The sequence below is a fragment of the Cryptomeria japonica genome, chromosome 11 (assembly GCF_030272615.1).
Source record: "Cryptomeria japonica chromosome 11, Sugi_1.0, whole genome shotgun sequence".
Lineage (NCBI taxonomy): Eukaryota > Viridiplantae > Streptophyta > Pinopsida > Cupressales > Cupressaceae > Cryptomeria > Cryptomeria japonica.
Genome location: NC_081415.1, coordinates 223,160,421 through 223,304,599, shown reverse-complemented (window position 1 = coordinate 223,304,599; position 144,179 = coordinate 223,160,421). Strand labels below are relative to the sequence as shown.

At 35.3% G+C, this 144,179-nt stretch overlaps 1 protein-coding gene across 1 annotated transcript; it reads right to left on the bottom strand.

The window, feature by feature from the left end:
* Positions 1-8,829: 8,829 nt before the first annotated feature.
* On the bottom strand, positions 8,830-9,597 carry LOC131860146 (MADS-box transcription factor 1-like). The gene has a single exon (XM_059214521.1). It carries the CDS (start codon positions 9,595-9,597, stop codon positions 8,830-8,832), a length of 768 nt encoding a protein of 255 aa, XP_059070504.1.
* Positions 9,598-144,179: the final 134,582 nt, after the last annotated feature.

The window sequence follows — 144,179 nt, the reverse complement described above, 5'->3', positions numbered from 1 at the left end:
GTAGTGTGATGAAATTGTGTCGGAATCCCGACGATTTGCCGTTGAAAATTTGACCTGAATGTACTACTGGCATTAGGAGGTAATGAGTGACTAGTTTTGGAGTCAACAAAAAGGGCACATATTTGTTGTTTAGAAATATTTTTGTTTTTAACTCCATTGTATGATAGCCCATTGGCATAGAATTGACGACACCTATCCCTAAAGCTTCCCCATTTGATAATTTCTGTGGAAATAGCTATGGCACCACTAGCTAATGTTTCTAGGCTAGTGGTGAGGGATTGATGATGGTCAAGCTCAAAAGTTTTCAATTTTACAATTAGTCTAATGATTTTGGATGTATTTTGCCCTAACTGATTAATTAATTCTTCTTGTGTTTTGGCTGTGCGGTCAAAAGGAGGAATTGGGGGTTGTTCTTGTGTGTTTTCAGGAGGTGCATTTGGTTGTTCTTGTGGGTTTTCAGGAGGTGCATTTGGTTGTTCTTGTTCTGGATTAGAAGAATCTGGTCTTTGAAACAAAAAATGAAAAAACCTAATCAAAATTAATGAAATTAAATTCAAAATGTAAAACAAATTGCATAAACCAGAAAGAAAGAGAAAAATAAACAAAAACTAACCTTGATCCATAGCCTGGAGGACAAATTTAGCACTCCGTTCATAGTTTAGGTTAGAAAATGGGAAAAAAAAAACTAAAAAATGCACTTTCAGGTAAATGAGGACCCAGTTTTTTTTAAAAACTTTTTTTATCAGGCACCACATACGCGGTTTTACTAAGATTATTAGCTTGTATGCGCTCATTTTCCTAGCCGTATCATGTATGCACTTAGTTTCTTAAACTCGGTGCGTGCGCGCTACCTTTTCTAGGCTCGGGAAGAACAAACCTAAGCTTGTATGCAGGGATTTGAAATTTTAAAATCGCGTACGCGTTGCCTATTTTTGCAAGTTTTTTTTGGGTGGTGTCCACTTTTCTGACAACCATCTTTGTGCACACGCCCCCCTATTAGACTCATCCTTAGGTGTTTGTGTAGGGCTCTACATCATCCTCCCTAAGCAAGGCTTCAAACAAACCATCCTCTTATTTCACTGGTAATGCCATTCAATACTAGTTGAGCAGCTACTTAGCATGAAAAATATTACCGAAACACTGGTGGTTCCACCACTTAAGCTAAAACTTAATAAATTGTAGCTTCTTGGAAAAAGTGAACATAGTTGTGCCAAAGGCTATCCTCCCTTTCCTCCACCACTTCGCAATAAGATCCTGCAAAGGAGGATCCCGTAACCACATAAGTTGGAATTTGAATAAAGGAGTGTGAGAGACCCAAGCAAAAGAAGACACCAACTTTATGGGCTAGTGGTCCGACCCTATCCAGTGTAGAATTTCAGAACATGCGGACCACTCCCCACCAACCCAAAAACTAGAAACCAGAAAGCGATTGAACCTCTCTGCAATCCAATACTCCCTTACCCTCCTATTGTTCCATGTGAATAGACCATTACTAGGGTTAATTTCAACAAGATGCAATGATGATATACTATCCCAAAGAAGGAAAGAAGAAGGTTCTGATCGCATAACACCACCCTTCTTCTCACTCAACTCTAAAATTTCATTGAAATCGTCCGCTATAATTCACGGATGAAAAGTGAACAACCCTCACATAAAAGAAATATGAGACCATAAGTTTTTCTTACCTTGAAGATCAATGGGGGCATAAATGTTAGTAAACAAGATATATTCCACATTCTCAAGACTAGAGGCAACCCTAGATAAAGAAGATTTGGAAGAAACCCACCAAATTGGATGAATCCTCAAGGGGTTCCAAAGATAAGCCACCCCTTTAGAGGAACCAACTTCCCCAATACATTGACACTGGCCTCTCTCCCATAGCTTCGACACCAAACCCAACATACTTTCCACATAAAGTTTAATTTCCTGGAAGAAAAGGACATCAGGAGAATGACTCCTTATCAACTTCCGAACACTTTTTATCTAGGGCCATTGTTAAAGCCCCTCATATCCCATGATAGCACAATCATTTTGGGGGATTGGAAAAATGAGAATCCAAAGTCTTTACTGACCCTAACTCAACCAAATTCTCCCCCATCAATTTTATCTTATCTAAATCCTTCTTTCAACCAACCTTCGAAATATTCTCCGTTGCTCCTTTCTTAATGCCTTTCTGATGAAGACCCAAATTTAAGAAGATCTTGTTACTTTTGACCCCAGTAGGTTCCAATTTCTGAGCTGCAGGAGAACCATACCCCCAACCAACTTCACTTCAGCGCCAGAAATGGGTCCCAACTGAACCACTACTAGCTGATCCATCTCCATTTCCTGACTCCCAACTACTTGCAGAGCTTGGGTAGAGTCCCAATTCACACTATCAGGGACCAAACCTGATGCACCCTAATCCATAAGAATTAACCCCGAGTTCACCTCCTGTTGGCTAAGGTCATCCAAGGCTTAAAATCTGTTCAAGGTATCCTCCTCCTGTCTCTCCTGCAAGGACCTCTTTTGTCCTCAATTCTTGTTCTTTCTCTTGACTGGGACAAAACCATTAGTACCTACTACCTCATTAGACATGGCAACTTTTCCTTTATAAGCCCCATCTAGGTTACGAGTCGGTTGTTGAGGTTGACGCACCGCTTGTTTATACCTAGGACACTTGCACTGCAAATGACCATATTCATGACACAGACGACACTGAAATGGTAAAGTCTCATAATCCAAATGATGAACACAAGAATAAGAGCCCGCACACATATCTATAGCATCTGGCAAAGGTTTACTAAGATCAATTTCAACACAGATATGAGTGAAAGTCATTACCTTTCTCCCCAAGGTTTGCGTTGAAAATCCAACTAGCTTCCCAAGCAATGAAGCGAGCATCCACAACACATCCTCCCAACAACATTCCACTGGAAAACATGGTAAACAAACCCACACTAGGATCCTACTCGGGAGCTCCTCCGAAGGGTTAAACCCTGCATGCCAAGGTTTGATGAACAACCCCACTTGGTTGTAAAAATACAGGCCTCCTTCAAAACCCCTATTGCAATCCTCCATGCAGTTGAATGTAACCCTAAAGTAGTTGTTTGCCAGCAGCATAATCTTCATTTTCCCTTTGGGTGCCCAAGTCCTCTAAGCCCAGTTCTCCAAAAACTACAGAGAAACCCTCATCCCCAAAAAATTGCAATATAATGAGTATTTTGTAAAGTATTCAACATCTGCAGCTATCATCTCCGAGGGATAGCCAACCTCGGTATCTCATTGCATATCTCCAGATAACAATTAATCTTTATAATCCGAGAGCCACCAACACTACCAAACCTCAAATTTGAGACAAAAATATTATTATCAAAAGTCTTGAGACTAGATTTTGAACCCACTACAAAAAGAAAATTCATGTCAGGAGATGCCTTCAAGGCCTCTCCACCAATACTAGACATTGCACCTCATGATAAACCTACCCCCCAAAGGGAGATAAGAAAGGGATCCACACACCCTTGTAAGGCACTAAATACCCACCCCTCTTGAGTGCCACCAAAGGGCGGATTGGACCACAAATCCCCTTTCCCATAAGCTATCCATGAACCTACAGGGAAATGCAAGCCCCTGCCGTGTGCAACATAGACCAACCTCTTGCATGCCACTACACCTCCACCAACACCCACAACCCCGTAGGAAGATACTCTCCTCCCTGAACGAAGACCCATTGTTGTTCCCTTGATGCACTAGTAAGAAGAGATCGCTCACGAGCTAGGCAGATCCTCCCCTCCATAAAGTGATGAAAGATGGAAAATGGCTGATAGACCAAAAGATCAAAAATAGGATGAATGATAGGATCAAATGAGAATGGGGACCGACTTAGAGGAAGTTGGAAAGAGGATAGATTTTGAGGTTCAATTTTGGACATTTTTTGTTTGGATTGATGACCTAGATAGAAACAAATGATGATAAAAATTGGGAGATGAGATACTATGATGGATGATAGTGATGATGCAATAATTGAGAGGATGAACACGATTTGATTAGTGACTGGGAGGATCAGCCGCAATGAGATAAAACACACACTAGATAGATAATAATAACAATGTTAGATTTGGAATGATTACAATCAAGGTTACAACTAGTAATTAAGATGGTGAAAGTGACCATGCAATTCAAGACCTGATTAGCCAATAATGATGACCTCAGATTTGAGATAGCGACAGCCAAAGTAATGACATGAAAACTTGGAAGATAAAGTGATAATGCAAATTGAGACCTTGAGAATAAGGAAAGCCAGCTAAACTATAAAGAAAACTCGTTGGACAAATGTTGGCAGCATAACAAGACTAAACTGACAAATCGGGAGAAGATAAAGTAAACTCACTATAATAGGCCGTAAACTCACCAAAACAAAGGACTAACCCACTAGAACAATGTTCAAAACTGCTAGAACAAGACTAACAAGCTTCCAACTGACCAAAAAATTCTTGAACAACATAACCACACTAAAAACGCAAACCCACTTTTCAAGGGTGCAAGCCTGCTAGAATAGATTAACATACACTACTAAAAGTGAACCCGTTGTTTTAGGGTACAAACCTGCTATTTCAAGGTTCAAACCCACTGGAATAGGGTGCAAACTTTCTCAACCTAGGTGCAAACCCACTATAGTATCAAAGACTGAGAGAACTGCTAAAAGTGACAATGAATTGGTTAGAGTAAAGAGAGAATCCATGACTTTTCAAAGAAAACCCCTGAGAGTTCAAATGATAGTGACTATGCTAAGTATGTCAATCTAGCTCAAGATAGAGGCATTACCACTATACCAAGAAGCAAACCCACTATAGGACATCAATAATTAGGGCTGTGTGAAAAGTGATGTGTTTGATGACTTAGACTAATTTTCGAAAAATGTTATTGTGACATAAATATAAAAAGCATGCGAATATGATAAATGAATGAACAATCATGTACTACCTAGGATAGTCAATTAGCAATACTTGTTGAATCCCTTGGCCTAGAATACCACATCCAACTAGATAGATAGAATCTTGAGAGCACTAGCTTCACCCCTGGTACGCACTCCTCGAGCATGCCAAGCTTTGAATTTCTAAAGACCCAATGATCTTGAGAAATTTTCAATCTCAAATTGGGGGATATATGAGGGGTGTCTTCAACATACACGTATCCAAATGCCTGAACAAATAGGTAGAAGGATTGACACCATTATAAAAATGGTTCGTAACAATTTTTTGACAGGTCCACTCCAACAACGAATTCTCAAAGCAAGCCACTTAAGACTCTAATTGATCTTATTTGTGTAGAGAAGGCCTCCACATATGGCGAATTCACTCAACACTTTAGCCATTTGATCAGGTTTTTATATATAGCATCTCAAAAAACATTGCTTGATAGGGCATTGGGAGAGATGATATCCCCAACGTGCCCCCATTTTGAAGCACTCTCTTCAAGTGATGAGGCCCCCATGATGTGATTCGCTAATCAAAATAAAAACGGGCATCATTAACCAACTTTCTCTTCACCCAAGGTCCATGAAAGAAAGGGGAGATGATAATAAGCGTAACTATCAATCCACCCTTTGTGTTCACAAGTGTGCCAAATATAGAAAACACGGTGTTCATTTTAAGAAATAAAAGTGTGCCTAATTAAACATCAGACACAAGTGCAATAATTGAAAAACAATAAAAGGAAACAAAATTGCTTCAGTGAAATCCCTCTTCGGCAGTCTTGCAACAAATTGTTAGCATTTTAAAAGCATGGGTTTTCAATTGCATGATTATCTATACAAACATTAGTGAAAAAACTATCTAATAACCAAAATTAGTGAGTTAGCAATGATTTGATGAAATAAAGATTTTTGGAAAATGACGGTTAAAACACATAAACCACAAACCTGCCAAAGAAGAGTGCATTCCCACAGTCTTTTAGTGCATTCCTGTAGCTTTTTGGTGCATTCTCAAGGCTTCTTGGTGCATTCCTGTGGTTTCTTTGTGTATTCCTAGGGATTCTTAGTGCATTCCCAAGGTTCTGTGGTGCATTCCCAGGGTTCTTAGTGCATTCTCGGGGCTTCTTAATGCATTCTCAGGTTTTTGAATGCATTCCCACTGATTTAAAATGCAAACTCACTATTTCATGTTGCAAACCTTCTATTTCATGAAAAAAGTACAACTTGCCAATTTTAAGCATATAGAACTATGAATTTCACTAAAAAGGCCTAAATGCAAATCCACTATTTTAAAATCCAAACCCGCTATTTCACATTGCAAATCTGCTACTTCCTAAAAAAAGGCACAAGTTCCAAATTTTAAGCATACATAACTGTCAATTTCACTGAAAAAGGCCTAAATGCAAACCCGTTGTTTTAGGTTGCATTCCTGCAACTTAATGTAGTGAACCCACTATAGTGCAAAAAAATGAAGAAAGAATTTACAAAATCCCAAAACTAAAACAAAGAAATTTTACCTTTTGTACAAAAATTATAAAAACATTCCCACAATTTCATATTGTGAACCCACTGGTTTAGGGAGCAAACCTACCATTTCATGAAATTGTGAGATTGATAAAATAGATTCCGTCTAGGCGAAAATCTTCTTATAGCTCCAGTTTTTTCCTACAAGTGCTCAAAATCAGTAAAGAAATGTACTCAAACAACAAAAACGTTAGAATGACCCATAAAGTGGGTCACACTAGGTGTGCCAGAAAATGTTTGAGGGAAAATATGCAAGTTAAATTAAAAAATTGAAATAAAAAAGGAAACAACCAAACAAGCCATTAAACTCAAACACCTCAAGATTAGAGTGATAAAACTAAAATGGAAAACAAAGCGATAAAGAAAACTAATCACAATTCTTGCTTTAATTTGATTATTCCAGGATTGCATCTGTGCTCATGACGTCAATGGGTGTTCGATTATGCTCCATGGTGGTAAATACAAATGCGAAAATGATTGGTGAAACATGCAATGTGATGTGAGTAGCGATTTTGGCAAAGTAATGGTGTGATATTATGAAGGTGGATCATTATTTTGGCATTATGACAATATGATTACGAAAAAGTGGATCATTATTTCGAGATTATGACAATATGATTATGAAAAAGTGGGTGAAGTGGGTAGAAAAAGGAGGGATTAAATAGGAGATGAGAGGAAGGATGGAGGATGAGAGAATGCAACACTTGTCCTCAAGAAGGACAAATGGCACTCCAAAGAGAGCCAAGTGGAAGAAGATTCCACACTTGTGGTTCAAGACGGAAGACAAGTGTCCCAAAGGAGGGACACATGTTGTGGGAAGGAATGACACATGTCTATTTGGGGAATAACCACCCAAATATAGGATTTTTTTCCAATATTTGGAAAATAGGGAATGTACACACATGTGAGAGGAGGGGCTAGAAGAGATAGGATAACGTTGGTTAGGGAGGATAGGGTAGTTAGAACCCAAGGGTAAGGATAAGGGGATGATAGGATGGGGGTTAGGTTAGGTGGTTAGAATGTAGGAGACATGTGACTAATTCAAACAATAATTTAATTGTTTAAATGGGGAGAGGATAATTAATTAATTAAGGGGATGAAAAAAGGATCATTAATTAATTAATTCAAAGGGATTGGAAGGGGAGAGTTAATTAACTAGATTAATTAACTCAAAGGGATTAGAAGAGGATAATTAATTAATTAAGATATTTAATTAATTAAATGTCTAAGAGAAATAACTTTGACTAGATTGATTAACCAAATTTAAGTGTCTACATTTAGAAATAATAATAGTTGTTTATATCATTCCTGTGAATTATTTAAGTAAGATTGTCTATATATATATTAGAAGTAAAGCTGAGTGAATCTAAAATTTATTTCCCTTTTATGATGCCCCTAAATTGCAGGAATAATTAAAATTGTACTATCATGCATTTAAAAAAACATAATTAAACAATAAAAATAAATAATATAAATTGTACTATCATGCATTTAAAAAAACATAATTAAACAATAAAAATAAATAATATTTCATTCTAACATCAAGTACTCCAATAGCATTAGATTCAAACAAATAAAATCAGTAATTGCATTAGAAATAAATGGAGACATGCAACTCCTTGGAGAGCTACACAATGAATCGAGACATGTTTTTAAATGCACCGGACCAAACATTACGGTCGACCTCATTTCCCCTTAAGTGAAGATTACCCCACAGAACCACGGTGTAGAGAGTTTTTGACTTGGTCGGTGCATCGGTCGGGGATTACTCTTGGCCAATCTACCAGATCTTTGTCTCTGCGTTTTAATGCTCTTTACTTTCCTTTCCTTTTTCTTGGCATGCTCACTATTGATTTTTATGACGCCATGCTCATTGCAGAGCAGCACTTGTGGGTGGCTACTAAGGCTTCTGCTCATAACAATGGAAATGCACAATCCAATTGCTCCAATTGTTGGAGAATGATGGGGATTTACTGGTTAAGTCCAAGAGCTTGGTGGACGCCATGTCTTACAAAGGGGCCTGTTTGGGATCACATAGTAAAGAGTAGATGATCCGATTTAAAATTAGGCATGCATAATCTACAACATAATTAGGGCATGATAATCTCCAATTTAAATCTAGGCATGTGAGACTAGATGACCAAGTTGCTTGCATCATCCAAGATTAATGAAATTACATCAACGTAACAAACAAGATCATGCATGGGTTTCAGTCAAAGAAAATGATGAACAAAACCAGTAACAAGAAATAAGAAATAATAAATATACGGCCATCTGGCAAATAATTACAATTACAATTCAAGACAGACACATGTCTTGTTTTTCAATAATAAAAAAGAATATACAATTTCAATTTATTGTGGGCCCCAAAGATCTATATATGGAAATCTTAGATCTTCGAACATCATCTCATGTGGATCCACATCTTCCTGCAACAACTCCAACATACTACTGATATTGAACGGTTGAAGAAGAGGAAGAGCATCATCTTCTTGTTGACTAGTGCAATTGCGAACAAGAGGAAGAGTTGATGGTGTTGAAGGATCTTCATCATTCTGCATCTCTCCACTACTGCTTAGATTTGTCTTTGCCTTTGCCTGCTCACTCATCACAAATTGGGGGTGCCTTTGATCCATTTGCGCTTGCACAGGGACAGAATTAGAAATTGTTGGATTAACTCCATTGAAATTATCTGGTGCAAACTGATCCATTTGTAGTGGGAGAGCAATTGCATTATGTTGAGGCTGCAGATCTTGAGGAAGAAATTGTTGGATTAGGTCCATTGAATTCCAGTCTGCAAACTGATCCATTTGCCCTTGCACAGGGACACAATTAGAAATTGTTGGATTAACTCCATTGAAGTTATCTGGTGCAAACTGATCCATTTGTAGTGGGAGAGCAACTGCATTATGTTGTGGCTGAAGAAAAGATGAGCCATCGAATTCCTCTTGGGAGAAGTCCTGGGCATTTTCAGGGTCATGGATTCTCATGAAAACTTTTCCGCCGCAAAGTACAGAGAGTTCACGAGCTTTCTTAAACAGTCCTTTCTTCCGCTTCAAAAATGTCTGCCGCCGCCTGCTCTGGTCTGCTATGTAAATGGGTAGAAGCTTTCTGCGACCCATTCTACTTTCTTATGTCTCTTGATTTCTTCTTCTCACTTGCTACTCTCGCCTCTCCCTTCTCTAATTATAATTATTATTTCTCATTCTATCAATTTATATACTTCATCACTTGCCCAAAAAAGCAGGCTGAAATATCTTACATCAAAATATAAAAAACATCATATAAATGTCTACAAGTAATAAAATAACTGAAAACAACTAAAGATTTTTTCAAGTATCTGCATGTTAGATTAACTAAAACAAGAAAAATTTCTAACTCTCGCTCTCTTCAAATATAACTATTAGATAATTATTATTATTAAATTATCTTATATATAATTGGAAGTAAGATAAAAATAACTCAAGACAAGATATAATAATAATAAAAGTGTTAATCTGCATGTAAAATTCACTAAAAATAACTTAAGGCAATATAAATAATTAAAAAAATGCCTTACATATAATTGGAAATAAAATAATTGAAAAGGATAAGGATTTTTCCATGTACATTAGCTTGTATCTCAAGATAAGATAAATAATTTTAACTAAATAATTAAAGATATATTATAATTTAAATAATTTGAAAAAAAAATCTTTATAAATTTATTCAAAATAAAATAATAAATATTTATTTTGATATAATATTCTAATATTAGGTGTTCCAATGTCTTACATATAATTGGAAATAAAATAATTGAAGAGGATTGAGGATTTTTCCATGTACATTAGCTTGTAACTCAAGATAAGATAAATAATTTTAATTAAATGATTAATGATATATTATAATTTCAATAATTTCAGAAAAAATCTTTATAATTTTTTTCAAAATAAAATAGTGAATATTTATTTTAATAGAATATTCTAATATTAGGTGTTCCATTGAATCCCATTTTATGCTTGAATTTTTAAAACTAATTCTTTTATTTTATTCCCAAACTAAAAATAGTAAGAATATTCACCTTAACATGTTTATTAAATTTAAAATATTTTTTGAATTTTTTCACAATTGATCTACTATATCATAATATTTTAATTTTAAAGGTTATATTTATCAAGTTCAATATTTAAAAAAAAAATATATAGGTAGAGATTCTAAAATAAATAAAATAGTTTTATAATAAATAAATTACAATTTTCAAGTATATAATAACTAAAACAATAATAAAATAAAAGACTATAATAAAATAAAAGACTAAAATAAAATAAAATAAAAAACTAAAATAATAATAAAATAAAATAAAAGACATTATTTTTAAAAAATGTAATAAATAAAATAATTATAAAGTTACTATCTTAAATGGATAAAAGTTTAGGTCTAGTCAAATATCTATTTATGTCTCTTGTATGTGTAGTTAATTAAATAGGTATTTCAATAATATTAGGGGGAAATGAATTGGGTTTTTAATTTTTAAACTTTTAGTGTAAATTTGAATTACCATTTTCTACTAAACAATATGAAATAACTTGAAGCCCATTCATGTGATAGGTTATTGTGTCATAGTATTTAAGAGCATTCAATATTACATTAATTTATATGTAATTTTAATAAGGAACGATCATTACATCATGCTTCAATTTTTCAAGTCACACATAACCATATCTATTTTATATACACATGTAAGCTAGTGTATGTTGTCATTAACATTAGTCCTTATTGTTAACTCATCCTCATAATGGGTGGAACTAGGATCAAGATGAAACCCAAAGGGTATAAGATTGAACTACGCAAAATCCTAAGACTACTTAGATTTGATGCATCCAACTAACTGGGGACAATCAGTTTATATACTAGATAGAAAATGAATTTTGTATGACACTGGTAGCATTATCCCATTGCGACTTGCATTTCCCCGAAGTTGGCTCAAAAAATAATGTTTCAAAAGAGTCTCGGTTGAGTGGAATTCACTAAATATCACTAATTGGTTAAATTGAAGTTACCACCCTATTTGGTCTATACAAGGTTTGAAACTAGATTTTATTTATATTTTTTAATCAAACATGTATATTGATGCATGCAATCATTCTTTTGTCAATTTGATCACCTTGACATTTGTGCATCTCTTTGAATCACAGATTTGTAATTTTTTATTTCACTTATAGTTTTCTAGCTTATCTCTATCATAGAAATATCTTGGTTATTCATTTGTTTTAAATTTATAATAGTGCCAAACTTTCATGCATTTCCATGACACTTTCCTGATTTTATGTTTAATACAAAATACTAAACATAATTTATAATATTTTGATGAATATTTGCATGTCTACATGGTTCTTAATTGAAATGTGATGGATTGGTATGATAAATCATGATGAACAGGTGTTTTTGTAGAAAGAGTAACTTAATATGCAACAAGGAGAGGAAATATAAGATGATGGCCAAGTCCTTGTAGCCCACGGGTCTATAGCAACAACGAGAGAATGAGTCCTTCCAATGGAAAGAAGGTGGGTGAACTCACAATACTGGTTCCCACTTTTTGACCAACTTTGACACTTAAATGAATATTTTGGAAAAAAATTTCTCTTTTCGACACCTATAAATTTTAAACCGTTAAGAATTTGAAGATAATGTAAACTAGTGATTTATAAAATCTTGTTTATAGAATCTAAATATATATAACTTTTTAAAAAATTCAAATACAATTTTATTTATTTTTCCATTTCCCTCAAAAAGTAGATTTTTACAACAAACAACATTTTTTTAGAATGATGTGCATCCCGAAACACATATTTTTTTTCTTTAAATGATAAAAACTTATTTTTTAAATTTTTTTAGTTTACAACATCAATACCTAGGGCATGTAGTTGGTTTCATAGTGATATGTTGAATATTTTCCATTTTATTAAATTTTGAAGTTCGACTAATTATAATTTAGATATAGGTGTACATTTGAACACATAACTTGTTCTACAACTATCAAAGTTAAATTTTTATTTTTTTGTTAGAAAGAAGACATCAATATCTAGTGCATATATATTTTTAAGAATTTTTTTGAATTAGTTTACTATTTTTCCCAATGCATTCAACAAAGAAGTTCATGTTTAGTGAAAAACCTACATTCATAAGAAATAAAATAAAAAAATATTAATGAAATTAAAGATATTAAAAATTATACTATTTGGAAAGCTTATAATAATAATTAAATACTTAAAAAAATAAAACTTCTAAATAAATTCATTGGACCCCACAAAAGCTAATGTAAAATTGTTTTTTTATCAACATTTGATAGATGCAAAGGAGATTCCATTGCAAGTATGATTTAGAAGTAGAGAGGTTCTATCCAAGAAACTTTGATCTAAGAGCCTTTGATCTAACTCTCTTCAATTAATTACTTCAAATGGGACCTCTTAAATGGGTAAGTGCACAAAGATGGTGGTCAAAAAGGGGGGTATAAGTGAACACTTTTTTTCTAAAATCAGGTGAACCTGAACTTGGAGGCAAACTTTGAAAGTCATCCACTCAAGATATGAAGATAATCAAAGAACAAATATTGTAGTACTCTGAATCTAGTTTCTAAACTACTAAACATTTTCAAAATTGGATAAGATTAAGGCGGTCAAATCTTTCGTGCACGAAAAATAGACCCTGATTTTTTCAGAAAAACATAACATAGTGTCTGACGTGCGCATCAAAAAGGTCATAGTTAGATTTAGTATTTTGGCAAATCCTTCAACAAAAAGATAGTTAAGAGTGAGCACTAGAATTTATATATTTCTTTGTAATTTTTTGTTGAGTATTTTGTTTTTTATGATTTTTCCAATCGAGCACATCCTGAAAATTAGGTACTTGTTCGTGCCCAAAGCATAAGTTGCACTAAAAAAATAAAAAATATAATTTTTTTTTTTTAAATTGTAAAGAATCAAGTGCACTACAATAATATATAATTTTTTTAAAATTTGGATAAGTATATCAAAAGTTATTAAAAAAACGGTGCACATATGTTTGTGAGAACTATGGAGACACTGGTAAAAGAAATTCAATAATAATATGTTATTGTTGTTCAAATTTTAAAAAAATTATATGGTTAGAAAGCTCAGAAGATGGGTGAAAATGTGGTGGCAATTTTAGAAATACCCACTTGATGAAGTGTAAACCTAATGATGACAAAGTTTAGAAACCAAGTTGATAAAATAAAACATGTACAAAGGGAGGGAAATGGAGGGAAATCAAACTTCCAAACCGTAGCTTTGTCAACTAGGCCTATTTCCAAGCCTAAACAGTCAAAAGCGCATACGGGGTACCTATGGTATAAAAAGCGCATACGTGCTTTTAATGCTCAAATTTTGGGAGTGTGTATAGTATGATATTGTATATATATAATATAAAAATATATAATATATAATATTTATATATACATATATAATAATATATAATATTTATATATTTGTATATAATAATATATAATATATTAAGTATATATATACACACATATGTGTGTATCTATGTGTATTGTCTCCCTCTCTCCCCCTCTCAAGCATGTACAAGGTGCCTCTCTCTCTCTCTCCCTCTCTCTCTCTCTCTCTCCCTCTCTCTCTCACTCCCTCTCCCTCTCTCACCTTCTCCCTTCCTCCATAACCCATCTCTCTCTCTCTCTCTCTCTCTCTCTCTCTTCCCTCTCTCTTCCTCTCCCTCCAATATATATTCTTTTTGTTTGCATATATATAAGGTGATAAGAAGATTGACAAGGTGGTTGGTTTTCTTTTTCTTTCTAAAGAAGATAGGATATAAAGTAGAATGATTGAAGAAAATGAATGTATTGGTTTCTTTGGATTGTGTGGATGTATTGGTTGGATAATATTTATGGGTTGTATGGTGTACTAAGGGATCATATGGTGTATTATGATCCCTTAGGTGTTGTTATGGGTCATATGGTGTTCTATGATCCCTTAGGACACCATATGACCCCTTAGGACTCCATATGGTGTCATTATGGGTCATATGGTGTCCTAAAAGGTCATATGGTATTCTATGACCCCTTAGGATACTATATGATCCCTTAAATGTCATTATAGGTCCTATGGTGTGCTAAGGGATCATATAATGTCCTATGACCTCTTAGATGTTGTTAGGGGTCGTATTGTGTTCTAAGGGTCATATGGTGTCCTATGACCCATTAGGACACCATATGGTATTATTATGTCTCTTATGTTGTTGTATGACCCCTAGGATACCTTATGACCACTTAGGACACCATATGGTGTCATTAGGGGGTCATATGGTGTCCTAAGTGGTCATATGGTCTCCTACGACCCCTTAGGACACTATTTGACCCCTTAGGGCTCCATATGGTGTCATTATGGGTCATATGGTGTCCTAAGAGGTCATATAGTGTTTTATGACCCCTTAGGATACCATTTGGTGTCATTATGGGTTGTATGGTGTGCTAAGGGGTCATATGGTGTCTTATGACCCCTGAGGACTCCATATGACCTCTTACGTGTCCTTATGGGTTATATGGTGTCCTAACGGGTCATATGGTGTTCTGTGATCCCTTAGGACACCGTATGATCCCTTAGGACTCCATATGGTGTTGTTATGGGTTGTATGGTGTCCTAATGGGTCATATGGTATTCTATGACCTCTTAGGACACCATATGATCCTTTAGGTGTCATTAGAGGTCATATTGTTTCCTAAGAGGTCATATGGTGTCCTATGACCCCTTAAAACACCATATGACCCCTTAAGACACCATACGGCCCATAATGACACTATATGGTGTCCTAAGGGGTCATAGGATGTCATATGACCCCTCAAGATACCATACGACCCATAACAACACCATATGGTGCCCTAAAGGGTCATATGGTGTTCTATGACCCCTTAGGATACTATTTGGCATCATTATACGTCCTATGGTGTACTAATAGATCATATAGTTTCATATGACCCCTTAGAATACCATATGACCCCTTAGATGTTGTTAGGGGTCGTATTGTGTTCTAAGGGTCATATGGGGTCCTATGAGCCATTAGGACACCATATGGTATCATTTTGTGTCTTATGTTGTCGTATGATCCCTAGGAGACCTTATGACCACTTAGGACACCATATGGTGTCATTAGGGGTCATATGGTGTCCTAAGGGATCATATGGTCTCCTATGACCCCTTAGGACACTATTTGACCCCTTTGGACTCCATATGGTGTCATTATGGGTTGTATGGTGTCCTAAGATGTCATATAGTGTTTTATGACCTCTGAGGACACCATTTGGTGTCATTATGGGTTGTATGGTGTGCTAAGGGGTCATATGGTGTCTTATAACCCCTTAGGACTCCATATGACCTCTTACATGTCGTTATGGGTCATATGGTGTTCTAACGGGTCATATGGTGTTCTATGATCCCTTAGGACACCATATGATCCCTTAGGACTCTATATGGTGTCATTATGTGTCATATGGTGTCCTAAAGGGTCATATTGTATTCTATGATCTCCTAGGACACCATATGATCCCTTAGGTGTCATTAGAGGTCATATTGTTTCCTAAGAGGTCATATGGTGTCCTATGACCCCTTAGGACACTAGATATGACCCCTTAAGACACCACATGACCCATAACGACATCATATGGTGTCCTAAGGGGTCATAGGATTCCATATGACCCCTCAGGATACCATACGACCCATAACACCACCATATGCTACCCAAAAGGGTCATATGGTGTTCTATGACCCCTTAGGACACTATTTGGCATCATTATAGGTCCTATGGTATGCTAATGGATCATATAGTGTCCTATGACCCCTTAGATGTTGTTAGGGGTTGTATTATGTTCTAAGGGTCATATGGTGTCCAATGACCCATTGGACACCATATGGTATTGTTATGTGTCTTATGGTGTTGTATGACCCCTAGGACACCTTATGACCACTTAGGACACCATATGGTATCATTAGGGATCATATCATGTCCTAAGGGGTCATATGGTCTCCTACAACCCCTTAAACACTATTTGACCCCTTAAGACTCCATATGGTGTCGTTATCGGTCGTATGGTGTCCTAAGAGGTCATATAGTGTTTTATGGGTCGTATGGTGTGCTAAGGGGTCATATGGTGTCTTATGACCCCTTAGGATTCCATATGACCTCTTATGTGTCATTATGGGTCATATGGTGTCCTATGACCCCTTAGGACACATGCATGGATCCCTAGGATACCATATGACCCTTGAGAATACCTTTTGACCCTAGAGGGGGAGAGAGGGGGAGGAGAGGGAGGCAATGGGAGAGAGATACACCTAAGAGACGAGGAGACCGAGATAGAGACTGAGAGGGAGAGACAAGAGATAAATGTGTGTGTGTGTGTGAGAGAGAGAGAGAGAGAGTGACTCAGAGAGAGAGAGGAAGAGAGAGGAGAGAGGAGGTATGGAGAGATCTAAGAGGGGGATAGAGGGATTGGGAGAGAAAGAGAGACCTAAGAGGTGAAGGGAGGAAAGGTGAGAGAGAGAGAAAGAGAGGGTGAGAGATAGAGAGAGTTTGAGTGAGAGGGAGGAAGGGGTGGAAGGATATTACAAGAGACTAGAGAGAGAGAAGTGTGAAGAGAGGGAGAGAGTGAGAAAGAGAGGTAATGAGAAAGGGAGAGAGGGAGGGAGAGGGGAGAGGAAGAGAATGAGAGAGACACACCTGAGAGAAGGAGAGAGTGAGATACAGAGAACAAGGATGAGAGGGAGAGACTTCAGAGATAAATAATGGGAGAGAGAGAGAGAGAGAGAGAGAGAGAGAGAGAGGTTGATAGCCAGAGAAGTGATAGAGAGAAGGAGAGAGACTTGAGAGAAAGAGAAATGGAGCGAGAGGGGGAGAGATAAAGAGAGTTAGAGGGAAAGAAATACTTGACAAAGGAAGAGAAGGGGAGGGGGAGGGAGAGGGAGAGAATGAGAGAGAGAGAGACACTTAAGAGATGGGGAGAGAGTGAGAGATAGAGATATTTGAGAGAGGGGGAGAAAGAGAGGGATATATGAAAGAGAGAAAGAGGGTGAGGGAGATGAGAAAGAGACAGAGAGATACCTGAGAGAGGGAAGAAAGTAGAGAGGGACATGCTTAAGAGACAAAAAGGTAGGGGTTAAGGAAAAGAGAGGGGGAATGTAGGGAAGAGATGAGAGACACAATGCTGACATGAGCATGCTGATTACTAAAATTTGACTAAGTCTGAAATTTATAAGAATACTCAAAAAACTAGAATCTGCATTATAACTCTTAGAGATCTGGAACCACTCTCAAACATCCTAACAATATATACATAAAATATAACTTAAAGTATAAGAATACTTAAATGTTATATTTTATGTATATATCCTACTGAAAAACCTAATGGAATGTAAGTGAATTGCATTTTATTAACAGACAGAACCGCGTACGTAGTTTTAGTTTTTAAACCGCGTACGTGGTTAGTATGCTTTAAACCGCGTACACGATTAGTATTCTTTAAACCGCGTACACGCTTAGTATATTTTAAACTGCACACGCAGTTTAGCTTTGGTTAGGCTTGGAAAAATGAGCCTAAATGTGTACGGGGTTCTTTAAATTTGAAATACCCCGTGTGTGTTTTGGTGTTTTTCATGTTTTTTTTTTGGTGTGTCCTCTTTTCTAACCACCATCTTTGTGCACTTACCCAAATATTAAATCATCACATTTTTAAAAAAATGTATGATTTTAGCAAAACTCAGAATGTACCAAAAAGTGTGAACCAACATTGTGAGTTCACCAAGGTGCAAGTCTCTAGAAACATGCATCAAACAATTTTTGTTGATCTGGCCAGGACTAAGGGAGATCCAGTAGTTACATTAGATTTCCAATGAAAATTAATGACTACTAAAGCTAGGACTCTTGTACTACAATTAATGTCATTTTTTTCTATTTCCAAGATTCCACTACATATCCTTGTATTCCTAAATGATCTAATATTCTATTCAATGCTACAAAACTTATGCTAGGATTTTATTGCTCAATCTCTAAGTTGTATTCTTCTAAAAGAAAAAATTTCTCCCCACCTAACAAGAATGATTGACTAGTATAGCGATGTGTTTGAGTTAGTTAGAATTAGTTATGATTATACATATTGCAATAACAATTGATCAATGTGATGAAGAATTCTATATTTTTGGGGGGTTTTTAAATAAGCAATTAAAATCAAGTATTATATCCATTCTTGTGAAGTATTCTACAAAAAGGCATTGAATGTTAGTTGATCATTTTTTTAATTAGTGGATACACCCCAAGTAAGGGCCCATTTGAGGCACATTGCCACTTTGTACTTTAGTTGTTAAGATTTATGTATTCAATTATTGATTAAATTAAGTTATTAACTCATGTAGTAGTAGTTGTTGATCATCATTCACTATAGAACATTCAAAACTCACTATAAAACTTCCAACATTTATTGTAAACTTTTAGCATTCATTATAGACCTTTAATTGAAATAATAGTTTACTGGTAGCTACAATATGTATTTTATTAATAATAGACTTGTTCCTTAATAAATTTTAGTCATTTTCTAAATATTTTTTCCATTCTAATGTTTCTCTTTAATCTGAGAAACATATTAGAAACCCATTAAATCACATAACGTACATATAGTACATGCTTCATATTAGTTGTCTGTCCTTGGTTGGTAGTTAAATTTAACTTGCAATGCCTAATAGCTTCTTAATATAGGATAATATAATGCATTAACTAGATGTGCATAACCTTGCTGCTACATATAATGTTTTTATAGGAAGACAAATAAAGACACTAAGAGAAGAAATTAAATATCAAAACCTTAATGTTAAAAACATAGAAAATATTACATGGTTAGAATTTTATGAGAGAGATCAATGTTATTGTGGTATTTTAAACTTGAAATTGAAAGAGATGAGAACCTAATGTAGCACATGCTTGAGATTGTGTCTTTTTCAGTTTACAAAAAATATGCATTTAGACATCAAGATGTAAGTCTAGCCCTTTAGGTTGGATTCCCAAGGCAAAACCAAACCAAAGGTTTGGAAATACCTAAATAAATCCCACATCTTCATCTCTATCTATAAGTATCTCTCTTTATCCTTATCTTGAATCCCTACTTCCATCTCTCTATCTAGATGTTCCCACACCTTCATCTCTATCTATAACTATCTCTCTTTATCCTTATCTTTAATTCCTACCTCCATTTCTCTATCTAGAGGTATCCCTATATCTCTCTATCATGTCCTTTTCTCTATCCCTCTTTAGCCATCTCTTTGCCCATTTTATTTATATTTATACTCTCTATCCATTTAATTATATATTATACCCTTATATCCCCATATCTCTCCCTATCACTCTCCATCTCTCAATATCTCCCTCTATCTATATCTAGATCCATATCCCATCGCCTCCCTCCCTCCCTCTATCTATCCATATATTTTTACCTCTATCTCTCTACGTCTCTATTTATCTCCCTATTCTTATATATCTCAATCTCTCTCTATACCTCTATATATCTCCCTCTATTTCACTATTCCCATCACTCCTTACATACATGTCCCTTTCTTTATCTCTATCTCTTTATCACCTCATTCATCCTCACTTCCTCCCTCCATTCTTTGTATCCCCCCCTCTCTATCCATATCTTTCTACCTCTCTATCTCTATCCCTCTCTACCTCTCAATATCCCTCAATATCTTTATATATCTCTCTATATTTTTATATGTAGTTATGATTATACATATTGCAAGAACAATGGGTCAATGTGATAAAGTATTCTAGATTTTTTATTTTTCTTAAATAAGCAATTAAATTATAGTAATATCCATTCCTATGAAGTGATCTAGAAAAAGCATTGACTGATAGTTGATCATTTTGTTAGTGAGTGCATATATCACAAGTAAAGGCCCATTTGAGGTACCTTGCCACTTTGTGCTTTAGTTATTAATATTTATGTATTAAATTGTTGATTAAAGTAAGTTAGGAATTTAAGTAGTATTTTTTTATCATCATTCACTATAGAGAATTCAAAGTTTACTGTAAAACTTCCAACATTTATTGTAAATTTTTAGCATTTATTATAGACCTTTAACTAAACTAATAATTTACTCATAGCTACAATTTTTAAGATTATTAATAATAGTGTTCTTCAAGAATTTATGGTCATTTTATAAATATTTCTTTTCTAGTCTAATGATTTTATTTAATTTGTGAAACATCTTAGAAACCCATAAAACCTCATAACATACATATAGAATAGGCATAATCTAAAGCGTATGTCCATGGATGGTAATTTATTGTAACTTGTAATTCCTAATGGCTTCTTATTATGGGATAATGTCATGCATTAACTAGATGTGCATGACCTTTCTACTACATATTATTAGATTTTAATGGAAGTCATACAAAGACACTAAAAAAATAAATTAAAGATAAAAAACTTCATATCAAAAACATATAAAATATTACTTGGTTAGAATGTTATGATAAAGCTAAATGTTATTATGGTATTTTTAACTTGAAATTGAAATATGTAAAAACCTAATGTAGAGCGTGCTTGAGATTGTGTCTTTTTAATTTATAAAAATATGCATTTAGAAATTGACATGTAATTCCAACCGTTTAGGTTTGAATACCAAGGAAAGGCCAAACCTAAGGTTTGGAAGTACCCAAATAAATATGACCTTTTCTCTATCTGCATCTGTATCTCTTTATCCTTATCTCAAATCCCTACCACTATCTCTCTGTCTAGATATCTTTCTATATATATCCCTCCTCTCCTCTCTATCCCTCTATAGTCATCTCTTTGTCTCTTCTTAGACCTCTCTCTCTCTCTATTTATATATATTTATACCCCTATATCCCTATATCTCTACCCATCACTCTCTATCCCTCAATATCTCCCTCTATGTATATCTATATTTGTCTCCCACTCCCTCACTCCTTCCTTTGTTTATCAATATCTTTCTACCTCTATCTATTTATATCTCTATTTTTCTCTCTCTTCCTATATATATTAATATCTCTTTATACATATATATAGATATCCCTCTCTTTCTCTATTCCCCTCAATATTTAAATACATCTCCCTTTCTTTATCTTTATCTCTTTATCATCTCATTCTCCCCCCTTTCTTCCTCCATACTTTGTATATACCTTCTCTCTACCAACATATTTTTTCACATCTCTCTCTCTCTCTCTCTCTCTCTCTATATATATATATATATATATATATATATCCCTCTCTACTTCTCAACATTTATATCTATGTCTTAATATATCTCCCTATATCTCTATCTCCCTTTCTATCCCTCCCTCTCTTTATCCCCCTCTCTAGCTATCTCTCTCTTTGTCTACCTCTATCTCTTTTTCATCACCCTCTTTGTCCCTCTCTCTATCCCCTTTCTATCTCTAACTCTCTTTTGTGTTCTCCTCTCATCTCTCTCTCTAGCCTATCGATCTACCTCACCCTCCCTATCTTATCTCTCTCTTCCTATACCTCTAGATATATGTCTATATCCTTCTATCTCCCTCTTTATGTATTAATCTCTCTCTCTCTCTCTCTCTCTCTCTCTCTCTCTCTCTCTCTCTCTCTCTCACACACACACACACACACACACACACACACACTTTTCCTCTATAGACATTTCTCTCCCCTTCTCTATATCTATATGTCTACCTCTCTCCTTAGCTATCAACTGTTATTTATCTCAGTTCTATCTCCCTCTCCTTCTAAATATCTCTAATCTTCCCATCCACTCTCCCTCTCCATATATTGATCTTTTTTTAACTCTCTTCCTCATTTCCACCTATCCCACTTTATGCCTCTCTCTCTTTACATTTATCTCTTACATATCCGTCTCTCTCATAAATCTCCCCCCTTTCTTCCTTTCTTCCTATTTGAATAACCAAAATGGTTGTAACACAAGACTATTTATTGGTATTCCAAAAAATATTAAAAAAACATGAGGATCCCCTAATTTTGAATTCACATACTCTATTCCTAGGTAATCTATGTTTAATTTGACATAAAAATACACTTTCCATTGTGTTGAAAAAATATAAAATATTGCTCAACAATTTCAGTTAAATTTTATTTATTTATTCATGTTCTCCATACCCTAGTGTTAATTTACTTCATTGCAATAGAATTGTTAGCCCTTTCATAGTTTACACCCTTTCTCTTTCTAATAATTTTGATGTTTTCGGTAGAATTTTTTTAATTCTTGCTAGAATTGAAGTGCTAAGAAAAAATAATTATGGTCTCAAGTTTTGAACTACCGTAAGCCTTAATCCTAAACACATGGCTATGGAGAATAAAACAAGTGACCTAATTTTCTACACTATAAATACCTAACCTCATTTCTCTCTATGGAGGGCTCACTATGTCATCTTCCCAACCCTAATCCCACCTCTATTACAACTCCCTTGAAAAAATTGAATACCTACATTCCAAAACTACATATCTACACATTATGACACTAGTGTTCACTCTAACTATATTGCCCCTCCCCGATCCATCCTTCGTGATGGGAGGTGTAAGATATTTGAGACTTTGTTATAATGAGACTATGTTATGTTTATTAGAGCAAATGTATGTATGGTATGATCTATGATCATGTGCAAAAGAATATGATTGTGCTCTTTATTATTATGGATAATTAGATGCTAGATATATGATCTATGTATACTAACCCATGCACTAATATGTTTTCTTATCTTATCAGATGTGCAATGCATTGGATTTCATGGTATGCAATTGATCATGTCTATGGTGCGAAGGGATGATATTCCGTCACTGACTTCGAAGAGACACGGGATGTCATGATTTCTCTTCACCAGTGTACACGTGATTGTTAGGTATATGTATGTTATTTGTATCTATGATTCTCTCTATGATGCTGGGTTGCAGGTGTGAGGCATCAACTCCACTTGGTTTTATAGGTCTGAGTGTGCTTACATAATCCTAATGGAAGTTGTAGGAGATAGCATATGGCTCGTTACTCAAATCCTTAGCCCTTGCTCGGTATTAGAAAAATGTTTCATGTCTTATGTCTACTTGATTGGAATGCTACATAGAAAAAATTTGATGACCTTGGTATGTTGTGTGTGAGTATGAATTTATGTTGCTTTTGGGTTAATTTGCCATATTGTTTTTTGTTAGATTTTAATTATAAATTTTTATCATAAGGTTTTATTTAAATTTGTGATATTTTAAATTAAATACATATATTTGTATGTAGAAAAACTAAAATAAAATATATTTATATATATGCATTTGAATAATATTACCTTATTAATCAATTAACAAATTTATATTAATGTTCTAAATGACTAAATTAAAACGCAAGCTTAAATAATTAATAAATTAACATAATTTAAAGATGAAATAATTCAAGTTATTAAATAACCATAGTAAGATTTAAACTATAGTTGAAGTAATTAATTAAAAAGTAATTTTCCATTTTCTCATCAAGTGGGAAGAGGGAGGAAACTTTTTATGCTGAAAATTTTCTAGAAGAATGTGATTTGTTTGTTTTATTCTATTTGGGGATTTTTCTTTTTTCTTTTTTTTATGGGGGGGGATTATTCTTAAAATATTTCTCTTATTTGAGATTGTTGTTTTCTTTGAGATTTTAATATATTTTTTTGAAACATTAAGTGTACATCCTATAATTGTTTAGGAAATAATCAAACTTAATTGCACAAGGAGATGGAATCTAATAATCTATCCTATGAGTACAGCCTGAGTTGGTCTAGTGGTGGAGAACTTTTTCTCTTGAAAGAGAGGTCGCAAGTTCAAATCCCACAAGGGGGTAGGGTATGTACACCTTATTGGCTTCAGCCCATTACCAATCAAAAAACAAATTAAAAAAAATATATCCTATAAGGTTCCTTAATGATGCTATTGTACTACCCATACAATATTTAAGAAATAAATCTAATCTTAGTTAACATATGATACATAAATGAGCATAACAAGATAATCATTAAAATTATCCATCCATACATATTACAATATCATGAAACTACATTGCATTGAAATAACTTCTAAAGCTAAATTCAGTGAATAACCAATAACAATAGTTTAATGCAACATACAAAGTAGTGAATAAAGATCATGTAAATATTTACTTACATAAGATCAAAATTTATGTTTACTAATATAAAACATATCACCTAAACCTTATTTCACTTACATAAAAATTACATCATATTTACATGATAGTTACATTATGATTACATCATTTGCCACATCGGCAAATACATAATACAATTACATCCGATTTCAAACATAAGTACAACATGATGTAATTCCCACCTAGAATCCCTAATGAGTAAACTAAATTCTAGCTACAAAAGAGGTTGATAAATTTTCTTTTTATAACTTAATGAAGGTGCATTCACATGATTAAACAAGGTAACTCATGTACATTACTAATTTTTAAATGAAATATAAAATAATCGTAACAAACCATATACTCTATGGAAACTAAATTTCATTAAAAACTTAACATCCAATGCAACTAAGATAAGGCAATATCATTATTGAATACAATTACAACAAAAATCCTAAGTATCATTTACAATAAAATAAGTCAATTCAATTCAATATTAACTTTGACCATAATACATTAGGTTCATTTGTACAATTACTAGATATAGCCATTTACCTGATGTTTACATCAATGAACGTACAATGAGAACAATCAATTATTATTCATTTAAACGTAAAGCATCATTTCTTATGTATAATTTATTTCACAAGTATATAAATCAACACATTTATTTCTAATAATAAATTCCATCAATTTAATTTCATTAAATGCATTGTAATAAACTATATATATGTTAACACCAAAATAACTAGGATGTAATTTCCTTGAATACTCACAAACATTCATCATACAAGTTGTACTAACTCGTTATACTATGTTCATTTAATCCCACCTTTTAAGTTTCTTATGATTGCAACTGAATATAATATACATCAGACTCCAATGTTAATTCCAATAATAAAAATTCATAAACATCTTCCCCATTGGGTTGTTATACTATAGTACAAACTTCATTGAAGAACTACATGTCATAGCAATACATAAGATTTAGATTACATGATTCATATGTCATAATAATACATCAAGGTATCCCTCACATAGGATAAGAATACGTGCCACAATACAAGGATCATATAGGATCTCCACACATGAAAACCATGAAAATACATAATCTACAACAAGAGTATACTGACATAGAATTGATCAAGGAACCACCAAGCACCATGAACAACCCAAAATGAAGAAATCCTAATGGTAGATGGCTTAAAGAACCCAACCACGTGGAACCAAAAGGCCCACCCCCTAAGACAGGATATGACAATAGGGCCCTCAAGCACACAAACAAGGATAATAAAAATATGATCTAAACTCACTCCTAATGGGTAAGGTTCCAACCAAGACACATAGAGATGGATCACAAAAAAAGTATACTTTAGAAGCTATAGCATAAGGTAGGATTCTAGTGCTCACAAGGGGAGAGTACCATCACATAGCTTGATATGGGTTATCCTAGCAGGTCTCCATAGGCCCCAACCCCCATTCAAGTCTCATGTGGAATCCAACATATGTTTCAAAAGGACAAGGTAGTGGATCATGCCATTCCAAGCCTTCCCACCTCACCTTGAGCCTAAACAAGCACTCAATCCATGAGTGGGGAACTCTTTATCTTGATTAATGCAATAACTACCCAACCCCCTAATTTATTATTTAGGTTATCACTTATTAAGCAACTCTCCCAATGGGTTATCCTAGTGATCACTTTAGGATCTTGGCCCCCATGCAGAGCCATTCCCCCTTATGACACTAACCATCTCAAAAAAAAACACTCCAAGCAGTTAACACACATTGTCCAATAATATATCAAAAATAACCCAAAACAGTATTTCCATAACATCTTGGCTACACAAATCCTCTTCATAGGGAGGCACACAAAGACAACAAATCACAAGGCAATGCATATTAACAAAACCATTGTTGACCATATACAACCCTATCTCATGAAAACACTCTCTAAGGTACACATGGATGACCAAGCCATAAACCAATATAATAAACATTATTTATGGCTAGAAAAGAAGAATAAACTAATGATCAAATATTACTACAAGAGTAAGCATTTTAAGTTATAACATAAAACATGTAATATCATAGTTAATTTTACACCCCTAAATAAAATTAATTGTTATATTAACATCTTATTTGCTAAAGATTAAATAGATGAGTTAATACATAATCAAATCTTTAGTAATTAACTTTAATAATACTACCATGGGAAAGAAGATTCTTGAAATTAAACAACTTGGATATATCAATAGAAAATAATTATCCCCAAACCCATAACTAGTTTCTCCAATAATGATTAAAGAGTAGTCTACATCCATTGACCCAATAACCACACCAAAATAACACTTAATCTAAATTACATCCACCCCAAGACACATGAAAAAATAAGCCCTTTTGAAACCAGAAACTAAGCGATGGAAATAATTTTGCAAGTGAATCATTACAATAAATGTAGGGCAATCTAATTCTATGCAAGCTGATAAATGTATCTATCAGTCGAGACAACTATTCTAAGTGATCAAATAATAGAAATTTGAATATATAAAACTAACCAAACGTTTTAAGCAAAGTGAAATTTATATAAAACAAAGGGGTGATTACTAAATGACATAGGCGTACATAAAGGTGGGGGGCATGGGAAAACTTTCCCCATCATGTGGGAGTAACTTCCCTGTCCACACAATGTGGGAAGACCTCCCCATCATGTGGAAGGGACTCCTACACACACAATTCCTAACAACAACATGAGTAACTAGGGTATGGGATTAAAACCAGGTGAGGACCCTATAGTCATCTCCAACAACTACCATTGGGATAGAGGCATTCTTGGATCTATGAAGCTAGCTGGAGTCGATGCCTAGTACCTACATCCTACATAAAAACCACATGTCTATATCCAACATATTATATCTAATATACCAACACACCTAGTGAGAAGGAATCACAACATCATATGGATCTCACAAGTGAGAAACATGATGTCATCCCTGTTGTCATTGGGTTGTCATTGATGTCAACCAGTATGGGATGACTACTAGTATGAGGGATGTATGTGCAACATTGTCATGGAGGAGTACAAGATGAGATATCCTTGATATCACCTTATGTTATAAAGAACCTGTAAGGTAAGAAAGAGCATGCCACTCAAAGAAATGATCACTATATTCATTGGTACACAAGTTAGTACCTAACTTGTGTGGATGAAATGAATAGGTTACCAGTATAGTGCATCACCAGTAAGGAAAGGATGTCAACTAGTAAGTGATGTGTTGACATTGGGAAGATAGTTCAACCAAGTGAGTAGCTTTCAACTGACAAGATTATGATCAGTGTACAACCAGGATGGGAAGGGTGCTTGAGTGGTTGTTTGTGATGAAGAAGCAGAATGCTATTAAAATCACATCAACATAGGAGAAGATGGATGAACATGTCATCCATATACTATGAGGTTGCAGAACAACAGGACTCCCATCGGATGAATATGCAGTCATCATGAGAAGCAATGACTGATAGTGAATGTGCCTACATCAGATCATATGTGCCTATTTGAAGGTTTGCTACACAAACATGGAAGCCACATGAGTGCATTGCAGGATGTAGATGATAAGAACTCACTCCCATTGGTAAGTGGAACTTATCTCGTATTATGCATAGTGTGCATCATAGTTCCATTAGATAAGGAAGATGAGACCAAGAAGGTATGGAGGAAGAAAACCATGGACCAACATTGTGCATTCAATGTACAGGTGATATCTCCTAAGGCCTAAAGGAGATGCAGAACCTCAAAGGAGTAACATATTGACTAAATAATTCACCCCCTCAATGAAGAAGTACACATGGAAGGACATGTTCCTACCGGTATAAGGGAATAAAATGAGATGATAAGTGTGTATAGAGGCTTCCTTGCCTACACACCTACAAAAGAATATTGGATCACTATTATTGTGTCAAAGTATGATGAGATAACAATTGGCATTAGAGTGTAGGTACCCTATTTATCAAGATTTCTCTCGCTTGGGTAGATTCTAGCTTAAGGACACAATACTGTTTAGTGTCAATCCCTGCTCAAGTTTTTGATGGAACAAACTATTCCATTTGGAGTTGTAGAATGGAAGTCTACTTGTCCTCTCTAGGGTTTAATGTATGGATGTCAATTATTAATGGTCTCCCTAGGAATGCCACTCCTCCCATCAGCTCTGAAGAAGAAAGAAGATGCATGTGCAATGAAGAAGCCATGAAGGCTATATTCAGTGGGCTCATTGGTGATGTTCCCTCATAGGTGGATAAGTGTAAATCAGCAAAGAGTCTATGGGATAGACTAAAGAAGCTCTATGGAAATGAATCTTGTACTAATGGATCAGTTTGTGAGAGTGAGAAGAACATTGCAATAGATACATGTGCAGATAATGAAGGCAGATCCACTAGCAATCGCTGCATTGATGAAGAAAGAATTGGATGACAAAATGCCTTGAGGAATCTGAGAAATGCATCTCAGGGTTGAGGAGTCAAGAAGCAGGCACCAACGAGTGTTGGTGTAATGATCTAGCACTTGTGCTAGAAGTTAAAGATAAAGAATATATGCACCTGGTTGGAGAAATGGAGATTCTTCGAATTGACCTTGAGAAGTGTCAGGATGAGCTCAAGGTAAGAATTCTTTTTGATGGCAGCATTGATTCCTTGAACAAAATGTTGAAGAAGCAAAAGCATGCCAAGGACACTAAATTTTTAGGAAGTGGTGTCAGTGAATTCTCCACCAGCAAGAATGTCCTCCATAATGACAGTATGTTTGTCTCCTCAAATGGAGAAAACAAAGGTCAACCCTTCATAGTGAGAAATGCTCCCCGGAAGAAGGTTGATCTAAACACAACCAATGAAGAACTGCAGACAAGAATAACGATTGGTGCTGCAAGAAGGAGGAATAATGCAGATCCCAAAGGTAAAGGGAAGATGGGAGAAGATAGCTTCACCAGAAGAAAGAAAATGAGAAGACAACAAAGAGGACCTCCTACCAACAGAGAATGGAGAAATTCTACCACCCATAGGGAAAAGCAAGTGTGGCAGATGGAAAGACCAGATGGAAGAGCTACACATAATGGACAACCTAGGATCCATCTTCAAAAATAGAGAAATGGAGATGCTAAACTGATAAGATCTCCCCATGCATGGCAAAACAATTTTCTAAGCCATATGTCATCCTTTACAAATTATTTCTTTGCATGTAATGCTTATGGCCATAGGGAAGAGAAATGTAGAAGGAGATCTAGAAGGAACAATCTAGGATCTCATAGATATCATTCATATGATAAAAATGTATCCAGGGGTAGATACATGCATGTCCCCTCTCCAAGTTGTGCTAGAAAGAATCCATTTGATGTTCCTTGTAATCTAAATGTTGTATGTTATAACTACAATGGATCTAGCCATAGAGAGTTTGAATGCAGGAAGAGGAACCTTTAGTCACATGGAGGCCAATATACAAATCTTACTCTACAAAAAGGTGGATACAGAGCATATAATAGTCAAAAACCTGCATGGGACCAAAGGAGAAATGTCCCTATAGGAGAAAGAGGTCAACTGGTTTCAGTTCCTAGTCACAACAACATGACCAAGAAAAGATAGTCAAATCGGTATGCTAAGAGGTTTCCCAATCATGAAGTTGGGATGAATATAGTGTGCTTCTATAGCACTACTTTTGATTGTGATGTAGAATTCAGAAATGGAAGGACCCATCAACAGAAGAAGGAAAGACCTGCTCCCAAGACTAAAAATGGGAAAAAGTTTGAGAACCATTGATTCACCCCACTCTCCGTGGTGCATTGTGTCTAAAAATCCCTCTCATCCTAAAGAGAATCACTACACATATAACCTATATCCAATAATTCTATAATCATGTAAAATAAAGCATCATATCAGGGTTACTCCATAGTTACCATCATAATGCATGAATAATGGAATTCTAACCAAACATGAATATCAAACAAAACATAGATCCTAATTTCGCTATATGATAATCCATATCAATCATAATAAAGTCATAATCACACATATAATATATATGACTATCGCAAATGCCTAAATCTTAGCATAGTCATCTAGCAAGAAGAATTCAACAAGGACCACTATGCTTAGACCCAAGCATCCATAAATAGAAGGTGTCACAGAGGGGCATTGCACATGATAGATGAATAAAATCTCTGCCTAACTCACAGACCTTACCATAACCAAGAGAAGAAACAAGAGAATGCATCAAGATAAATCATGCATAACTAGGTTCAAAATCTCCAATGGAAGAAGACAACTACCTCCCGACCATGTGGATCCCAAAGGACCACCCCCCGTGCTAGGAGATAAACATAAGGCCCTCAAGCACACAAAGAAAGGATAAACAAATATTGGTATAAGCATCCTTCCACTGGGTTATGTCACAATCATGATACACATAAATAAATCTCATAACAGGTATGCTCTCGAAGCTATAACACAGGGACAAGACACTTGTGCTCACAAGGGGAGAGTGCCATCACATCACTTTATATGGGTTATCCTGGTAGGTCTCCATAGGCCTTGACCCTCTTCCCAAGTTATCTTGGCAGCCTCTACCAACCTCCGACCCTCATTCAAGTCTCATTTGGATCCAACATACCTTCCAAGATGACAAGGTAGTTGATATGCCATTTCAGACCTTCCCACTTCATTTTGAGCCTAAGTGAGCATTGAAACAATGAGCCAAACATACATTACCTTGTTTAATGTGTTTACATACTCAAGCCCCTAGTTCATTACTTAGTGTTAGAATTTCAATAGAAAGGAGATTGTTGGCATTTCAATTAGGATATTGAGAAGGTTGTTGGAGATTATTGATATAACTGAAGAAGGATGATTAATGTCTTAAAAATTTTATTTTGTCATTGATGTCAAGAAATTGATTTTCTGATTCAGTATGATGTTGTCATATCTCGAGAAGTATGTTTGATGAGTATTAAGAGGTCGGTAAGTGACACAGAAAGAATGTGATAATGAAGGGGAAAAATAAATTATTCAATGGGCAACTATTACTGAGTTAGACAATGATGAGATCATGTTGTTTTGACTGTTTTGATATCCTACATATGTTGTTGATTATAAGTTTAATACTGTACTATGTCACCGAGCAAAGAATCTAGTCAGTAAACCCTAAGGTTATCGATATCGATTAAAGAAGGCAGAATGTCTATCGAGTGAAGTTCAGTATTAACCGAGTAACAACCGAGTAAAAAAAGAATCCATTGGATGAATAAAAGTATTATTAAATGAAGGATACTGATGAGTTGGAGTTGATCAGATGATTGGTATGCCGTGCAAGAAGTTTGTTGAGGATCAACGACATTGAAAATACAAGAGAAAAGATCTACAACACAAATTGAACCGTAATAACCTAGCACAAGTTCCAAGGCAAGGTAAAACATTTTTTAGATCGAAAGATACATTGAACCTAGTCAATTTTGATGATGTGATGGCTAAGATTGATCATGGAAAATGTGATCAAGGAGATTAAGCGGTTTGAAATTGTTTATAAATAAGGAATTGTTGATGAACAATGTATGCAGGCAAATGTATGCACAATGATGCTATAGTAATGTTTACCAAGCATAGAAGCTTGAAGATCTGATTGAAGAATAGATTGAGAAGCCCAAAAAGCCCAACAAGGGACAAGATAAGTCTTATGACAAGATTGTTTTGAGCAAATAGAATCTACTTTAGCATTTCAGATGTGAAGTTGCAGATATATTTTATTATTTATTTTGTAAGTGACAGGAAATCTCTTAACCGAGTGGACCTAACAGTCTTATTTGTACATCCTCTAGCAAGGTAACATTCTAAATGAGTGTTTGAAATCCTTTGACAAGGTCACTTCTAACAAAGTGCAAGACTCTAACAAGTCTGAGGGAAATCCCTTAACTGGGTCACATCTAGCAACGTGTTTGTAATCTTTAACAGGATTAGCTTTTAACTGAGCATACTCTAGAAGGGTATATTTCTTAGTGGGTCCGAAATCCCATAGTGGTTTTTCCCTATTTGGGTTTCCACGTTAAATCTAGTGTTAAATGTGCTATGATGTTTAAAGTGGATCTATTTATGACTATTTAATGATTTATAGTCATAGTTGCATATCAGTAAAGGCTACCGAGGTTGAATCTGGTGAATACATTGTATTGTGAAGTTTTTATGATTCACCGCCCCCTCTCATCTTAACTAACAATTGGTATCAAAGCTTTGGACTCCGGAAGAAAAGTTTAAAGGTATTTGAGGCAAGATCCAGAGATGTATAAAAGGGATGCACCAAAGCTGAACAAGTCAAGTTTCTCCACATGGCAGAAAAGGATGAAGCTACATTTATCAGGAATTGGAGAATATGCAACATATTATCTGGAGAATGATTACATAGCACCTAGCACCAACCTGATGAAAATGGAAGAGATAAAGGCAAAGCAAGAACATATTCAAGCTATGATTGAAATAACATCAGCATTGACCGACTCAGAGTTTAATGACCTAGAAGGTTGCAATGATGCCAAAGCGATGTGGACCAAGCTCATATCTATGTATGGTGTTGATGAACATGTTCAAAGAGCAAAAGTAGACAATCTAAGAGGTCGAATTGAATCCATGAGAATGAATGAAGGTGAGAACATAACCCAATACAGTACAAGGTTAAAGGAAACTGTGAATCAAATCAAAGGAGTAGGAGGAACTATTGAAGAAAAGGATGTAACAAGTTTCTTAGAACACTTCTACCTGCTTATGCCATTCAAGTCTCTACAATCAATGAATTAAGGTATGTGCCAAACATGCTAGTCTCTTTGGATTCTACTATCGGTAAGCTACATGCATTTGAGTTAAGTAATTTTGATAATAGTGGGTCCTCGGTAAATAAAGTTTAATCCGCATTCGGTTCTTTTCATATTGGTGAATCTAATGATTACAATGATAGAATGTATAAGTATACTGAAGGAAATCACAATGGAGCAAGTGAAAGATTTTGCAAAAACATGGAAGAGGTACACAAATTATATGAAGAAATCGAAAAGCAAGAAGAGTTTGAAGCATTATTAGCCGGAAGGTTATCGAGAGACAGGTAAGTATAAAGGAAAGCTACCTTTAAAATGTTTTAACTATGATAGAATAGGACATATGGCTTCTAACTATCCTAACAAAGAATCTAGTGAAAGAGAGAATACTGAGATGACAAACAGAAAGATAACCAATACAGAGGACACCGAGACTTCAGAAGGAGAGATAGAAAGACATGCCTAGTAGCTGATGAGGAATCCAATGATGATAAATCTAATGAAATTGAAATAGAGGAAGTTGTTTATGTGGCTATCAAAGATGGATTAGATGAAGAAAGGTATGAAGAAAATCCCTAATATCTCACATAAATAAAAATGATTCTTGGATCATAGATAGTGGATGCTCACATCACATGACAGGTGATAAACACAAGTTTGTTAAATTAAAAGACTATGATGGAGGATATGTAAGATTTGGTAATGATGCACCATGTCCAGTGAAAGGTAAAGGATCTATAACACTTCTTGACAATGCTAAATGTGATGATGTATACTAGGTTGAAGGTTTGAAATACAATTTATTGAGTGTAGCACATCTAAACAATACAGGATACCGAATAGAATTTCAAAAGGGAATTGTCAAAGTTCATGATAAGCATGGAAAGCTAGCTCCTACCGGGACACAAACAAGAGGTAATACATTTCATCTTGACTCAACTCAGAACAAATGTCTATATGCAAAAATAGAAGATACCTGATTATGGCATAAAAGGTTTTGTCATGTGAATTTTGATAATCTGATCAAAATAAGTAAGAAGCACCAAATAAGAGGTCTACCGAGCTTGGAAAAACCTGAGAATGCAATATGTCGAGGATGCTAGATGGGTAAGATGACAAGATCAAGCTTTACAAGTAAGTCCTACACTTCTAAAGGAATTTTAGATCTAGTGCACACTGATCTTTGTGGTCCTATGAAAGTTCAAAGTTATTATGGTGATAAATATTTCATATTATTTGTGGATGATTACTCAAGGATGATCTCAGTTATGTTTTTAAAAGAAAAATCAAAAGCTTTTCAAATGTTTAAATGGTACAAGGCAAGAGTTGAAAATGAAACAAGAAGATAGCTGAAATGTCTTAGATCTGATAGACGAGGAGAATTCATTTATGATGAATTTAATCTATTTTGCAATGATCATGGTATAAAGAGACAAGTGTCTACACTGAGAACACCTCAGTAAAATGGGATAGCTGAAAGAAGAAACAGATCAATTGTATATTGTGCTAGAACCTTGATGATAGAAAAGAGGGTACCTCAAACATTTGGAGAGAAGTAATAAGCACTGCAGTTTACACCCTGAACGGAGTACAACTGAAGAAAGGAACTTTGAAGACACCATATGAAATCTGGTATGATAAGAAACCTAATGTAAGCTATTTTAAAATCTTTGGAAGTAGATGCTATGCTCACAAAGATGACAGAAATGGAAAGTTTGATCAGAAAAGCAAGGAAGGAACACTTCTTGGTTATTCTTCTAGAAGTAAAGCATTTAAATTTCAAGGTATATCAAATGGATGTTAAATCTACATTTTTGAATGGTATACTAGAAGAAGAAGTTTACATTGAACAACCTGAAGGATTTGTTGAAGACAAGAATAAAGATCAGGTATGTAAATTGAACAAAGCTTTATATGGTCTGAAACAAGCACCTAGAGCATGGTATGAAAGACTACACTCGTATTTGATCAAGATTGGATTTATAAGGACAAGTGAAAACAACAATATGTAATTGAAAAATGATGAAAACAATGCTATACTACTTTCAGCCGTATTTGTTGATGATATTATTTTTTATGGTAATGACTCCTTATGCAAGAACTTTGGAAATAAAATGTGCAAAGAATTTGAGATGTCATTAATCGGTGAGATAGAGTATTTTATAGGTTTGCAAATACTATAAATGAAAAATAAGATTTTCATTACTCAATCCAAGTATATAAAGGAAATCTTGAAGAAATTTGGAATGGAGGATTCTAAACCTGTAAGCACTCCTATGACTACCAATCGTAAACTATCAAAGAGTGATGAATCTGCATCTATTGATGAGACACTTTATTGATCTATGATTGGAAAGCTACAATATGTGGTTCACAGCAGGCCAGATATAGCACATGCAGTAGGAATAGTTGCAAGATTTTCTGTAGATCCCAAAGAAACCCATATGATAGCAATCAAGAGAATTTTCAGATACCTAAGAGGCACTGAAGATTATGGCTTAGTATATGAAAAGAGGGATTATTTTCTTTTAAAGGTCTATACTGATGCTGATTGGGTAGGAAACATTGATGACAGGAAAAGCACAAGCGGTGGACCTTTCTTTTTGGGAGATAGACTAGAAAGTTGGCTTAGCAAGAAACAAGGATGCATTTCACAGTCAACAGTTGAAGCTGAATATGTCACTGTAGCATTGAATTGTACCAATATAGCATGGATCAAACAACTGTTGGAAGGTATGAATGAGAAAGTTATCAAGCCAGTAACTATATTCTGTGATAATACTAGTGCCATTAACATTTCAAAGAATCCGGTAATGCACTCTAAGACAAAGCATATCTCTATAAAGTATCATTATCTCATAGAATAATTTCAAGAGAAGAAAGTTGTGCTGGAATATATCGGTTCAAAGGAACAAATAGCAGATATTTTTACAAAGCCATTGCCAAGGGACACTTTTGAGTATCTCAGAAGTCAGTTAGGGGTCCTACCCCTATCTAGTACTCACTGATAGAGTTCGGTGAAAGCATCAATTCTATGAATCTAAAGGATAATTGTTTATGAGTTGATGCTGCTTTACACACTTTAGGAGGTTGCCTGAAGTTGTACAGGAAATAGTGATTGAAGACAAAGATGCCCTGACTGTGAATGAAACTGTAAGGAAGTTACTTCATAAAGGAAGAAATCATGAATTACTTTTTCTTTTTGGCATTGTTGTCAAAGGGGGAGAAGACTAATTTGTAAGGAACTAACAAAGAAGAAGCTGGAAGAAGACTAATGACAAGGGGAGAAGACTTCAGGAGAAGGTTTAAACAACTCAAGGATAATAGGAGAAGTCTAAACAACAATCTGAATCCAAATCAGTTGATATTGCCATTTAAAGTTGGTATTGCCATTAATGCCAAAGGGGGAGATTGTTGGCATTTCAATAGAAAGGAGATTGTTGGCATTTCAATAAGGATATTGAGAAGGTTGTTGGAAATTATTGATATAACTGAAGAAGGATGATTATTGTCTTAATAGTATTATTTTGTCATTGATGTCAAGAAATTGATTTTTGGATTCAGTATGATGTTGTCATATCTTGAGAAGTATGTTTGATGAGTATAATAATATTATTTTGTCATTGATGTCAAGATATTGATTTTCTGATTCAGTATGATGTTGTCATATCTTGAGAAGTATGTTTGATGAGTATTAAGAGGTTGGTAAGTGACATAGAAAGAATGTGATAATGAAGGGGAGATATAAGTTATTCAATGGACAACTATTACCGAGTTAGACAATGATGAGATCATGTTGTTTTGATTGTTTTGATATCCTACATATGTTGTTGATTATAAGTTTAATATTGTACTATGTCACCGAGCAAAGAATCTAGTCGGTAAACCCTAGGGTACCTAGTCGGTAAACCCTAAGGTTATTGATATCGATTAAAGAAGGCAGAATGTCTACCGAGTGAAGTTCAGTATTAACTGAGTAACAATCGAGTAATAAAAGAATGCATTGGATGAATAAAAGCATTATTTAATGAAGAATGTTGATGAGCTGGAGTTGATCAAATGATTGGTATGTCGTGCAAGAAGTTTGTTGAGGATCGACAACATCGAAAATACAAGAGAAAAGATCTGCAACACAGATTGAACAGCAATAACCTAGCACAAGTTCCAAGGAAAGAATGCAAGTTCCAAGGCAAGGTAAAACATTTTTCAGATCGGAGGATACATTGAACCTAGTCAAGTTTGATGATCTGATGCCTAAGATTGATCATGGGAAATGTGATCAAGGAGATTAAGCGGTTAGAAATTGTTTATAAATAAGGAATTGTTAATGAACAATGTATGTAGGCAAATGTATGCACAATGATGCTACAGTAATGTTTACTAATCATAGAAGCTTGAAGATCTGATTGAAGAACAGATTGAGAAGCCCAACAAGGGACAAGATAAGTCTTATGACAAGATTTTTTTGAGCACATAGAATTTGCTTTAGCATTTCAGATGTGAAGTTGCAGATATATTTTTTTACTGTTATTTATTTTGTAAGTGACAAGAAATCTCTTAACCGAGTGAACCTAACAGTCTTATTTGTAAATCCTCTAGCAAGGTAACATTCTAAACGAGTGTTTGAAATCCTTTGGCAAGGTCACTTCTAACAAAGTGAAAGACTCTAACAAGTATGAGGGAAATCCCTTAACCAGGTCACATCTAGCAATGTGTTTGTAATCTTTAACAGGATTAGCTTTTAACCGAGCATACTCTAGAAGGGTATATTTCTTAGTGGGTCTGAAATCCCACAGTTTGATTTACAGTCATAGTTTCATATCAGTAAAGGCTACCGAGGTTGCATCTGGTGAATACATTGTATTGTGAAGTTTTTATGATTCACCCCCCCCCCCCTCTCATATTAACTAACACTTAGGTTATCACTTCCTAAGTAACTCTCCCAAAGGATTATACTGGCAATCACTTTAGGATCTCGTCCCCCATGGAGAGCTACTCCTCCTCATAACACTAGGCCTAGTCAATCCAACCCAAGGCAACACATGAAACACCATCAAATAACCATATAATGAGATGCAACGAAGCCTTAGAATAAAATATCATCTCAACCACATAAACATTAAATACAATATCTTCCATCAAAGAGCACAACATGGCTCAATCACATAAGTAGAGTAAAGATAAAATACCAAGAGTCTGATAAGCCAACATAGAATTCTATAATTAAAGACCAAACAAAAAATATGGACATAATATCACTAATAATCATCCAAGACGTAGGATAAAACATCATGCAATAATGTATTAAAGTGTGCTTCAAAAGGATTCAAACCATATACTGGAGCTCAAAATCACTGGTTTGATTATCCCTAAGAGCATGCCCCATTCTATGATCAAGATCAGTAGTTGATTTTGGCCACCTAATGGAATGACCAATTAGGTCTTACTTCCCTTCACTTCTGGTTTTGCTAGACCAAGGGGGGTGTTGGGACTGATTAAAACTGAATCAAGTTTAAAGGCCCATTTCAAAATTTTGCCCTGCATGTCAGAAAGGCACCTAAATAAGTCAGTTTCAATGGCCTAGTTGGCAAGGGGGTAAAGTGGAGTCGGTTGATTTTCGAAGAGTAAGGCTCGGGATTCATGTCCCACACCTTTCATTTGGCCTATTTAGTGTGTTTCAACTTTCAAAATTCAGTTTGGAGAAGTTTACTAGGTACCCATTTCGAGGGGTTAGCTGAAAGTGCATTCTAGGCACAAGTGCAAATTTTATTAAGTAGCCTACTTTGAGCGATTACATCTTTTGCCCTGTTGATTTTCATGAAAAAATTCAAATTGGGTTCAAATCTATGCATAAATGTGAGTGAGCTCGCAAATTTTCAAGTCTTAATGAATCTGTTTGCTCAGTTTTCAAAGCTCAATCCATTTGTAATTTGTGATGTTTGCACAAGTGTAAAAATGTCCTGGTGAGCATCATGTCAGAATGTTTATTCTGGGCTAATGTTGGTATAAATGGTGAGCTACGTTTCAAATTTCAAGGCTCTACCAATCCGTTTGATCGGTTTTCAAAAGAGCTCATTTTGCCATCAAATTCAGTTATCCGCACTTTCAGTGTTAGATCAGTTAATGTAGCCGTTTTGGTGAGCGCGCCATTTGCATCCTGTTAGTCTGGTGATCGAACTGAGAATCCAAAGATTTAATATGTACTTAAAGGTACTTATGTTTCAAATTTGAGAGCCTACGGAGGTCGTTTGATATTTTTGACAAAGGCATCATGTGTTGCCAGAACATTGACTTCATCAGGTCCACAGTGTCGACAAAGCCAGTTGGCCGTTTTCAAAAATTAATATCCCTTCACTCGGGACTCATCTTGAGAAACCATTTGGTAGATGTCATCCTTGTATATCAGAGTACACGCCTGTCAGATGGCGAGCTCTAGAAAGGTGTTTTGATAGGTTTTAAAATTATGTCTTCACGATTAAATGCGAAAATTGTGGCGTAATTACCTGAAGGTTGCAAAATGCAATTTTATGATCCAAAAATGGTGTCGATCCTCTCCAAAGGTATGTTTGAGGTCCATGAAGTATTCCAGGGGTCAGTTGCATGAAAACGAAAAATTTTTAGTCGCACCCACTTTGGGGCCCGACCTGGCTCATGCCTGTGCTTTAATTTTAATGGTGAAATGTTCTTTTTTCCTAACAATATATGTGTATCCATATTTGCTCAATTGAAATTCACCAGTCGGACAGTGAGAGAGAGGAGAAACTCCAAAACCAAATGCAATTGGTGAGTGTTTAAACCAAATTCAGCAGCAAATAAATGAAGTTTTAGAGAAAATGAAGGCCAATCAAACACTTCCAATTAAATGTAATTGTCTTTTACCTGGCAAACAAAAGGAAAACGTTGGAGGAGATGCAAATAGAAAAACTTTTAATACAAATGCAATCTGTTGTAATATTCAAATTGCATTGGTTGGTATAAAGCCTAGACAATCCCTCCCCCCATGTATGGCATTTGGAGCAGCCACGTGAAAACTTAAGACCAATTGCAATGTTGGCAGTTTTTTATGCCACTCTCCTCCCCCATGTGAAGCCTTTGGCAGCAGTAAGGGCACTCAGCAAATGCAACATAGTTGCAGCAGTAGCATTGGTCTTCAAATGCAAAAAGTCATCAGCAATATGAGGTTGGTCCAATGGCAAGCAATCGCAAATGAAACAGTTCCTCCCTGCTGGACATGATTGCTGGAGGGCATTGAAATGTGTGTTTAAATAAAGGCTATTGGCTGGTATGAAACCATAATTCCCCTTGCTACCATTGTGGTTGACAAAGTTAGCAACAACAATGGAAGCATTTTAGCAAAAGCACTTGGCAGGTGTAATCCCAATGTTCCCAGCCATACTGTACAAGGGGCATTCAGAAAATTAGAAAACTACAGCAAGTTACAGCAGGCAGCATGGATGGCCAAGGGGAATCATTTAAAATCTTCTAAATTAAATGCCATAAGAAGCATCCTCCCTTCATAGCCAATGCAATTGGTGGTTGTCTCTCCCAAATCCAACGATTGCCAGCATCCTTTTCCCTGCATGACATGTTGATGGACAAAGTTAAAAGAAACCAGTTAGTGCAATTGCCAGTCCTTTGCGTGGAGAGTAGGGGAGTAAAAGGAGACTTTCAAGGAAATGCAATGTGCAGGTATAAGTAAATTCCATGGCCCAAAGCCAAGTCCTCCTGGAGGCAACATGGTGTTTTGGAGGCTTTCAAACTTTTAACCAAATGTATTGGCAGCAATGAAAATGGCATATAAAACTTCCAATACAATTACCAGGTGAAGCCAACACTCTCCTTCACGTGGCTATTAAACTTTCAACAAATCCCATTCAGAAATGAAAGCCCCAGGCAAGGTGCCATTAAAAGTTTCACAAAATGCACAGTTTCAGGCAAACACATTATCCCACATTGGCTGTGCACTGGGAGCTTTTAGTATTTATATGCAAAAACGCACAATAGTATAATGTTTAAGCCTTAAAGGCTTTTGACGGATGGTGCTTGAGGGTGCCCAAGGTGGGCCCACGTGTGAGCACGCTTCTCGAGGTGATGGAGGAGTTGATTGGACAAAGACCAAGTGGACCCCACGTAGGCACGCTTCTCAAGGCAAAGAGGCAAAATTTTGCAGACGAAGGCTGGGTTAACGAGCAAGCAAGTTCGAGAGAGATCAACAGCTCGCGCTATTTCGCGAAGGAAGATGCACGTAGTTTAAACCTCGCGAAATAGCAAAAGTGAACGAGAGCCGTCCACTTGGCACGTAGGTGGCGGGTACAGTCAGCGGTCCAGCAGGCGGGTCTTAGTGAGGTGGCACCTAGTGGCGATGATGTGGCATACAAGCAAGCAGCCCAGTGGTGGTGACGTGGCCGACAAGTGGCAAAAGATGAGGTGTCATCCCAGGTGGCATCCGGTCAACCCCATCGACCAATCAGACCCCGCCACATGGCAAGACGTCAGAGCACATGTGGAGATGAAAAATTTAAAATTAAAATTGTTTATTATATAGTTTAGACTATATTAATAAATGAAAAATTTAAATGTTTGAGCACATTGAGGAATTAATTCGCCCAGGACTCAATTTTTGGCCAAGGTATAAAGTGTTATATATTTTCGGAAAGCTCTCGGAGTGAGGAATCCGATTATGAGGTTAATTTTGGCAAATGTGAGATATTTTGGATGCAATTTTCACGGGAACGAAATTCAGTTAGAGCAGGGACACTTGGCAATTTTTAGTTGTGGATTTGTTTTTCTTCCTTCCTCTTTTTATTCCCCATTCTTCTCAGTTGTAATGGTTCCAGAATTCTGTGAGGAAGTGCTCCAGTTTTCATGGCTTCCATTTTCTGAAATTCTTGACCCAAACTTGTAAAGTTCTATGGATCTATTCAGGGTATAGAGACTACATTGCAGGATGACAGATTGTTTTCTAGTTGCAGGTCTTACTTGTGTGAGGCATGAGTAAATTTCCCATAATATTGTCTCTGTGATATGTTTTTTCATTATTATGAATTCAATCCTCAAGGAGGATGAAATTTGTCATCTCGAGGAGATTGTGTGACTGTTTGTAGGTATCCTTCAAGGAAGGTTTTAAATTCTATAGTCAGTCATAAATGATGAAATGTATTTCCAAATCTGATAAATTTGTGAATGAATCAACTAGTGCATTAATATCAGGTATTGGTGCATGAATATCTTGTTTAAGGAAAACAAATTTGCATCTATGATTCATATTTGTAGTTCTGTCTGTGACTCTGTTGCCCAATGAACAAGGCACTGGTCTTGCAAGTTTGGGGATGGTTTCAGATCAACATTTTAAAAGACAAGTCTATTTCCCTTTATGTTTAGGGGTTAATGTTCTATCCTTCCAAAGCTCTATTTCACCTATTATTTGTATAAGATCCAGCCCATCTGTACATGTTACCTAATTTGGTGAGCTTGTGGAATGGTTTGTCTACTCATTGTTGATGCAGTCTTATGTTTGTGATTGTTGTATTCAATGCATCAAAAGGGTGTCCCCCTCTAGGTCTAGCAGAACCTGAAGTGCAGGAGGATCATTAGGATCCTATGTTATGTTGTCCCAGCCCTAAAGTGTTTCATTGATTGAGATTGGCTACCTCATAAATAGATTTACAGGTGTCTTGGGTTATCACTTTTGGTGAACAACAAAAATGGCGACTCTGCTGGGGACTAAATGAACTGTGAAGAGCCTCTGATTAAAAAAGAATTAATTCATATAAGGTTGAGATTATCCCATTCGAGTCACCACAACAAAAATGGCGACTCTGCTGGGGAAGTGTTGTAATAATTCATGTTGAATCGAATCCCAGAGTTGTGCCAAAATTCATTTGGGGAAGAGTCTTAGAAGTTTAGAAATCTGAAAGTCATTTTTAGATTTGGAAGTGTATACCTTGCAAATTTTTGTTGCTAAGAAATTTGAAAATAATGTGTGGCTCTGCTGTGTGGTGAGACCCAGAAATCTGAAAGTGTTCAGAGTGAAGATCAGTGGTTAATTTTTATTCCTCTTCAGGGAGGTGGCAACTCTGTAAGAACGAACTTGAGATTTGGAGGACTTCTTCAAATTTCCAGTCAGAAGTGCAGTGAAGAGCAGCGACAAATTTACTCCAGGTACTCCTCAAAGTATTAATGAGACAATTCATGTTCCTTATAAGGTGAAAAGGTCACCATTGAAAGGAAAAGAAATTTACAATTTACATACTTCATTGAAATAAGTTTTCAGTCAGAGATATGATGAGAAGTGTGTATGATTCTGAAAAGTAGTGACTGCTTATATTTTGAAAAGAATTTGTAAAACAATGAGATGCATGGTTATGACAGTGGTTCAGTAGATGTTTTAAACCCGATGGATCTAGATGTAGTTCCTAGATCTCCAAATCCTCTTTCAAATCTGAAAGAGATTGCAGTATGTCTTCAAAAGATCCGAGAGAAATTCATCTAGTTTTTAAGAAAGAAAATAGGGAAAAGAAAAGAGGAAGAGTCATCATGTATTTTTTATAAAAGATTCATAGCTGCATTAAATGAGTTTCCAACTGATGCTAGACCCCATGAGTTTGTTTTGATTGAATTATTTTTAGAGCTTGATGAGCCTGACTCAATTAATTGGTCTACTACCTTGAGAGAAGAGACTGTTGCATGTATTAAAGAATGGATAGATAAGATTGAAGCAATTAAATCTGAAAATGTACACAAGATTGAGGACAGTGAGGGAGATGAATCCATGAGTGGATATGCCTCCTACGATGCTGAAGGTGATTCTTATTCTCAGCATGACAGTTTAGATGTGTATTCGGAGCAAGAAGAAATTTATGAGAAAATAAGTAATTGTTCTAGTATTCATGAGCCCGTTGAGGTTTCAGATTTTAATGATATGGGTCACCTTGTTGTTAAGTTCAATCCACAAAATGTTTGCAACCCCAGTTATGAAACTATGTTGCAACATATAGCAACACTTTATGAGCAGCATGATAAAGGTTATGATGCAGATGTGAGTTGTTGTAATGATGAAACAAATGTGCATAGAGACATGAACACTATTGATTTAATACCTTTATCAAATTGGGACAATGTTTACAGCTCAAAGGATGAAGCCAAGAAAAATGGAAATGAAGAAGGTTCACTAAGTAGTGAACAAATTTCAGAGCTCTTAGCTACTGATTTTCAGAGGTATGCATCCAAAAATGTGCCCAATCTCTCACGCCCAACCAGTACTTGTTTAGATATTGATGATATTTTTGAGGGTGTGAAGTATGATACATATGCTATTGATTCTTTCCCTATTTTTGATTTGAGTGATGGACAAGATGAAGATGCATATACGCTTGATAGGTGTGATAATGTAGATTCATATGTTGATATGAACTCAGATTTTGGTATGCATTGTGTGGATCTTGCTGTTAAAAAGAATGACAAATTTGAAGTAGTTTTCTCAGATTTACAAGTGGGAAATGAACCATTGACGAGTGACAATCATGTATTTTCATGTGTGCAAAGTGTTGATAGGAATTGTGATCAGCAAGACGAATTGCAGTCATGTTATGAGGAAGTTTTCCTCTCTAGTTTGCAAGCCATCATTGTGGAAGAGTGTTCATCATTTGAGCAAACTAGCAATAGAGATGTGCCTGATGTTTTCAACTTTCAGAATAAGTTAGGCCACTTTTCATTTCAACTGGGAAAGAGTGGTAAAGAGTATGGCACTCTTATGTCACCTGGTGATCAGCACGTTCAGCATTCGTTTGGTTTCCAAAGATTGATTGATTATGAACATGCTACTGATTATGTTTTATGTGACCAGCTGATTAGAAGTGGAAGTGTTTTTGATCAAGTAGATTGGAATGATGATCTCAACTTACCTCCGGTTAGTGGAAATGAAAATCAAGTGTTTGACAGAGGTAAGAATTGATTTCAGTTTTGATGGCCAGGGAGCCATTGATAAGTTGTATATTTTGTACAGTTGTTTTGCTTTCAGTTGTGTGGTTTTCAATAAAGTGCCCTGGTGTTTGGGTAGAATAAGAAAGCCCTGTTTTGAGAAGAGAAGAATTGAATGAGAAATGATCCGTTATTTGGGTGGTCTGCATAACCAAAGATATCTAGATTCTTGTGTTGATCTCACAATCAACCATCCCCAGTCAGAGCCACTATTGGGACTAATTAAAACTGAATCAAGTTTAAAGGCCCATTTCAAAATTTTGCCCTGCATGTCAGAAAGGCACCTAAATAAGTCAGTTTGAATGGCCTAGTTAGCAAGGGGGTAAAATGGAGTCGGTTGATTTTCGGAGAGTAAGGCTCGGGATTCATGTCCCACACCTTTCATTTGGCCTATTTAGTGTGTTTCAACTTTCAAAATTCAGTTTGGAGAAGTTTACTAGGTACCCATTTCGAGGGGTGAGCTGAAAGTGCATTCTAGGCACAAGTGCAAATTTTATTAAGTAGCCTACTTTGAGCGATTACATCTTTTGCCCTGTTGATTTTCATGAAAAAATTCAAATTGGGTTCAAATCTATGCATAAATGTTAGTGAGCTCGCAAATTTTCAAGTCTTAATGAATCCTTTTGCTCAGTTTTCAAAGCTCAATCCGTTTGTAATTTGTGATGTTTGCACAAGTGTAAAAATGTCCTGGTGAGCATCATGTCAGAATGTTTGTTTCGGGCTAATGTTGGTATAAATGGTGAGCTACCTTTCAAATTTCAAGGCTCTACCAATCCATTTGATCGGTTTTCAAAAGAGCTCATTTTGCCATCAAATTCAGTTATCCGCACTTTCAGTGTTAGATCAGTTAATGTAGCCATTTTGGTGAGCACGCCATTTGCATCCTGTCAGTCTGGTTATCGAACTGAGAATTCAAAGATTTAATATGTACTTAAAGGTACCTATGTTTCGAATTTGAGAGCCTACGGAGGTCGTTTGATATTTTTGAGAAAGGCATCATGTGTTGCCAGAACATTGACTTCATCAAGTCCACAGTGTCGACAAAGCCAGTTGGCCGTTTTTGAAAATTAATATCTCTTCACTCGGGACTCATCTTGAGAAACCATTTGGTAGATATCATCCTTGTATATCAGAGTACACGCCTGTCAGATGTCGAGCTCTAGAAAGGTGTTTTGATAGGTTTTAAAATTACGTCTTCGCGATTAAATGCGAAAATTGTGGTGTAATTGCCTAAAGGTTGCAAAATGCAATTTTATGATCCGAAAATGGTGTCAATCGTCTCCAAAGGTATGTTTGAGGTCCGTGAAGTATTCCAGGGGTCAGTTGCATGAAAACGAAAAATTTTTAGTCGGACCCACTTTGGGGCCCGACCTGGCTCATGCCTGTGCTTTAATTTTAATGGTGAAATGTTCTTTTTTCTTGACAATATATGTGTATCCATATTTGCTCAATTGAAATTCACCAGTCGGACAGTGAGAGAGAGGAGAAACTCCAAAACCAAATGCAATTGGTGAGTGTTTAAACCAAATTCAGCAGCAAATAAATGAAGTTTTAGAGAAAATGAAGGCCAATCAAACACTTCCAATTAAATGTAATTGTCTTTTACCTGGCAAACAAAAGGAAAACGTTGGAGGAGATGCAAATAGAAAAACTTTTAATACAAATGCAATCTGTTGTAATATTCCAAATTGCATTGGTTGGTATAAAGCCTAGACAATCCCTCCCCCCATGTATGGCATTTGGAGCAGCCACGTGAAAACTTAAGACCAATTGCAATGTTGGCAGTTTTTTATGCCACTCTCCTCCCCCATGTGAAGCCTTTGGCAGCAGTAAGGGCACTCAGCAAATGCAACATGGTTGCAGTAGTAGCATTGGTCTTCAAATGCAAAAAGTCATCAGCAATATGAGGTTGGTCCAATGGCAAGCAATTGCAAATGAAACAGTTGCTCCCTGCTGGACATGATTGCTGGAGGGCATTGAAATGTGTGTTTAAATAAAGGCTATTGGCTGGTATGAAACCATAATTCCCCTTGCTACCATTGTGGTTGACAAAGTTAGCAACAACAATGGAAGCATTTTAGCAAAAGCACTTGGCAGGTGTAATCCCAATGTTCCCAGCCATACTGTACAAGGGGCATTCAGAAAATTAGAAAACTACAGCAAGTTACAGCAGGCAGCATGGATGGCCAAGGGGAATCATTTAAAATCTTCTAAATTAAATGCCATAAGAAGCATCCTCCCTTCATAGCCAATGCAATTGGTGGTTGTCTCTCCCAAATCCAACGATTGCCAGCATCCTTTTCCCTGCATGACATGTTGATGGGCAAAGTTAAAAGAAACCAGTTAGTGCAATTGCCAGTCCTTTGCGTGGAGAGTAGGGGAGTAAAAGGAGACTTTCAAGGAAATGCAATGTGCAGGTATAAGTAAATTCCATGGCCCAAAGCCATGTCCTCCTGCAGGCAACATGGTGTTTTGGAGGCTTTCAAACTTTTAACCAAATGTATTGGCAGCAATGAAAATGGCATATAAAACTTCCAATACAATTACCAAGTGAAGCCAACACTCTCCTTCACGTGGCTATTAAACTTTCAACAAATCCCATTCACAAATGAAAGCCCCAGGCAAGGTGCCATTAAAAGTTTCACAAAATGCACAGTTTCAGGCAAACACATTATCCCACATTGGCTGTGCACTGGGAGCTTTTAGTATTTATATGCAAAAACGCACAATAGTATAATGTCTAAGCCTTAAAGGCTTTTGACGGATGGTGCTTGAGGGCGCCCAAGGTGGGCCCACGTGTGAGCATGCTTCTCGAGGTGATGGAGGAGTTGATTGGACGAAGACCAAGTGGACCCCACGCAGGCACGCTTCTCGAGGCAAAGAGGCAAAATTTTGCAGACGAAGGCCGGGTTAACGAGCAAGCAAGTTCGAGAGAGATCAACGGCTCGCACTATTTCACGAAGGAAGATGCACGTAGTTTAAACCCCGCGAAATAGCGAAAGTGAACGAGAGCCGTCCACGTGTCACGTAGGTGGCGGGTACAGTCAGCGGTCCAGCAGGCGGGTCTTAGTGAGGTGGCACCCAGTGGCGATGATGTGGCATACAAGCAAGCAGCCCAGTGGTGGTGACGTGGCCGACAAGTGGCAAAAGATGAGGTGTCATCCCAGGTGGCATCCGGTCAACCCCATTGACCAATCAGACCCCGCCACGTGGCAAGACGTCAGAGCACATTTGGAGATGAAAATTTTAAAATTAAAATTGTTTATTATATAGTTTAGACTATATTAATAAATGAAAAATTTAAATGTTTGAGCACATTGAGGAATTAATTCGCCCAGGACTCAATTTTTGGCCAAGGTATAAAGTGTTATATATTTTCGGTAAGCTCTCGGAGTGAGGAATCCGATTATGAGGTTAATTTTGGCAAATGTGAGATATTTTGGATGCAATTTTCACGGGAACGAAATTCAGTTAGAGCAGGGACACTTGGCAATTTTCAGTTGTGGATTTGTTTTTCTTCCTTCCTCTTTTTATTCCCCATTCTTCTCAGTTGTAATGGTTCCAGAATTCTGTGAGGAAGTGCTCCAGTTTTCATGGCTTCCATTTTCTGAAATTCTTGACCCAAACTTGTAAAGTTCTATGGATCTATTCAGGGTATAGAGACTACATTGCAGGATGACAGATTGTTTTCTAGTTGCAGGTCTTACTTGTGTGAGGCATGAGTAAATTTCCCATAATATTGTCTCTGTGATATGTTTTTTCATTATTATGAATTCAATCCTCAAGGAGGATGAAATTTGTCATCTCGAGGAGATTGTGTGACTGTTTGTAGGTATCCTTCAAGGAAGGTTTTAAATTCTATAGTCAGTCATAAATGATGAAATGTATTTTCAAATCTGATAAATTTGTGAATGAATCAACTAGTGCATTAATATCAGGTATTGGTGCATGAATATCTTGTTTAAGGAAAACAAATTTGCATCTATGATTCATATTTGTAGTTCTGTCTGTGACTTTGTTGCCCAATGAACAAAGCACTGGTCTTGCAAGTTTGCGGATGGTTTCAGATCAACATTTTAAAAGACAAGTCTATTTCCCTTTATGTTTAGGGGTTAATGTTCTATCCTTCCAAAGCTCTATTTCACCTATTATTTGTATAAGATCCAGCCCATCTGTACATGTTACCTAATTTGGTGAGCTTGTGGAATGGTTTGTCTGCTCATTGTTGATGCAGTCTTATGTTTGTGATTGTTGTATTCAATGCATCAAAAGGGTGTCCCCCCCTAGGTCTAGCAGAATCTGAAGTGCAGGAGGATCATTAGGATCCTATGTTATGTTGTCCCAGCCCTGAAGTGTTTCATTGATTGAGATTGGCTACCTCATAAATAGATTTACAGGTGTCTTGGGTTATCACTTTTGGTGAACAACAGGGGGTGTACCTTATCACCAACTATTCCTATTTTGTACTATGATCATCTAATGACACTTAGGAAGATTATATTACAATACTCCTATTTGAAATCACTCTTCAATGAAATAGAAAATGAGAATTACCTCAAGTTTATCTTCTACTTCTACTAAGAAAAACTAAAACTGAGATGAAATTTATTTTATGGAAAATATGCTTTCTTGACTTGGCTTTGATGGAATGAAATTCTTAATATGAAATATAGACCATTGTCTTCTCCTTTCAATGGGCACAGAGTCCTATGGAATCTTGTCTCTTTCGAACTTCTACTAGACAGTTTTGCAACTATCCACTATTGATACTCTCGCAGTCACTAATCCTATTATGATAGTCACTATACAGTGCATTTAATCATACACCAAAGTAATGTTAATACAAAATGTAATCAGGAAGGCATCTAATTTTATATACATTGTAAAATAGAATTGTATCATAATATTAAAGTATATGTGTCTGATATGTTATATTACAAAAATCTGATATCTTATGTTCCCCCAATTGACATTTTTAGTCTTATATATATATGAAAAAAGGCTCCATGGAGGCATCTCTTCATGGTAGCTTGTTTATATGTTCATGTCACTTTTGGTGTTTCTGCTTCATCAAAAAAATTCTTTCGATTGCTTGGGCAATCCTTTATTTGTATTTTGTCTTCGCGCATCTGAGATGGTGCTCATCGGGATTATTTTAACTGTCGGCATACCAAAAAACTACATGCTCAACTTCACATGTTATCCTGATGGAATCTTTTGTCATCAACCCATCCTTTCGCTATAAATTATTCTGATATACGTACTCGGTCGAGAGTGTGCTATCAGAGTAGCTGCTCCAATGTCACTTCATATACTCATTTTCGGAATAGGTTGTACTATCGGATTATTGATAGTTCATTATCTCAATCTCATTAGTTATACTGATAGGGGCATCTTCTTTATTCTCCTTTATCGCCATATGTTTTACTAATATTAGTTCCTCGGTCATAGGTACATAATCACGATAGTTCTCTAGACCAGTGATAACTTTAAGAAACCCCCTCTCAAAAAATTATATCAAATCTTGGTGAATATTTAACTTTTAAAAAATATAATAATAGTTTTTATTGGCAAATCTTTCCTTTTTTAATAAAAGATATTAATTTTATTGGCGATTTTTTTATATCAATTTTTTTGGTAGAAAATATTGGCAAATCTTGCAAAATAATAAGAATATGCATTAAATACTATTGCAAATCCTTTCATTAATTTTTTTTATTTTATAGAAAAGTAAATTCTTGAAGGTGGAAATCATTAATGAGTTTAAGGGGTAAAATCTACTCTATTTAGTTTCTACCATTAACTTAAAATAATCCAATAGCTCTCTTTGTGTTTTGTGAGATAAAATGTACCAACAATTTGTAATACTCATGGGGCCAAAAATTTGTTTAAGACCATTGATTTTCATTGAGGCCATTACAACTTGTAGGTGCAATTTACCTCATAGAATACAATTAAGGTCATTAGGTTATATTTTAAATCAATGATGGCAACTAAATATTGTTGATAAAACCCTTAAATAACCAATAATTATGATATATAAATAATGAATTAATTTATATTTCTAGAGTAAATTATAAAATGTTTGTGAATCTAATCCAAACATGTATCAAATATTGTGGTAAACCTTTGACTTAATAAAATAAACTGTTTGGTGATTTAAATGACACTAAAATAAAAATTTGTAAAAATATGGTGATTCGGGTTAGCTTAAAAGTTGAACGTGTTAGCCAAATTTTGATTCCTAAATTTCAAAAAATAGTCAATTGGTGAATATTAGCCACTAAAAATTTCACTACTCCAGACACTATTCTATCTATCCATCATTGAAATAGTTTCCATGGTTGGAACTATGTTGACATGCTATTTTGACCTCTTTGGTTATTCTGATGGACCTACATAATGCATCTGCTTGTATTTTCTTTTGTTGGGATAACTTACACCATCTAGATAGCCTTTTGAACTTACCTCGATCTCATATTCTATTCTAACAAGACTTGTGTCAACATGATGTATCCTGAAATGTATATGTTGGGATAGTTTAGTCTATTGGTATTGGAAAATACCATTTATGATCCACACTTGATAACTACTCCAATATACATTCACATCCTTGGTTCGATATATCTATACTGAAATGGTGATATCGGGATAGTTTGTTCTATTAGAATCAAATAGAATTATTATTCTTCGTTGAGTAGTTATTCTGATAGGTTTTCAAGACTTCATGTTCGACATCACTATCCCGATGTCCATGTTCAGCACTAATTTATTGGATCGGGTCGGCTATCCCAATATCGGTATCTAGCATTGATTTATTAGATCGAAATAGCTATCCTGATATGTACATAAAATGTTTTCTTAGTGACATTGTCTTATTGATCTTTCTTGGATTTATCGGGAATTTTCACATATAATTAAGGCATAATGGAGACAATATGTGGGATTCTATGTTAGGTAAAAGAAAACTTCTATAGCTTCAATGTTTCATTACTTTAAACACAAAATATTGGTGATCATATCAGGGGTATTGTTATGAAAATTTAGGGTTCCAACTGTGGCTCTGTCTCAGGATGTATGTCTCCTGCGAACATAGAAAGAATCCAGCTATCTTTGGTGTAAGTAGACAATGTGATGATCACATCTCTTTTGCAGATTACATCAAGACTGTATCTGGTGACCCTAGGCCCCCAAACACAGAACACTATTTTTTTCTTGGATCAAATACCTGGTTTTCATCATGTACTAGAATTATAGCTTGGTACATAAGATTGTGCAGTCTGATTCCATCATGAAGCCTATCAATTGTCATCTTTCCATGTTTGCCATATATGTTATAATTTCTTTTGTTGTCATCTCCATATCCCATCATAGAATCATGGTAAGGAAATTTTGAACTATTTTCTTTCCCTTTCTTCATCACAAGAGATGTGAAACTTTTATAAACTATAGTACCCTCATGTTTATGAAAATATACCTTTTGAAATTATCCCTAATTTACATACTTTTCACTACCAATCCCTATCTTCTGGGCATGCTACACATTATTTGTCAGACCATGGTTTTCACCTTTTATTATGTCTTTAGGTGAAATTATTTTAAGATTATCATCATTAGGATTTGTAGAATAATTATTTCCATCCTCTATTATTGCTTCAAAATGCACCTTATTATTGCCATAAAAAATTTGGAAGTCATTTTTGGATGGACCTACATCTATGTGATGACCATATTGCATACCCTTGTCTGATGCACCTTCTTCTTGAAACTTCTTTTCCACTATGGGTTTTCATCACATGATTTCATCATAATATCACCCATGTTATTTCCACACATATATATTGTCCATATTGTCTGAATTTTTTTGCTTTTCATACAATAGATTTGGGAACACATAGAGGTCTTTATTAGGTACACTATGGCAGTATATCATTCCATCATTGTTATTTATATCATTATAAAGATGATTTATTAAAAAATTAAAATGATCTTTATAACCATATTACTCTTCAGTTTGTTGGTCATCATATGTGCTCTCATTGTCACTAATGTATTTATCAGACAAAGAGGAGGACCCATCCCATATATGTTTTTCCAAATTATAGCCATCCTCTATCATATCATCATCCAACTGATTTGAAAAAAAATTGAAACTATTTCCAGGTTTACATGCATATTCTATCACCTATCTGTAACACACCTCATGTTCCTTTCTTGTGTTTCTCTAATACTTTATATCCAGAAGATCTGAAATTTGTTCACTATTGAGAAAACATTCTTCCTCCTCCTTGTTACTAATACATATTTATGTTCCTATCAAAGTATCCTCATGGCTTTAAGGTATGAATTAACTTTCCTTATGACTGGTACACTCTTCCTCATCAATTTAAGAAAAAATTTCCTCAGGTTCTGACTCTCAATCATGAATATCATCAATTGTTTCATCATCAAATGAGCCTTCCAAGGGGATAACAGATTCTCCTATATATTCATCTTCATTTGCATCTCTTATGTTGATGTTACTCTTAAAACACACATCGTGTAGTGTCTCATTCATCTCCATAGCAATTGAAAACACTAATTGTAAATTATCAGGTCTGCATTCCCTCATGAGTAATTTTGTAAGTGTATATATATTAGGCCTTATATCATTAGGTATTGCAAATAACCTATCATCATTCTACCAATTAATCCTTTTATAGAAACACCTTTCTTTCTCCTTATGTTGAAGAATACATTAATATGTACTAAAGGATCAATATAATGGTTTGTTTGAATCTAAATATGAAATATAGAACATCTTGGAGAATGCATTGAGGGATTGATGACAGATACATTTTCTTGAATGATGCAATAAAACTCCTCTACAAACCACCATTCAAGTTCCTCCCATGATGAAATGCTTTACGGAGACAACAACCTAAAAATCTTCTTTGCAACATCTTCCAGTGTCATCATGAACAGTTTCATGATCAATTCTTTTGAGTAAATGTCAAAAGTTTCAATAAAACAGTAAAATGCTTTCAAATTCCTAATCGTTGATTCACTTTCCTCTCCATGGAACCTTGACATGGGGCTTCATAAGAATATGGGTATTGGTACATTTTGGATTCCAGATTGTTGCAGCTTCTAATTTCTTCATTAATAAATTTTACAGAGTTACCACCTCCTTCATGGAGGAAAAAATATTTTTCTCTCCTTTTGATTTCTTCTCCACAACAGAGTTCCTTTTACCAATGACAACAAATCATCTAAAACAAAATTTAGATTTATAATATTTTTTACTCTCTACCAATGGTGACCAAACATTTTGTAATCATCCCCAACAATTGCCAATTTTTTGGAGCTCAAAATAACTAGTTTGATGATCCCTAAGAGCATGCCACCTTCTATGATCAAGATCAACAACTGATTTTGGCCAACTAATGCAATGACCAATTAAGTCTTACTTCCCTTCACTTTTGGTTCTGCTAGACCAAGGTACGTGTACCTTATCAAAAGCTATTTTCCTTTTGTACTATGATAAGGTAATGACACTTAGGTGGATTATTTTACAATAATCCTCTTTGAAATCACTCTTCAATGGAATGGAAAGTGAAAAAGACCTCAATTTCATCTTCTATTGCAACTATGCAAAACTAAAACTGAAATAAAATTTATTTTATGGAATAAATGTTTTCTTGACTTGGTTTTGATAGAATGTAATGCCGAATATGGAATATAGACTAGTGTCTTCTCCTTTCAATGGGCACAAAGCCCTATGGAAGCTTGTCTCTTTCAATCTCCTACTAGACAATTTTGCAACTATCCACTGCTGACTCTCATAGTGATTAATCCTATTATGATAGTCACTATACAATGAATTTAATCAAACTCCTATAGTAACTATCCTAGAGTATGCAACTTCATGTTCATGAAATGAAAATAACAAGATAGCCACAATATGAAGAGTTACCCAAATGCAATCTCCAATCTTCTCAATATTAAAATCGTGGGCAAATTCAAAACAATACGCCAAAGTAATCTTAATGTGGGATGTAAGAAACAAAGCAACTGATTTTATATCACTGTAAAACATAATTACACCATAATATTAAAGTATCTATGTCTAATATGTTATATTACAAAAATCTGATATCTTATGTTCTCCTGATTTACATTTTGGATCCTATATATATGAAAAAATACCCGATAGAGGCATCTCTTCATGGTGCCTTGTCGATATGTTCATGTCGTTGCTAGTTTTTCTGCTTCGTCATGAAAACTTCTTTTGATCACCTAGGCAATCCTTTATTTATATTCTCTTTGGTTTACCTATGCTAAATGTATCTAAGATGGTGCTCATCGAGATTATTTTAACTATCAACATGCCAAAAAACTACTTGCCCAACTTCACATTTTATACCAATGGAAGCTTTTGCCATCGACCCCTCCTTTCTCTATAAATTATTCTGATACAGGTACTCAGTTGAGAGTGCTCTATCAGAGTAGCTACTCCGATGTCACTTCATATACTCATTTTTGAAATAGGTTATACTATCATATTATTGATAATCCATTATCTCGATCTCATTAGTTATATCAATAGGGGCCTCTTCTTTATTCTACTTTATCATCATAGGTTTTACCAATATGATTTCCTTAGTCATAGGTACATAATCGAGATAGTTCTCATGACATGATTCTATCCATCCATCATTGGGATAGTTTCAATTGTGAGAACTCTGTTGACATGATATTGTGAATTTCTTTCTTATTCTAATGGACCATCATAATGCATCTCCTTATATTTTCTTTTGTTGGGATAACTTAAACACCATCTGGATAGCCTTTTGAACTTACCTCGATCTCATATTCTATTCCAACAAGACTTGTATCGGCATGATGTATCTTGAAATGTATGAGTCAGGATATTTTACTCTATCACCATTGCAAAATACCATTTATCCATGTTTGATAACTATTTCGATAGACATACAAATGCTTAGTTCAGTATAGCTATACCGAAATAGAGATATCGGGAAAGTTTATTCTATTGGAATCACATAGAATTGTAATTATGTCTTTAGTACTTTTTCAGATAGGCTGTCAAGACTTCATGTTCAACATTGCTATCCCGATGTCTATGTTCAACACTGATTTATTAGATCAGGTTAGCTATCCTAATATCGGTATAAAACATTGATTTTTAGATTGGAATAGCTATCATGATATTTACATGAAATATTTGCTTAGTGAGGTTATCATACTAATCTTTCTTAGATTTATCAGGAATTTTTCACATATCATTAGGGCATAAAGGAGACAATATGTGGGATTCTATGTTAGGAAAAGAAAACTTTTGTAGCTTCAACATTTCACCACTTTAAACACAAAATCTTAGTGATCATGTCAGGGGTATTATTATGAAAATTTAGGGTTCTAACACCATCAACATAACTTGGGGGCATACGTCCCTATCTCAAGAAAACACTCCCTAAGAAACATGAGGATGACCAAGCCATTAACCAAATCGTAGCTGAACAAGTGGAGTGAACTAACAATCAATTACTAAAACATGAGTAAGCATATATGATATATAGAATAAAACTTGTAAAATTATAATTTATTTTACTCCATTAGTAAAAATTAATAGTATCAAATTTACTCCCTTAATTAATTAACATCAATTAATAAAACATTTATCTCATTAACCCATGTTTTTATTTTAATAACTAATGTTTTAACCATGCATTTGTAATGCAAGATTCTTTTATTTAAAATAATAAATAAACAATTAGTAAACACAATACTTGTCTTATGAAAAATTAAATTATTAATTAAATCAAAATGCATGTATTACAGGATAAGTAAAGTCCTATCAATAATAAATAATCTATCCTCATAATGTTTTTTTGTTTTGAAAAGAAAAAACAAGTTAAGACAAATAGATTTTAACTAAGTGAAAAAATAAGTTAAAGTGGAAACTCAATGTCGGAATTGTACGCCCTTATTTATTTATTTATTTATTTTAGGAAGCTTTCATTCTATATGAAACTAATCTCTACTATTTCATCAGCAATACTAATTATCGAAGATTCATTTTACATGGCAAAGAGAGGAAAATGGAGGTTGCAAAATAACGTATAGAATCATCAACTTTTTATTGTTATTTCATTCAGCAGTAACTTCACTTGTAAGAGTTGATTTTCTTTTCTTTTTTTTTCTTACATTTAGTTTTATAATTATGTGTTTTTAACTGGTAAGCAAGCATATGTGACACCATTCTATTATTAAATTGACAATTAAAAATTGAATACAAGTTCCCTAAATTCTATAGATCATATATATTCATTGTTGAAAGTATTTTCTATCATTCTGGGAGTAAAATTTCTAATCTAGACACAACCTGGTGATAATTTCTTCAAATTGGGTGAAATTGGTCATAATTAAATCTAATAACAATTTAAAGTCTTTTCACAATAGGTATACACATATACAACTAGAGAAGGCTCAAATTTTATTTTTATTTTCCTTGATTTTTTAATTCAAACACAAAGGAGAATCAAACTTTTAGCAATCACAAATTAGAGAAAAAGAAAACAAATGAGAAAACCGATCTAGAAACACCAAATTCCAACGTCTAAGAACACCTTATACAAGCTCAAAACCAAATCTCCAATCCTCTGTCCAGAACCCCCTTCCTCTACAAGTTTTTCCAGCCAAGCCCAAAACAACAGAAAAATCTCCCCAAAAATAGAAAAATGCCCCCAAAAAATAGAAAAATCTCCAAAAAGATTAAAATAGAAAAATCATATTTTTCTAGAAACTTTCTAGCATAAAAAGTTTTGTCGATCTTCCTACTTGACAACAAAATGGAAAGTTGCTTTTTAATTAATTACTTCAACAATAGTATAAATTTCATTATGTTTATTTAAAAACTTGAATTATTTCATAATAATGGGAGCAGTGGGAGAGGCGGGAATGACTGGTCCGACTGGTTTGAATTTGAATGGAGCAGGAGTGGAAAGCTTGAGCAATGAAGGTTCCAGGGGATCCCACGTGATCTCCTCCATGGGAGAATCAAAATCTGAATCTATTGATGGTTGTCTCAATGGAACCTGGGATGGGGGTACCCTGTTGGTTCCACCAAAAGGAAAAGCTAACATTAATGACAGACCTTGTGGTTTGGAGGGTCCCAGGAAGACTGTGGAGAATCTTATGAATTTGGTTTCTCTAGACTGCAATAGGAAATTGACTACTTTGCTTGGGTCTAATCTTAAAGGCAAGGAAAATGTGCCTATTCCCCATAAAGTGAACCTAGATCATGGGTCTTGTTCCATTTCTATTCTAGATAGTATCATGGATCACAATATGGCTAACCTGACATATGTCATAGTGGGTAAGTTTATTGGTCCGCGCCTTAATATTGAAGATCTTAGGAATTGGGTGACCCAAAAATGGAAGGGAAAGGGTCAGATTGATGTGGTGGCTATATCCAATGGTTTATTCTCCTTTTCTTTTGCCTATGAGGAAGACCTACATTCTATCTTGGTGGGTGGTCCCTGGATGTTGGGAAAACGCATTGTTGGCTCTCAAAAAATGGGAAGTAGACTTCAATCTAAAGGAATGGGAATAAAATGAGACTCCTATATGGGTGCGATTACCGAGTTGTCCTATGGAATTATGGGGGGAAGAAATCTTTGCTGGGATTGCTACTTGTTTTGGTGAGCTCCTTTCAATTGACTCGATGACTTCTGCTAAGAGGCACTTGGTGTATGCTAGAATATGTGTGAATGTGAAACAATCTGCTAGCCTGCTGAAGGAGATTGACATGTTCTCAAAATTAGGCAGATGGGTTCAAAAAGTGGAGTATGAATCTATTCCCTTTGCTTGCTTCCACTGTACAAAAGTTGGTCACTGGGCTAGTGAATGCCCCACTAAGCCTAAGTCTAAGAAGACCTGCAAAAATAAACATAAAAAAGGAAGTAGACCAGGTAGAACCCATTCCTTTGGGTTCCCCTCCATGTTTGGATGGGGTGAGTGATGTTTCGATTGCTCCTGTTGTTGTGCCTGGTCCAAATATTTTTAACATGGATCCCCTAGGTATGGATGAGGATGAAAGGGGAATTATGATTCTTGAGGAGGCTTTGTTGGAGGTTCATGGGGAGATGGAGATTCACATCCACCTTTTTGTTGAAGTAGGTAACTCCTCAAATTCAATAACATAGAATGATGACAACCAAGATGATGCTATGGATAACTAAACCCCATTTATTACAGAGCTAAGAACAAAAAAAGGAATTCCCCAAATGGCAATTTATTAACACCTATTTCTAGTGGAGTTAAAACTAGAAACCAACAAAAGGAAGATTGTGGGTCGGATTTGAGGGAGGTGGAGAGACCACCCAATGTGATTAGCTGAGACAATCATAGTCGGGCATTCATTGATGATGGAGACCAAAGATCACTATAGGATATGGGGATTGGCTCCCCCTATCTATTCAAATTAAAGTTATATCCTAGAATATTAGGAGATTGAATCATCCCCACAAGCACGATCTTCTATCCAACTTGGTTAGAGATAATAAGCCGGATATATGTCTTGTTCAAGAAACCAAAATTCCTGGTTGTAAAGTGGAAAAGATCAAATTGGCTATTTTTAGAGATTGTGAAACTCATTGTGTTGATGTTCATGGGGCATCTGGTGGAATTTCTACCTTTTGGAATATGAGATTTTTTACTAGTAAGAGTGTCCTAACTTCTCCTAATCATATAGCCACTAGATTTACTAGTCTTAAAGATGGGTCGTCTTGGATCATATCCAACATCTATGCCCCAAATGGGAAACTTTTTAGAAAAATGCTTTGGTCTTCTATTATTAATGCTAGAGTGGCATTCCCTAATGAGAAAGGGATTTTATTGGGGGAATTTAACACTCCTTTATCTAATATGGAGAAGGTCGGTGGAATGTTGATTTCAAATGATAGTAGACAGGACTTGGTTGATATGATTAACTCCCAGGGGTTGCTTGATCTTGACCTCCTTGGGGCTAAATACACTTGGTCTAATAGGAGAAGGGTGGATCTCATTCAGGTTAAGCTAGACAGGGGTATTATTTCTCCTGAGTGGATTCAGGATGCCTCATGTAGGCTTAATGTGTTGTCTAGAATTGGTTCTGGCCATTTCCTTATTAGTTTTTGTCGCACTCCCTTATTGATTCTCTCGCAATCCCTAATCCTATTATGAAAATCACTATATAATGAATTTAATCATACACCAAAGTAATCTTAATGCAACATGTAAGCAAGAAGGCAACTAATTTTATATTATTGTAAAATAGAATTGTATCATAATATTAAAGTATCTATGTCTGATATGTTATATTACAAAAATCTGATGTTATCTAAAATCTAATATCTTTTGTTCCCTTGATTTACATTTTGGATCCTATATATCTGAAAAAAGGCTTGAAAGAGGCATATCTTCATGGTGCCTTGTCAGTATGTTCATGTCACCTCTGGTGTTTATGCTTCCTCAAAAAAACTTCTTTCGATCACTTGGGAAATCCTTTATTTGTATTTTCTCTTCGGGTTACCTATGTCAAATGCTTCTATGATGGTACTCATCAAGATTATTTTAACTATCAACATACCAAAAAATTGCATGCCCAACTTCACATGTTATCCCGATAGAAGCTTTTGTCATCAACCCATCCTTTTGCTATAAATTATTTTGATATAGGTGCTCAGTCAAGAGTGTGCCATCAGAGTAGCTGCTCTGATGTCACTTCATATAATCATTTTTAAAATAGGTTGTACAATCATATTATTGATATTCTATTATCTCGATCTCATTAGTTATACCGATAGGGGCATCTTCTTTATTCTCCTTTATCGCCATAGGTTTTACAAAGATTAGTTCCTCGATCATAGGTACATAATCGAGATAGTTCTCGTGACATTGTTCTATCTATCCGTTATTGGGATAGTTTCAATGGTTGGAACTCTGTTGATTACTCTATCAGTATTGTAAAAAACCATTTATTCGCATTTGATAACTATTCCAATATACATCCACATGCTTGGTTCGGTATAGCTATACTGAAATGGCAATATCAGGATAGTTTGTTCTATTGTAATCACATAAAATTGTTATTCTACCTTTAGTAGTTATTTTGATAGGTTGTCAATGTTGGCATTTCAATAGAAAGGAGATTGTTGGAATTTCATAAGGATATTGAGAACGTTGTTGGAGATCATTGATATAACTGAAAAAGGATGATAACTATCTTTATAACATTATTTTATCATTGATGTCAAGAAATTGATTTTTTGATTCAGTATGATGTTGCCATATCTTGAGAAGATTGATTTGAAGAGAATTAAGATGTTGGTAAAAGACACAGAAAGAATGTGATGAATAAGGGGAGAAATAAGTTATTCAATGGGCAACTATTACCGAGTTAGACAATGATGAGATCATGATGTTTAGATTGTTTTGATATCCTACATATGTTGTTTGATTGTAAAGTTAATACTATACTATGTCACTGAGCAAAGAACCTAGTCAGTAAACCCTAAGGAACCTAGTCGGTAAACCCTAAGGTTATCGATATCGGTTAATGAAGGTGGAATGTCTACCGAGTAAAGTTCAGTATCTACCGAGTTGCAACGAGTTATAACAGATCGCATTGGATGGATAAAAGCATTATTTAATGAAGGATGTTGATGAGATGGTGATGAATAAATGATTGGTATGACGCACATGAAGTTTGTTAAGGATCTACGACAATGGAAAATCAAGAAGAAGATCTACAACATAGATTGAACAACAATAACCTAGCACAAGTTCCTAGGAAGGACTGCAAGTTCCTAGGTGAGGTAAAACATTTTTTAGATCGAAGGATACATTGAACCTAGTCAAGATTGATCATGGGAAATGTGATCAAGGAGATTCAGCGGTTAGCAAATTGTTTAAAAATAAGGAATTATTGATGAACAATGCATGCGGGCAAGTGTAAGCACAAGGATGCTACATAGTGATAACCGAGCACAGAAGCTTGAAGACCTATTTGAATAACAAAGTAGGGAGCCCAACAGAGGGAGAAGATAAGTCCTATGACAATTTTTTTTGAGAAAATAGAATTTGCTTTAGCGTTTTAGATGTGAAGTTGTAGATATATTTTTATTACTGTTATTTTGTAAGTGACAGAAAATATCTTAACCAAGTGGACTTAATAGACTTATTTGTAAACCCTCTAGCAAGGGAACATTCTAAATGAGTGTTTGAAATCCTTTGACAAGGTCACTTCTAACAAAGTGAAGATCCTAACAGATCTGAGGGAAATCCCTTAACCGGGTCACATCTAGCAATGTGTTTGTAATCTTTAATAGGATTTGCTTTTAACCGAGCATACTCTAGAAGAGTATATTTCTTAGTGGGTCCGAAATCCCACAGTGGTTTTTCCCTATTTGGGTTTCCATGTTAAATATGGTGTTATATGTGTTATGATGATTATGTGTTTATGAGTTAGCATGTTTAGCAGTTTTTGGTTATATTGTTGAAGTATAAGTTACCGAGGTTGACTCTGTTGATTTTATGGAAGATTAAGTTTGCATGATTCACTTCCCCCCCTCTCATCTTGTTAGCTATTGGAATCATAACTTTACAATTGGTATCAGAGCTTTGGACTCCAGAAGAAAAGTTTAAAGGTACTTGAGGCAAAGATCCGAAGATGTATAAAAGGGATGCACCAAAGCTGAACAAGTCAAGTTTCTCCACATGGCAGAAAAGGATGAAGCTGCATTTATCAGGAATTGGAGAAAATGCAACATATTATTTGGAGAATGATTATATACCACCAAGCACCAACCTAATGACCTTGGAAGAGATAAAGGCAAAGCAAGAATATATTCAAGCTATGATTGAAATAACATCAGCATTGACCAACTCAGAGTTTAATGATCTAGAAGGCTGTAATGATGCAAAAGCAATGTGGACCAAGCTCATATCTATGTATGGTGGTGATGAACATGTTCAAAGAGAAAAAGTAGATAGTCTAAGAGGACAACTTGAATCCATGAGAATGAATGAAGGTGAGAACATAACCCAATATAGTGTACAAGGTTAAAGGAGATTGTCAATCAAATTAAAGGAGCAGGAGGAACTATTGAAGAAATAGATGTAACAAGTAAGTTTCTTTGAACACTTCTACCTGCTTATTCCATTTGAGTCTCTGCAATCAATGAATTGAGGTCTGTACCTAATATGATAGTTTTTTTGGAAGCTACTATTGGTAAGCTACATGCATTTGAGTTAAGTAATTTTGATAACAGTGGGTCTTCGGTAAATAAAGTAGAATCTGCATTCAGTTATTTTCATATTGGTGAATCTGATGATTACAATGAAAGAATGAGTAAGTACTCTAAAGGGAATCACAATGGAGCAAGTGAAAGATTTCACAAGAACATGGAAGAAGTGCACAAACTATATGAGGAAATCAAAAAGCAAGAAGAGTTTGAAGCATTATTAGCTAGAAGGTTACCGAGAGGAAAAGGTAAGTATAAAGGGAAGCTACCTTTAAAATGTTTCAATTGTGATAAAATAGGACATATGGCTTCTAAGTGTCCCGACAAAGAATCTAGTGAAAAGAGAGAATACCGAGATAATAGGCAGAAAGACAAGCAATACAGAGGACACTGAGACTTCAGAAGGAGAGACAGAAAGACATGCCTAGTAGTTGATGAGGAATCCAACGATGATAAATTTGATGAAACAGATACAGAGGAAGTTGTTTATGTGGCTATTAAAGACAGATCAGATGAAGAAAGGTATGAAGAAAAAGCCCTAATATCTCACATAAATAATAATGACTCTTGGATCATAGATAGTGGATGCTCACATCACATAATAGGTGATAAAAACAAATTTGTTAAATTAGAAGATTATGATGGAGGTTATGTAAGATTTGGTAATGATGCACCATGTTCGGTAAAAGGTAAAGGATCTATAACACTTCTTCACAATGCTAAATGTGATGATGTATACTAGGCTGAAGGTTTGAAATACAATTTGTTGAGTGTAGCACAACTAAACAATATAGGATACCGAATAGAATTTCAGAAAGGAATTGTCAAAGTTCATGACAAACATGGAAAGTTGGCTGCTATCAAGACACAAACAAAAGGTAATACATTTCATCTTGACTCAACTTGGAACAAGTGCCTTTATGCAAAGATAGATGATACCTAGTTATGGCATAAAAGGTTTTGTCATGTAAATTTTGATAATCTGATTAAAATAAGTAAGAAGCACCGAGTAAGAGGTCTACCGAGCTTAGAAAAACCTGAGAATGCTATGTGCCGAGGATGCCAGATGGGTAAGATGACAAGATCAAGCTTTACAAGTAATTCCTACACTTCTAAAGAAATTTTAGATCTTGTGCATATTGATCTTTGTGGTCCCATGAAAGTTCAAAGTTATTATGGTGATAAATATTTCATATTATTTGTGGATGATTACTTAAGGATGATGTCAGTTATGTTTTTAAAAGAAAAATCAGAATCTTTTCAAATGTTTAAATGGTACAAGGCAAGAGTTGAAAATGAAACAGGAAGACAGCTGAAATGTCTTAGATCTGATAGAGGAGGAGAATTCACTTCTGATCATGGTATAAAAAGGCAAGTGTCTGCACCAAGAACACCCTAGCAAAATGGGATAGCTGAGAGAAGAAACAGATCAATTGTAGATTGTGCCAGAACCCTGATGATAGAAAAGAGGGTACCTCAAACATTTTGGAGAGAAGCAAACAGCACTACAGTTTACACCTTGAACTGAGTACAATTGAAGAAAGGAACTATGAAGACACCATATGAGATCTGGTATGACAAGAAACCTAATGTAAGTTATTTTAAAATCTTTGGAAGTAGATCTTATGTTCACAAAGATGACAGAAATGGAAAGTTTGATCAGAAAAGTGAAGAAGGAACATTTCTTGGTTATTCTTCTAGAAGTAAAGCATTTAAATGTCTGATCAAATCATCTAACAAAATAGTAGAAAGTGCAAATGTGAAAATTGATGAATTTGTAGAAAGATATGATGAAGGAAATTCTAAAGAACCAGAAGATTATGAAGAATTTGTTTATTTTCAACCGAGAAACCTTACCGAGAAAGCTATTGAAGAAAATGAAGATAATGTCTAGGTACTGAGTGGTGAAGAAGATCATACAGAGCCTACCAAGCCTATATTAGCCAAATATGTCAGAAGACATCATGCATCAAGTCAGATTATAGGAGCTAAGGATGATCCAGTAGTGACAAGGAACAAACTGAGATAGAACACATGTCTGATATCTGAATTTGAATCGAGAATAGGAAAAGAGGCATTTAATAGTGAATATTGGGTAAATGCTATGATAGAAGAGATTGATCAAATCAAGAAGAATGACATGTGGACACTGGTCCCAAGACCGAAGGACAAAAATGTAATTGGTACAAAGTGGATTTTCAGAAACAAGGTAAATGAAAAAGGTGAGGTCATTAGCAACAAAGCAAGACTAGTTTGCAAAGGTTATGCTCAAGAAGAAGGAATAGATTATGGTGAGACTTTTGCACCTGTGGCTAGACTTGAGGGAGTAAGAACATTGTTGGCATATGCTACTTTCAAAAATTTCAAGGTATAACAAATGGATGTTAAATATGCATTTTTGAATGGTATACTAGAAGAAGAAGTTTATATTGAATAGCCTGAAGGATTTGTTGAAGACAAGAGTAAAGATCAGGTATGTAAACTAAACAAAGCTTTATATGGTCTGAAACAAGCACCTAGAGCATGGTATGAAAGACTGCACTCTTATTTGATTAAGATTGGTTTTATAAGGACAAGTGAAAATAACAATATGTACATGAAGAATGATGAGGACAATGGAATACCGATCTCAGCCATATTTGTTGATGATATTATTTTTTGTGGTAATGACTCCTTATGCAATAACTTTGGAAATGAAATGTGAAAAGAATTTGAGATGTCATTAATTGGTGAGATAAAGTATTTTATAGGTGATACTGCAAATGAAAGATGAGATTTTCATTACTCAATCTAAGTACATAAAGAAAATCTTGAAGAAATTTGGAATGGAGGATTCTAAACCTGTAAGTACTCCTATGACTACTAACTATAAACTATCAAAGAATGATGAATCTGCATCTATTGATGAGATGCTTTACTGATCTATGATTGGAAAGTTACAATATGTTGTGCATAGTAGACCAGATATAGCACATGCAGTAGGTATTGTTGCAAGATTCTCTGCAGATCCCAATGAAACCCATATGACAACAATTAAGAGAATTTTTAGATACCTGAGAGGCACTAAAGATTATGGATTAGTATATGAAAAGAGAAATGATTTTTATTTAAAAGTTTATACTGATGCTGATTGGGCAGGCAACATTGATGACAGGAAAAACACAAGTGGTGGAGCTTTCTTTTTAGGAGAAAGACTAGTGAGTTGGCTCAGCAAGAAACAAGGATGTATTTCACAGTCAACAACTGAAGCTGAATATGTTGCTGTAGCATTGAATTGTACTAATATAGCATGGATCAAGCAACTATTGGAAGGTATAAATGAGAAAGTTATGAAGCCAGTAACTATATTATGTGATAATACTAGTGTCATTAACATTTCAAAGAATCTGGTAATGCACTCTAAGACAAAGCATATCTCTATAAAGTATCATTATCTCAGAGAAGAAGTTCAAGAGAAGAAATTTGTGCCAGAATATATCAGTTCAAAGGAGTAAATAGTAGACATCTTCACTAAGCCACTACGAAGGGACGCTTTTGAGTATCTTAGAAGCAAGTTAGGGGTCCTACCCTTATCTTCTACTCACTGACAGAGTTCAGTGAAAGCATCAATTCGATGAATCTATAGAATATTATGTGTGGATTGATGCTGATTTACGCACTTTAGAAGGTTTTCTAAAAGTATGCAGGAAAGTGACTAGAGAACAAAATACAGGAAATAGTAGTGAAGAGAGACAAATTGCTCTGACCAAGGCTGAGTTGATGCATGTGTAACACAGCAAAAACAAGGACTTCATAGCAGAAGAGTTCATGATTTAGTTCTTTTACTTTTTTTTGGCATTGTTGTCAAAGGGGGATAAGACTAAACAGTAGAACTAAATGGTAAAGCCCTAAATGATGAAGATAACAGAAGACTAATGATAGGGGGAGAAGATTACTAAAAAAGGGAGAAGACTTCAGGAGAAGATTTTAATAGGAAAAGTCTAACAACAATCTAAATCTGAATCAGTTGCAATAAATCAAGTTGGTATTCCCATTTAATTGTTTGTTTTGTCATCAATGCCAAATGGGGAAATTGTTGGCATTTCAATAGAAAGGAGATTGCTGTCATTTCATAAGGATATTGAGAAGGTTGTTGGAGATCATTGATATAATTGAAAAAGGATGATAACTATCTTTATAACATTATTTTGTCATTGATGTCAAGAAATTGATTTTCTGATTCAGTATGATGTTGCCATATCTTGAGAAGATTGATTTGAAGAGAATTAAGATGTTGGTAAAAGACACAGAAAGAATGTGATGAATAAGGGGAGAAATAAGTTATTCAATGGGCAACTATTACCGAGTTAGACAATGATGAGATCATGATGTTTAGATTGTTTTGATATCCTACATATGTTGTTTGATTGTAAGGTTAATACTATACTATGTCACCAAGCAAAGAACCTAGTCGGTAAACCCTAAGGTTATCGATATCAGTTAATGAAGGTGGAATGTATATTGACTAAAGTTCAGTATCTAGCGAGTTGCAACCGAGTTATAATAGATCACATTGAATGGATAAAAGCATTATTTAATGAAGGATGTTGATGAGCTAGAGATGAATAAATGATTGGTATGCCGTGCATGAAGTTTGTTAAGGATCTACGGAAATGGAAAATCAAGAGGAAGATCTACAACACAAATTGAACCGCAATAACCTAGCACAAGTTCCTAGGAAGGACTGCAAGTTCCTAGGCGAGGTAAAACATTTTTCAAATCAAAGGATACATTGAACCTAGTCAAGATTGAAGATCTAATGGCTAAGATTCATCATGGGAAATGTGATCAAGGAGATTCAACAGTTAGAAAATTGTTTATAAATAAGAAATTATTGATGAACAATGCATGTGGGCAAGTGTAAGCACAAGGATGCTACATAGTGATAACCGAGCACAGAAGCTTGAAGACCTATTTGAATAACAGAGTAGGGAGCCCAGCAGAGGGACAAGATAAGTCCTATGACAAGATTGTTTTGAGCAAATAGAATCTGCTTTAGCATTTTAGATGTGAAGTTGCAGATATATTTTTATTACCATTATTTTGTAAGTGACAGAAAATCTCTTAACCAAGTGGACTTAACAGTCTTATTTGTAAACCCTCTAGCAAGGTAACATTCTAAATGAGTGTTTGAAATCCTTTGACAAGGTCACTTCTAACAAAGTGAAGATCCTCACAGATCTGAGGGAAATCCCTTAACCGGGTCACATCTAGCAATGTGTTTGTAATCTTTAACATGATTTGCTTTTAACCGAGCATACTCTAGAAGAGTATATGTCCTAGTGGGTCTGAAATCCCACAGTGGTTTTTCCCTATTTGGGTTTCCATGTTAATCTAGTGTTATATGTGTTATGATGATTATGTGTTTATGAGTTAGCATGTTTAGCAATTTTTGGTTATATTGCTGAAGTATAAGTTACCGAGGTTGAATCTGTTGATTTTATGGAAGATTAAGTTTGCATGATTCACTTCCTCCCTCTCATCTTGTTAGCTATTGGCATCAAAACTTTACACTCAAGACTTCATGTTCGACATCATTATCCTAATGTCCATGTTCAACACTGATTTATTGGATCGGGTTGGCTATCTCAATATCAGTATATAACATTGATTTATGAGATCAAAATAGTTGTCTTGATATGTACATGAAATGTTTTCTTAGTGAGGCTATCTAATTTATCTTTCTTGGATTTATCAAGAATTTTTAACATATCATTAGGGCATAATGGAGACAATATGTGGGATTCTATGTTAGGTAAAAGAAAACTTATATAGCTTCAACATTTCACAACTTTAAACAGAAAATCTTGGTGATCATGTTAGAGGTATTACTATGAAAATTTAGGGTTCCAATAGTGGCTATGTCTGGGGATGTATGCCCCCTGCGAGCATAGAAGGAATCCATCTATCTTTAGTGTAAGTAGACCATTTGCTAATCACCTCTTTTGCAAATTACATCAAGACTACATCTAGTGACCCTAGGGCCCCAAACACAGAACACAATTTTTTCCTGGATCAAATACCTAGTTTTCATCATGTACTACCTTGGTACATAAGATTGTGCAATCTGATTCCATCGTAAATCCTATCAATTGTCATCTTTCCATGTTTGTCATATATGTTATAATTTCTTTTGCTGTCATCTCCATATCCCATCATAGAATCATGGTAAGGAAGTTTTGAACTATTTTCTTTCCCTTTCTTCATCACAAGAGATGTCAAACTTTGATAAACTATCGCACTCTCATGTTTACGAAAATATACCTTTTGAAATTGTGCCTTATTTACATACTTCACTACCAGTCCCTATCTTTTGGGCATGCTGCACATTATTTATCTGACCATGGTTTTCACCTTTTATTATATCTTTAGGTGAAATTATTTTAGGAGTATCCATAATGATTTCTAGAATAATTATTTTCCTCCTCTATTACTGCTTCACAATACACCTTATTATTGCCATAAAAATTTTGGAAGTCATTTTTAAAAGGAGCTACCTCTATGTGATGATCATATTGCATACCCTTGTCTGATAGACCTTCTTCCTGAAACTTATTTTCAAATGTGGGTTTTTTATAACATGATTTCATCATAATATCACCTATGTTATTTCCACACATATTTGTATTGTCCATACTGTCTGAAAATTTTTCCTTTTCATACAACGGATATCGGAACACATAGAGGTCTTTATCAAGTACACTATGGTAGTATATCATTTCATCATCGCTATTTGTATCATTATAAAGAGGATTTAAATAAATAAATAAATGACCTTTATAATCACATGACTCTTCAATTTCTTGGTCATCATATGTGCTCTCACTATCACTAATATAATTATCAGAGAAATAGGAGGACTCATCACATAAAGATTTTTCCAAATTATAGCCATCTTGTGTCATGTCATCATCCAACTGATTTGAAAAAAATTTGAAGCTATTTCTAGGTGTACATGCACATTTTATCCGCTATATGTGATACACCTCATTTTCCTTTCTTGTGTTTCTCTAATACTCTTTGTCCAAAAGATCTGAAATTTGTTTAGTATTAAGAAAACATTCTTCATCCTCCTTGTTATCGATACATATTTTCATTCCTTTCAAAGTATCCTCATGTCTTTCAGGTATGATTTTAGTTTCCTCATGACTGATACATTCTTCCTCATCAATGTTAGCAACGATTTTCTCAAGTTCTCACCCCCAATCGTAAATATCATCAATTGTTTCCTCATAAAATAGGGCTTCCAAAGGGATAACTAATTCTCCTGTATATTCATCTTCATTTGCATATCTTATGTTGTTGTTAGTCTTAATATGCACATCTTGTGGTGTCTCATTCATCTCCACAGCAATAAAAAATTATCAGGTTTGCATTCCCTAATGAGGAATTTTGTATGTGTATATATATTAGGCCTTATATAATTAGGTATTTGTAAATAATCTATCATCATTCTACCAATTAATCCTTTTATAGAATCACCTTTCTTTCTCCTTATGTTGAAGAATGCTTTAATCTGTACTAAAAGATCAATATAATGGTTTGTTTGAATCTGATTATGGAATGTAGAACATTGTGGAGAATGGATTGAGGGGTTGATGACAAATATATTTTCTTCAATGATTCCATAGAACTCCTCTACGAACTGCCATTCAAGTTCCTCCCATGATGAAATGCTTTGCGAGGACAACAACCTAAAAATATGCTTTGGAACATCTTCCAGTGTCATAACAGACAATTTCATTATCAATTCTTTTGACTAAATATCAAAAGTTTCAATAAACCAAAAAAATAATTTCAAATGCTTAATCGGTGATTCACTTTCCTCTCCATGGAACCTTGGCATATATCTTTAAAGCCAATAAAGATTCTTTTTTGAACACTTATGAATATCATTAAAACCCAATGGCTCATGTAGTTCAGGAATACATCTTCGTTTATGTGGTTGTAGCGACCATTGTTGTTGTGTGCATTGCATTCCTGGACATGGGGCTTCATAAGAAAATGGGTATTGGTACATTTTGGATTCCAGATTGTTGCAGTAACTATCTTCATTAATAATTTTTACAGAGTTGCCACCTCCTTCATAATCGTCTGAAACAAACTTTAGATTTATAATATTTTTTACTCTCTCCCAATGACGACCAAATATTCTATAATCGTCCCAAGTAGAGTAACCAATTTGTTGGAGCTCAAAATCACTAGTTTGATGATCCATAAGAGAATTACACCTTCTATGCTCAAGATCAGCAATTGATTTTGGCCAACTAATGGAATAACCTATTAGGTCTTACTAACCTTCACTTTTGGTTCTACCCGACCAAGGCGGGTGTAACTTATTAAAATTTATTCTCCTTTTGTACTATGATTAGGTAATGACACTTAGGTGGATTATTTTACAATACTCCTATTTGAAATTATTGTTTAATGGCATGGAAAGTGAGAATGACCTCAATTTCATCTTCTATTGCTATTGTGCAAAACTAAAATTGAAATAAAATCTATTTTATGGAAAAAAATGTTTTCTTGACTTGGTTTTGATGGAATGTAATGTTGAATATGCAATATATACCAATGTCTTTATGTTTCCTACTAGACAATTTTGCATCTATCCATTGTTGATACTCTCACAGTCACTATACAATGAATTTAATCAAACTCCTATAATAACTATCTAAGAGTGTACAACTTCTTGTTCATGAAATGAAAATAACAAGTCATTAACAATGTGAAGAGTAACTCAAATGCAATCTCCAACCTTCTTAGTATTGAAATAGTAGGCATATTCAAAACAATAAACCAAAGTAATCTTAATGCAACATGTAAGCAAGAAAGAACTGATTTTATATCACTATAAAACAAAATTGCACCATATTATTAAAGTATCTATGTCTAGTATGTTATATTATAAAAATATAATTTTATCTAAAATATGATATCTTATTTTCCCCTTATTTACATTTTCGATTCTATATATGAAAAAATACTCGACAAAGGCATCTCTTCATGGTGCCTCGTCGACTTGTTCATGTCGCTACTAGTGTTTTTGCTTCATCTCAAAAATTCTTTCGATCACCTAGGAAATCCTTTATTTGTATTTTCTCTTTGGGTTACCTATGCTGAATGCATCTAAGATGGTCATCATTGGGATTATTTTAACTATCGGTGTTTGCCTAGCCAATAAGAACAATATCTAGAATTAAAATCTTCACTCAAAGATTGGTCATCCATTCTGAGTAGCTATAATCTCCATGAATAAATCTCATTTACTTGTCGACCCAAGGACCTATTACTTGAAATGGATCTGCATTGTATATGCACTAAGTTCCTGTGATAGTTAATCTGTAGTACTGCAACAATTAAGTCTATCTAAAATAAATAAACAAAAATATAATAACTGAATGGCTACAAGAAATGTTAAAATGAATAGAAGATTTGAACTAAATAACTATTAACTAAGTTCAAAACTAACAAACAGGAACTACTTTGTCTACTTTGGCTGTAAGAACAATCATAAGATCTGGTTCAAGTGGCTGCAGGAACAGTCAGCTTCTAGAACATTTACTGCAACAAAAAGGAAACTCGGTCTAACAAGATTTTCACATAGGAACACTCATCAAGTGGGTCCCCTTGGATGAGTGTATCAAGACTTCAAAGATAATTTTATATACTCAAAATAACATAGCTTTTATTAATTATTTCCAAAAGTTGATACAATACATGAGGTAAGATAATTTTTTCTTAATTCTGGAAAATGTTGTCTAACCTTTATGAAGAGGTGCAGGTCTTTATTTATAAGAAAGTTATAACAAAATTCCTACTACTTATATCATTCCCATGAAATTAGGTAGAAACATTTATTAATGCAAGTAGAAGAATTTAATCCACAGAAAATGTGGAACTTAACTAAACCGCAACCAAGAATATGGCATCGCGGTAGTTACTAGATTGATGCTTGTTGGAGACAACCATAAATGAATCTGGTATTGTCTTTCTATTACTTTTTCGATTCTCTTACATATTATCTTCTCTAATTTTTTAAATATTCAACCACCCTAAAATGTCTCCAACTGTTTGCATGACATGATTCTCCATCTGGCTTAAAACAACCTCTTCTGCAACAACTTATTTACCGTTGCATTAAAGGTTAGAACATACAAGAATACATAGATATCTATTTTCATTAATCACAACATTTAAACATCCACGCATGATATTACCTATAATAATCCACATAGCTATAGGAATATTAAGTCAAAATAATATAGGGTTCAACGAGGTTCGCTAACATTCAAAATGCATATAACCAAGACTCCAATACATCACATAACTTAAACAATGTCCCAATATACAACTGGAAACATAGGAAAAAATTATCATTCATAGAAATAAAAGAGCTATTATTTTATCTCATCATTTCCCCCCAACTTAATGTCTTGTTGGTCCTCATGCTGATGGAAAATTCCTTACTTAGGCACTAACTCATAAATCACCTATGGTACCTTGTCATGTGCCTCTTGTAGCTAGGTTCCAATAAAACCCTTTCATGTTTTTCATCCTATCCCACCTAGATTCAACCACAGCCTCATCATATGGTTTATCTGTATCTCTTCATCCCATCAATGGCCACATAAGGATAGGTGGCTGAAATATTAAAGGTAGCCAATTATTGCTTTTTGTCCTGCTCAAGTGGATATACTTGGGAGACCTTTGTGTGGTTGCATGATAATTGGGCAATGAATGGGGCTCACCCTACTTTACATCCTCTAGAAGACTATTCCAATGCTTAGCCAGACATTCAATTGCAGCTTGATTCTTAGTTCCAACTAAATTTTCATACTCTTGAAACACTTCCTCTCTCATTGGTAAAACTTGGCTTCTAACATTAGGTCTAGTCAACAACTTTTGCCAGTCATAGTACATATGCCATGGGCTTTAAGCCTCATCTCTGAGTGACAATGGGTAATCAAGCTCCAAGTTTCTATCCATTCTAGACTGTATTCCCATACTAAATTCATTTTGTATCTAGGATATCAATGCTTTTAACTGAATATCACCGATATACAACAAGAGATTTCATTCATTATCAGAAGAGACAACATAATTATGCAAATAAAACTCACATAGAAAATTCTTAACAGTTGGAGAGATTTGATAAACACTATAAAACTCTTGCAGAGTATTCAAAGAAGGGTTAAGATCCCTAGCAATGCAATTAATTTTAAATACACCAAGCCCCCAGTGGACTAAGGATCTTACGACTTCGATTGACAAAGTAAAAGGGAATAAGCAAAACTTCTAAATTAGTTAACATGATAAACCAGAATGAGCATAATAAGGCTCTCTTTGAAGTCCAAGGTGCTTATCCTTCTCCCACCTTTCAAGTTCCTAAATCACCTCTCCTTACTGTCCAAGGCGGGTATGGTCATGATTCCTTTCTTACTCCAAATAAACCTATCATCACTGTGTAAGGAAGACAACCTATAAGTCCTTATAGTTATGCCAAGCAATTAACTAGAGAGAGTTATCATGCGGTTGCTCATACTTATAATACTAGAAATAATAGGCAGCCTAATCCTCCTATCACTAAGGATCAGTTGGTTCTTACATCCTACAGGAGAGGTGCCCCTTATGAGACGTCTTATGATTGCCATCATTGCACTAGCCATCTGCCCTAATGGGTGAGGTACGCACATGCATGGTGGTCTCACATGGTGCATCAGGGCTATGGAGAGACATAGGAGAGTATATGCTTGGGGTCAGAGTATGCTTGCACATCTCTATCACAACCTTGAGGAGTATGTGTTTGGACAGTGTTGTAGCTTGATGACATGCACACTTCTGTAGGTGTGGATATTTGAGCACTTTACATGCACCAGGCCTGTCGGCTATCTGATGAGTGCGGCTAGCGAGTGACCTAGGGTGTTTGCCTATCCACTTACCGACGAGTGGAGATTTGGGGATCTACTATATTGGAGAGTGACATTCGATAGATTGACAGCTGAGGTGACAGTATGGAGACCATATCTACGGATGCATAGATGGGATGAAATGGAGAGGTAGCTAGCATGCTTACAAAGGAACCACCTACTGAGAGGACGATACTCACATATCATAGTCCCATTCTACTTTGACCTAGTACAGAGGTAGTTTGGGCTAGAGCAGTGTGTTCCAGTCGATGTACCTATCTATACTCGACACTCGCAAGTCCTTCCCAGACCCAGAGCAGTAGCGAGACCTACGACAGATGATATCGAGATTACAGATATAGAGGGGTCCGATCAGGATGTGGTCACTGATTACTCCACAGATCCCAGAGCACAACGCAGGTATCTCTCATGGTTTGTGAGGACATACCTAGGGCCTATCTTTCCACCAGATTACCTGACAGGCCATCCAGGTCCATGGAGACATGGAGACTGAGATGAGGATCAGGGATCTAGATCAAGGAGGTAGGAGATCAGCCTAGTGCTGAGGAGGAGGAGGAGGAGGAAGGAGAGGAGGATGACACAGATAGAGATGATGATGAGGAGAATGAGGATGAGGATGATAGAGATGATGAGGAGGAGTCAGATGCAGCTCCCCACCATTCAGGAGATGATACCATAGCCTTGGATCCTCCTCTTATTCCCCAAAAGATGGAACATGAGGTGATATGAAGACCTATACCCATTGTGCACAGATCATTTGAGCGTGGGGAGCCTAGTAGTTCCCATTCACAGATGCTACCATATCACGATCCCTACTGGCATGAGGGAGATCCAGGTATAGTAGGTTTATATTGATTGATTAATGTTTTGATGATATAGAATGGTACTAATACAAAATCTGTTCTACTGCTACAGCTAATGTGTAGGAGTGGCATTCCTTGATTCAACAAGTAGTGACAGATATTTCCATGATGGCACAAATCCCTAGTTCCTCACAGGTTGCTTATAGGCCTCAGGGGAATGCGGGTCGGCATGAGGACTTGTTTCCCCATTTTGAGTACAGGTGGATTTCTGGAGGGAGAGAGAGAGTTCTATCAGAGAACCTTCAGCAGGCACAGTGTGACCTAGCAGCAGCTCAGGCCGAGGCTACCTCGTATCGCATGATCCTTATGGATAGGGATCGTAGGAGTTCCTCTCGGAGTCATTCACGGTCTATATCACGCTATACACCTATTGGTCCACCTTCACGGCCGGATTAGGAGGGAGCATCTAGTCATCACTCTCCAGCCACTAGCCCTAGGGATGGGAGATGATCTCATGATATAGGATAGGTCACATTTTGGATGTATAGTGACCTACTTTTGTATATGAAAACATGATCCACACACACACACACACACACACACACACACACACACACACACACATATATATATACATGCTTCTCTTTGTCTCAAACGTGTTATCTTTAATGCCTAAAACAATGTATATTTTGATTAAAGTTAATACATTTGGTAGATGTACATGTATGTTCTGAATTTAATTTCCATGTGATTGATTTCTCAATGCTCCATGATTAAATTGATACATGTGTGACTTAATTAAAATAAAATATTTAATCAAGTACTACATTGATGATAGAGAAGAAATATGTGTTAAGCCTAAGAATCATATAACTAATGTGATTTAATTTTAAACTTAAACACAACATGATACGATTCTACTTAACACATAAAAACATTGTATAATATGCCAACATAATGGAAATGTAAATCTTTTGCAATTTACATAAATGAATTCAAGACAAACTATAAAGTAAAGAAACACACTTGTCAAGAACAGAGCAATATAGATTAAACACAATATCATTTAATTCTATTTTCTCTAACCAAGATATGCTAACATATTACCCAATTTTGAAGAACTAAAAAGAAGATAGATGAAATGAAAGATAAGGAATGAGGAATTAAGCATAGTATCTACGCAAGTGCATAACATTTATAGGTTCTTTAAGAGGCGTACCGTCTACATCTGCTATTTTGTAAGCACCTGATCCATAATCTTCAATAACAATATATGGTCCAAGCCAATTAGGACTAAATTTTCCCTTTTCTTCAAGTAAGGTATTCACATTGCACTGATTCTCATAGAGAACTAAGTAACCTACTGAGAAGGAATGTTGAATAACCTTATCATTATAGCTTCGTTGTAGAGTTTTGTGATACGCTTGAATATGCTCAAGAGCATTTATACGTTGTTCATCAAGCATCTCAAGCTGTTGAAGTCTTTGTTCTCTATAAGAGTCATCATCTACTATACCTTTGAGAGAAACTCTAAGTGATGGAATCTCTAACTCTAAAGGCATAATAGCATCAGCACCATAAACAAGATTATAAGGGGTAGTTCCTATAGCAATTCGTACACTCATTCGGTAGGCCCAAAGAGCATAGATTAGCTGAGTACTCCAATCCTTACCATGATTATTCACGGTTTTGCGAAGAATTTGTTCAATTATCTTATTAGATAATTCGGCTTGACCATTTGATTGAGGATAGTATGGTGTAGACAATTGATGTTTGATATGATATTTCTCAAGGAATTTCTTCACATCCTTGTTCTTAAATGATGTCCCATTATCTAAGATTATAGTGGAAGGTATCCCGAATCGAGAAATAATGTTTTCTAGAAGAAATTGACAAATTACTTCAGCAGTAGTAGAGCAAAGGGGAACAACTTCTACCCACTTTGTAAAGTAATCTGTTGCGGTTATAATGAAAAAGTGTCCTTGAGATGAACGAGGAGAGATTTTACCGATGAGATCCAACCCCCATGCAGAGAAAGGCCAAGAAGCTACATGAGAACGAAGTTCTTGGGCAGGAGCATGAATCAGATTATTGTGTTGTTGACATTGATAACATTTCTTAACAAATGAAAAAGAATCCTTCTGCATAGTTTGCCAATAGTATCCCATACAAAGCAACCTTTGAACCAAGGATTTGCCTCCAAAATGCCCCCCACAGGCACCTGAATGTGCCTCTTCAAGAGCAATAGGGATTTTCGATTTGTTAAGATAGTGAAGGAGAAGACCGTTATAACCCCTTCGGTAAAGAACATTAGAAAGAATGATATATCTAGCAGACAGCTTGTGGATTCTAGCCCTAGTGTTCCTATTGGTAGAATCAGGAAATGTACCATCGGTCAAGTATCTTACAATATGTGAATACCATTCATCTGAGTCTATAAAGTCACAACATGTCACCAAGCTAGAATCATCTACAATAGCTGGAAAAATAAGGTTGTGAATAACAAATTTAAGATCAACCACAGGGTCCTCTAAAGATACAAGAGAAGACACACATGCCATTGCATCCGCATGTTGATTATCTTTTTGAGGAACAGGTTCCATGGTTAAGAATCAAATTTTTGTAACAAAGAGATAGCAAGGTCTTTATATTGTGATCATTTGTCTTGTTTTGCTTGATATAGTCTTGTTACTTGTCTTATAATCAATTACGAATCTCCATAAATATGTATGTGCTTTACATTCAAAGCCAAGGCTACCTTTATTCCTATTATAAGAGCCTCATACTTAGCAATGTTATTGGTACATAGGAAATTGAGACGATAAGATAAGGGAATGGATTTCTTTGTAGGAGAAATTAGAACAACACCTGCCCCTGATCCCGTACGACACTTAGAGCCATCAAAGTATAACTCCCAAGTTTCATCTTTCTCTATACAAAGAATGAAGTCATTGGGAAAAGACTCAAGGTTAGGGAAGGAGAAAGGTGAAGGGGCCTCAACTAAGTGATCGGTCAACACTTGCCCTTTAATTACTCTTCGTGAAACAAATTTAAGGTCAAATTCAGTTAACATCATAACCCACTTAGCTAGGCATCCTGATAAATCAGTTTTAGAGAAAAGATGCTTCAAAGGATCAAACTTTACCATGACGTGGACTTCTGAATTTAAAAGATAATGTCTCAATTTCTGAGTCGCAAACACCAAGGCCAAGCATTGTCTTTCTATCGCAGAATATCAGGTCTCATAATTGAGTAAGGTATGACTTATATAATAAACCGGACATTCCTTACCATCTTTATCATGTTGTGCCAATAATGCTATGAGAGCATGAGAGGAAGCAGTTGTATAAAGAAGAAAGGGTTTAGAAGGTTCGGCAGGTTGAAGGATAGGAGGATTAGCCAAATATACTTTTAAATCTTCAAATGCTTGCTGACAATCTTCGTTCCATTGAAAAGTGATATTCTTTTTGAAAAGTTGAGTAAAAGGAAAAGTATGATCCGCAAGTTGAGATACGAACCTACGAATAGCTTGAATCTTTCCTTGTAAGCTTTTGAGTTGAGACACATTTCTAGGAGGTGGCATGTTGACAATAGCATCTATTTTCTTAGTGTCCACCTCAATCCCACGATGCGAAACTATGAATCCTAATAGTTTTCCACTATCCACACCAAAAACACATTTCCAGGGATTCAAGCGCATGTGATATTTATGAATTCTTTCAAAGATTTGATGAAGGATCTTAATATGATCTATATGAAGAATGGATTTGGCTAAAATATCATCAACATAATCTTCTAAAATCTTATGCATATAATCATGAAAGATAAGGGTCATCGCTCATTGATAAGTTGCACCGGCATTTTTAAGTCCAAAAGGCATCATCACCCAACAAAACGTACCCCAAGGAGTGGTGAAAGTAGTTTTGAATTGATCTTGAGGATTAATGAAAATTTGATTGTATCTTGAAAAACCATCCATGAAGGATAACAAAGCATGTCTTGTTGTAGAATCAACTATCATGTCAATGTTTGGGAGAGGGAAATCATCTTTTAAAGAAGCCTTATTTAAATCTCGAAAGTTGGTACAAATTCTTATTTTATTATCTGATTTAGCCACAGTGACAATATTTCAAATCCACGGGGAATAATCAATAGGGTGGATAAATCCAGCCTCCAATAATTTTTCAATCTCAGCCTTAACAAGCAGAGCTACCTTAGGATTCATTTTTTGAATCTTTTGTTTCACAGGCTTAGCATCGGGAACTAAGACAATATTATGAGTAACAATCTTAGGATCTATACCAGGCATGTCAGAGTATGTCCAAGCAAAGATCTCAGGGAATTCATGCAATAAATATGCATATTGTTTTTGTTCTTCTTCATCCAAACACTTTCCAATTTTAATAACTTTTTCTTCATTGCAAGAATCCATCCTAACATCAATGGTGTCACGTATGAGAAGATTACTTTGTTGAGGAATATCCTTTAACTAAGGGAATTCTTCCACAATCTCATCATTATCAATCTCTCTTCCAAAATAAGCTTCAGTGTTCAAACAATAAGGAAATCCCCTATTGTGATGATAATGAGGAAGAGTGTCATATGTTCCCAAGAACTCAGCTAAAACATCATCGGTAGGAAAGACATCCAAAGCATAGGCACACGAAGGATCCCCATCAATATACTTAGGGTGTCTCATTGGTAGAGATGTAGAAATAACATTAACACTAATACATGGTCTCTTAGAAGCTTTAGTGAGCTTGTAGGGATTATAACCAAGTCCAAAGGTCTCATCATAAAGATTATTCCCTAGAGGAACCTTTATCCCTTGTTCGTGAGTGCCACAACCATTTCCATTATACCCATACTTAGCTAAAATATGAAAACCACGACCATAACGATTAGCCATTTCAGAAAGAGAAGGTGGTTTTTCATAAGACAAAGAATCAAATTCTTCAGAATTAGAGGTGTGAGGAGAAGAAGTTTGAGAAGCGGCCACAAAAATATTGTTCATAGGTTCAGGTAAGGTTGATTGATCTTTAGTTTCTTCCTTCTTTTTAACTTTAAGCTCTCTAGGAGGAACCCTATACTCACCTACAAAGGTGGGATTAAAGTCAAGAGATCCCCAATCGTCTTCTGCGAGAACCTTCTCAAGATCAAAAGCCTTTTCATGTGTAAATTCAAGTTGAGAAGAATCTTCTTCAAGAACTTCAGACTCATCCAAAGAATTTTGATTATCAGAGGGTGATGATTCATCCATAGGTATCTTGTTTAAAGAGTCATCACTAGAAGAGGAAGGTTTAGAAGAACTCCCTTTGGAAGTAGATGTTTGCAAACAAGCTTGAAAATTAGTATCACCTATCAAGGTATATGTCTTATTGTTATAAATAAATTTAACTTGTCTATGCAATGTAGAGGGGACAACTTGCATACTGTGAATCCAAGGTCTCCCTAATAACAAGTTGTATGTTAGATTTCCTGACATAACATGGATAGGAGTAGGCAAAGTAACAGGTCCCACTGTGATGGGTAAGGTGATAATACCTAATGAAGACTTAGCCACATTATCAAAGCCTTGAATGGGATGAGAGTCAGGCTCAATAAGGGATGTATCCACAGGCATCTTATGCAATAGATTAATGCTACACACATTAAGGCCAGAGCCATTATCTACCAGTGTTCGTCTTATAGCAGTGTCATTTATGATAACCACAATCATCAAGGGATCATATTGATGTTGAATTTCACTAGTAGGCAATTCATCTTGAGTAAACATAATTTGAGCTTTAGGATTCATCATAGAGTTAACCAAAGACACTATATTACTAGATGTATTAGGTGGAGGAACATTCAAATCTTTCAAGGCATCTTGTAACATTCCATGATGAGCAGAAGAAGTTTGGATCAAATCCCAAAGGGATATCTTAGCAGGGGTAGCTTTAAGTTGTTCTATGAGATCATATTCCTTACCAATAACTTGTGAAATACATGGAGCTTGCGGAAGAATTGGTTGAGGATTAGGAAGAGAAATTGGAGTAACAGGAGGAGGATTAGGCTGCCTATTATTTCTAGTATTATAAGTATGAGCAGCTGCATGATAACTTTCTCTAGTTAATTGCTTGGCATAACTATAAGGACTTATAGGTTTTCTTCCTTGCACAGTGATGATAGGTTTATTCGGAGTAACAAAGGAATCATGACCATACCCGCCTTGGATAGTAAGGAGAGGTGATTTAGGAACTTCAAAGGTGGGAGAAGGATAAGCACCTTGGACTTCAAAGAGAGGCTTATTATGCTCATTCCGGTTTATCATGTTAACTAATTTAGATACACCAAGCCCCCAACGGACTAAGGATCTTACGACTTTGATTGACAAAGTAAAAGGGAAGATCATGAGGGAGAACCATGACTGACAGTAGTACGGTTCCCTCACTATGAGTCATGCAAGAAAAATACCAAAAATTTTCAAGGCAAAGCTAAGTTCGCCAAAAATTTTTTAAGAATCTTGAAGAGATATGAACGGAGTGTATGCCCCCTATGTTAAAGCGATTGCACATGCCTCATCGGGGGTGATTTCTTTAAGATAGTGATACACATAAGAAATGAGAAGGGAAAGGAGCATGTTATCACAAAGATTTAGCCCCCAAGTGTGAGATAAACCCAAGGATAATAGACACAAAACACAAATCACGAGGTGACTTCGCTTTCCTTGGGGTCAGTACGCTGTATGATGATTCATGTATATCATATGTATGTATGCATAATTGTTCTTCATTCCCCAATCAAGGAAGGTCACCTAGAAGAAGGGAACACATGTGTCTTTTGAGTCAACATGAGAGAGACCAAAAGAGATCTCAATGCTTTGCATTGTCCTCAAGTAGACAACACTAAGGACAACAAATAGAAGAATGATAATAACACATAGAAGAAGTAACAAAAGATATCAAGAGAGGAGGAGAGAGTCTGTTGTGCTAATGAACTAGTCTAGCATGTCATCCACCCCCCAATCTTGCTGATCAATATTTCAGGAAGGCAGGAAACACACTAGAGGAGGAACATCCAACATAGCAGATGGAGCTATCACAAGATCCAAACAAGGGCTATGTTCATGTTCCAAGCCACGTTGTTCTTGTCTAGGAGCTAAGATAAGTGCTTTAGAAAATTTGTTAGATAAATGGTTATCAATATCAACATATTCATATTCACTATCAGAAGCAAGAGAAGTAACATTTTCATCATGAATAACATTTTCATCTATATCATCATCAAGATTTATAAAAATAGGATCTTTAACTCGCACAGGATCAAAACCATCATGCATCTTATGCTTAGGAGATTTTGGCTCAATTTTTGGCTGAGGAGAAAATGGAATAATACTAGCTAAAGGTGTTTTTGGGGATTGCAAAGTTTGAGAAGCAGCTGCACGAGCTCTAAGACGACACTTTCATTGGCATTCACGTGCAGAACGATTTTGTCTAGTCTTAGTAGGAAGTTGAGAAGATTGAGGAGGAGGAATGTTCTCATCCTTATCACTTGGGTGTTTAGGTTGTGGTCTCTTAGGTTGGATAATAGGAGAAGAGGAAGGTCTCTTCTCTTTATAAGAGGAAGAAGGAGGAACTGCTCCATATAAAGGAGGAATATTTGGTTTAGGAAGGAGACCAATCCCATCATGATGAGGAGGTATAGGTCTACTTTTAGAAAGTTTATTAGACATAGACATAGTCACATTCATAGGAATGGGTTGGGAATGTTCTTGAGGAAAGACATTAGTTTTATCTTTCAAAGGAAGAACTTCCTTCTCAAGAATGATAGGAATATCAAGTTTGGGTGTTCGAGGTTCACTTAGAGATAGGATCATATCTTTTTTCCACTTTTGATAAGATTTGAAAAGATGATTACTTCGCGATGGAAGAGATTGGAATTGTTTAGACCAAAAATAATCAATAGGAATGCTAGAAGTTCTTTCAGCTGGTTTAAAGAGACTATGATTGACAGTAACAACTTCACCATTATGGGGAAATTTCAAACACTTGTGAATAGGAGAAGCAATAGCTTTAATGGAAGATAGCCAAGGATAGCCTAGCTTCACACGAAATTGTTCGGATGATGGAATAATAGCAAAGCTCACATCAAGGGATTTGTTATGGACCTCAATAGGTAATGTCATAGAACCAATTGTAGGAGAAGAAAATGCATCAAATAGTTTCACAACCACATTTGTTTTGTCATAGATCACTTGATTCAATTGCAAAGTAAAAAGAAATTCTTCAGTAATGACATTAACCATGCAAGAAGGATCAATAAGCACTCCACGACAAGGTGTATTCTTGACTTTTGCAACTATATATAAAGGACCATCAGGTGCCCTGATAGTTTCACTAGAATCAAATGTGATGGAAGGTTCTTTAGGGATTTTCTGCTGCTCTACAAAGTTAATCACATTCAGAGTCATAGACACAAGACCATCAGGTGAGAAAGAGGAATCATTAGTCTCAATCACATTAGAGGTATGAGAAGGTAATGGATCAGTAAAAATCTTAAGATTTTGGTTAGGAAGAGCTACAGATGTGTTGCCTTTATCATTCACACCTAAAACAGAGATAGTATTATTATCAATCAAATCTTGAATTTTACCCTTTAAAGCAAAACATTTTTCAGTATCATGCCCAGGTTGATGATGAAATTGACAAAAAGATTTGTTATCAAAATAGGGTGAATTAATCTTTGTAGGATCTATTTGCTTTATAGGAGGGAGAGTAAGAACATTTTGTTCCAATAACTTATTCATAATACTATGCAATGATTCATTCAAAGGAGTAAACTCTCTTTCTTTCTTGAAAAACTTAGAAATAGGAGGCACACCTGATGCTGCATTCACATTGTTGTTGGTGATGTTTTTCATTGAACTTAATGAACCCTCTATTCAGTTTAAACTTCCCAAATGGTTGTTGACTACTATCACCCTTATCACTCGGAGCCATAGGATTTGCTTGTTCCATTTGACTCACAGTCAGTTGATAATTGTGAAGAGTTGCACACAACTGTTGGAAAGAAGTAAACTCAGAAAATAGAAGTTTTTCTCTAATATCTTTTTGTAAATTAGAAATAAAGATTCTTTGAATATCATTGTCAGGTACTGGAAAAGAAATTTGAGCACACAAATGCTTATATCTACCAATGAAATCAGTCACTTTTTCTTTAACACCTTGTTTACAATGCATTAAATCAATCAAAGTAACTTTAGGACCTATATTGTTTTGAAATTGTTGAATGAAAGCATTTGCAAGTTGTTGGAAAGAAGTAATAGAATAGGAAGGCAACGAGCAATACCATTGTAGAGCCTTATCTCTTAATGTTCTAGTAAATAGTTTTGCAAGCAACCTTTGGTCATGAGCAAAATTGGTACATATTGTTTGAAAGGTCTTAACATGTGTTAGAGGATCACCTTTACCATTATAAAGCTCCAACTATGGGATTTCAACATGCTTAGGGGGGATAGCTCGAACAATGTCAAGAGAAAGTGGGCTCGCAACATCAAATGTGGGCACACTAAACTTAGATTGATTCATAGAGGCAATTTGTTGCTGTAAAGAAGAGACAGTTTGTGCAAGATTGTTAATGGTCGCTTCAATCAAAGAGTTTATATTAGACATGTTAGATTGTGATGGAGGTATTATTTTATTGAAAGAAGGTATTGATTGAGAGTAAGGTGGCGGGACACTATGATAGTTAGTCATAGGAGATGATTGGGAAAAAGGAGCACTACAAGGAGGAATGGAATGGTTGAATGAATTGCCCCCTTGCATCATGTTCATTTGTGGAGATGTAATAGGGACACTCATTGAAGGAATGAATGAAGAAGTCGGATTGAATGAAGGAAGAGGGTTGATTGAAGAGGAAGGATTGCCCCAATGACTGGTGATCATAGGTGGAATGTTTTGTATTGAAGTAGTCATTATGTTTGATGTAAAAGTAGGTATACTAGAAATAGAAGTTGTCAAAGGGATAGAATGATTGACTTGAGTAGGAGGTTGTGTATAACCTAAAGTTTCGGCACAACTCTTCATAGGCATCACATTCGAATCCATGATGTGTGTAATACTACGCAAAATATCAATTCCATTCTTATCACTTTGAACCATACATTTTAGACCCTCAATTAATGAAAGAACTTGACTATCGGGGTATTCTTGAGACATCCATTGCTGAAAATCATCAAATTGGTTATCCAATTTTGAAAGTTGTTCTACAGAAACCTCATGGAGAGCTTCTTCATCATTAAGAGGATTAGAGGAATTACCCATGTCCTCGTTAAAAAGGCCATTCAAATTAGGTTCCATCTCCTCGGTAATTAAACCTTGGAAAGACTTAATTCTAAGGCTTCGTCTAATGGGAATAGTGTAAGTAGGGCTTATTGTTGTAAAACTCATGCACTAGAGAGAGAGAGAAGATTTTGAATTTTGAAAATAAAGTTGGCAAAATTGAACAATGAGATAATGATTATCCAATTTGAACTTTGTGAAAGAAGAGGGAAACACAACTTCCAAGAAAGGTAGGCACAATTGAAAAATTAGGGCCAAGGGGGGTAGCTCTTAATTGTTATCTTGAAAATTGAAATCTTGAATTTTGAATTTATTTTCAAATTTAGAGGTAGAAAATTTCAATAAAATCAGCCAATCTCCTAGATTTAAGCTGTTAAATGCAATCATGACAATCTCCCGAAATTTCAAAAAAAATGTCGGGGACCGTGGCGAACGGAGTGCACACAGTCCTTGCAACTTTTTTGAAAATTTTCAGGGATGAAGGTTATGATGATTTTAAAGATAATTTGAAAAAATTGAGTGATTTTACGATCTGTATATAGGCCAAATTAAAGTTGCAATCTCAAAATCGAACCCTACCAAGATTGTTGAAAATGCAAAATTTGAATTTTGAAAAAGAAAGGGAAACTGAAATTTTGAATTTTATGATTTTAGAGGGAATACTAAAAGCAATGCAAGATTTGAAATTTAAAAGTTGACTCAATTTCATGCAAAATTCAATTTTGAAAGCGGAAATCAAAGTTGTTGCAATTAAACACTTAATTTCAAAAGTCACAAATTGCAAAAATTTGAATAAAGCACTGAAACTTTGAATGAATGCCAACACACTTTTCAGATTTAGGACAGTAAGAAACACAATTTTTAACACAAAAATTCAATTTCAACAATTTTTGAATGATTAGAAGCCTTAATCCAAGCAATCACTAGACCAACTTTGACTTTAATTTTGAAAGTGTTAGAATTGATGAAATCGGCCAAGATTTTGGATTCTAGCAGAAAAATACAGTAAGATCTAGCTCCCGAAATTTCAGAAAAAATGTTGGGGACAATGGTGCTCGGGGTGCACACAGTCCTCGCAACTTTTTCAAAATTTTCATGGATGAAAGATATTATGATTTTGTTGCGGAATCCAAAGTTACAATCGATTTGGAGGTGTTCTGATCAGTGAAATCATCGGTCAAAGGTTGAATCAAGAGGGTTTAAAAATTAGGGTTTTGACACTTAACCAGTTAATATTCAGAATTAAAGCACAAATATGAATTGATAATTTGCAATAGAAGGGTAGATCTGAAACAAGCATTAACAATTAAACATTTCACAAGCTCAATTACTAAAAAGAAAATTTAGGGTTTTTATGCAATTAACCTCTAAAATTTGCAAAAAATCAAACATGAAAATGTAATTAAGGAAGCAAATTTTTTCAGATATAACCATGAATAATCAAAATTAGGATGTTCACGTTGGGTTCACCAAAATGTAAAGCAGAAAATCAAACCCTAAGGTGTTCCCCCACTCCAAGGAGAGAGAAAGGAGGTCACTAGGATTGAGGGTTTTCACTTAGGAGAGACTTTACATTCAAAAGAGGGGTTGAAACTCACAAGATCCAATCCCACACAATGCAATATTGAATTCTAAATGAGTTTCAAGGGTTGAGACAACAAGGATACCCTCTTTTGTAAAGAATGTAGATAGAAGGATTAAACTAGTAGTGTATGTAAAAGTAGGAAAGATTCGCTTGTAGACGGAGATAGAGACACGAGATGAAGCTGTGGACCTAACGTTAGTAGTAAAATGTCAAGATGATGTTGTCCTGCAAGTTTGAGCAAAAGTTGACGAGACGATGGCGCCCGAAGTGCACACAGTCCTCTGAAAAATCCACGAAACAAAGGGGAATCTGTTCGTCTCTGCACAAGGATTCCAGATCTTCAATTACAACCGCATACCTGCAACCTACACACAGAAAAGAGAGGACGATTGGGGGGTTAGGGATTAGGGGTTTGCCTTTAGGTCAAACCCCAGTTTTGGAATTAACCAAGAAATGAGAATGTTGTAAATGTAAATGTTTGTAATGTAATCAAGTACTGATACCTTGTTGTAAGAATGTTTGTATTCTTACATGCGAAGGTGTAATGATGTTGTATGTTGTAGGTGATCTCCTCTTCAATGGTTGAATCCTTGTCTTGAATGCAACACCTAGCCTTGAATGGAGACCTAGGATGCTCAATTGCTTGAAGGAATGCTTGAATGTTTGAATGTTTGAATGTTTGAATTTTTTCCTATCGCTTCCACCTCTTGCACATATCTCTTTTCCCTCCTCCCCAAATGGGAGGGGAAATGTAGTTTATATACTTGTCAATTAGGGTTAGGAGACTGATTTTTTCGACCTTAGGCTGACCTAGGAACATTATTTTCCAAATTGCAAACTTGAAGACCCGATGCCCAACAAGAGACCGGGCCCAAAATAGGGCCAGGGACCAGGGCACTGGGTGCCATGGTCCTAGAGGACCAGGGCTTTAGGTGCCATGGTCCTGAAGGAACAGGGCGCTAGGTGCCATGGTCCCACCTCCTGGGACAATAGGGTGCAAGGAGGATCAGGCCAAGGTGCAGAAAGATGCAGTTTTTGATGTTGTAAACAGGTTTCGGGATCTCCATTCAGGTTCAACGTTGCGCCGCCATCGTGAAGACCCAAATGCAGTCGAAATTGCAAGTGTCACAATTTTACGATGCTACATATAAAAATATGATTTTATCTAAAATATGATATCTTATTTTCCCTTGATTTACATTTTCGATTCTATATATGAAAAAATACTTGACAAAGGCATCTCTTCATGGTGCCTCATTGACTTGTTCATGTCGCTACTAGTGTTTTTGCTTCATCTCAAAACTTCTTTCGATCACCTAGGAAATCCTTTATTTGTATTTTCTCTTTGGGTTACCTATGCTGAATGCATCTAAGATGGTCATCATTGGGATTATTTTAACTATCGGTGTTTGCCTAGCCAATAAGAACAATATCTAGAATTAAAATCTTCACTCAAAGATTGGTCATCCATTCTGAGTAGCTATAATATCCATGAATAAATCTCATTTATTTGTCAACCCAAGGACCTATTACTTGAAATGGGTCTGCATTGTATATGCACTAAGTTCCTGTGATAGTTAATCTATAGTACTGCAACAATTAAGTCTATCTAAAATAAATAAACAAAAATATGATAACTAAATGGCTACAGGAAATGTTAAAATGAATAGAAGATTCAAACTAAATATCTATTAACTAAGTTCAAAGCTAACAAACAGGAACTACTTTGTCTACTTTGCCTGTAAGAACAGTCATAAGATCTGGTTCAAGTGGCTGTAGGAACAGTCAGCTTCTAGAACATTTACTGCAACAAAAAGGAAACTCGGTCTAACAAGATTTTCACATAGGAACACTCATCAAGTGGGCCCCCTTGGATGAGTGTATCAAGACTTCAAAGATAATTTTATATACTCAAAATAACATAGCTTTTATTAATTATTTCCAAAAGTTGATACAATACATGAGGTAAGATAATTTTTTCTTAATTCTGGAAAATGTTGTCTAACCTTTGTGAAGAGGTGTAGGTCTTTATTTATAAGAAAGTTATAACAAAATTCCTACTATTTATATCATTCCCATGAAATTAGGCAAAAACATTTATTAATGCAAGTAGAAGAATTTAATCCACAGAAAATGTGGAACTTAACTAAACCGCAACCAAGAATATGGCATGGCGGTAGTTACTAGATTGATACTTGCTAGAGACAACCATAAATGAATCTAGTATTGTCTTTCTATTACTTTTTTGATTCTCTTACATATTATCTTCTCTAATTTTTTAAATATTCAACCACCCTGAAATGTCTCCAACTGTTTGCATGACATGATTCTCCATCTGGCTTAAAACAACCTCTTCTGCAACAACTTATTTACCGTTGCATTAAAGGTTAGAACATACAAGAATACATAGATATCTATTTTCATTAATCACAACATTTAAACATCCACACATGATATTACCTATAATAATCCGCATAGCTATAGGAATATTAAGTCAAAATAATACAAGGTTCAATGAGTTTCGCTAACATTCAAAATGCATATAACCAAGACTCCAATACATCACATAACTTAAACAATGTCCCAATATACAACTGGAAACATAGGAAAAAATTATCAGTCATAGAAATAAAAGAGCTATTATTTTATCTCATCATTTCCCCCCAACTTAATGTCTTGTTGGTCCTCATGCCGATGGAAAATTCCTTACTTAGGCACTAACTCATAAATCACCTATGGTACCTTGTCATGTGCCTCTTGTAGCTAGGTTCCAATAAAACCCTTTCATGTTTTTCATCCTATCCCACCTAGATTCAACCGCGGCCTCATCATATGGTTTATCTGTATCTCTTCATCCCATCAATGGCCACATAAGGATAGGTGGCTGAAATATTAAAGGTAGCCAATTATTGCTTTTTGTCCTGCTCAAGTGGATATATTTGGGAGACCTTTGTGTGGCTGCATGATAATTGGGCAATGAATGGGTCTCACCCTACTTTACATCCTCTAGAAGACTATTCCAATGCTTAGCCAAACATTCAATTGCAGCTTGATTCTTAGTTCCAACTAAATTTTCATACTCTTGAAACACTTCCTCTCTCATTGGTAAAACTTGGCTTCTAACATCAGGTCTAGTCAACAACTTTTGCTAGTCATAGTACATATGCCATGGGCTTTAAGCCTCATCTCTGAGTGACAATGGGTAATCAAGCTCCAAGTTTCTATCCATTCTAGACTGTATTCCCATACTAATTTCATTTTGTATCTAGGATATCAATGCTTTTAACTGAATATCACTGATATACAACAAGAGATTTCATTCATTATCAGAAGAGACAACATAATTATGCAAATAAAACTCACATAGAAAATTCTTAATAGTTGGAGAGATTTGATAAACACTATAAAACTCTTGCAGAGTATTCAAAGAAGGGTTAAGATGCCTAACAATGCGATTAATTTTAAAACAAAGATATTGTTCCTTCAAATATAAAGCATAATCTCTCGGTGGAGCCCTATACTGCATTAATTTGGGAACCATATTTTCTACAGTATCTACTTTAGTTTGTAATTCAACAATTTGGTTGTCCCTCTTTTCAATTTCTTTTTGGTGTTTGTCAATCATACCCTGTAGCCTAGCCCTTGTTAGACACAATGCACCACTGAGACGGCAAGGAGGTGAATCAGTGGTTCTCAAACTTTTTTCCTTTAACTATCCTATGAGAGCATACTGGTTATTAGATCTAACTATGAATAGACCTACCGGTTAGTGAGGAGACTTAATCATGAATACAATCACACACAAAGAGAGCATCACATAACACTAGCATGTATGATGAAAACCCAAGATGGGAAAAACCTTGGTGAGCAATGTTGTTGGAGTCTACTACTCCAATCCAACCTCAAAATGAAAAATCTGTTACAATGTTTAGTGCACCAACCCAAGGAGCTACAACCCCTACCATGTTTATGGGCTACAACCCAAAGGAACTACAATCCCTGATTTAGGGCACCAACTAAAGGAGCTACAACCCCTGCCAGATTTATGGGCTACAACCCAAAGGAGATACAACCCTTGCACCGAGCTGCAACTCAGTGGACACACTAAAAACATCAAATACAAAAGTGGTTACTCTATTACAAGTAAAGCTTACAACCATTCCAAATACCTTACCCTGTCGGTGAGATACCTTCTTTGCTACACCAACTCACTCTTTTGTTGCTTTCTTCAGTTGCTTAACTGTCAATAAAATCTACCGGTACTCCTCTTCCACTCTTCTCCTCTACAGTATCTTCTCCTGACTTCTTTGCACTTTATCAGTGCTGAACTCTACTGGTCCATTGTTTACCTTCTCCGTAACTCTCTTTCCTCTTGCTTTGCCGACATAACCACTACTGGTTCTTTTCTTCACTCTCCCTCTTATCTCAAATACTCTCTAAGCACTTGGCTGATTTTCTTTCACTTGTAGAAGTAACTCACTTCATAGTAGCACAATGATCTTCTATTCAATAGAAACTAACAATATCTTTGGCCTCCATACTTATATCTAGGTTTTCTCGCAAAATCCCAATTCAAAATCTAGGCGGTTAGGGTTTCCTCACTATCATCAAGGTAAACTAAATCCAATCAAATTCTTCCCGATCTAATCTTCGTGATAGCCAACTATTCATCTCTGCCATTGTCCCACTTTCTAATACACGTTATCCAAATATAGGAAACACAATCCTTTACGTCGACCTAGATTTTTCAAACCACCATTAATACCTCTATTGTTTCCTTCTTGAGGTCTTCTCACAATCTGATCTTCTAGCTTCGATCCAGGTGTCGATAACTCCATGATTCTTCTCTATCATTCACTCTTCCTTGAGCCACTCTCCTCTTATCCAATCTACAAATCATGGGGTCTATATTGAATGCACAATAGTAGAGATACCTATCTCTACATGGTACTCCGCTGACCTCTGCATGCTTGCCACTTCATCTCTTCGTGGCATCCAAGTCGAGCAACTGTCAGCTCGGATCGGTGTGTCGATTCATGAATCACCGACCAAACACACAACCAGTTCTTATCTTCTACCAGTTTATTAACCCTATCGATTAAACCCTCAAATTGGTCTCTCATTTGCCTTGCTCTTTGCTTCTCTTTAGGTGGACTACTCAATTGGGCAACACTCTTGCTAACCTGCCTTATGCACATCTTCATTAGATGAGAAGTCTTCTGCATCTACACCTTGTCCATATTACCGGTGAACTTACATACCGGTAAATGCTCTTTATGACACCATGTCATCAACCTTCACCAAACTCCATCTTCAATCTCGCCATTCTCCTCTGACTACATATCTCAATCGGTTTGTCAAGTTGACAAACCCTTCACTCTTCTTCTATACCCGCATCTCAACATTTCTTCACTTTTGGTCTAGTGCATAACTCTGATGTCATGCACTTTGAGGAATTCCTTTGTTTTACCGATAGGATTCTATGTGAACCTTTAAGAGCTTACCTTTATCTCTTCTGTTATATCTCACAAAAAAACTATGATTCACACAATGCATAATATGAGATAAGCTCCACTTACATGTGGAGTGACACCATCCGCTTTCTCCAATGTACTCATATGATCCGGTGAGGGCACATTCATTGTCATTCATTGCTTCTCATAATGATTGCATTCTTCATCTGGTGGGAATTCTATTGTTCTAAACCCTCACTACATACCTGTTCATTCTTCTCCTCTAGTGTTGATGTGATTTAGGTAGAATGCTTCCTTTTCATCATAAAACAACCACTCAAGCACCTTGCCCATTTTTCTTGTACACTGGTCATGACCCTTGCAGGCTAACAACCACTCACTTTGTTTATCTAACCTCCCCATGTCAACACATCACTTACCTGTTGACATCCTTTCCTTGTTGGTACCATTCCATCCACACAAGTCAAGCAGTAACTTGTGTACTGGTAACACTAGTGGTCAACCATCTGATGACATTCTCTTCCTTACCTTATCGATGTTCTGCAACACACAGTGATATCTAAGATATATCATTTTATACTTCTTCATGACAATGTTGCACATACATCTCCTCTACCAGTAGTCATCCCATACCGGTTGACATCAATGACAACACAATGCTAACAGCCCTTTCTATTTCCAACTGTCTATAAAATGTGAGTGCAATGGATAAGCTAGTGAGACATGAAGGGATCCTGTGAGTAGTTACCTAAGGGCTTGAGATCTTATCAACTAGCTCCTCAAATTGCACTGCTACTTGGGCTAAATTTATCAATCTTTCAGCTTGATGTCCTTCCTGCGATTTACCCACTTTCTAACTTCCATTCCCTAATTCTAATGTTTCCACATAAATAACCTCACTCACATCTCCTCTTGCTTGAGTTATTTATTTAACCCAATGACTCCTTTTTAATGGCATTTCTTGAGTGGTTGTAGGCGGTTCTACTACAGGAAAAATTTGCTTCATTTTTCACTTTTTAGCTGTAGGAGGAACGCGTGCTTCTTGAGTCTGTTCCATGGTTTCTTCCCCTGCATTTTCTTTTTTCTTTTTCTTTACCTTTACTTTTAGAAAATGAAGCTCCACTTTGAGTTCGAGTGGAGGGAAGCTCAACACTTGGCTCAACTACTGTTCCTTCTGCATCAAGAAAACTTCTTCGACAATAGGAGGTTTGGCTACTACAGAAACCCTAGGAGATGAGGGTTCTCTGATATTTTCCTCTTGAACTACAATTTCTTCTATAGCAAGAACATTTTAAATTACCCAATATCCTTGAACTCTCCCCATGACATCTGTAAGACATCTCTAAGAGACTGTTCTACCAATAATTTGATTAATCCATGATGACTAAGAGAACAATTACTACCCCTCTGTGTCTCCTTTTCAATAATAGAGATAAGATGATACAAGACATTTTGGATATTCATCCTTCGGCCATGCCTCAGATGACTCAATAATTTAAAATGAACAAAATGTAGATTGGAGTACCTACCATCACATGTTATATATTTCATTACATGAAATGTGATCTATGGCCATTCTGTTGTAAGAGACATTCGCTTAGTTCCTTGCTTGTCTACGCTCAGAGGTCTATCAATTGGGTGAGTAAACTCTTCCCTCACACTTCTTGCATCTTTTGCCTCGGGAAATAGTTCTCCATCTTGCAGAAACCTGGTGACTTTGACTATTCTCTGCTATGTGGCTATGACTTGTAACCCTTTGACAAAAGCTTCCCCTTTACTAAATGTGTGCATAAATGCATACACAATCTCATTAAAATTTGTCAATTTAAAAATATAATCAATCCACCCATAGGTCCAGAAATAGTGGGGACATTGGTTGTCCTACAGCAAAGCATCATGAACCGTAGACTCGTGATGGATAGGGGCACATCCCATGGCTAACTTAGCATTCAAAATCAATCACCACAACAAAATGAATATGATCATAGCAAAATGAAAGACTAAAATATCTTGCGAGATTTAAAAATTCATGCCCCGTAACCTTTTATTTATTCCTCAGTATCTTTCATCAACTATGGCTATAGGAAAGACATACTCACTCATACTATAGCCTTTCACATTAAAAAATAATGTCAAGAAAAATTAAAGCACATCATGGACAAGGACACATAATTACGTAATTGAACCATAAAACACCCTCCCCCAAGTTAAGATGACATGTGTCCACACATGCAAAAAAGGACAGAGGGAAGGGTGCGGATTATGGAAATTATATAAGGTAATAATCATAATGAAAGAATAAATGCATAACTAAAATTAAAAAAATAAATACACATACCTACAATCATGCCAATTAATGCTACAATAAAATGATTAGTTTTGTATAATATGAGTTGAGGTGACATGAAGAGGATGATGTGACAAAAATAGAAATAAAATGAGATGAGGTGGATGAGAAAATTATTAGCGGAGAACGGTATTTCTAGAAAGTATGTAAATGGTTATTATGAATGCATGAAAGAGTAATTTTAAGACTCAGGACCAAGAAGGCTTCCTACAGAGGTTGCAGAAACTATTCCAAGAAGGTCCCTTGTAGAAGCTACAGGAACTGTGGTCTGCACTTGTTTGTCAAATTGCTGCATGAACTCTTCTTTTGTTGCAAGCTTATGGTAAAGGCATAGCCGATGACAATTGACCGAAAGTTTGAATTTGACTGGGTCTATTGTTGTCAACTGAACTACTCCATTTTGAAAAACTTCTTCAATCTCATATGGGCCCGACAAGAGGGTCTGTAGCTTCCCCATTGTATCCTTGTATCTAGAATCATATAACAAGGCCCAATCTCTAGATTTAAATTTCCTCTCCTTGATATACTTATCATGTTATTTAGCTCATTGATGTTGAATAATTTTTGTATGCTGGAAATCAATCTTTCTCAACTCATCTAGAGCATTGAATTGTATGATGCAGTCTTTTTGTGCTTCAGATAGAGTCATATTCAATTGCAATGTTGTCTTAAGAGTTTTATGATCAAACTCAATGGGCATCATAGCTGTTTTTCCATACACCATTTCAAAAGATGTAAAACTAGTTGTTATTTTCCATGTTGTTTTGTATGCCCAAATGGCTTCAGGAAGTCTATTTGACCAATCTTTCTTATGAAGAGCTATTGTCTTAGTGAGAATAGCTTCCAAATCCTTGTATGTAACCTCTACTTGACCATTTGCTTGACAATGGTATGGAGTAGACTTCATGTGTCTGATATTATATTCATTTACTAATGTTACAATTAATGTAGAAGTAAATTGTGGTCCTTGATATGAAACAATCTCCCTTGCTACTCCATATCTAGTAAATATTTCCTCGTAGAGAAAATCATCTACCTTATTATCTCTTGCATGTGTAATTTCTCTTGCTAAGCCTATTTTATCATAATTAGTGCATACTAGAATATAGGATTTCCCATTGGAAGGAGGATCAATTGGGCCAATAAAATCCAATCCCCATTTGTCAAATAGTGTAACCAATATTTTGAGATACAATGGAATTTCATCAGATCTCGTAGGCCTACCCATTCATTGGCATCTATCACATTTTCTATTATATTGAGCTGCATCTTTGCACAAAGTTGGCCAATAATATCTTGTGTTAAGGATCTCAAGCGATGTTCTTTTAGCAGCAAAATGTTCTCCACATGGCTCATCATGACATGCATGAAGAATATCACATTTTTCATCCTCTCTGACACACCTTCTTAAGACTTGGTCAGGTCTAGTATAAAATAAACAATCAGTAATATAAGAGAAATCAAAGCTTTTCTCAACTAACAACCTTTTTTCTTTAGGAGAAAAATGAGAAGGCATCCTATTAGCAGCCAAATAATTTTTAATATCGGCATACTAGGGAGTCCAATTTTTTATTAAGAACAAATGTTCATCTGGGAAAGCATCATCTATAGCTTCAAATTATCCTGCAATTGAAGCCTAGAAAGATGATCTACAACTACATTAGCTTTACCTGGTTTATCAACAACTGTAATATCAAATTCTTGCCTCAATAGTAACCATCGAGCCAATCTCCCTATAATTGAAGGCTTGTTCATGAGATATCTTATTGTTGTATGATAAATATATAGATATATCTGATATCATGTGATATAATGCATGAATTTATTAAGTACATATATTACTACCAACATCTCCTTTCCTCTGATTGTATAATTAAGCTCACGTCCCTGCATGTTTTTGTTGATGGAGTAAATTGTATTCTCTAAATTATCCATCTTTTGTCCCAAAACTACTCCTATAGTATAATCTGATGCATCTATATGAATATGAAAAGGTAATAACCAGTTCAGACCCTTTTGCATTGGTGTTTGATTCAAGGCATGTTTAAGCATCAAGAAAGCTTCATGGCATGTAGAAGTCCAATGAAAATCCATATCTTTAGTCAAAAGGCAATATAAAGGTCCTGCAATTTTACTAAAATCCTCAATAAATCTTCAATAATATCGAGCATGACCAAGGAAACTTCGGACATCCTTTTTCTTTGTGGGAATGAGAAGGTTTTGAATGACTTCAATTTTGGCTAGATCAACATGTATTCCAGTTATGGAAATATGATGACCAAGAACTATGCCTTCCTACATCATCATAAAGGATTTCTCATTGTTCAAGAATAATATAAAATCTTCACACCTCTATAAAAAATTCTTTAAGTTCTCTAACACTTCTTCAAATTATGAACTATAAGTGATAAAATCATCCATATAGATCTACATGCTATCTTGAGAAATATCTGAGAATATGCTTATGACTGCTCTTTGAAAAGTATCTAGGGAATTACACAACCCAAAGGGAAGAAAAAAATATGCATATGTTCCCAAAGGAAAAGTAAATGTAGTCTTTTCCTGATCCTTAGGAGCAATTTGAATCTGGTTGTAACCACTAAATCCATCCAAAAATGAAAAGCACCATTTCCCTGCCAAGGAATCAAATGCTTGATCTACAAATGATAATGGAAAATGATCCTTCCTAGTTGTTGAGTTCAAAGTTCTATAATCTACACATGCCCCCATTTACTTCCTTTCTTTGGAACAATGACAAGAGGTGATACACACTAACTATCTAATATAGGATAGATAAATCCAACATTTAACAATTTTTGTTGTTCCTCTTTAACTATCTCCCATAATGTAGGATTGATTCTTCTATGTGGTTGTCTGAGTGGTATACAATCTTCTTTGATATAAATACAGTGTGTACAAATAGTAGGATCAATTCCTTGTATATCTTTGTAATCCCACGCAAAAGCGTGTTGATGACCTTTGAGCAATTCAACTAGTGTTAGCCTTTGAGTCTCTATGAGTTGATAATTGATATTCAAACATTTGTTTGGATCAACTTCCACCTTGATAGTAAGATCGACCTGAGCTACCTCAGAAAGATAAGAAGTGCTGAATTCTTTCAGCAACAAGGTATGCAATATGTCAGTGGCTGCAGAAAAATTTGATTTTGTCATGCTTGACGTTAACTCCTATGACTGTTGCTCCAAATTATATTGATTTACCATAATTTTAGAAAGGATAGAATCATCATCCTAGAGTCGTATGAATGATTCTCTTTTAATCATCATAAGATGATTGAGAAAGTTGACTTCCTCTTCTAATTATTCTCCCACGTTAGACCAGAGAACTTGTTCTTGAGCAAGTTGGGCTTGAGCAGATGAATACAAAGCTAGAGTTCTTGTAGTATTTCGATAAAAAATAGTCATGTTCCCTGACCGACATCGAATATATGCATCGGTTTTAGCAAGCCAAGGTCTCCCTACAATAACCAGATATCCCCTTAATGTAGCCTTAGGAGACAATATCATAAAACCTATCAGATATTCACAACAGTCTAGAGTAACGACAACATCTTCAATCATACCATCGGGCCAAACTGTGGAACTGTCGGTAAGCTGCACGACCATAGGAGTAGGCCTATGACTGGTTATGTTAAGTTTTTGCATAATTTCCTTTCTCATTACATTGATGGTTGCTCCTAAATCTATTAGGGCATTCTTTATTTGTGTGTCATTGATGACTATTTTCACAATAGGACCACCAGGGTCAGAATACTTAGGAATTGAAACTTTTCACAACATATGTAATATCAGTTAGTTGACCCATTACATGCATTATTTGCATATCCTTTTTCTTCCTGTAAGGTTTCTTTAAACACACTTCTTTAATTTCTTTACCATAGATAGGGACATCCTTAATAGCCCAAAATAATGGAATTTGAACACGTGTTTCATTTGATCAATGATATCAAAATTTATATCCTCTTGCTGAGAAATCTCTTTAGCTTGCAACCTTTGAGGAAATGGGAGTATTTGCTGACTCTAAGGAACTTTGGTTGTTGGGCTAGATATTTCCTTTTCCTTTTGTACTGCAGTTATGACTAGAGGAGACAGATTATGCAAAGTTGTCTCAGATCTAAGGTGAATATCACTTATAGAAAGAGAATAAGTTGGGTATTGATTAGGATCAGCTAAATAAACTTGTTGCTGAGACTTGTTATTAGGATTTGGCATCGGTTGAGTGGGCAGCTGTGTGGGTTTAGGTAGAATGGTGTTAGTAGCATGAGGGGGAATTATAGAAGGCTACTAAGACTATTGAGGCTATTGTAGAGGTTAATGATAACCAGAAGACTGATTCATCCATCGCTAACCTCCTCTCCATTGAGGAGTAGGTTGCCAATTGGAAAAGTTTTTCCCTTGGTCTTGAGGATTATACCAATTTTGATCATTTCCAAAATTTTGAGCATAAGGAGGTTTCCACTGATTATTTTGTGCATAGTAATTTCCACTATAACTAGAAAAAGGAAGTGGATCAAGAGGCATACCTTGTCTTGGAAAATTTGCCCTTCTTTCAGAAACATAAAAGATTTGTTCATCATCTCCTTGTTCTTTCTTGATATTAGGAACTTCAATATTTGCAACCATCTTACATCTACAGTCTCTTTTATTTTGTCTATAATGGGGATAGAATTATGTGAGAATTACATCATCTTCCCCATGCTTCTTCTTATCTTTAAGTGTGTCTTTAAAATATTTCAAAAGGTGACTGAGCTCCATTCGCAAAACTCCATTGTTGGATGTTGATGAAGACATTCTCAGCTTGAAATGCCTATTCTTTGTAGAAGAAGATGTGGAATACTTCTGACAGATTTAGAAAATATAATTCCATGTTGATTGAGTTATATCACCACCTTCCATAAGGTCTAAAGCATCTGTGAATTTTTCACTGATCCCTCCCAAAATATCAACTCAAGAGAATCTTCATTTAAAGTACTATGCTTGGAATTCTTGACACTGAATAGAAATCTCTCCAAATAATCTTCTAGACTCTCATCCTCTTTTTGTGTCATTCTAAAGATATCATCCCCATGGTGGTCAGTCTCTCTACAATAATCTTTACATTTTACAAGAAATAACCATTTCATCTCATCTCATGTAGTGATTGTACCACTCCCTACACTCATAAACCATCTCAAAGTTGATTCTTTTAAAGTTGCAGGAAATATTTTGAGTCTATGGGCATCTGTAGTGTAATCATAACTTCTAAAGAGGATCAAGACATCAGATTCAAATAAAAAAGTATCAGGCTCCTCTATCGTTATTCCATAAAATTTAGGAAGAGAAGAAGCTAGAATGTTCATGAGATTAGCATTATCATGTGAATAAGAAATGGGGAATTCAAATGTTGGGTTCACAGGTGGAGGTGGGTCACTCCCACTAGGGGGTTGATTTCCTTGCATTGGTCTTTGAGGAGGAGTTACTGGACAAGGGCCCTCTTTAGGAGATCCAAAGAGGAAATGAAGGTTGTTCTCTAAAAGTTCAAATTCAAGCGGGTTCAAACTATATCCAGCTTGGTAAAGTGCAGCAAAAGGGTTTACATCTTGTGCTCAATATGGATTGGGTCTTGTATGATCATAATGGTTAGGAAGGAATCTAATTTTATCATCTCTTCTTTGTCTATTCATGCATATTCATGAGAATTACTTAAAACAAATTGAGCTATCAAAACTAGCTATACTGAAAACTTAAAAATTCATAACTATGATAGATTCTTAGTTTGACACTATCCCCGACAATGACAACAAAAATGTTTGCCTAGCCAATAAGAACAATAAATAGAATTAAAATCTTAACTCCGATGTCACTTCATATACTCATTTTAAAAATAGGTTATACTACTGGATTATTGATAATACATTATCCCGATCTCATTATTTATATTGGTAGGTGCATCTTCTTTATTCTTCTTTATCACCATAGGTTTTACTGATATCAGTTCCTCAGTCATAGGTACATAATCAGGATATTTCTCCTGACACTATTCTATCTATCCATCATCGAGATAATTTTAATGGTCAAAACATTGTTGGCATTCTATTTTGACTTTTTTAGTTATTCCGATGGGCCATCATAATGCATCTCATTGTGTTTTCTTTTGTTGGGATAATTTACAACATATGGATAGCCTTTTGAACATACCCTGGTCTCATATTCTATTCCAACAAGACTTGTATCGAGATGATGTATCTTGAAATGTATGCATCGGGATAGTTTACTCTATCAGTATTGCAAAATATCATTGTGTTTAATAACTATTTTGATAGACATCCACATGCTTGGTTCGGTATAGATATACTGAAATGGTGACATCAAGATAGTTTTTTCAATCGGAATCACATAGAATTGTAACTCTGCCTTTAGTAGTTATTCTGATAGGTTGTCAAGACTTCATGTTCAACATTGCTATCCCAATGTCCATGTTCAACATTGATTTGTTGGATCAGGTTAGCTATCCCAATATCAGTATCTAACATTGATTGATAAGATTGGGATAGCTATCATGATATTTATATGAAATGTTTTCTTAGTGAGGTTATCTTACTAATCTTTCTTGGATTTATCAGGAATTTTCACATATCATCAAGGCATAACTGAGACAATATGTGGGCTTCTATGTTAGATAAAAGAAAACTTTTGTAGCTTCAACATTTCACCATTTAAACACAAAATCTTGGTGATCATGCCAGGGGTATTATTATGAAAATTTAGGGTTCCAACACCATCAACATAACTTGGCGACATACATTCCAATCTCAAGAAAACAGACTCTAAGAAAGATAAGGATGACCAAGCCATTAACCAAACCACCATACAATAACCATAGCTGAACAAGTGGAGTGAACTAACAATAAATTACTAAAAGATGAGTAAGCATATATGATATATAAAATAAAACATGTAAAATTATAATGTAGTTTACTCCATTCATTAAAATTAATATTATCAAATTTACTCCCTTAATTAATTAACATCAATTAATAAAATATTTATCTCATATACCCATGTTTTTGTTTTAATAACTAATGTGTTAACCATGCATTTATAATGTGTGATTCTTTTATTTAAATAAATAAATAGTTATTAAAACACAATACATGTCTTACAGAAAATTAAATTATTAATTAAATCAAAATGCATGTCTTATAGGATAAGTAAAGTCCTATCAATAATAAATAATCTATCCTCATAATGATTTTTGTTTTCAAAAGTAAAAACAAATTAAGACAAATAGATTTTAACTAAGCAAATAAATATAGTAAAGGTGTATGTTTAAATATAGTAAAGGATAATTAAACTAGGTGAAATTGGTCATAATTAAATCTAATAACAATTTAAAATATTTTCACAGTAGGTATAGACATATACAACCAAAGAAGGCTCAAATTTAATTTTTATTTTCCTTCAATTTCTAACTCAAACATAGAGGGGAATCAAACCTTTAGCAATCACAAATCAAAGAAAAAGAAAACAAATGAGAAAACTGACCTAGAAACACCAAATTCCAAGGTCTGGAAACACCTTATGCAAGCTCAAAACCAAATCTCCAATCCTCTATCTAGAACCCCCTTCCTTTGCAAATTTTTCCAACCAAACCTAAAACAACCAAAAAATCCTCCAAAAAATAGAAGAATCCCCATAAAAAATAGAAAAATTCCCAAAAAGATTAAAATATAAAAATCAGATTCTTCTAGAAATTTTCGAGCATAAAACATTTCCTCCATCTTCCCACTTGATAGGAAAATGGAAAGTTAATTTTTACTTAATTGTACTTCAACAATAGTTTAAATTTCATTATGTTTATTTAATAACTTGAAATATTACATGACAATGGGAGTGGCTGGAGAGGCGTGATCAACTGGTTTGAATTTTAATGGAGTAGGAGCGGGAAGCTCGAGCGATGAAGGTTCCATGGGATCCCACGTGAACTCCTCCATGGGAGAATTAGAATATGAAGGTAATGATGGTTTTTTGAATAGAACTTGAGATGGGAGTATTGTGCTGGTTCCACCAAAAGGAAAAGCTAACATTGCTGCCAGACCTTGTGGTGTGGAGGGTCCCAAAAAGACTGCAAAGAATCTTAGGACTTCGGTTTCTCCGGACTGCAATAGGAAATGAACTACTTTGTTTTGGTCTAATATTAAAGGCAAGGCAATTTCACCTGTTCCCCATAAAGTGCACCCAGATTATGTGTCTTGTTCCATTTCTATTCTAGATTGTATCGTGGATGGGAATATGGCTAATCTTACCTCTATCATGGTGGGTAAGTTTATTAGTATGCACCCTAATATTGAAGCTATTAGGGATTTGGTGACTCAAAAATGGAAGGGAAAGGGTTAGATTGATGTGGTGGCCATGTCCAATAGTTTTTTCTCCTTTTCCTTTTCCTGTGAGGAAGACCTACATTCGGTCTTGGTGGGTGGCCCCTAGATGTTGGGAAAATAATCATTGGCTCTCAAAATTTGGGAACTAGGATTCAATCCAAAGGAATGGGAATGTAATGAGGCTCCTATATGGGTGTCGTTACCATGTTTGCCTATATCATTATGGGGGCAATAAATCTTTGTTGGGATTGTTGCTTGATTTGGTGAGATCCTTTCAGTTGACTCAATTACTTCTGCTAACAGGTGCCTGGTGTATGCAAGAATATGTGGGAATATGAAACAATTTTCTAACCTTCTGAAGCAGATTGACCTGTTCTCAAAATTGGGCAGATGGGTTCAGAAATTGGAGTATGAAATAAAGGGAATGGACTAGGTGGAACCCATTTGTTTGGGTTCCCTTCCATGTCTAGATGGGGTAAGTGATGTTTTGATTTCTTGTGTTGTTGTGCTTGATCCAAATATTTTTAACATGGATCCCCTGGGTATGGATGAGGATGGAGGGGGAATTTTGATTCTTGAGAAGGCTTCTAGTGGGGATGGGACTTCATTAGAGGTTCATGGGGAGCTGGAGATTCCCATCCACCTTGATGTTGAAGTAGGTAACTCCTTAAATTCAATAACATAGAATGATGAGACCCAAGATGATACTATGGAGAACTCAAACCTAAATTATTAAGGTCAGAGCTAAGAAAAAAAAAAGGAATTCCCCAAATGGCCATATCTTAACAACTGTTTCTAGTGGAGTTAATACTAGAAAATGACAAAAGGAAGATTGTGGGTTGGATTTGAGGGCAGTGGAGAGACCACCCAGTGTGATTATCTGAGACAAACATAGTCGGGTGTCCATTGTTGATGGAGCCCAGAGGTCACTATAGGATATGGGGATTGGCTCCCCCAATCTAGTCAAATGAAAGTTATATCTAGGAATATTAGGGGATTGAATTATCCCCACAAGCATGATCTTCTATATAAATTGGTTAGAGATCATAATCCAAATATATGTCTTGTTCAGGAAACCAAAATGCCTAGTTGTAAAGTTGAAAAGATCAAATTGGCTATTTTTAGAGATTATGAAACTCATTGTGTTGATGCTAATGGGGCATATGGTGGAATTGCTACCTTTTGGAATATGAGATTGTTTACTAGTAAGAGTGTCCTAACTTCTCCTAATCATATAGCCACTATATTTACTATTCTTAAAGATGGGTTGTCTTGGATCATATCCAACATCTATGCCCCAAATGAGAAAAATGCTAGAAAAATGCTTTGGTCTTCTATTATTAATACTAGAGCGGCATTCCCTAATGAGAATTGATTTTATTGGGGAAATTTAACACCCCTTTATCTAATATGGAGAAGGTTGGTGGAATGCCGATTTTGGATGATAGTAGATAGGACTTGGTTGATATGATTAAATCCCAAGGGTTGCTTGATATTGACCTCCTTAGGGATAAATACACTTGGTCTAATAGGAGAAGTTGGGGGGATCTCATTCAGGTTAAGCTGGATAGGGGTATTATTTCTCCTGAGTCGATTTGGGATGCCTCCTGTAGGATTAATGCGTTGTCCATAATTGCTTCTGACCATTTTATGATTAGTTTTTGTATTTCCCCCCTGACTAGGAGGAAATATTTCCTTTTCTGATTTGAGAAGATGTGATTGTTAGATCTAAAAATGCATGACAAAATATATAAATGGTGGAGTTTTGATATTCAAGGGACTATGATGTTTCGAGTGGCTAAGAAAATTACTAATGTCAAATCCAATATTCAACACAAGAACAAAACTTCCTTTGGCAATATTTTCTAGATAAAAGAGTTCAACTCAACAAATATCTAGATGATATCCAGGCTCAGATTCAAGATGTTGGGTATGTTCCTTTAATTATGGATAAAGAAATTGAGTTACTAACCAAACTTCATGATATCATTTCCAAGGTGGAGGAATTTTGGAATTAGAGGCCTAGAGCTTTATGGCTCAAATGTGGTGATAGAAATAAAAAGTTCTTTCATATGACCACTCTCAAATATAGGGAATCAAACATAATCAAAAAAATTTGGTTGATCATTGCTGGATTGGCAAGAATGTGAAGTTGAACCCAGAAGCCATAAGGTATTTATCTGGTCTTGTCTCGAATGATGGCCCTCTTGATGACGTTGCTCAAGATAAGATACTACGAGAATTCTCCAGCACTATTTCTAAGAACGTGAATAAAGAGATAACGAGAGTTCTATCCCATGCTAAGGTTAGAGTTGTGGTATTATCCTTTGAAGGTAATAAAGTTCCTAGCCTTGATGGTTTCCCTGTGTTATTTTTAAAAAACATTTGACAGGTTATTGGCCTTGATGCTATGGATGCTATCAGAGATTTATTTGGCTCCAGATCACTTCTTAAGGATCTAAATGCCACCTTTTTTGTCCTTATCCCCAAAAACCCTCATTCCAACTCTTTTCAGGACTTTAGGATGATTAGTTTATGTAGTTCAATCTATAAAATTTTCACTAAGATTCTTGTGTTCAGACTTAATATAATTCTCCCCTCTTTAATTTCCAAGCACCAAAATGGGTTTGTCCATAGTAGACAGATTTTGGATTCTATTATTGTGGTTCATGACAATATCCATTCTTTATCTATCAATAAGAAGCCTAGTTTTCTGATGAAGTTGGATCTTCTCAAGGCGTATGATCGGGTTCAATTGGAATTTTTTGTTTAAAGTGCTTTGATCCTTTGTCTTCGGTAACTAGATCATCCAGTTTGTTACTCAGTATGTGCCCATTCCTAAATTTTTTGTTATGATCAATTGATCTGCATCTAGTTTCTTCTCAGTGTCGAGGGGTATTAGGTAGGGGTATCCTCTCTCCCCCTTCCTCTTTATTCTGATTAGTGAAGCTTTCAGCAAAATTAACTAGAGATAAATTAGAAAGAGCAATCTCTTGGGTTTACGACCTTCTTTTCAAGATACTATTTGTTCCCACAAACAATTTGTTGGTGATACCTTGTTGATAGGGGAAATATTGATTAACGAAGAAAAAACTCTTAAAGTTATACTGAATACCTATGAGAATGGATCCAGGCAAAAAGTTAGCCTTTCTAAGAGCTTTATTTTTTTCATGAACGCTCTGGAGCATAGATAATTAAAGATTGCTAATATATTGGGTTGCAAGATGGGCACCCTCCCATATTTGTATTTGGGCTTTCCCTTGTGTGTGGGCCCCTCCACACATTCCTTTTGGTGTCATATGATTGATAGATTATAAAATAAGTTGGTTGGGTGGAAAGGGGCTTTATTATGTCAAGCAGGTAAACTTCAGTTAACCAAGGCTTCACTTTAGAAACCTTCTAGTCTATGTTATGAGCATCTTTAAAAAATCAGTCAAATTTGCTGATAGAATGGAAAGAGTAAAAAATCTTTTCTTTGGTTGAGTACTAATCCAAGAGTAGGCTCCATTTAGTTGTGTGGGATGAAGTCTACTTACCTAGAAATAGGGGAGGTATGGGTATTAGGAATTCGAGAGAATTCAATAGGGATTTAATGGCCAAACAACTTTGGAGATTTTTAAAGGAAAGTAATGAATGGATTTATATTTTCAAGGGAAAATACCAGATTCATGGTTTCGAAAGGATGCTGTAAAATTATTCCCTCCCATCTTTGGATTTTGATGTATGGAACAACTTCTTCAGTTCCAACCCCATCATCAATCAGGGATGCAAATGGGTTCTTGGAAATGGGAGAAATATTAGGTTCTAGGATGATTGGTGGATGAGAGAGGGTCCATTATCTGATTCATTATGGGATTCTCAATTCAAAGAACAATGCATTAAACTGATTGGCTCATGGGTTATGAATTATATGTGATGGTGGTTGGGTGGACCTTAGAAGATTTGACGATTCATTGGCATCTTTGTAACCTCAGCTTAACCTGATCCTCATTCCCTCATCTTAGGTGGAGGACTTGGTCATTTGGGATGGATATACTTCTAGGCAATTTATGGAGGATGATGCTTTTAGGATCATTACTAGGTATTTTAGTCCTACCCCCTTTTGGGCAGGAGCTTGGAATAAATTTTTAATTCCTAAAATTAATATCTTCTTCTTGTTGTTTATGCAAAACAATATCTCTACCACTAATAACCTATGTAAATGTGGTCTCCTAATTACTAATAGATGTTTTTTAATGTAAAGTAGAAGTTGAAAGTGTTGATCATTTGCTCCTACATTGCTCTTTTGTTAGGGATGCTTGGGATTTCTTTCTCAATGTATGGAATTTTAATTGGGTTTTCCTTGATTCTATTCACAAATTTTGGTGCCAATGGATGTGCCCCTTTGGTAACCATGCGATTGGTATCTTGTGGAACATATCCTTGCCTCATATTACCTGGGGTCTATAAAATAAAAGATATAATAGGGTTTTTAGAGATATAGAATCTACTACTCAAGTGGTGGCAATCAGAATTAGGAATGCTATTAAGGAAAACTTTCTTAATTATTGTTTGGGGTGGAAAAATGACCATCCACTTAATTCTTACTACAAGGAATGGGATACTTTCAAAAGATGGTAGATTTGCTAGAATATATCGGTCCCGGTCTATAAATTGAAACATAGAAAAGTGAATGTATCTTGGCATCATCCCCCTCTGGGGTGGATTAGAATCAACATTGACAGGGTGCCCAAGGGAAATCCTAGGCTGACAAGCCATGGGGTGTGGCAAGAAATCATTTGGGTTTTTTGGTCTCCACAGTGGTACTCTTTTTGGGCATCTAGACAAACTACTATGTGGAGGCCAAGGTTGCCTACATAGGGATATAGATGGAAAGAAAGGAGGTCTTTAGACGTGCTTTGTTGGAAAGTGATTTACTTAACATTGTGAAATTCATCAGGTGTAGTACAGATCCAGGCTGAACCATTTCAAACTAGATTAAGGATTGCCTTGAAATGATTGCTGGCTTGGAGGAATTAAAGATTTCACACATTTTTTGGGAAGGAAATAAACTGGTCAATCATGTTACCAACTTGGTTGTTGATAACATGGTGGTTAAATGGTGGAGCGGAAGGGAAACCTTCCTAAAAAATCTATGGGACTTGGCAAGAAATGATGTCGATATCTTCAACCTTACAAATGACTTTAATACTGGAAGATTATGATGTGATGGGAGTTGTTTGGATAGTAATTCAAATTATTATCCCTTTTAGAAGGTCTAGAAACTTCAGCTCCCCCTATTTCTAGTTTTTCCTTTTCCTTCTTTTACATCTGGAGTATTGTTGTCTCGATTGCCTAAGAAACAAAATGGGTGGTGACAAGAATAGGAATGAACCCTCGACTTATGATAAGTGGTAGAAGAATAAGGAGGTCTGGGAGGAAATTTTTGATGGTGGGATGGTTCCCTATTTGGAGAGACTTCATGATAACTCTTCCCTGGTTACTAAAATCTTTGTCAAAGGTTGGAACAAGGGTGTGTTAGCTACTTTTGGAGTGGAATTTTGTGTTGATGAAACCATGGTTATCATTGTTATTGGTCTTGCTACAGAGGAAAATAAATTTTATAGAGAGAGGAAAATGGAGGAGGAGACCATCCCTACACTTTTTGAAAAGGATAAGGAACAATAGAGGGTTTCTAAAATGGCATACAATGGCTACAATAGGAAAGAATTAAATTCCCTCTAGGAAGACATGTCAGAGTTCATCATGAGGTACATCACTCTTGATGGTAGATATGCTAGTATTTTCTCCTATCATTTCACAATCCTAAACCATTTTAGGCATAGTAAAATTATTTCCATCCCCTTCTACTTGGTTTTGTCCTTAGATAAAAGTTTAGCTAAACATGTTGAGAAACCAGATAATCTGGTCCTTGATGAGGGGATTATTATGTTAATCATGGAGTATGCCCAAGCTCATGAAGTGAAACCTTCCCCCATGGATAAAACCCACGTTTGTTCCTCTGGCCCTGAGGTGGATTTTATTTCTAACACCTACATTGAAGAGGATAATAGTGGCATTGCCATGGATTGGCATGATATCAAGGATTCAAAGGACCCTAAGTATAAACTGAAGAAAGAAGGGTTGACTTTGGTTACCCTAGGAACTAACAGTAGTAGAAAAACCAATCCTCCAAGATGGGTGGAAATCAAATTTAAATCCAGTAGCGGGAAAATGCAAGACCTGGAGAACTCCATCAGGAAAAAAATGAAATTGAACAAGTCAAGTGGGTCAAAAGACAAGGACCATGAGATTAAGTAAGATATCCCCATCAATGTGGATAATGTGAAATAGGGACGATGAATAAGGAGATTGAAGGTGATAAAAAAGGGGAGAAGGTGCTGGAAGACCTAATTTTGGAGGTTAGTAGGGGCCAAGAGAACTACTGGAAGTGGGTGGATAAGAAAATTGGAACCCCAAAGGATGGGATTAAGGAAATTGTTGACATTTTCATAGAGTCCCCAAGGCCTAGTAAAACTAAGAAGATCATGAGTATGGTTCAAAAGGTTTCGTGGGATGTTGAAACCATGAAGATCTTCCATGAGCCTAGAATTGAAAAACTGATAGAGTATGTGAATGACATCAAAGGAAACCTAAATAATTTGGTGCAAATTAGCAAGGAAGTGATGAGTAATAGTGCTGAAGGTTTGGAAAAAATCAATGCCACGATAGTTGACTACAGAACCATACCCATAGCCAGTGATCCTCCTTTGGGGAAAAAGAATGCTTCAAAGGGTGGCCAGAGTGTTGTTGGAGGGAAGACAAGTGCAGGTCCTTATACTAGGACTAGGAGCCAGAGCCAAGACTAGGGTACTTCTAGATTCATCATGGAGGATCTGGAGAAAACAACAAGAAGATTATTCAAAAGAATACTCAATTGGTGTACTCTCTTAGTTGAGTGAATTTTCCTATTTTTTGGAGACTCATTGTTTGTTTTTTGATTCACTTATGGTCAATGTCTTTTTGGCTGCTTGCCTTGGTCTGTAAAACTTTCAGTTTCAAGTCCTTGTAAAACCTGTTTATCTTTATAAAAAACTTGAATTATTTCATCTTTTAAATTATAACTTAATTGATTAATTTTTTAAGCTTGTGTTTTAATTTAATCAATTAGAACTTTAATATAAATTTGTTAATTAATTGATAAGGTAAGATTATTCAAATTATATATATATATATATATATATATATATATATATGTAGGTGTATATGTATATACATATATATGTAGATGTATATGTATATACATATATATGTAGATGTATATGTATATACATATATATGTACATGTATATGTAGATGTATATGTATATACATATATATGTACATGTATATGTATATGTATATGTATATGTACATATACATGTACATGTGTACATATACATATACATATACATATACATATACATGTATACATATATATATATACATATATATGTATATATACATATATACATATATATACATATATACATATATACATATATATATACATATATACATATGTATATATGTATATATGTATATATGTATATATACATATATATGTATATATGTATATACATATATATCTATACATATATACATATATACATATATATACATATATACATACATACATACATACATATATATATGTGTGTGTGTGTGTGTGTGTGTGTGTGTGTGTGTGTGTGTGTGTGTGTGTGTGTGTGTGTGTGTGTGATTTTATTACATGCAAATATATGTATTTAAATTAAATTATCACAAATTTAAATAAAACCTTGTGATAAATATTTATAATTAAAATCTATCAAAAAATATGACAAATTAACTAAAAAACAACACAAATGCATACTCATAGACAACATATCAAGGTCATCGGATTTTTCCTATGTGGCATTCCGATCATGTAGACACGAGACATGAAACATTTCTCTAATAAAGAGAAAGGGATAACAAATTGAGTAATGGGCCATGTGCTATCTCTCACAAATTCCATTAGGATTATGTAGGCACATTTAGACCTATGAAAATAGGTGGAGTCAATGCCTCATACCTACAACCCTGCATCACAGAGAGAAGCATATATACAAATAATATATACCTAACAATCACATGCACACTGGTGAAGAGGAATCGTGGCATCTCGTGTCTTTCCAAAGTGAGTGACAAAATATCATCCCCTCATATCACAGACAAAATTAAACGCATAGCATGCAATCCAATAGAAGATGCATCTCATAAGATGAGAAAACATTTTAGTACATGGGTTAGTATGCATAGATCATATAGTTAGCATCTAATCATCCATAATAATAAAGATATCCAGAGTGCCATCCATCTTGCAAATAATTCTACCTTGCACTTAAAGACAAAACATATACAGTTGTAGTATCACTTCATTCTGTCAGTGTTTTATGATGGATAGGTAAGGCTGGAAAAGATACATATAGATGAAAATCTAGCAGATATGTTTACAAAGGCAGTGACGTAGGAGAAGTTGAGCTCCTCTTCAACTTCAGTTGGTCTTCAAGACTAAAAACATTAAAACAAAACAACAGAGTCTAAGGTGTTGCATTCTAGTGGGATCTACAGGGTCAGAGGTATTATGATCAGTCTCTAAGTAAGGTAAAGTCAAGATTTAATAATTGGAGTTGACATTCATGTTATATTATTGAAGACTTATATTGAAACCCTAATTTTGTGTGGAGACAAACAAAACTTCACAAGGACGTATAACATATTTGTTTCAGTCATTATTCAACATCTCCCTCAAAAAGATAATATTTTCATTACTGCAATTCAATCATATTTTATTTCTACTTCATGGTTCACTCTAAAATTAGGGTTTTAACTAACACAAAAATCCCTATTCCCAACATATTTCCCTTCTCTACTATGTGCAGGAGTATGTATGGAGCTAAGATTTTCAGAATTGCCTTTATTCACAATGATGAATCGATTTCCCATTGGAGTGCACGAAAAGTGCGGAGGACTAGAGCAATTGTCACAACGATCTTCACAAATCAGGAGCTCCTTTTGGGAGTAGGTTTGAATACTATTACAATCCTTAGATCTAGGTCTTTGTCTCAATTTGACAATTGTAGTTTACTATTTATGTGTTTTTGCATCAATGCCAACACATTTACCCTAATTTCATCATTTTCACAATTCAACTTAAAAGAGGATAGTTCAATCAAATCTAGTAAATCCAATAAGATTCTCAACCCTTATCCTTGTCATGTTTTTGCTAGATCAATCTGGTTCACCTCTCTCTTTACAATATTGATCCCTAAGTAAAATTAGCAATTTTTATTCTTCTTGAGGTGGAAACACTAATTTTTTACCAGCACAATTCCCAACCCTCTTGGTTATTTATCATTTTTTCTTTCATTTTCTTTTTGCCTATTTTTCAGTTCCTTTTCTAGGGATTGGGGGTCTTTTATCCCCAATTTTAATCTTCGAGGATTGGGGACAATGTGATCCCTAACCCCACACTTTTTCTTTTGTCAGTCCTTTTAAAGGATTAGGGATTGTCCATCCTAGATTCCCATGATCAGGGATCGAAGATGCTCCTATCCCCAACCCCCAACTAACGTATGATCTATTGGGGATAGGAGAAGTAATGAACTCTGACCCTATTTCTCCTATTTTTTATGAATTGGGCATCAGAGACATAAATATCCCAAACCCCCAATAGGTTCCTAGTCTCAAATAAAGCTTGGGATCAGGGATCTTCCCATCCTTTACCCATATAGTTTGTAGCTTATTTTTCATTTAGTTTGTTTTTATTCTCAATAAAGTGCATGTCAGAAATTAATTCATTTTTATAGGATTGAACTAATGTGACTCTTTTGGGTGCAAAATCACTTATGTTTGGATTAAGAGTAGTAGCCATGAAGTACAAGTTTGATTCTTACCTCTCAACCACTAAATTACACTCATCAAACAGGGATATTAAAGACAATGATAATAGTCATGTAGACCTAAATGAACTCCTTCAAAGAATGGCCAGGATAGATGAAAGAACTAATTGAGCTCCCTCATTATTTTGTTTGGAGCTTGTTCTTGTAGTAGGGTTTCTAGTTGCATTGCATTTGATGGACTTGAAAATGTCTTGTGCATACAAATATAATCCTAATGAAAGGAGATTATATGGTCCTCTCAAGAATGTTGTCCTTGATATCTCTCAATATATTATTAAAGATGTGTTCCATATTCCTAATTATGACTCCTATTCTCATGTTATAGCAACTAGAAGAGAGCAGTACTTTCAGAAGGAAGGAGATCCCATTACATATATAAGTGAAAATTTTATGGAGAAAACTAAGAAACCTAGTCAGATGGAGAAAACTAAAATCTTTCACTGAGCCTATTTCCATATTGATACCTGATTCAAAAGAGTTTTCCCCTAGGATGCTACTCTTCATCAACACAATTATTGGTAGGGAAGGAGTGCATTAACTAAGGAAAAATTGTCAGTGATAACTTGGATGAACAATTCCAGCAAGTGAAGATAGACCCCCATTTCCCCATGACTTCATATATTGTCCACTTGCTTGTATCCCAACTTAGTTATTCCAAGCTAAGAAGAGAGGGATCCCTTCCTAACACTCCCATATATCATCATTACCCCTAGTTTGAGCTAGACAAGAGTAGAAAATATCATCAGGTGGTCAATCATTTCTTCATTTTTGCAGTATTAAGGCCAATTAAAAGGGACTTTAGTAAGAGGATATCTTGGAGATAAATAAAGAAATCAGGCATTTTGGAAGTTATTTTACTTAGTTCAAAATATTTACATATATAAGGGTTGCAGGGTGTACACTGCCTCCATATGGGTTGCCTAGATATCCTTATGATCGACTTATTATTTTGGAGTTATGCTAGTAGATAGAAGGTGCACATAATTTGATTAAAAGAAAATACAAGTCTTCTTTTTCAACTCCCAATTATAGTAGGGGCCCACTCATACTCGGATATGAAAGTAGCAAAAATATTGAATCTGAGTTGCTCGAGCTCTTCCTAGACCCACTACGCATTGATAGGGATAAATTTGATCCCATTGGCACATTCAACAAAGTCATGGGTTTTCACTTCAAACATGTTCCAAATCTCAAAGATTGCTATGCAAATTGTATCGATGATCATTAAGTTTAGGTGAGAGATTACTACATGTTGAGTCCGAGGCTCGCTTCAGATGTTGCCAATCTATAGGTCTCATATCAACATAAGGCCTACAGGGAAGAAAATATGTTACACCTCATATGAAAAGAAGAATATTTTTTTACACATTCCTATTTATATTATCAGTCCCTATTTGGTTGAACAAATAAATATGGAGTTAAGAAGAAAATATTTACTATTCTAGACAAAGCAATGGATTGGGAATCTATATGATATGCTCTCGGTACCTTCTATTGAGACCCCAACTCAAGAACAAAGACCTACCCATTCCAAAGGAAAGAAAACTCCTAGTACCTCCTCTTCTTGTAGGAGAGAAATCAAACTAAGAATTATATACCTTATGTGCAGAAACTTCCTTCTAAAGTTCTTAAGAAAATGAAGAAAAAGGGTATTGATCAAGCAACCCCTTCCTTCTCCACTCTTCCTCAATCTAGAAAGAGGAAAGAACAACTCGGTACTCCTTCAAGCCTGATTGCTTCTTCAATTCATCAAAGGACTAGGTCTGCAATAGATAGAGATAAAGAGAAGTTAGGCCTTCGCCTACCAAGCCAACAAGGTTCTTAAAAAGGTTGAAGAAGCATAAGGAAATTCCACTAATAAATGTCATAAGGGACTGCTTCGAAGAGGACGAAGGTGAAGAAGGCTCCAACTCTTCAACAAGATATTACATTGCCTCCCTCTATATAGCCTTCCTCCCAAGAACCAAATCATGGCACCATCCAGATAGAAACTGACACTGAGGCAGAGCCCAAGAAAGAGAATGATTCAAAACAACTGCCTCATGAGAAAGAGAAGAGAGATAAATTATAGAGAAAGGAACCATCCCTCAAAATGTAGATAGAAGATGTGGAATCTCCCACTAAATAACAATAATAAGTGCCTTATGTTGATTCTCAAGATAATAAAGTTTTTGATAAGGCTACTATGGACACTTTGCTCTCTATGATCAAGAGAGATTTGAAAGAAGCAACAAAGGAAAATTCAGAAACACTCCCTCTTGACTCTCAATAGCTAGCATGTAAAGCTGAAAAAGAAGGTGAAGAGACTCCTGGAAAAAGGCCAATGTAAGATGAAATAACATAGGAAAAACAACTTTTTACTTGAAAACTTCCAAAAGATAGTACCAACTAATAAACAAAAGAAACTATAGAGGAATTGCAAAAGGAGATGGAAGAACAACAAAATGATGAAGAGGAATAATGACAACAAGAAGAAATAGATCATTTATAGGTAACATCCATTCTTTTGCCAGTTCCATCCCTCCTTGTCTTGCATGTTCTATGGCTCATAGAAGGAGAACATACATGGAGTTGACTGAAACAAATCTCTCCATATTGGAGAAATATTTTAAGACCCCTGAGAGTAACAAACAAGCTCGCAAGTTGTTCTTTGTATCAATAGATGAATTTGGGCATCATAAGGCCCAAATTATCATGCCAAAAGCCAACAAGCCTAAGTTGGAAATGATAGAACAAGACTACCAAATCCAGGAGATAGATCTGAGCCAAAAAAATAAAGAGGGAGAGAAACATTCTTTGAGACAAGCTATTGATAACATTTATCACCAAATGGATGAAGAGGAGCATACCAATGATGACTTGAAGGCATAGAATGTTGAATTGAAGAAGTACATTAATCAACTTCTTGGTCCAATTAATCCAGCTAGTCAATCCTCGAGAATCCAGGCTACCCTCACATAGGGTTTGTTAGGTATAGATGTATTTAAATATTCTTTTATTCATACAGCAATTAGTTGGAGAGCTGAGATTGAAAATTTACGAGAGGGTATAATTCACTAAGTTTTGTAAGATTATGTTCAATTGTAGTCTCAAATAGTTGTTTTAAATAATTTATTGCAAGGGAGTGGGAAGGAGGATATAAATATTTTGGATTCAATTCATTTTGGAAGAGGATGTCAATAGGGAAACGATGGTAGAATAGATAAGAGCTACGAAAATGGTGATAAAAGAGTATACAAAGGCACAAGATAAAATTATTAATCAAATTATCTTTATTTATTTTTTATTGTCCCACTTTGAAGAACTCATTGAAGGTCTCCATGCAATGGTCCCAAATGGAAAATTGGATTAGGAGGCTCCTACGGAGGTCATTCAGGGTTTTAAATATAAAATGTATAATAATTGTTCTCCACAGGTGATTGAAGAGATGATGCCAACAAAGAAGCACATGGAGACAACGCAAGCAGAGCTACCTTAGTTAGATGAAGCCAATAAGAAGTCTCGATCCTTTATGAAAATTATGATAATAAAGCTAAAGTATACAAAGACCCTAGATGTGGAAGAGTTGTGGGCAATTTTGCAAAATTTTGAGCAACATTTTCCCTCTGAAATTTGAATTCAATTTCTGAAATAAAATTCCTAAACATAGCTAAATTTAATACTTTAATTTTCCAACTCAAAACTCCCAGTTTGATGGGGTCGGAATTGAAAAGAGAGAAAATTTTCATTCATTGTTGTACATGCCTAGAACCTCTAATTAACTCCTAGTAAAGTGTAGGAAGCTAATTGATCAGGAGCGAACCCGTTTTGTACATTCTCGCAAGTAAAATATCGTTGGCGTTTGGCAGTTGGAAATTTTGGATCTAGCACTTCTTTTGCATAGATTCAGCCGCACAAATCATTGGCTTAGGTCTTAGATATAGAGTTCAGGAAGCTTACGATTCAGTTTACACTTGTTTTTTCTTTAAGTTTCGATCAATTTTATGTAATTTTAGATGTTCATTTCTTTTAGAAACCCTACTTTTAGGCTTGGATATTTTTAGTTTTATACTCTATATAAACCCCTTTATTGTTTGTAATAGTAGTTGGATTTTTGGCATAGAAATTCTTTGAGATATTAATGCAATTTTGGTGTTACCTTTTTGCTGAATTTTAACTATATGTGGATGTAGTTTGTTCATATTCAGATATCTTATTTTTGTCCTTATGGATTCAAATAGCTTATGTAGACAAAATTGGTGATTGTTGAATGATTTAAAGCAATGAATAAATTAGCAACAACATATTTATTAGAAGCCTATTAGGAATTATGTCTTGCATGTGCACAATCAATTTGGTTGTACAATTTGATGGGTTCTAAAAATGATATTCCTTTGATGATTGCATCATATTCATATGGTTTGTGTTGACCTGATTTATGTGTGTATGGTTAATTCCTGTGATTTTACCTTCCATGCTTTGATTATTGATTGTTTAGAATTGTTTGCTAGAATTGTGTTCTTTCACTAAATCAATCATTTCTAAACTCTTAACCCTTTGCATTTTATTTTAATAAACTTTGATAGTATAGGTTAATTATTATAGATCATTATTTTTAGAATTGCATCCATTCACATATTTTCAAAATAAAATAAAAAATTGTGCATGTTATAGAAAGGTTGTCGTATTTCTTGAGACAAAATGAGAAGACCCCTTGTTTACAATACATTCCTTCCTATCGATCTGTCCTGCATGGTTAAAACCCAACCTTTTCAAAATTTGGAGCAAATTGTGCGCTCTTTTCAAGAGGAAGTTTCATTGTGGGTCTCCTTTCATTGGCTGTGCTAACACCACTATCACTAGTAACCGCTACACCTCCTTCTAGTGCATGTGGTAGCCATTACTTCAAAAATGAACATGGTTATCTACAATTGTGAAGACATGTGATATAAATGGTTGGTTATCTACAATCGTGAAGACACGTGATATAAATGGTTTTGAAAACCTTGTGAATAGACACCTCCATAAATGAATCCCTACCATCACTATAGCTCACCACAAAAGAACCTCCATTAAACTCAGGCTCAATACCAACAAGAGGACATGGAGAGAACGATCTAACATAGAAGAACAAAAGGGGACCTACAAACAAAATATAGAAAACAAGGAAAACATAAACCCTAACAACAAACAAGAGCACCTTGGAAACCATAAAAGAGAAACCATCGAATAGATCCACACAAGCACACACCAATATGGTCACAGAGAACCAATACACAATGAGGGAGCCAATCATAGGGAGGGATAAAACAGGGACAAAAGCCTTGAATCCCACCAAGAACCCACACAATAAACCACCTTCCACCACCAAGCCACGAAGCATAGAGGGCTGCCAAAAAAAATTATCGAGCCAAAGGATACCCAATGAATCGAGTCCTACTTGGGAAAACAAAAGAAGGAAAATACCATAGCACAGGAAAAGGTCTTGCAAAAACCAATGAAAATAGAGCCCCAAAACAAAAGCATTAAACCCCAAAGGCAGATAGAGGCAAACAACTGAGCTAGAGGTCTCAGAACCATCCATCCACCAAGAAGAGTTGCCACAAGAGAGGTCATGAAGCAAGAGTGCAAAAACCATGCAAGCAACATGGGGAACCAAAGAGGGGACTCCCAATTAGGGGATACCCCAAACACCACCCACACCAAACATGATGTAGTGTAGGGCTAGGCTAGATCGCCATAATCCCAGTCATCGCCATCACCTACATCTTTGCCTTCTACAGAAACACTAATGCCCCCTCCCCCGCTCTTGCCTACCATTTCATTGAATTCTTTCTTCTAATTGTTTAAGAACTCCTTTAAAATTATTATTTAAAATTATTTAATTATAATATATATATTTTATTTAAATTTAAAAAATATTAATTTACCTTTTCATAAGTTATATTTATATATTTAATTAGATAAATATTTTTAAACTATTATTTATTATATTTTGATTTAGTAAAATACATTAGTATTTATTATTAAATTATATAGTGAGTAATATCAAATTTTATTTTTATAATTTTTTTAAAAAATAATAAAATAAATAGTTTATTGTCTTCTGCTTCCACACCAATCGAAGAAACACTTGACAATTGCATGATTTGTGAAAGAAAAACAAAATTGATGTGAAAGGCCAAGATTTTGAGCTCATACACAGGGACTAATCTAGCTATCTTTGTCCATGATTCAGCTTGAATATAATTAATTGACAAGGGCACTTGTAGCTTTTATGAAGAACGTGAGATTTTCACAGTTAACAAAAAATGGCGGTAGATGTTTTAGTGTGAACTTTCAGATATAGCCTTTTGTGTCTACTCTCTTCTTTTTATGGTATTGTGCAGTGATTTATTTGTGATTTTAATGGTGTTTAGCAGTGTGTAGTTCTTATTCATATTGCATGTACTCAACTATGGCTTGGGAAGATTGTCGACTAATCTGCAAGCACAATGACGGAAGGAGAGCAATACTACAAAATTTGAGTGTGATGATAATATCTCAGCCTTGTCTTAAAACTATTCATCCAAGATTTTTCGAAGATTAATGAAATAATGAACAAAACAAGATCATGCATGGCCGGTTTCAGTTAAAGAAAATGATGAACAAAACCAGTAACAAGAAATAATAAATATAAGGCCAACTGCCAAATAATTACAATTACAATTACAATTCAAGACAGACACATGTCTTGTTTCTCAATAATAAAAAAGAATATACAATTTCAATTTATTGTGGCCCCCAAAGATCTATATATGGAAAGCTTAGATCTTCGAACATCATCTCATGTGGATCCACATCTTCCTGCAACAACTCCAACATACTACTGATATTGAACGGTTGAAGAAGAGGAAGAGCATCATCTTCTTGTTGACTAGTGCAATTGTGAGCAAGAGGAAGAGTTGATGGATCATTCTGCATCTCTCCACTACTGCTTAGATTTGCCTTTGCCTTTACCTGCTCACTCATCACAAATTGGGGGTGCCTTTGATCCATTTGCACTTGCACAGGGATACAATTAGAAACTGTTGGATTAACTCCATTGAAATTATCTGGTGCAAACTGATCCATTTGTACTGGCCGGAGAGCAATTGCATTATGTTGAGGCTGCTGATCTTGAGGAAGCAATTGTTGGATTAGCTCCATTGAATTCCAAGCTGCAAACTGATCCATTTGCACTTGCACAGGGACACAATTAGAAATTGTTGGATTAACTCCATTGAAGTTATCTGGTGCAAACTGATCCATTTGTAGTGGGAGAGCAACTGCATTATGTTGTGGCTGAAGAAAAGATGAGCCATCGAATTCCTCTTCGGAGAAGTCCTGGGCATGTTCAGGGTCATGGATTCTAGTGAAAACTTTTCCGCCGCAAAGTAGAGAGAGTTCACGAGCTTTCTTAAACAGTCCTTTCTTCCGCTTCAAAAATGTCTGCCGCCGCCTGCTCTGGTCTGCTATGTAAATGGGTAGAAGCTTTCTGCGACCCATTCTACTTTCTTATGTCTCTTGATTTCTTCTTCTCACTTGCTACTCTCGCCTCTCCCTTCTCTAATTATAATTTTTTATTTCTCACTCTATCAATTTATATACTTTATCACTTGCCCAAAAAAGCAGGCTGAAATATCTACATCAAAATATAAAAAACATCATATAAATGTCTACAAGTAATAAAATAACTGAAAACAATCAAAGATTTTTTCAAGTACATCTGCATGTAAAATTAACTAAAAGTTTATTTTTTTATATTCAAGAAATGTCTCCAACTCTCACTCTCTTCAAATATAACTATTAGTTATTGTACATTAAAACTAACAATTTATAAAAGCAAATAATATTTTAAGATTAAAATAACTCAAGATATAATAATAATAATAATCAAAGTGTACATCTACATGTAAAATTAACTAAAAATAACTCAAGGTAAGATAAATAATTAAAAAAATGTCTTACATATAATGGAAAATAAAATAATTGAAAAGGATTAAGGATTTTTCCATGTACATTAGCTTGTAACTCAAGATAAGATAAATAATTTTAATTAAATGATTAAAGATATATTATAATTTAAATAACTTCCAAAAAAATCTTTATAAATTTATTCAAAATAAAATAGTAAATATTTATTTTAATATAATATTCTAATATTAGGTGTTCCATTGGATCCCATTTTATGCTTGAATTTTTTTTTTTATATTAAATATCGAGAGACCAAAATAAGGAGAGTTTATACAAAAACAAGGATAGGAGGCAAAGCCTCAACCATTAACTAGTGGGATTATCCAACTGAACAAAGACAACCTCCTAAAAAAAAGAGTTACGAGATAGAGTATATACAGTGAACCATATACATCAACTAGAGGCTACTAGACACCTATTGCAGAATCTCATCCTGGTTTTCTATCCATGTTGTCCATCCTTGAGGCCCTTCCATCCACACCACCTTCTTCCGCTCAAGGACCTGGGTAAACATTTCAAGCTTATCAAAGTAGGGACCTCTGTTGTTCCTGAGTTCCTTGATCAGTTTCTTTAGAGCCTCATCGAATGCAGTTTGGTTCTCCGCAATTCTAGCCCATTCAAAGCCATCCTTTATCTCATATATGAACATGGTTGCCCGACCATCTCTGAGGAAACGCAGCAGCTTCTCCCTCTCAACATTCATCAAAAAAATACCTGCACAACAATTTTATAATGTGTGAGTTTCTTAAAAAACCCAGTAAGAGTCCTATCAGTACCGTGAAATTTTTCCTCATTTCTAAGCTTCCAAATAAACCAAAGTATGAAAGAAGAGAGAATTTGCCAAAATAGGTTAGCATCCTTCTTGAGGCCATGAATGAATCCAACAATAATATCAAGAGTACAAACATGCTCAGTAGTGGAAATTCCAAACATTAGCTAGACCTCTCTAGCAAAAATGCAGTCAAAAAAGATGTGCCGCATAGTCTCAGGCTTCCTACATATAGAGCATAGGTCAAAGGCAGCAATGTTATTCCTAATAGGCAGTCTATCCAACATCAGTTACCACCTGAAGCATTTGATTTTAGTGGGGATGGGGGACTTCCATAGTTTCTCAAATGTTTTCTGCCAAGCAAATGTATTAAGGTCAACATACTAGTGGGAGTTAATATGATCGATCACCATGGTATCATGAGTGAGCAGTTTGTAGATAGACTTGGCTTTGACCTTGGAGAGGAGGGATCCATCCTTCCATTGGAACGAGAGGTATCTGTGAGCACTACATCAGTTCTCCTAGGAAGATCTAAACAAGCACAAGCATTTTTAATTATATTGTAGGTTCTCTTATGCGAGGTAGGGAGGCCAAACTTATTGCTAAGGTCCTCCCGACTGATGAGATTATCATGTTCCAAGATGTCCATGAGGTATTTAATGCCTTTATTATACCAATTCCTAGCAGAGCAGCCTTGGGTTAAAGCGAGGGGTTTAGAGTTATGGTAGAGATTCCATCATATTGACCTTTCCCCATGCAGAGTATTATTATAGTCAATATTAGAGTTGGTAATAAATTTACGCACATGCTCCCAGGCTTTCCAGATGGATTTAAACACCCAAGTGCCTTGAACAGACATAAAGAATCTGCCTGCTATCAGATCACTAAAGGGGAGGGCTTTCCAATATTTGGCAGACTTGGGGATGCCATTTTGTATGTTATTTCTGACAAGGATCTTCCAGGGTTCTTGTCCTTCCAGGGCATGAAATATCCACTTGGCAGCCAGGGAAACTCCTTGCGTTCTGAGATCCTTAAGTCCTAGCCCACCAAGTTTCTTATCTATGTGGCAACAGAGCCATTTGACCGCATGGGCCTTTCTTTTACCCTTACCATCAGACCAAAGGAAGCGCCTGATAGATTTTTGGATCTCATAAACTTGGTAGTTACTGAACATCCAGACAGAGGAGTAGTACAAACTATAGGAGGAAAGGATTTTTTAGCAGACTTGGATCCTACCAGCTAGGGATAGAATCCTATTGTCCCATTTATTAAGTTTTTTGTCAATCTTTTCTTTGAACCAAATCCACATATCCTTGAGAGAGGGAGAGACAGAAAAAGGGATACCGAGGTACCTGACTATTTTATTGGGTTCTCCCCATGAGTATCCAGCCTGCTGAAGCCAGTCTAGGGGTTCCTCATTCCACCCAAGCAGGATAGACTTGGAATTGGAGATACTAGCACCAGAGGCTCTGCCAAAGGTTGCAAGCTTTTGATTGAGGGAGTCAATGTTATGCCTAGAGAGCTCCAGGAAGAGTGTAGTGTCATCAGCAAATTGTATGTTGAGCAATTCAGAGTCATCTGGCATCTTAATGCCATGAACTTTAGGGGATAGGGTATCATCTCTTAGGAGGTAAAAGAGGGCATCTGAGGCAATGACAAACAGAGCAAGGGTGAGAAGGAAGCCTTGTCTAATGGATCTAGAAAGAGGAATAGACTAGGAAAGTGATCCATTAACTTCAACCAGGGCAGAGGCATCTTTGAGGAGAATTTGGACATATTTACAGAACTCGCTAGGGAAACCAAAGGCTTTGAGCATCATGAGCATGAAGTCCCATTCCACCCTATCATAGGCCTTCTCAAAGTCTACAAGGAACATGGCAGTATCTTGATTTTAAGTTTTGGCCCATTCCATAGATTCCCAGCTAGTGACAAGGTTCTCCAAGATATACCTTCCTTTAATGAATCCTGTTTGGGTAGAGCAGATGAACTTGGGAAGGATCTTCTCAAGGCGAGAGGCTAGGGCTTTGGCTAGGATTTTATAAGAAATGTTGAGGAGAGTAATTGGCCTCTAGTTTTTTATGAGGGCTTTGTCCCCATCTTTTGGGATAAGTTTAACAATGCCCCTATCGATGGACTCCCCAAGGGTGCCACTATCAAATGCTTTGGTGTATATGTCATAAAGGTCTTTGGTGACCCACTCAATATTGGATTTGTAAAACTTAATAGGAAGTCCATCGGGGCCTAGGGCCTTATCATCCTTGAGGGCTTTAATGGCATCAGCAATTTCTGTCATAGAGATTTTGGTCTTGAGAGAAAGAGCTTCGGCCTTGGAGATTCTTTTTGGGATAATGTTACTGCACCTATTTCTAGCCTCTTTTGAGGCTTCACTATCTTCCGAGGTAAAGAGGGTTTTATAAAACATTTCAAAAGCATCTTTGATCTCATTGATGTTCAGGAGTTCCTTATCCTCAACTATGATTCTGTCAATTTTTTCTCTATTTTGTTTTTGTTTAAGGAGATTGAAGACTTTAGAGCCTTTATCTCTAAATTTGAGCCAATGATTACGTGCTTTGATGAGGGCACCCTTGATTTTGACCTGTTGATGTTACCTAAGAATGTCTCTAGCTTGAGCTACTCGTTCTGCCAGGACAGAGGAGGAAGGATGTAATTGTATTTCATGCTCCAAGGAGTGGAGCCAATTAGTGAGAGTTTTTTCCACAAGCCTAAAATCCTTGGCTTTCTGCTGGCCTATAGTTTGGAATATTTTTTGCCAAGAGGAGACATTTCTATTCCATCTGAGGGTGTGGGATTGGGGATGTTGAGAGTGCATGTTAAAGAGTCTAACCATTTTAATGGCAGTTAGGGCATCCTTGTCGTTTAGTAGGGAGGTATTAAGGATAAACTTCTTATTGAGAGGATTGCTGTTAGGGATGGAGTTTCTAGTATTGATGATAGCAATGATAAGGAAATGGTCAGATAAGGTTACTGGCAGAACAACCACTGGGTTCCCCAAGTGGTTAGGGGAGAAGGAGAAGAAATTTTTATTAACATAGAACCTGTCTAATCTGGAGTAAATTCGGTTGGGGCCTTGCTGAAAGTTGCACCAAGTGTACCATAGGGCAGGGGATTCAGATTTGCTGCCCTCAAGGGGGTCAAATAGTGGCATGTGTTGTTTAAATCTATCCTAGTGAGGTTTCTCTTGGAACTTCCATTCGAAAGGGATACCCTCGGCCTTATCATCTTGGTTTTCAATCATGTTAAAGTCTCCAGCCATGACCCAGGGGATACTTGGAAGGGCTGCCAGCAAATTCCAGAGGGACACTCTTTCCCTATGATCATTAGGTGCATATATAGAACATACCCCAAAACAGGAGCCTCTGATATCCAAGGAGGCCCAAGCCACTCTGTTACAAGGCGAGATGCCCCTATCCCTAATGTGATTTTTCCACTTAGGGTTAATGAGGAGACCAACTCCACCCTTTCCCTTAGGATGATTGGTGCATATTTTGATCACATCTCTCCAAATAAAATCAAGTGTAGTGTCAAGGGAGAACTCAACAGATTTAAGCTCTTGAAGCATCAAGAAATCTAGATGTTTATGACAATTCAGAAACCTCTTAATAACAAACTTTCTATCAAGTGACTCCAAGCCTCTAATATTCCATGAGATGTATTTCATGAGAAAATGGGATTAAGAGGGACTGTTTGGGAGACCATTTTGATCTCTAGACTTTTTCTTATTTTTGGAGCCAAAAGGCCTGCCTTTCTTTTTAGCCATGGAGGAACTTTTCATGAGGTCATCCTCTTCCTCACTAAGCTCAGTTAGCTCAATTTTACCATATGCAGTTTCTACAATGTTCGACCTAGGTACTTGGGAGCTTGGAAAGCCAAGGAGTATTGAGCTAGACTTAATGTCCTCTAGTCCCTTATTAGCATAAATGACTCCAATAATATGGTTGTCCTCTATTTCATTTAGCAGAGATGTAGTCATGGGGTTGAAGGTGTTAACATCAGGGGTAGCCTCTACAAATAATGTGGATTCAGATCATTTGGGGGTTCTAGACCTGAGCACCATTTTTGCAGGGTTATCACTCATGCAAGCATCACAAGCACCACGATCAGGCTTCTCTAAATTTTTAACCATATTTTTAACCAGGGAGGTGGTTGGATTTTGTGAAGCTTTTAGTATGTCATCATTCATAGTGATGGGGTATTTGATACTGGTAGTCAACTAATTAGCAGTTTGATCACCAGCTCGGATTTGGTTTAAGGCAAGTTGTTAGGAATTCTTTCATCTCCGCTTTCTTGATGTGACTATTTGAAAACAATAAGAAGGTGAATCCTCAGAAATTTTGGAGGGAACGAAAGTAGGGTTGAGGGGTTCGGTAGTGGTGTCAACAATCATTGGATTTAATTCAATAGGGATGAGGCTAGGAGTCGAGCTTAGGGAGGGATCATCTTTAGGGTTGGTATTGTTTCCAACAAAATGAAGGTTGCTTGGGTTAGGGATCGGCTCCTTATCAGAGCTAGGGTTTTCAGATGTTCCTACTAGGTTAGTGTTATTTTTTTGTTTCCTACGGTTGATGATTGGGCAATTCTTCCGAGGATGCCCTTCTTTTTTGCACAAAAAATAGGCGTTCAGTCCTCCAAGTATTTCAATAGGGAAAACAAATGTTTCATCACCAATTTTAAGGTTTAGAAGAGGAGGGATGTCAACCCCAGGTTTAATGGATATAAGTATTCTTGCATCAAGGTTAGGGACTAAACGTGTTGTTTCATCAACCCCAATTATTCTCCCAAATGTTTCCAATACCTAGGGAAGAAAACGCCATAGGAAGGGAGGGACATCCTTAAGGATGACCCATCTAGGGCTTGAGAGTGCAAGGACTTCCTCATTGATAGCCTCTGAAGACCAGGCTAGGGCACGAAAGGAGGTGTTCCCAACAGTCCAGTATTGTCTTTTAAGAATTTCAACCTGGGATTCATGATTATTAAAAAAGATAATATACAAACCTTTCTGGACTTGCCTACAGAATGAAATCTTAAGCCCTAACTTCAAACTCCAAAGATTATGAAACCAATCATCTAGGAATTTCCTAGGCAGGCATTTCTCAATATTAACACAAGCAAAAAAAATTGCAGTATCACTTAACCTAGTTTTTTCAGAAACAATTTCTTTCAACATTTCATTGTTTGGTGAAATGCATAAAGAATTCAAGGGCACAGTAGGGCTCTTACCTCTGGAGTCTTAAAAAATCTTGCACTAGGGTGGACTCCATGGGCAGACAGGGCAATGGTCTCGGCAAAGGTTTTCTTTCAGTTTGAGTGAGCCTGCTTAGAAGGTTTAGCAGTCTTGAGAAATGTTTTTGTTTGGCTTGAATGAGCCTGCTCGGTGGGTTGAGGAGAATTAATGGCAGTGCCATCAGACTCAGGCTCCATTGGGAGGTATAGAGGAGTCACATGAGCAACTAGAGGTGTGATTAATGGTTAGGTTAACGTGCTGAAAAAATACAATGCCGAGCAGAAAGTAAATGCAAAACAGTAATAAGGGCACATAGTAAATGCAAAACAATAATAAGGGCACAGAGAGAAGATGCAAACCATGTGGAGGAGATTAACTCCTCCACATCCTCACAGAGTTGGCCATGTCAGACAACGCCGGTGATGTTGGAGAGCACGTAGTCTGCAACAAACGCTCCAAAAAAAATCGCTCCAAAAATTGCTCCAAAATTTGCTCTAGAATTCGCAGTCCAAAATTTCGCAATCCAGAATTCGCCCTAGAATGATATCATTTGGCTAAAGCTATCTGATTTTTAGTAGGGACTAAGCAATGAAAAATCTGAGCTTTTTCTTCTAAAAAATTATGATTTTCACCAACAAGTATGCCTCGCCTATGTCAGATCACTAGAAATTGTGATTGTCAGTGCTCATGTTCAGGTGCTGGCTACTTTGTGTGTGGAGTTGGTAGGCTAGGATAGCAGCAATTCCATTCTAGAAATTGTCAATGCGTGTAATAACCCACCATAATTGAATCAACAAAGTTGAGTATTCTTTTTTTTTTGTTTAATGTAATCATTATGTTTTATTCAATTGCATACTTTGGGCATCCATCCATTTAGGATTAAGCATTCATCCATCTGAGATGAGCATCTAACCATACAGGTTAGGCAATTGTCCATACGGGACATAAGATTCCATCTATCCAATATGGGATAGGCATCTACCCATACGGGGTAGGCATCTATCCAAACGGGATAGGCATCTATCCAAACAGGATAGGAGACGCTATGGCCAGAGACTTAGACTCATCGGGACCATTCATGTCCTAAGCCATTCACTAAGTACTACACTCTTCTAACAAAAGTGCACCAAGGTTGCCATCCTTAGGAGTAATTAATTAATACAAGCTTGAATTCTGCCTTGGGAAGTCAAGCAAATCCATACGGGATTCCTTCCGAGTATGCATTGAATTTCTTTTTCAATTCAATTATCTTATCTTTCAATTAGGATTCTTACTCAACCAAGCCTAGACCCCACCCACGAATGCCTGAGTATGAGGGACAACTCTGTCCCAAGACTGCCTACATACCCGCTTTAGCATGGGATCAAGGAGTAAAGTATGTAGTTCTATTTTCTATTATATGGTTTGATATAAACTAATTTGTGGGTACGCAACCCTTTCTAGGGTCATTGTCCCAAACAGTTTCTCTGCGGTTGCTACCCACGATGGTAGCACTTAAACAAACGCTCAAGATGGCCTATTGTTTGTGGCCTAATAACTACATCCTAACACCTATCATGAGTGTCACCTTTAACCAAATTGTCGATCACCAATATCTCTTCAAAATCAATTTCATAAAAGCATTTACTCAACCAGCCCTAAAAGGGCTTTGCTATGGTTTAACTCAATGGATGTAAAATCATTTAGGAATTATCTTATTAGATTATCGATCCAAGGGGGATTACCCACCCCTTGGATTTTAACTTCCAAGTGTCCCTTATTACTCCCCGATGATTTATAGGGACGATGCTACAGATGTCGTTGATGTAGCTTTATTAGGCATTAAGTCCAGTAGTTCAACACGACGGCATTACCTGTAAGTGTGACCCAGAGGCACTGTATATACCGAACACTACTTGGTTTTGGTTTTCCAACTTCCTTTGTTTAGTTTCTTAACTAAGAGCTTATGAAAACATCATGCTTGAAATATAATTATAAAATGAATGTACATAACTTAAACTTTGCGAACTTTGGTGTCACTTAAATATTATTTGAAAAAGCAGAAATACCATTCTTCAATAACTAAACAATTTAATACATGTATTGGCATGATAATGATGATTGTGGGCTTACAAGCAATTGCATGAAGATAATGAATGCGAATTAATATAAAAGCAAGGTAAAATAGTGTCATTTGTATACAAAATGAAGAAGTGTTTACTCTTATTGTAAGAATAATTAAATATAGAGTTACTTGCAATTAGTTTATACTTTTGGCGATTTTGGATCAATCATATTAATAAGATTTAGAGATTTAAGTAAGCCTAAATTTACCGCCCAAGAATCAATTAGATCTTCAATGGATTGAGAGATCCCATTCTTTCACAATAATCTACCATATGATAATCCCTATTAATTATTAAATTTTTCCCAAGTTTACTTTACTAATTTTAACATTACTAATAATTGTGAATAATTTATTTACTAATTACATTAATAATAATTATTAATAATTTATTAATAATTATTACCAATTAACCAAAATTTATTAATAACTATTAAAAATTAATCTAAAATTTATCAATTATTAACAACTAAACTTTTATTACCAAGTATTAACAAATAAATTCCATAATAAAAAAAAGAATTTGAAATATGAATGTTATAGTCTGCCTGCATGAATATGGTATTGCACGCTCATAGCAATTAGTGGGAGGGGGACCCCATGGTCCCTTCCACTACCCTGCGGCCACTGCCGTAGCAGTGACCACAGGTTAGTGGAGGGTACCGTAATGGTACCACTCCCCCTGCGAAGTTATTAACTCTGCCTGCAGTCGTTATCCCATGCAACCATTCACAGTACCTACTACGTATTGCGTTGCAACGTTATTTTACTTTGCATTATTTCTCATGCGATAGTTTAATCAACTCGGTATATATATATATACATGTACATGTATATATATATATAGTGTGTATATATATATATATATATATATATATATATATATATATACACTATATATATAAATATACATGTATATATATATACATATACATGTATATATATATATATATATATATATATATATATATATATATATATATATATATATATATATATATATATACATATGGTTTTTCTAGTTTAATTTAAATAGATAGAGAGTAGATTTTAAACAATAAGGATTAAAAAAAAAATATTAAAGTAATAATAAAGGTTCATTCACAAGAGTGAATAACTCAGAGAGATAAAACAATCCAAGGAGAATAATTCAATCCCAGCAGAGTACAGATGATTGAAAGCGAGATGTTTATACAAAGATAACTTATATTTTGCTTCCTTATAGAGAGTTATTCAATTTGCAGACATGAAAGATAGATGATTATGCTGGTAAATGCAAGCTCATAAGTGTATTTTTTTTTAATCTGATTCCCAATCTAAAATTTATAGAGATAAACTTATATTTTTCTTCCTCACAAAGAGTTATTCACAGAGGTAAACAATCCAGAGAAAAATAAATCGTTTCCAGCCATGAAAGATAGATGATTATGCTGGTAAATGCAAGCTCATAAGTGTATATTCTAAATCTGATTTTCAATCCAAAATTTACAGAGATAAATTTATTTCTACAGGAAGATTTGATTCATTCATAGTAAGAGAAAAAAAAACAAGATTTTATTATTTAAGTTTAAATTCACAGTGTGCATATAAAATAAGATTAATCCAATATACAACAATTAGATAAGAAACAAGATTCTAATTCTTCAAACTAACAAATATCCAATCTACAACAAGGAATTGAAAGACAATATTTTAATTCTTCAAACTAACAAATATCCAATCTACAGCAAGGAATTGAAAGACAATATTTTTAATTCTTCAAACTAATCCACTACAAAAATAGATTTCAAACTAATTTCTTAAACAAATTAATCTAATCTAATTTGCAGCAAGGATAAGATGCATTAAAAAAAAAACTAAATTGAAAGAACCTGGATGCTTGAAAATGGTGTAGAATCCCCTATGAATCTCCCTTGATCCTTCAAACTTGAAAGAAGACCTCCAAAGCAAAATCTTAGCTATTCTCAAAAATGAAATATGACTACAAAAGAGAAATTTACTTGAAGAATTTCTTTATGGAATAACCAACTCCTTTTTTTGAAAACTTGTATATCTTTTATAAGAAAATTTCCCCTATTCCACTACCTAAATTTTTAATTAAAAAAAAAAAAAAAGAGATTCTCTCCCAATTTGGCCTTCATGCAAATTGATTAGACTTAGTGGGAGGAGTTACATGCAAGGTGGTGGAGAAGCCTCTAGAAGCTTCTTATTCTTCCTACAACATGTGCCATAATTTGGGTGAGGAAATTTAAATAAACAATTAAGAAAAAAATGTATATTTTCCATGTGTGTGTGTGTTTTATATTTTTTTTATTCCTTTATAATATTCATTCAATAGTTTATCCAAAAGAAATATAATAGAGTTTGTATTTAAATCCAAAGGTGATAAAGGAGGGTTGTGACATCCTCCCCCCCTTAATTTGTACATCGTCCTGATGCACTTATTAAATGCATTCAAAAGAGTTTATACTTCATGTTTAAAACAAAAAAGGAAACAACTACTGCATCTCCTTAGTATCTTCCCACGTGGCATTCTTTTCATTATACTGGTCCCATTGCACTTTGCACTGATCAACCTCTCTGTTGCGCAACTGGCACTGGTTCCTCTCCAAGATTTTGAATGGCTCTATCATTATTCCTCCCATTTCTTGGACTTGTAAAGCATCCCAATTCAAAATGTGTTTCTCATCAGGTACATACTTTTTAAGAAGTGATACATGGAAGACATCATGGATTTAGCTCAATTGGGGAGGTAAGGCCAACCGGTATGCAACTGGATTAATCCTTCCCAATATTTCAAAAGGTTTGACATAACGAGGTGCAAGCTTAGTCTTTTTCCCAAATCTTATGGAACTCTTGTGTGGCCTAACCCTTAGGAAGACTTTCTCTCCTACCACAAACTCCCTTGGTGTTCGGTTTTTGTCTGCATAACTTTTCTGCCTATCTGAGGCTTCCTTCATTCTTTGCCTAATTTCCTTAGTTTTCTTTTCCATTTCCTTCAACATATCTGGCCCAATAATCACTCTATCTTCAAGACTATCCCAACTCAAAGGTGTTCGACATGGTCTACCGTACAAAGCTTCAAAAGGTGCCATTCCCAAAGATGTTTGATATGTATTATTGTAAGCAAATTCTACCAAAGGTAGGTACTCTTCCCATTTCCTCTATTGGTTCATGTAGTACATGCAAAGCAGGTCTTCCATAATCTGATTTGTCCTTGTTCATCCATTACTTGTCTTCTGAAAGAGGTTTTGAATGTTACTATAGTCATTAAGTGTCTCCTCCTACTTAAGGCATTTGCCACCCTATTTTCCTTCCCTTTAATATATTCAATTTCAAAATCATATTCGCTTAGAAACTCTAGCCATCTTCTTTGTCTGGCATTTAAGTGTGGTTGGGTAAAGATGTACTTTAGTCCTTGGTTATCTGACTTCAATTCAAAGGGCTTCCCTAGCAAGAAGTGTCTCCATTTTTGTAGGGCATGTACAATCGCTACCAACTCTAAGTTGTGGGGTGCATAATTGACTTCATGAGTCTTTAGCTTTTTGGATTCGTAAGCTACTACCCCTTCATCTTGGACAAGTACCCCTCCTAACCCTTCAATAAAAGCATCAGTTATGACTGTGAAGTGTCCATTTGGATCCGGTACCTTTAGAATGGGTGCTAAAGTTAGTTTTCCCTTCAAGATTTGAAATGCCTTATCACTTTGCTTGGTCCACACAAACCTTTTTCCCTTCCTTTGTAATGAGGTGATGGGATTTTCTATCTTAAAGAATCCTTCCACAAACCTCCTATAGTAACCTGCTAGCCCCATAAAGCTTCTTACCTCTGAAACATTTTTAGGGATTGGCCATTCTACTATTGCCTTTATTTTATCTAGGTCGACTGCTATTCCTTCCTTTGATATTATATGCCCAAGGTAGTGAATCTTTTCCTCAAAGAAGGCACATTTGGACAATTTCCCATATAACTTATGTTCTCTCAACCTTTGCAAAACAATTTGTAGGTGCACTAAATGTTCCTCTTCATTTCTAGAGTAAATCAATTCAATATGTCATCTAGAAATACCAAAACAAATTTATCCAAGTAGTCATGGAGTACACTATTCATTAGGGCGTTAGTTACACCAAAAGGAACTACTGTGAATTCATAATGTCCATATCTAGTCCTGAAGGCTATTTTCAAAATGTCTTCCTCCTTAATTCTGAGTTGATGGTACCCTGACCAAAGATCTATCTTTGAGAAAATTTCCGCTCCTTTCATTTGGTCAAAAAGATCCTCTATGTGAGGTAAGGGATACCTATTCTTTATTGTGACTTTGTTCAACATCCTATAGTCAATGCATAACCTTAAGGTTCCATCCTTCTTCTTAACAAATAAAACTGGCACTCCCCATGGTGATACACTTAGCCTTATTAGTCCCTTAGCTAAGAGTTCCTCTAATTGCATTTTGAGCTCTTGTAATTTGGTTGTGTTCATCTGGTAAGGTGCCCTTGATACTCGTTCAGCTCCTGGGAGTACTTCGATAGAAAAGTCAAACTTCCTCTTAGGGGGTAAACCAGGTAATTCTTCTAGAAAAGCATCCTTAAATTCCTTTAAGAAGGGGGTATTTTCAAATGTTGGTGTATTTTCCTCCTTTCCTTCATCAATTTCAACCATATAGATTTGACCTCCTCTTCTCCTTTCCTTCTTTAATTGCATTGCTGAGATGGTTTCTATATTAATGAGTTTAAACTTTCCTTGGATTTTGACCCTTTTCCCCCCATCATCCAAATATTCAACAACTTTGTTATAGAAATCCACATTAGCTTGATGGTCTGTTAACCAACTCATTCCCATAATTACATCATATAATCCTAGGGGTGCCACATAGAGATCTACCCTTGTTTCAAACTCAGGGAATTGTACCCTTGCCCTCGGTAAACACTTAGTTACTTCCCTAGTTGCCTTATCCCCATATTGAACCGTCCATGATGACTCCATTTCATTAACTTTTAATGCATATTTGTTTACTAATTTAGGTGAGATGAAATATTCAGATGATCCAGTGTCAATTAGAATTGATATTGGTTATTCAAATAGTGTACCTGTAGTTTCCACGAGAACATTCTGGTATCTTCCTCTTCGGTTCCTAACCGCTACATGAATCCTTTGTTGGGGCCCTTGTTGGGGTTGATTGGCCCTAATTTGTCCTTGCATCCTGGGGCACTCTCTGGCAAAATGGTTTTCCCCACACATAAAGAATCCACCTAGAGGACCCCTCCTACCTTGATTTCTAGGGGGATCATTCCTTGTTTCATTGGCCCTGGGTGGATAAGTTATCCTGTTCTGCTGGTCATTCCTATTATAGTTGCCCCTATTATTATTGCCCCTATTATTATCATTTCCATTCCTCTGATATTGATTAGGTGGTGGCCTCCTTTTGGAAGAATTATTCCTCTGACCCTTGTTGAAATTAGTGTTTCCATTGAATTCTTGCTTCCTTTTAAATGAGTGGTTCCCATTATAGTTCCACCCTGCTAGTGTTTGAATCTTCCTCTCTTGCCTTAGGGACTTTTCAAGTACTTCATTCATGTTTTTGGGTCCATGCATGTCAACCTCTACCCCTATGTTGGTATTTAACCCCAAAACAAACTTCCTTACTTGGCCTTCTTCATCCTTTTGGTACATAGGCACATATTTAAGCAACTTGGCAAACTTATCCCTATATTGTTGAACGGATAGGGACCCTTGACGTAGATTATGGAATTCTGTCACCTTCTCATCAAAGAACAATTGAAAGAGCCACCTATCTCGGAAGTGGTGAATAAATTGATCCCATGTCACCGCATCCCTGTTATACCCATTTTGTTCCTTCGTGTTGGTCCACCAACTAGCTGCCTCCCCTATGAGTTGATAGAAACCCCATAAAGCCTTGGTTGTTTCGCTAAAATCTCTTAGCTCAAAATATTTTTCCTTTTCATTTAGCCAATTCTCAGCCCCTTCACCAATCTGCCTCCCATTGAACTTAGGAGGGGTGATTTTCTTTAAGTCCTTGGAGAGTTCCAATATGTTATTTTCCTTTCTATTACCCATCACATTCCCCTGATCGCTACCAAGGTTTCCATTTTCGGTACCGCTTCTATTATCATAATCATTCTGCCTTTCCCTAAGGTCCTGTAGTGATTGTTCCAAGAAGTTGATTTTATCTCTTTGTTCGGTTAGAAGGTCGATTATAGCTTGGACCCCATCTCCATTATTTTTTGGATTGTGTCGATCCTCTTCATGGTCTTCCTCATGGTTTTCCTCATGGTTTTCCTCCCTTTGACTCCTAGTACATCTTCCATTACCCCTTCCTCTTCCTCTTCCTCTTCCTTTTGCCATTCTAGGTTTTACCTGAAAGTTAAATTATGTAGTTAGTTTTTGATTTAGGATTTTTTTTTTTTTTAAAATTAATTTCTACTATTGTAAAACATTCCCTTAGTTGAATAAATTGAAGTGAGCACAAGGCCTATATTTAAACCTTTTCTCTGATACCACATGTAATAACCCACCATAATTGAATCAACAAAGTTGAGTATTCTTTTTTTTTTTTTGTTTAATGTAATCATTATGTTTTATTCAATTGCATACTTTGGGCATCCATCCATTTAGGATTAGGCATTCATCCATCCGAGATGAGCATCTAACCATATGGGTTAGGCAATTGTCCATACGGGACATAAGATTCCATCTATCCAATATGGGATAGGCATCTACCCATACGGGGTAGGCATCTATCCAAATGGGATAGGAGATGCTCTGGCCAGAGACTTAGACTCATCGAGACCATTCAGGTCCTGAGCCACTCACTAAGTACTACACTCTTCTAACAAAAGTGCACCAAGGTTGCCATCCTTAGGAGTAATTAATTAATACAAGCTTGAATTCCGCCTCAGAATTTGGCTTAAAGCCTTGGGAAGTCAAGCGAATCCATATTGGATTCCTTCCGAGTATGCATTGAATTTCTTTTTCAATTAAATTATCTTATCTTTCAATTAGGATTCTTACTCAACCAAGCCTAGACCCCACCCACGAACGCTTGAGTACGAGGGACAACTCTGTCCCAAGACTGCCTACATACCCGCTTCGGCATAGGATCAAGGTGTAAAGTATGTAGTTCTATTTTCTATTCTATGGTTTGATGTAAACTGATTTGTGGGTACGCAACACTTTCTAGGGTCATTGTCCCAGACAGTTTCTCTGTGGTTGCTACCCACGATGGTAGCACTTAAACAAAGGCTCAAGATGGCCTAGTGTTTGTGGCCTAATAACTACATCCTAACACCTATCATGAGCATCACCTTTAACCAAATTGTCAATCACCAATATCTCTTCAAAATCAATTTCATAAAAACATTTACTCAACTAGCCCTAAAAGGGGTTTGCTATGGTTTAACTCAACGGATGTAAAATCATTTAGGAATTATCTTATTAGATTATCAATCCAAGGGGGATTACTTGCCCCTTGGATTTTAACTTCCAAATGTCCCTTATTACTCCCTGACGATTTATAAGGACGATGCCACAGACGTCGTTTGTGTAGCTTTATTAGGCATTAAGTGCAGTAGTTCAACATGACGGCATTACCCATAAGCGTGACCCAGAGGCACTGTATATACCGAACGCTACTTGGTTTTGGTTTTCCAACTTCCTTTGTTTAGTTTCTTAACTAAGAGCTTATGAAAACATCATACTTGAAATATAATTATAAAATGAATGTACATAACTTAAACTTTGCGAACTTTGGTGTCACTTAAATACTATTTGAAAAAGCAGAAATACCATTCTTCAATAACTAAACAATTTAATACATGTATTGGCATGATAATGATGATTGTGGGCTTACGAGCAATTGCATGAAGATAATGAATGCGAATTAATATAAAAGCAATGTAAAATAGTGTCATTTGCATACAAAATGAAGAAGTGTTTACTCTTATTGTAAGAATAATTAAATAAAGAGTTACTGGCAATTAGTTTATACTTTTGGCAATTTTGGATCAATCATATTAATAAGATTTAGAGATTTAAGTAAGGCTAAATTTACCGCCCAAGAATCAATTAGATCTTCAAAGGATTGAGAGATCCCATTCTTTCACAATAATCTACCATACGATAATCCCTATTAATTATTAAATTTTTCCCAAGTTTACTTTACTAATTTTAACATTAATAATAATTGTCAATAATTTATTTACCAATTACATTAATAATAATTATTAATAATTTATTAATAATTATTACCAATTAACCAAAATTTATTAATAACTATTAAAAATTAATCTAAAATTTATCAATTATTAACAAATAAATTCCATAATAAAAAAAAGAATTTGAAATATGAATGTTATAGTCTACCCGTGTGAATATGGTATTGCGCGCTCATAGCAATTAGTGGGAGGGGGACCCCACGGTCCCCTCCACTACCCTGCAGCCACTGCTGTAGCAGTGACCGCAAGTTAGTGGAGGGTACCGTAACGGTACCACTCCCCCTACGGAGTTATTAACTCCACCTGCGACCGTTATTCCATGCAACCATTCACAGTACCTACTACATACTGCATTGCAACATTATTTTACTTTGCATTATTTCTCATGCGATAGTTTAATCAACTCGGTATATATATATATGGTTTTTCCAGTTTAATTTAAATAGACAAAGAGTAGATTTTAAACAATAAGGATAAAAAAAATATATTAAAGTAATAATAAGGGTTCATTCACAGGAGTGAATAATTCAGAGAGATAAAACAATCCAGGGAGAATAATTCAATCCCAGCAGAGTACAGATTATTGAAAGCCAGATGTTTATATAGAGATAACTTATATTTTGCTTCCTCACAGAGAGTTATTCAATTTCCAGCAATGAAAGATAAATGATTATGCTGGTAAATGCAAGCTCATAAGTGTATTTTTTTTTAATCTGATTCTCAATCTAAAATTTACAGAGATAAATTTATTTCTACAGGAAGATTTGATTCATTCATAGTAAGAGAAAAAAAATAAGATTTTATTCTTTAAGTTTAAATTCACAGTGTTCATATAAAATAAGATTAATCCAATATACAACAATTAGATAAGAAACAAGATTCTAATTCTTCAAACTAACAAATATTCAATCTACAACAAGGAATTGAAAGACAATATTTTAATTCTTCAAACTAACAAATATCCAATCTACAGCAAGGAATTGAAAGACAATATTTAATTCTTCAAACTAATCCACTACAAAAATAGATTTCAAACTAATTTCTTAAACAAATTAATCTAATCTAATTTGTAGCAAGGATAAGATGCATAAAAAAAAAAACTAAATTGAAAGAATTTGGATGCTTGAAAATGGTTTAGAATCCCCTATGAATCTCCCTTGATCCTTCAAACTTGAAAGAAGACCTCCAAAGCAAAATCTTAGCTATTCTCAAAAATGAAATATGACTACAAAAGAGAAATTTACTTGAAGAATTTCTTTATGGAATAACCAACTCCTTTTTTTGAAAACTTGTATATCTTTTATAAGAAAATTTCCCCTATTCCACTATCTAAATTTTTAATTAAAAAAAAAAAAAGAGATTCTCTCCCAATTTGGCCTTCATGCAAATTGATTAGACTTAGTGGGAGGAGTTACATGCAAGGTGGTGGAGAAGCCTCTAGAAGCTTCTTATTCTTCCTACAACATGTGCCATAATTTGGGTGAGGAAATTTAAATAAACAATTAAGAAAAAAAGTATATTTTCCATTTGTGTGTGTTTTATATTTTTTTATTCCTTTATAATATTCATTCAATAGTTTATCCAAAAGAAATATAATAGAGTTTGTATTTAAATCCAAAGGTGATAAAGGAGGGTTGTGACAATGTGAATTAAAGGTCTGAAACCCTGTGATTTTAATATAATATTCTGCCTTTCACCCTAATTGTGCCACCCACGCTTCTTGTTTTATTTTTCACTGATTTTAATGAAACTATGACTGTTGATTGTTGGCTAGAGCTACCGTCCAGACAACATTTATAGTGGTATCATCCTGTAGCAGATTCAAACTTGCCCTATGTTCGCAATTTTCAGATCATCAATCTCCGTTAAACTTCCCTTCGGTTCTTTTTTTTCTCTATAATCTCAATTATAAATGGACTGCTGCATAAAATGCCAAATGCCAATATTAATGCAGACTTCCCTTATAATGGCTAATTCTAGATTTGTCCTTGATCGATCTGCCTCTGCATATACTACCATTCAAATATGTGAACTGCTTCCCTTGAAGGTGCCTTCAAATCTCTCTAAACACGCTTTTAAAATCCTCTTCTCTGCATATAGGGCTTTGCCCTCTTTTCTCCTATTTGTCTGATCGTTGTTCGTAACCTGCAGCAGTCTGTCTCCAATCAAAATTAATATTCGCCTTCGTTCATCTAATAATTTTTTTTAAAATTTCATGCTTGAATTTTGAAAACTAATTCTTTAATTATATTCCCAAACTAAAAATAGTAAGAATGTTCACATTAACATGTTTATGAAATTTAAAATATATTTTGAATTTTTTCACAATTGATTTACTATATCATAATATTTCAATTTATCAAGTTGAATATATTTTTTTAAATATATAGGTAGAGATTCTAAAATAAATAAAATGGTTTAATAATAAATAAATTACAATTTTTAAGTATATAGTACCTAAAATAATAATAAAATAAAATAGAAGACATTATTTTTTAGATATGTAATAAATAAAATGATTATAAAGTAACTATCTTAAATGGATAAAAGTTTAGCTCTACTCAAATATATATTTGTGTCTCTTGTATGTGTAGTTAATTATATAGATATTACAATAATATTACAGGGAAATGAATTGGGTTTTTAAATTTCAAACTTTTAGTGTAAATTTGGATTACCATTTTCTACTAAGTAATATGAAATAACTTGAAGCATGTTCATGTGACAGGTTATTGTGTCATAGTATTTAAGGGCATTCAATGTTACATTAATTTATATCTAATTTAATAAGGAACAATCATTACATCATGCTTCAATTATTTAAGTGACACATAACCATATCTATTTTATATACACATGTGAGCTAGTGTATGTTGTCATTAACATTAGTCCTTATTGTTAACTCGCCCTCATAATGGGTGGAACAAGGATAATGCATTCCTTATTGACTCAAATCTCTTCTAAAGGTGTTCATGAATTTTGTCTTGACCATATTCAACTACCAAAGAAGCAAATAAAAATATAGCTTCGCTAAACAAACATTTTTTCAAATCACTTGGACACGTGACAAAATTTAGTTTCATGCATCAAGTTGAAAATATGAATGGATCAAGATTAAACCCAAAGCGTATAAGATTGAACTACGCAAATTCCTAAGACTACTTAGATTTGATGCATTCAACTAACTGGGGATAATCAGTTTATGTACTTGATATAAAATGAATTTTGTATGACATTGGTAGCATTATCCCATTGCGACCTGCATTGCCCTAAAGTTGGCTCAAAACAAATGTTGCAAAAGAGTCTGGGTTGAGTGGAATTCACTAAATATCATTAATTGGTTAAATTGAACTTACCACCCTATTTGGTCTATTTGAAACTAGATTTTATTTATATTTTTAAATCGAACATGTACATTGATGCATGCATTCATTCTTTTGTCAATTTGGTCACCTTGACATTTGTGCATCTCTTTGAATCATGGATTTGTAATTTTTTATTACATTTATAGTTTTCTAGCTTATCTCTATCATAGAAATATCTTGGGTATTCATTTGTTTCAAATTTATAATAGTGCCAAACTTTCATGCATTTCCATGAAACTTTCCCGAGTTTATGTTTAATACAAAAAACTAAACATAATTTCTAATATTTTGATGAATATTTGCATGTCTACATGGTTCTTAATTGAAATGTGATGGAATGGTATGATAAATCATGATGAATAGGTTTTTTTTGTAGAAAGAGTAACTTAATATGCAGCAAGGAGAGAAAATATAAGATGATGTCTATAGCAACAAAGAGAGAATGAATCCTTGTAATTGAAAGAAGGTGCAAGTCTCTAGAAACATGCATCAAACAATTTTTGTTGATCTGGCCAGGACTAAGGGAGATCTAGTAGTTGCATTAGATTTCCAATGAAAATTAATGACTACGAAAGTTTGGACTCTTGTACTACAATTAATGCCACTTATTTTTCTATTGCCATGATTCCACTACATATCCCTATATTCCTATATGATCTAATATTCTATTCAATTCTACGAAACTTATGCTAGGATTTTATTTCTCAATCTCTAAGTTGTATTCTTCTAAAAGAAAAAATTTCTCCCCACCTAACAAGAATGACTGACAAGTATAGCGATGTGTTTGAGTTAGTTAGAATTAGTTATGATTATACATATTGCAAGAACAATTGATCAATGTGATCAAGCATTCTATATTTTTTTATTTTTTTTAAATAAGCAATTAAAACCTAGTAAGTATTATATCCATTCTTGTGAAGTATTCTACAAAAATCATTGAATGTTAGTTGATCATTTTTTTAATCAGTGGATACATCCCAAGTAAGGGCCCATTTGAGGCACGTTGCCACTTTGTTCTTTAGTTGTTAAGATTTATGTATTCAATTATTGCTTAAATTAAGTTATTAATTCATGTAGTAGTCATTGTTGATCATCATTCATTATAGAACATTCAAAATTCACTGTAAAACTTCCAACATTTATCATAAACTTTTAGCATTCATTATAGACCTTTAACTAAAATAACAATTTACTGATAGCTACAATATGTAATTTTATTAATAATAGACTTGGTCTTTAATAAATTTTAGTCAATTTTTAAATATTTTTTCCATTCTAATGATTCTCTTTAATTTAAGAAACGTCTTAGAAACCCATTAAATCTCATAACGTACATATAGTAAATGGTTCATCTCAGTTGTATGTCCTTGGTTGCTAATTAAATTTAATGTGTAATGCCTAATGGCTTCTTAATATAGGATAATATCATGCATTAACTAGATGTACATAACCTTTCTACTACATATAATTAATTTTTATAGGAAGAAAAATAAAGAGACTAAGAGAAAAAATTAAAGATCAAAACCTTAATGTTAAAAATTGTAGTGTCGTAAATTGTACACCCTTGCTAGGGTGGTACAACTTCATACTTAGGTTAGCACCCGCCTTAGCATGTCTTGCATCTTGCATTTCTAATTCCGCTTTAAGAATTTAATTAATTAATTTAATTAAATCTTAGGTCATGTGTCATCACTTTACATATTATAAAGTTGGGCCCTTTACCCTAAGTGTTCCCCTTTTCATCTTATTCCTCCAATGAATCATTTAATCATAAACCCTAATTATGTCTTATTTCGACCGTTTAGGCCCGAGCCCGATTTCGCATATCAAAACATCTTGAAATCAGTTGTAAATTTGGGATGCGCTCTAATATCATCATATCTAACGGCCTCAAAAATTTGGTGAAAAGTTGGTCGGACCGTGGCAGGAATGCACAT

Bases quoted from the DNA above. Each gene is read 5' to 3' on its own strand.
- LOC131860146 (XM_059214521.1), bottom strand. From the start codon at position 9,597: ATGGGTCGCAGAAAGCTTCTACCCATTTACATAGCAGACCAGAGCAGG.